Source organism: Maylandia zebra, linkage group LG7, assembly GCF_041146795.1.
Source record: "Maylandia zebra isolate NMK-2024a linkage group LG7, Mzebra_GT3a, whole genome shotgun sequence".
NCBI classification, from domain to species: domain Eukaryota; kingdom Metazoa; phylum Chordata; class Actinopteri; order Cichliformes; family Cichlidae; genus Maylandia; species Maylandia zebra.
The window spans coordinates 59,176,169-59,320,347 of NC_135173.1; the positions used below are offsets into that span (position 1 = coordinate 59,176,169).

Here is a 144,179-nt window from a genome sequence, read left to right on the forward strand (position 1 = left end):
TGCCCTCGACATCTACACGAACTGTCTTCTGCTCTAGCAGGCTAACTGCATAGTTATCTTCTCTTGAACGGGTAACCACCTTGCCTTCTGGCACCGGGACAACATCTACCTGCCATAACTTCTCTACATGTTTGAGTAGCTCACTCACCTGGGGAGGAAGGGCAGTCGTGAAGAGGCACTGTTGTGGCAGCGAAGAGGAACCTATAAGGCTGGAGGGACCCTGTAGTGTCCACCCTAACCTGGTGCGCATAGCAGCAGGACCACCCGGTGGACCAAGACGGACAGCTTCAGTTGGAGTGATGAGCTGTGGGTGGTCACTGCCAATAAGAAGGAGAGGTTTGACCTTCTTGAAGGACTGGAGAGGCAGGCCTCGGAGGTGTCTGTACTTCCGCTGCAAGGACTCCACTGGGTAGCTGTGCTCGGCTAGGTCGATACGGGCGGTGGTGAAGGCGTTGCGGACTTTGTACTTCAGCTTAGGTTTGCCACCAGGGGAGATCTCAAATGAGACACATGATCCATGCAGAGTTTGCACATCTTGCTTGATAGTGCGCAATGGAAGTGTCTCTGGGATGCCTTGAAGGTCAAGCTTCTGGGCAGCGGTGGGTAGCAGCATAGTCCTCTCTGACCCATCATCCAAAACTGCGTGAGTGCTCAAAGTCTTGCCATTATGGTGAAGGATGACTGGGACAACCTTTAACAGGACTTGGCCGCTCTCTGTAGGACGATCGAGGTACAGGACGCCCGTAGGATTCTCACCTTCTCGTGGGGGAGCAGACACTGGGCCATGTGGCTTCAAGGACTTCGAATTCACGTCGTGAAGGACCTGCAGATGACGACCCTGACACAGGCTGCAGGGTTTCTTGAGGGTACACTGTGCTGCCTGATGGGAGCGTGCGCAACGCCAGCACCTCTTGTTAGTCTTTATCCAGTCTGTGAGTTGTTCGCGACTCAGCTTGATGACCTCCTGACACTGACTCAGGTGATGGGCACGGTTATCACAAAAGGCGCAGTAGGGTGGCTGCCTAGCTTTGTTTGGAGTGGTACCTAGTGACCTGGGTGAGCTCTCTCCACTGTGAAGAACCGCAACAGAGCGTCTGCTTGGTCTGACATCAGGCTTCTCTCTGGTGATCGCTGGAGTGGGCAGGCCGTCATAGTCCTGACACCAGGATTCGTACTTTAACCAGGTAGCCAGGTCATCCAGGGTGTAAGCCTGACCAGAATGGTTATACATGCACCGACGTAAATCAGCTCTTTGCTCTGAAGGAAGCTTACTAAGGAGTCGAGCCACATGGGAGCCACACTGGAGTTCGACCTCCCCATCAGGGCCTAAAGTCTTCAGCATGCCCACGAGCGACTGGATGTGGAGAGAGAATCGCTCAAATGCGGCTGCATCCCCTCGGCGGATGTCAGGTGAGTCCATGACAGCAGCAATTCTTCTCAGGGCAAGCTGGTGGGGCTGCCCAAGCCTGTCGTTAAGAGCGTTCATAGTGTCACTGAAGGGCGTGGCAGAATGGAGGTAAGCGTCCGCTATCAACTTTGCTTCCTCCAGGTGTAGGTGATCTAACAAGACTTGGTACCTGAAGAGCTCTGAACTCTCCGGGGGCAATAAGTTCTCTAGCGCCATCTTTAGACGAGCAAATTCCCCAGGATCATGGCGTGAGAGCTTGGGAATGCTTGGACAAGGCCCCCTGTAGGTCAAGAAAGGAGTAGATGAGGACGGGGGTGGAGTTGGCAGTGGTTGCAATGGAGGGGGGTGTGCTCTCGGAGCCGGCGCTGGAGGGTAGGTGATCCTTGGCTGAGGAGAAGTGAACCCTGGCCTAGATTCATGTGGGGGGATGATCTGACTCTCCTGTGCAGCCATAGACTCCCTCTTCAGATCCTGGAGCTCTTTCAGCATCGTATCGATGCGGTCCGCAACTGGACCCTGGCTGGAGACAGACTCCTCCTTGAACACAACAGGAGGAGGTGGTGGAGGCCAGTCCTCTTCCTCTTCAGCAGGGGGTGGCTGGAGATGAACAGCAGGGACTCTGGGCGGTGGACTGAGCTGCAGACTCTCTGCACGGTCCAGCAACTGCAGCAAACTAGCATGAAGGGCCTGGAAATTAGCCAGCCCGGCTCTCATCTCGTCATGCGACTGCTGGAACAGGAACCTTTCACGCTGTATATCTTCTAACTCTGCTCTCAATGGTGTGACATGGCCGTGTGAGCCGTCATCAGAGGGATCAGACGGAGGATGGTGGGAAGAACGGTTGTCGCCTCCTGTCCCACTTTCCTCCTGGTAACCTGCACCAAGCCCGGGGAAGTCAGTCTCATAAGCTTCATAGCGGAGGGGACGACGTACATTACGCCGTGGGCGCGCACCAAGAGCTGAGAAGTTCTGAATATCATCCATCTTGTTAGGGTAGAAGCAGCTTATATCCGGCTCGAAGGACCATTAATGTTGGGTAGATAGCTTGTACTGGAAGGACTGTAAGGTGCTTGTTCAGGTTTGCAGCTACCACTCCCCGGAGTGTCGGCCAGAACACTGCTCAAGGCCCGGATGAATGTTCAGAAGGGAGACAATGAAGACACCGAGGATAGTGCAGACTCTTGTATTGACTTCACACAGTTGAAGGTAACAGGGATTGTCAGAGGAGCAGGTATTGCATACAGGTTTAGGTGCGTGGGCATGGGGGTGTGTGTGTGTGTGTGTGTGTGGTCTGTTGCTCATTAATGCACACTTCTCACGGAATAACCAATTCTCTGCCGGTAATCTGGAGCAGAAAAGCTCAGGTGCTTTGCCCACGTTTCTCCCTGGACATAGTCTCTCATACAAAGCGGTGGGGTGACCTCTACTGGCCACTCTAAAAACTACAGGTGAACTAACAACTGAACAGAATAAAACCATAACTACGGGGCCTTTTGTACAGTTAGATATACCAAAGATAACTCATTCACAATAATGGGATGTGATAAAAGAATTGCAGACAAATTACATCTTTGTATCACTAACAGCTGTTTATCTGTTTCAGCTTTTCCCAGTCACTGAAGTCTTTGCCCACCATCACTTCTTGCAGCTCCTTTGGCCTGAAGAGTTTCACCAAATCCTGCTCACACACCAGGAAGAAGCCTCTCTTGAACTCCTGAAACACATTCTCCACTGATGTGTTGAAGGCATGATTCACGTAGGCATCCACAAACTCCTTCCTGTTTGGAAGATAAAAGTAGTGATTTACATCCACACTTTGGTCAAATCATGAACTGTTCTGTTCCATTTTGTTTAAAGAGTGGTCGCTTTATATCTCTGCCACTGATATTTTACTGTGGTTACTTGGCCCATGGTAATTCATTGTGTAGAAACCTGAAAATTAGTGGTGTGCTTCAAGGATATGCATTTGACCTCTTTCTGTTAGATGCTTCACATTGGCCACAAAAGAGTTTATGTAATAAAGCTTTGTTTCTATGTAGATGATATGCAGTTATATATTTCTGTAAGCTGACTTTACAGATCAGCTGCCTTTGTAGGCTGATGTAGAGTTATTAGATTAGATCATAATAAGTTATGACTTGTTATTATCTATAGCATGAAATCTTTTTTTTTCAAATATATGTCCCAGCTTTCATCACTTGTGACTCTATTGTACTACTGTACTCTTGCTTCTTCAAATCGTGTTAAGGAAACCTCAGACTGCAGTAATTAGGGATTTACTGACACCAGGTAAGCAATGTTTAGTGTAAAATACACATTTTTATTGTTCCAACAAATAACCAATGTTACATATGTTAAAGATTTGTTATTGGAAATAATTCAACCCCACCAGAATTAAACAAAACACAAAGAATAAAGTGATAAATAATACAGAAGTGCTCTATTGGATTGTATTACATAGTCAGATGTTTATAGCAATATAGTAGTTATAAAGCAATACATTCTCCTGTTCATGTTTGTCTGAGCATAAAAATTAGATTTGATTCACAAGAATTATAATGCAGCAGTAACTTAAATTATTGGATAAATTATGACATATTAAGAAAAGTCAGATAATTCTAAAGTGCCTTATGATGCTGATGCTGTTACACAGCTGTCTTATGTGGGGATGTTGAATTTTTTGCATTTGCTATAGTGTAATATTATTGTAATACAGTGTAAATTATCCTGAGGTACCACAGGAAAAAAAAAGATGAGTTCCAAGAGTAAAAATAAATCTCATCCCTCCTCCTCGGCTCAGACACAGTGCACGCTCCTTTAGAGCTGCATACGATCCACCATCACAGTGTGAATTCTGTATCTGCTAGCAGGGCCTCTGTCAGTCTGTCTCACATGATCTCCTTAGTTGAGTAAAAAGGCAGATACAGATTAGAGTGACATGTCTCTGACTCAGGGAAGTGCTGATCACAGGTGCCGCTCTGAATAGCAAAAACCTTCATCTTGACCTGGTCAATGACAAAAATAGGAGCTCTCCTGTAACCAGTCAGGAACCCTGAAGAACAACAATGGAAAGAAAATATAATTTTACTTATCTTATTTTTTTTTGAAAACTTTTACATACATCTTATCATCATCACATCACAGGAAAAAGTATTTTTGCATATTTGTCACATTTATGTGTAAAAAGTAAATACAAAACACAATTGTTAATTTATAATTTCATTCATTAAGGGAAAAAAATATTCAAGCCTAGCTGGCCCTATGTGAAAAAGCAATTGACCTCTAAATGTATTAACTGGTGGAAGCATCCTGGCAGCAAGAACTGCAGTCAAGTGTTTGTAATAACTGGTAATGAATCTTTACATAGCTTTGGGAGGAATTTTGGCCCACTTTCCTTGGCATACGTTTTTGTACTTTGAACAAGCATAATAAAAACAGAATTAGGGCTTTTTTTTAAAGGCTTAACGAGGCTATGAAGAATCTTTCATTTCCATCCATCCATCTTCATCCGCTTTATCCGAGGCCGGGTCGCGGGGGCAGCAGTCCTCCCTCTCCCCAGCCACCTCCTCCAGCTTATCCGGGGGAACTCCAAGGCGTTCCCAGGCCAGCCGAGAGATATAATCTCTCCAGCGTGTCCTGGGTCTGCCCCGGGGCTCTAGAATTCGCAATTTACAGTTTACAGGTGAAGATTTTTCCGCAATTTTTGTGAATCGCCTGTTTTTAACTTAAATGGGGCATGCCTGGAACACCTCACCCAGGAGGGCCCATCCTTGTCAGATGCCCGAACCACCTCAACTGGCTCCTTTCGATGTGGAGCAGCAGCTGCTCTACTCTGAGCTCCTCCTGGATGGCCGAACTTCTCACCCTATCTCTAAGGGAGAGGCCAGCCACCCTTCAGAGGAAGCTCATTTCTGCCGCTTGTATCCGCGATCTCGTTCTTTTGGTCACTACCCACAGCTCGTGGCCATAGATGAGGGTAGGGACGTAGATCGACCGGTAAATTGAGAGCTTTGCTTTTACACTCAGCTCCCTCTTCACCACGACGGACCGGTGCAGCGTCTGCATTACTGCAGCTGCAGCCCCAATCCGTCTGTCGATCTCCGGCTCCCTTCTCCCATCACTCACAAACAAGACCCCGAGATACTTGAACTCCTCCACTTGGGGCAGGAACTCATCCCCGACCCGGAGTGGGCACTCCACCCTTTTCCGGCTGAGAACCATGGCCTCAGATTTGGAGGTGCTGATCCTCATTCCCGCTGCTTCACACTCGGCTGCGAACCGTTCCAGTGTGAGCTGGAGGCCCTCACCCGATGAAGCCAACAGAACCACATCATCCGCAAAAATCAGAGATGAGATTCTGAGGCCACCAAAGCGAAAGCCTTCCGCCACTTGGCTGCGCCTAGAAATCCTGTCCATAAAAATTATGAACAGAACCGGAGACAAAGGGCAGCCCTGGCGGAGCCCATCACCCACCGGGAACAAGTCCGACTTATTGCCGGCAATGCGAACCAAGCTCTTGCAACGGTTGTATAGGGATCGAATGGCCCGTAGCAATGGGCCAGACACCCCATATTCCCGCAACACCTCCCTCAGGACACCCCGAGGGACACGGTCGAATGCCTTCTCCAAGTCCACAAAACACATGTAGACTGGTTGGGCAAACTCCCATGCACCCCACCCTCAAGTATCCTGGAGAGGATAAAGAGCTGGTCCAGTGTTCCGCGACCAGGACGAAAACCGCATTGTTCCTCCTGTATCCGAGGTTCGACTAACGGACGAACTCTCCTTTCCAGCACCCTGGCATAGACTTTCCCAGGGAGGCTGAGGAGTGTGATCCCCCTGTAGTTGGAACACACCCTCCGGTCCCCCTTCTTAAAGATGGGGACCACCACCCCGGTCTGCCAGTCCACAGGTACTGCCCCTGATCTCCACGCAACATTGCAGAGGCGTGTCAACCAGGACAGCCCTACAACGTCCAGAGCCTTCAGGAACTCAGGGCGGACCTCATCAACACCAGGGGCTCTGCCACCAAGGAGTTGTTTAACTGCCTCAGTGACCTCGCCCCCGGAGATTGGCGGGTCATTCCCCTCATCCCCAGACTCTGCTTCCTCCTCGGAAGACGCGTCAGTGGGATTAAGGAGGTCCTCGAAGTCCTCGAGGTCCTTCCACCGCCTGACAATTTTCTCAGTCGACGTCAGCAGCACTCCGCCAGCACTATACACAGTGCAGGTAGAGCACCGCTTTCCCCTCCTGAGACGCCTGACGGTTTGCCAGAATTTCTTCGAGGCAGTCCGAAAGTCTTTTTCCATGGCCTCTCCGAACTCCTCCCACACCCGAGTTTTTGCTTCAGCCACTGCCCGAGCCGCATTCCGCTTGGCCTGTCGATACCTGTCGGCTGCCTCCGGAGTCCCACAGGCTAACCAAGCCCGATAGGACTCCTTCTTCAGCTTGGTGGCTCCCTTCACCTCTGGTGTCCACCATTTGGTTCGGGGATTACCATTCACATAGGCCTCCACAAACTCCTTCCTGTTTAGGAGGGAAATTTTTAAATCAGCAAATATTTCACCGAGACAAAGGTGCTGCAGATGAACCTCACAAGCACGTCATGTTTTATATGCTTACTTATTTTGACTTGTCAGTGGCTTTCCAGGAGTTTGAGGATCCAGGTCAACATCTATTCCATCCCAGTTTATCTGTAAATTAGTTATAAATCAGATGAGTTTAGCTGCAAAACCTGAGAATGAGACAGATTACTGATCATCTTCTATAGTAAAACACATACCCAAAAGTCCATGTAGAGATTATCCAGAACATCATCTTCATAGTTTAAGATGGTCTGCAGAGTCCTTTAAAGAAATTAAAACAAAAAGTTGTATTAAAAGAAGTTCAACTATGTACATTTTACAGCAGTCACAAGTTACTGTAACTTTTGACACACGACAACTTAAAATACATCCATCCATACATTTTCTTCTGCTTGTCCGGGGCCAGGCTGTGGGACCAGCAGCAGCATGTGTTACTGAAATGAAATGGATACTTACCGTCCTACAGTCGGGCTGAACTCCATCATATCCTCCAGTGTCGGCTCTAAACTGAGTAGCTTCTTGAACAGAACCAGTGGGAATGGTAAGTGTATGATACACTGGTTGTACAAGGCCAAGCCACACAGTAGTCCAAACAGGAAGAAGTTTCTCTTGCTCTCTTCTGTTGCCTGCATTAATAAAAGTTCACTTTGGTTCTATTATTGCTTATCGTTAAAATTTCAATCCTTTAACCAATTTTATACAGTTGGTGGGCTCAGTTTTAAAGTCTTACATTGGAGGGAAACCATGCCAGGGTTTTGGAGTCATTGAGCATGAACATCCCAGATTCTTCTGACACCATTTTAAGAAACAGGTGGTGAAAAAGGTCTCGTTTGTAGACATCTTTGGTGTTTGGGTCCTCATCAAAATGGACCTGAGAAATAGAAATATTAGAGATGCTTCTGGAAAGAACAGTTGCAGAAGAATGGCTATGCATTAATCATCAGGGGAAAATCAATCAAATATTTACCACAAGGTGGCTTCTTGAAGTCGCTGTGAGGAGCAGCTGCCAGCTCTCTGAAGGTGCTTTCGAAAAGTGATGCGCGCTGCAGCTGCAGTTTAAAAAATTTGGGTTTTGACTGGGGAATCCATCCGTAAGGAAAAACAAAAAGCATCTGTGGAGGCGCCTGCTGTTCATTCTGCACGACAAAACAAAGTATCATGATTTTAAAATAAATTCTCTATTTAAATTCCAATTGTGATGTATATAAGGCAGCTGGTGAACCAAGTGAGCTAGACTGGCTCTTGCTTCTGTTCTGAGGTTCTGAAACTGACGCCTGCCTGAACTGTGAGTGAAAAGAGTGCTGAGAGAACTAAAACAAATAAAACAACAAAATGTTGGAATCTTCTGCAGCACTGAGGGCAGCTGCTGATTTATGATTGTATTCTGTTAGTTTATTTTCTGTTGTGACTCCTTTGTTTTTTATAGATGGTTGTTTTGTCTGTTATATAAAACTGCTGAATAGTGTAGCTTTAAAGTGCGATCACTAAAACACACTAATGCAGACTGGAAAATTACAAATTCTGCTATTGTTTTCCTGTAACAGGGTGGTGAAGTTACCTGAGTGAATGCAGAATTCATGTCAAAAACCAGCTTCTTTGATTTCAGATCCATCACAAATGGGTACTTGCAAAGAATCACAGGCAGATCATCTGCATTCTGGAAAAACAAAAAAACAACCCACATAAACAGTTAGTGAGCTTAACAGTGTGTTAACATGAATGAGTCATTTTCTGGGTTGACTGCCATCTTAGCAGGTTCAAAGTACTTGTTGTCAGCTGACCTCACCTTGAGTTTTGACTTTGTTCGCCAACGTTTGAGATCCTCCTTTAGAAACATCTGGCTAAGCTCGAGGCAAAAAGTTGTTTCTGGGATTTTCTTGTTTATCTCATTGGTCTTAAAACAAGAAGTGGTAGTATTTGTTATACTGGCTGTGTGAAAATCCAACTTTTTTTTGTTGAAAAGCTGAGCAGTAATACATTTAATTAATTTTTGATCATTTCTGATACTGACATAGTACATATGCTGGAGGATTAGCAGTACGTTTCTGGCTTGAGCGTTGCAAGAAGCAGACTTAAAGATTGGGATCCACGAGAGGGCCGTCTTTCACACCTGAACATATCTGATCGTGTCGGAGGGTGACAGTGAGGACCACCATTCCCCTGAGGATGACAAAGTTACAGTCAGCTCTTCACTGGCTGATATCATGGTTTAAGAAGTCTAGAGTGTTCGTTAGAATAAAATGCTATCATTTAATACATTGATGCATTTAAACAGTATATACTAATCCAATAAATACACTTTTAATAGACGTGCTGAAGGTTTTAAAGTTCTTAAAGTCTGCCTAAATGGTAGCAGCGACTGCATCAGCAAGCTTTTTGCTCTGTTGCCATCTGCATTTCTCTATGCATGCATGCAGACGTTCATTGAGAAGCAGGAAGATCCTCAATCCTTCCACTCCCACAGGGTTCATATCAACAGATGGAAGCAGCTGCAGAACAGCAGTCTCAGCCTGTTGATGCAACTTATTATTAATTAAAGGTTTAATTAAAGTCCACTTCTTACTTTTTTAGTTAATTACTCATCAGGTTACAAACGTGTGTTAGTCACATTCCAGTTCAATACCTCTGCAAAAACAACATCTCGAATCACCAGCTTCTCAAAACTTCACCGTGCAAGTGACAAGTCCAAACCGGAGTACTTTGGTGAAGTTTGGAAATGTTTATCTTTGCTGACATGAAGAAAATGACAAATGTGTATATTCAAATGTTAAATTCAACAGATATAAAGAAGTCGTGATCATGCTCATAAATGGTGTTCTTACCTCCTGTCAAGAAAGCTTTGATTCATACAGGATGGAGATGTGAGCATCCTGTGAATTTCCCTGTGAAGAGTTCATGAGGTTAGTCAGTAACACTAAGACTACAGTGTACATGCTGTGCAGCAAACCAGTTACATACAACAACAATAACAGCTGCTTTTGTGTTAGACTTACTCTTTTAGATTTTTCCACAGCTTTGGATTGTATGCAGAGACCCATTTGTCAATCATGTTATCAATAGAGTGTTCTGTCACCTTGTTCTTTGTGCCACTGCCTGACTCATGATCAGCGCCCTGTGAAAGAAGCAAAGGTTCATGTTTGGTTTAGACACATGACCTCACAAGTAGATATAACTGGTAAAGCCATGTTTACATCCTCCCACAGGTATCCTTACTGCAATGTATGCATTTGTGCTGGTACCTCATTAGGCGTGCATGTTGCAAATGAACTGTTTCCTCCTGCATAGATGTTAGAAATGTCTAGAATAAAAACAGATGAGAAATTATCTACCTAAGAGTGAACTGTACTGTATGGGATGGTTTTTCAGTTCCAGAAAGAAATATAAGATATAGCGACTTGCTCTTACAGTGGGCTTAATTTGTGACATTTAGGCAATAAACCTTTTTGTTGTTAACTGTGGTTAACTCGGTTATTTGGATCAAATTCAGGTCCAGTTTTATTTGCTTAAATTATTTTTTTTATCAGTACTTTAAAAACATACAGCAGAAAACCTAAAACCTGCCGTGAGTTCATGACATTTATTTTTAGATTATTTTAAGTTTTCCAGTATTTGATGCGTGGCCAAACATTTTGTCTATGATTATATTCAAGCCCTTATAGTCAGAATTACTAATTATTTTAAACTAAAGCTTTACCCAATTATCTATTGGGCTATTGGCTCATCTGTGTTACACCTGCAGCAAGTGCAAAGCCCAACAGTGCAGCTCCTCACTGGTGTCAGAAGACTCAGTACCTCTGAGTAGCACTTTTTATTGCTGCATAGTGAATATATGTGTGTGTCTTTGTCAGGTTTATAACCTCTATCTATACAGTTGGATGTGACACACCTTAATTATTACTCTAATAATAAAATTATTTAATTGTTACTGTTATTTTTGTGAAATTGTAAATTGAATCGACTCTTCTGTTCAGATAAATGTATTTACCATGTGGCAGTTGCACAGGTAGTGGCACTGATGCCTGAGTCTCGTCTCCACATCCCAGCTGCCCTTGTTCATTACACCCAAACGAGTACACCTTCTTGGATTCTGTCAGTACCAGTGTGTGACAGCTGATTGAGAAAAGAGTGCATGAAAAGGAAAGTCCACAATGTAAAACATTTTAACTATTGCATACAGGGAGAACCGGTCAACCGAGGATGCGATCGCCACAGTGCTGCACACATTACTGAAGCACTTGGAACACAGGAACACCTATGCACGGCTCCTCTTTGTAGACTACAGCTCGGCTTTTAATACCATCCGGCCATACAAACTCCGTCCCAAACTCCACCAACTGGGACTTAACTCCTCTCTGTGCAACTGGATTGTGGACTTCCTCACTAACCGTAGACAGAGTGTCAGAGTGGGTAAGAACACCTCTTCCACCCTTGTGGTCAACACCGGTGCCCCTCAGGGGTGTGTTCTGAGCCCTCTGCTATACACTCTCTTCACCCATGACTGTATTTCCTCCTGCGCGTCCAATCTCATTGTTAAGTTTGCAGATGACACTACAGTGCTCGGACTTATATCCAACAATGATGAGACAAACTATAGGACAGAGGTGCAACAACTAGAGTCATGGTGCCACGACAATAACTTGGTCTTAAACACCAAAAAGACCAAGGAGATCATTGTAGATTTCCGGAAGAGGGGTCATAACAACCATCTGCCTCTCTTCATTGGCAGTGAGGCGGTGGAGAGGGTGAGCAGTTTTAAATTCTTGGGGGTAACTGTGACCGAGGACCTGTCCTGGGGCAACCATATCACCTCAGTTGTACGGAAGGCCCAACAGCGCCTCTACTACCTGAGGAGACTGCGGAGCGCACACATTCCCAGATCTCTGATGTTGAACTTCTACAACTGTGCCATCAGCAGCGTTCTGACGTATGGATTTCTAGTGTGGTTCCCCAGCTGCACCAAGGCCGATCAGCAAGCACTCCAGCAGGTGGTGAAAGAAGCTGGCAGAATTATTGGAACAAGTCTGCCAGAGATCAGTAATATCTTCCCCACTCGCTGTCTGAGGAGGGTGCACAGTATCCTGCGGGACCAACATCACCCTGCGCGCCACCTTTTCCATCTGCTGCCCTCAGGGAGAAGGTACAGGTCTATACAGGCCAGAACATCCAGACTGGCCAACAGCCTGTATCCACAGGCTGTGAGGCTCCTGAACTCTCTGCCCCCCTCTCACGGACAATAACCATATCCAACTTCTTAATAGCAATGAACTGGTCTGCATTGGTGCATCATATCTTTATTCTCTTCCCCCTCCTGCCCCCCCCCCCCCCCCCCCCCCCCCCCCCTCTTTCTTAAATAGATAACTATCATATCTGATATCATATCTCACAGTACAATAATATTGAATGGGTTGCATTGTTGTATTTTGTCATGTTTCTCAGGTCTTTGTCTGAATTTCTACGAACATTATTGCTAAGGATTGTCTTATTGCATTGGAGTCACACTGGGTTAAATATGTACACTTGGGTTTTAAGGGGTATTTATTATTTTCTTCTTTTTTTTTTTTTTGGGTTGTATGGAAGCCCCAAACGCAATTTCATTGTTCTTGACAATGACAATAAATAAATAAATACTAAATACTAAACATCTGTGTTGTTGGTGGACCTCAGTATGATCACTCTGAAGATATAAGACAGAAGTTGAAGTTTCCTGTTCGCTCAGCAGTAAACGCTTTTCTTTTTCAATTACAGTATTTATGATATAATTATAATTAAATGTTACCTCCCACATGCAACCTTTGTGACCTTTGCCCCCCAGAGCTCTGCAACAAGCCGAGGACGCTGTTCATTTTGTAACGAGTTGTGGCCAAGCTGTCCATATTGACCAAAGCCAAATGTAAACACTGCACCGTCCTGAGAACCAGACAACAGTCCATATTAAATTTTTGCCATGTACATATAGTTATCTCAGGAGTTTGTGGAAAAGCAATCAGAAGCCAAAGAATAAGAAACAAAAAGGCACTTTCATAATTAATGCAAAATGAACAATGATAGTATGAAATTACTGGAATTTCTTCTTATTAAAAAACAGACAAATAAAAGAAACCTCAGTATAAATAACTGGAGTCAACTAGTGCGTTCATGTTCACAGTGTACACACGGGTGCTCACACACACAAACTACTCCCTTTTTGGCTCCTACCTCAAAGCACACTGTGCACTGTCGATCTTATGTGCTGCACAATAATGTTTAATATTTAGTATTTACAGTTATATTCCCATATATCATCGTGATGTTGTTTGTTCTATTGCTCTCGTTTTCTTCTGCTTGTTTTCTTTTTTCATTCTCAACAGGTGAAATTAAAAAAGAAAAGAAAACAAAACAAAACAAAAAACAATAACATGTAATATTTAGCATCTACTGTTAGCTAGTTTATTGTGATTGTGTTGTTTTTATTATGTTGCTCTTTGTTGTTTGTTTTCTCTACTGGTTTTTTATCTCCATACAGGTGATCCAGGTGTTTTGTTTGTTTTTCTTTTTTTTCTTCCCCCCTTTCTCACCATCTCTTCTCCCCTCTATTTTTCTTTCTCTCCCTCTCCCCCAGTCATGTCTGTCCCGTCTTTAAAAAACGAAAATAAAATAAATACATAATTATAATAAAGGGCAATCAAATGGACCAATATGGCAAGGCCATGATGATCCACTTGGTAAACGAAATCCACTTGGCATCTTTCTTGGCCTTCAGACAACAATTCTGATGGCTGAAGATCCAAACAGGACAGGCAAAAAAAAAAGAAAAGTAATTTATATGTCTACAAAACAGGTTCAGTTTGTAACTGAGAGAGTTACAAACAGCTCAGTAGTGCTGAATTATATTTCCAATAAAACACAATTTGTGACAGCACTGAGCAGCTCCTTCAGTGGGAGACTGCGGCACCCACGGTGTGGGACGGAGAGATTTCGCAGGTCTTTCCTCCCCACTGCTGTCAGACTCCATAATAAAGACTTTAACTGATCAAGCACACACATCCATACATATGCAATAATACTAAGTGCAATAATCCTTTCTGTCATCGTTGTATTTTTACTCAGTTGTATATAGTATTTGTATTTGTATTCTATTTTTATCTTATTGTATATTTATTTTATTTTATTCTACTGTATATAGTATTTTATTTTATTCTATTCTGTACAGTTGTGTACTGTATTTATTCTTATTGTATTCTAATTTTTGCCTCATAACTTTTGCACTGTCCACTTCCTGCTGTGACAAAACAAATTTCCCACGTGTGGGACTAATAAAGGTTATCTTATCTTATTTCATATGTTGTAGTAACAACACACTGCCACAAGATGGCAGCCTAGGCCTACTTTACCATGCTGTTCCAGTAAAAAAAGGAAAAGTGACAGAGCCCTGAAAGAGTGACAGTGACACTTTTTATGAACTCATCTGTAATGTGTCACCTTTTCTGTAGAATGAAAAAGTGCTTCCCTTCTTTTAAAGTAAATGCAGGCTTACAAAGATCCTCTAAACATGTTTCTGAAATAATCCTAAACACAATCATTAAATCAAAAATGCAAGAAACAATTTATTTAATCATTCTTTTTAACTTAATTCCTTAACTTAGTAAAACAAAAAAATAGACAAAAACTTTTCTGCTGTCTCACCTCTGTCAGTTTTCATGCTTTTGCAAGAACAGGTGGAGGTGCAGGTGGAACTTTGACTTCACTGCGGTTTGTATGTGCAGGCAGGAGTGTGACATCTCAGAACAGCAGAGGATTGTCGAGCACAGTGACTCCTGCTGCGACGCCCCTGTCTGACTGTCCTGAGCTCTTGGTCCTCAGCAGACGGCCCACACACTCATTCATCACCATGTCTTTACCCTGCCTGTAAGAAAACCAAGAAAAGGCTAACATTAGAAACAGCCACCAACCAATCCCTTTTACTCCACCACCCAAAAACCAGTGAGAAACACTAGCTAGTATTAACTTGGAATCAAAGTCCACTAATCCCCAGGCTCCCACCATAACATACAGTCCAACACAAACTCCACAAACTGTCTTGCTTCAGCTGACTTTCCTTCACCTTCTCTCCAGACAATCTGTTGTGCTCTTTTCAGCACAAAGCCACACTCCTGCTCACTGATCCTCACCTCTTTTTAACCTAGTCTCACAACTTTGTCCCATAGCTCGCACATCCTTTCCACCTCCATCTTTCTTCCCAGCCAACTGATACATATCTTTTGTCCTTCCTTAAAAGCCAGCCTAAGAAATACGATTTTATAAACGCCCGATAAATGAAACTGTCATTTTCAAAAATCGCATCATCCAAATTCATGCAGCGTGGCTAAATTAAGAATGAATAACAAACCCGAGCTTCCTTGCTAACATGATTAACAGCTAAATACTATCACAGTGGAGGTGTAAAATTACTGCTAAAATAGCTCATATGAACTCTGATACTGGACTATGTATTTATCAAAACAAATGATCTGATATTACAAACTAATGATTGCTTTTTACAGTATTAGCCCAGAGTGATGTAAGGCAGGGTGGTTAGTCAGCCATAACCTGCTGACAACTTGTATCTGGTAGCTTTTTCACATCCTGATCAATGTTGTTGTCAAGTGTGTCTCATATACACTATTATCTCAGTCACAGTACAGCATGCATGAATCACAGTAGATACACAGTAATGCAAAACAGCAGGCAGTCATGTATGTGTCGTCACTGTTTTGACTGAATGCTGCATGTGTGTGCAGATCCACACATGCACTGCTTAAACTTCCCTAGTTTAACAAATGGTGAGCAATAAACAGAAGTTTTCAACCTTTTTAAAGATGCTTCTATCCCCCCTGCTGTACCTCCTACTTCTCGCTAAGACTTCAAGACAAACCGTTCTGCTACTGACAAGGCCACTGATACTGTTTTGTCCCTCTCTGGACCCTGAAGACGAGCACAACCACAGAGAAATAAATCAGAGGAATAAAATCCAAATGATATTGCTTACACTGAACAGCAACACCCAGGTGAGGATTATGTACACAGACTGACACAGCGACAGGTCTGTTGTCACTTATATCAGCCAATCAGGGCAAGACTTGGTGTTCCTTTTTTTTTTCAAAAAGGTCTCAAAGACTTTAGAGTCAGACTTGTTACAGATCATCAACTTTTCTTTAATGTCAGGTGTGTTTCCAGAATCACTAAAAACTGCTGTAATAAAACCTATACTGAAAAAGGACAATCTTGACAAGACACAAATGAACAACTACAGGCCGATCTCAAATCTCCCATTTTTAAGTAAGATCATTGAAAAAGCAGTTTCTCAACAGCTCAATTACTTCTTAAAACAGAATAACTGCTATGATGCCTTCCAGTCAGGTTTTAGACAGAACCACAGCACTGAAACTGCTCTGACCAAAGTGTTCAATGACATATGTCTGAATACAGACAGTGGAAAAATGTCAGTCTTAGTTTTACTGGATCTCAGTGCAGCATTTGATACAGTTGACCACAACATATTACTCAAACGACTGGAGAACTGGACAGGTCTTTCAGGAACTGTACTAAACTGGTTCAAAACATACTTAGAAAACAGGAAATACTTTGTATCAATAGGTAACTTCACATCTGAGCAGACAAGTATCACATGTGGAGTTCCCCAAGGTTCCATCTTGGGACCCTTTCTGTTTAACATTTACATGCTCCCACTGGCACAGATTATAAAGAACAACAAAATAAACTATCATAGCTATGTAGATGACACACAAATATATATCACAATGTCACCAGGAGACCAAGGCCCTGTACAGGCTCTTGGTAAATGCATCGAGGAGATTAATGACTGGTTGTGCCACAATTTTCTCCAGCTAAACAAAAACAAAACTGAGGTAATAGTCTTTGGCGCCAAAGAAAAACGATTACAGGTCACCAGAGAACTTCAATCTATACACCTAAAAACCACAAACAAGGTGAAAAATTTGGGTGTAGTGATGGATGCAGACCTAAACTTAGAAAAACACATTAAGACAATAACAAAATCAGCTTACTATCACCTCAAGAATATTTCAAGGATAAAAGACCTGATGTCTCAACAGGACCTGGAAAAACTAGTCCATGCATTCATCTTTAGTAGGCTTGACTACTGTAACAGCATCTTTACAGGTCTACCTAAAAAATCAGTCAGACAACTACAGCTCATTCAGAAGCTCATTCTGCTGCTTGAGTCCTCACTAAGACCAAAAAAGTGGACCACATCAGTCCAGCTCTGAGGTCTTTACACTGGCTGCCTGTCCGTCAGAGGATAGACTTTAAAGTTCTGATGCTGGTCTATAAAGCTCTGAATGGTTTAGGACCAAAATACATCAGTGACCTCCTGACCCAGTATGAACCTTCCAGATCCCTCAGGTCATCTGGATCCGGTCTTTTATCAGTTCCCAGAGTCAGAACCAGACACGGAGAAGCTGCATTCAGCTTTTATGCTCCTTATATCTGGAACAAACTCCCAGAAAGCCTCAGATCAGCTGAAACACTCAGTTTATTTAAATCCAGGTTGAAGACTCACCTATTCTCAGCTGCATTTGAATAAAGCACCAAATCCACACTTTTAAGCTTAAATTTCAAAACTTATATTTAACTATTGATTTTATCTACTGTTCTGATTTTATCTGTTTTGATTTTATATACTGCTTTGTTTGTTTGTTTGTTAATTAGTTAGTTAGTTTGTTTGCTTGTTTTAATCAATTTTAAATCATGCTTTTTATTTGTTTTTGTTTCTAATGTCTCTGTAAAGCACTTTGAATCACTTTGTTGTTGAATTGTGCTATACAAATAAACTTGCCTTGCCTTGCTTTGCTTAGCAGGGAAAGAAATAAACTTAATGATAATGATGTTCCAGTTTCTCATGAATACGAATCACTTTAAGCAAGTCTGCAGGTTTCATTTTAGTGTTTTTAACTAAACTCTTTGATATAATCATTCTGAGTGCAAATCAAAAGGTGGACCTGTTCAGAAGTGTAGTTGTCAGGCATGTAACTGTTCCTGAAATACACCACAGTTTGCCGTCCCGTGACACTGCCCTACTTCTTTGAGCCTCTGGAGAACAACATCAATCCAAAACAGCAGACAGCCTTTTCAAATACTTTTCTCTAAAGAATGCAAATATGAAGTATTGTTGCTCCCCTTTGTTTCTGATAATGTCACTTTTACAAATTGTGTCCCATCAGCTCTCATGGCTGGTTTGGCTTTGAGGGTCAGGGAGGACAAAAAGCTATTAAGGACCTTTTGATCTGCAGCCCAGTTCTCCTCTAAAGTATTAAGGATGAAGCAACAGTGCTCCTCTTTGCTATTCTGAAATGTGTGTTAAACACAGTGTAGAAGGTAAGTAGAAGTTTACACATCACCATCAGCCATCATGCTAAATTTGCATCTTCAAAAGTCAATGCAGCCAGACTCGAACCTGATTATAAATGTTCAGGAGACACTGTTTCATGTTTAGTGTTAACTTAAATCACTCATCATTTACAGTATTACAGAGTTCGGGGTTATGGGTTAGCACTATCATGTTACCCGTAACTGTATTAACTATGGTAGTAACTTAACTAGCAGTGTTGGTCAAGTTACTTGAAAAAAGTAATCAGTAACTAATTAATGATTACTTCCCCCAAAAAGTAATCCCGTTACTTTACTGATTACTTATTTTCAAAAGTAATTAATTACTTAGTTACTTTTTAAAACCATGATTTATGACCTGAATAGGTAATAAAGCTATAGATCTTTCAGCCCAATTCTACTTTTTCTGCATAATCCATCATACAAAATGTAATCAAATGGAAAAGTCTCTTTTTAAAACTTGTTTTATTAGTTTTAATCTTTTAACTTTATGCATCAAGCAAAAATTAAATTATATGCAACATTCTGACTAGAAGAAATTTGTGGAAGAATCCGCGAGTCTCTCTGTGAATTTCCAATCCCGTAGTAGCGTACTCGGTGCTTGCTCGGAAGTTAAGGGTTTTTTTCGGTGTAAAAAGAAGTTTCTAAAAGTTTTTGTCACTTTTTACGGAATCAAACTCAAAGTAAGCTCAGTACTTCCACGCTTTAAACGCTGCACGGTCATACTCTCTCTGCACTCCTCCATAGATTATCCATTGTTGATCTGCACACAGCTGTTATTGTCATGAGGCACTCTGGCAAAAAAATTACGGTTTTAGTAACGCAGTAACGCAGCGTGCTTACGGGAAAGTAACAGTAATCTAATTACCTTTTTTGCAATAGTAATCCCTTATATTACTCGTTACTTGAAAAAAGTAATCGGATTACAGTAACGCTTTACCCCGCGTTACTGCCCATCTCTGGCTGTGAAACACTAATAAAAAATGATTAACTCAAGTTTTTGCTGCTAAAGTTGGTTCTATCAGCTGCTGAATCACAGGATGTACTTGGTTATAGTCATTTATGCATTTTGGGTTGCTTTAAATAAATAATGATGTGTTGTAATCCAGATCTAGAACCTTAAACTGCTTTTTGTGTCTGTAAATGAATTTCTTTCTTATCATTGTCCCGATTGGTGTCTGCTGACACTTGACACTCTGTGGCTCCTGATTTGTCTGTTGTCAAGGTCTCACCTCAGTGTGATTCCTCACGTTTTGTCATGATTAAAGGATGAATGTGAACACCGCTTCAGTCACTGTGTTCACTTCCTGATATGTCAGAACTGTGCTCACGTCACTCACTTTTTTAACAACATGACACACTGCTGTAAACTTGAAAAAAGTAATCGGAATACAGTAAAGCGTGGGCAGTTAACATCTCTGTTAACTAGTCATGATAGAAGCCAATATTTCTGTCCTAACATGGTCTGAATATGTTTCACTACAAGCTAACATTTACAGCATGACTTTAAGCTAGCACCATAAAGATGGTAAAAGACACTGTAATATGTAGAAATGCATGTGAAAAGTGTTATATTAGCAATGGTTGTGCTACTCCACACAGCCACTTTAACATTAATGACACTGTATTTGTTACCTGTAAACAGTGGGTCGTGTGTGATAAAAGCTTGTGCAGAAAGTAGCACGTGTAGACTGTCCCATAGCACTGTATGAAGTGATAAGATGTGAAAGGACATATATAGGGTACCTTAAAGGGCGCCTTAAAAGTGTTTCCCTGAGCTTTTACTTGCAGCTTGATATCTAAATAAATGTAAATAAATGTGAATGAAAAAAAAAACGCTGGAAAAAGGAGGAGCCCGGAGCTTCGTCTTTCGCTCGGCCTACCCCGCTGTAGCAGACGGACCATCAGAGACTCGAACTTGGCCGTTAAACTCTGGGGTCTGACTGCTGGCCTCTTAATGCCGTGCACCACACAGCCGGCCAGTTGACATTAGAAAAAAGGACATTTATCTTCTGTTGTTCAACATTTTTCTTCCTTTTTTAAAAAAAATATCTGTTTAGCTTCTTGTGCAGTATTGTTCCACACAAATGACACATGGAAACCTAGCAATTTTTAATTGCCTTTCACAAAATGGGACTGCCAATGTTGCAGGTGTTACTGTGCCAAAGTCTTCCTGCTAACCGGAAACCTGCTGGCAGCACCACTATGTTCTTACCACAGTCTTCAGTATCAGCTTTGTTGCCTCTTTTCGGCACACCTACCTAGTCCCACTCATCCACTTTATCTGCTCATGGCAGATTTCCCCACACTGACCACTCCTTGGATTAAGGTAAATTCAAGCAGGTCATTATAAAAAAGACACACAGCTTGTCATCTTATCCTCTTAAAAGCACTCTGTTCATTTGTTTGCTAGATTAGCCGTTAGCATACACACACTGTGTTAGAGGCTTGTTGCTACCTAGTTAGCGATGCTACACACCTGTTACTGTGTATTTTTCAATGATTCAGCACTCCTTGGATTTTTAGACAGTAATGAGATCATCTGCACACTCCCCAGAGGTCCAGAGTCCAAATGTGACCTCTAGCACCAAACGCTTGCTGCAGTTGTTGGTGTCAGAGGTGACACACAAGGTTTTCAGTGCGATTACTTTTTCATATAGGACCAAGTATGTTTGGATAGCGTTTTTCCCTTGAAAACTGCCGTTTAATATTAGACATTGTTGTCTAATGTTATAAATGTATTGATCTGAAACGTGTAAGTGTGACAAATATGGAATAAGATACGAAAGCAGAAAGGAGGCAAATACTTTTTCACAGCGCTATAGTCTGTAAATGGTCTTCTTTTGGCTATAGTAGATCTTTTACTTCTTCATTTTTTAATTGTTTGTTAAAATAGTTTTTTCGATCATATTGAGTATAGACGAATGCAACTGTGAGCTTTAGCGATTAGCCCGTTTCAACAGGACCGTGATCCCGATGTGTGAGACAGCAGGGTGCTGCCACTGGTGTTGTAATGTGTGATTTAGTTCCTCCTAACATTTCAGTTTGCTTCCAGTATCTATCCTCTGTGATTACTGGCTCTTTAGACAGATTTAATAGAAGTGTGTGAGCTATTGGCTCAGTATAAAGGGTCAGTAGTGTTTTCACGTCACCTATCCATCCTCCATTTAGTCACCCAAAGCATGTAGTAAATACTCCTCACTTTTATTCATCTTCTCTTAAATTCAGACAAATTCCCACTTGTCCAGTCACCAAGTGTTTCTTCCTGGTCTCAGGTACAGCAGTGATCTCTGCTCCTATTGTCCTGGGGGCTGTTGGTTTCACCTCAGCTGGAATAGCAGCTGCAGCTCCTGTGGCCAGTGGAGGAGTGGCAGCAGGTAGTGAGGTGGCTGTTTTGCACTCAGCAGGTCAAAAAAAAAGAAAGAAGAAAAATCCCCTGAGTTGGTGAATCATACGTCACACAACTTAAAATGCTTTTCACCATTTTAACTCATAGCTCACCGTTTTAACTCATGAGCTAAAACTCCCTGCTTTTTTTAACCTGGTTTTGCTTTTTAAAGAATCTAATGATGTTGGAGGGAGGACTCGTTTTAATTAGGATTCATGTGGATCTGCTGGGATAAAAAGACTGGATTAGAGACCCTCTGTGCCCAAGGAAAGGAAATTGGTCAAAATTTGGAAGAAAAAAATATTGTTTTCAAAATAAACTGCATTATTCCTAGACTCTGATAAAGTAGCTTTGCATGATTCAATGTTCAAAATAATCCAACCTTTTCGTTTTAAACCAAGTTTCTTTTGGTTGGCTACCTCCACAAGCAAAACGTTTGAGCAGTCGGTGGGTGGAGCCTCCATATCTGACCATATCTGCTCTATCTGACATCATACCAAGCCATGGCTATTTATACAGACATTTATTTTAAACTTTGGCTATGTTCAGGTGGGGGAACCAGCATTTTGAAAATATATCTGTGATAGAAAACAAGGGAAAGTACAAAAGGTCTCCTGTAATATAGCACTGATTTCCAGGCAGTTGCAAGGGAACCAAGGCCAGGGGCATTTGAGGTGAGGGTAGGAAGAAAGAACAAAAGACAAGCTGTGAAATAAAGAAAGAGTTAATAATTGTGATGACTAAATTCGAAGTGGTGTATAAACAAGAAATGTCCCTTGTTTCTATGGTCTATGGCAGTCGATATATCTGATCCTGAATTAATTTACAAGCTCTCATTTGCATGTCTTACACTTATCCACCTCCACAGAGTGCAAATGTCCAAATGACGTCTGCATTGATACTACACATCAAACAAGGACAACGTTTCACACAATGACGTCAGTGTATACTTAACCAATCCCTGCAAGCAAAAAGCTTCTGATTGTTCCAGACTCTCCATTTTCTCCTGCTCCTGGCACAGTATCACTTTAATTTAAGTTGAAATCCTTAATAACCTCAGGCACTCCCAGCAACCCCACCTGTTAAGAATGATTACACAGTATGAAGACTAACACAAATGAGCATAATAACACACTTTAGCTTAACTGTATTACTTACTACTTTATACATTTCACGCTCACATGATAATGTACATGCTGTAGTTTGTTTGTAGTTTGTAGATTATTAAGTAAAAATGTGAGCCCATCTCTCAGCATTATTAACATTTCCCACACTGTACCACGGAAACATACTCTTTACCACTGAGTTTGCTGGGATCTTTTATTATTTATTTATTTATTTTCGAGTTTTCTTCACTCACTTTTTAAATACAACCTCTTCCTTAACAGTCCTGAATCCTCCTTCTCTGCGTGTGAAACGAAACCCACATAACTACACAATTTTCGTTTTCGTTGTCTGACATATTTATCATCAGTTTCACTTTCGCTTTCCTTACTTTAACTGATCAGCTGACTCGTGTTATTGTTTCCTTTCGTCACGCTGTTCACACCGTTTTTAAGTTTTGTTTTCCAGGTAAGTTTCGTTTCTTGTTGACAGACTGCAGAGTGACACAGTGAGGATCAGCTGTTGCTCCTAAACACACGACAACATGTTTTCCTGGGGAGAGGACTGTCAGCGCGGGTTTTACGTGAAAGACGGCTCCGGTACCGACAGCACGACCACTGATGATGGAGTTCATTATTTAAACATCAGCTATCACATCGCGGATCTGTCGGCAGGTCGAAACGTGCTGGCTTTCGTTAAAAGTAACGGAAACGCGTTTTTTATCCAAATAAACGAGAGCGAGGATGGGAGAAGAGCGAGAGGCAGGCAGAGTGAGTATCGGTGTCAGTAACAAGTTCACTCTCTGCTACATTTAACCGAACTGTGTCCACTCACACCTGCTGTGTTTGTGGCTTGTGAATCTGCAGAGTTTGTGAAACACAAAGAGAAGATAGAGGCTGTGAGTTGTGGCGATGATGTGGTCGCACTGCTGTCTGAGAGCGGCAAAGTTCTCTGTGTGGACACGAGACACCCACCTTTCACTCCCAGGTAACAGATACAGATTATGCTCCACAGACTGGCATAAAAAGTCATATTATGTATTATTATTATTAGTAGTAGTAGTAGGCAGGTAGGTAGGTAGCATCATTGTTAGTATTCCTAGTCCTAGGACAATGCCTATATTTGGATTTTGTATAGATATATATATATATGGCTTCTTTCAGCTCTGTTCTCTTCTTCTGCTCCATCTTTTTCAGGCCACTCGAAGCTTTTTCTAACATACACGTTTCTCAAGTTGCTTGTGGGAGTCAGCACTCCGTTGCACTCACCAAAGGTACAGTAGAATTCTGCAAGTGCTACAAATGGACAAGTAAAAATGATTAAAACAGACTGAGTCAGCCCATCCAGCTTACATTCAATCACATTTGGTTGCACTTCATAATACACATGTAATTTTATATCATAGTCTGTTTTCATGTAGTTCATGTTACTTTGGCACGTGTGTGTACAGGTATGTATCCCTAATACATGCATGGTATCATAGTTTATCTATCTATCAAACAAACAAGGGATTGAAGTATCAGCTGAACCGTCAGCGTATGTGGTTGGGCAAAAAGATACACTTATAAATTGGGATTGCAGCTGAGATTAATTTTTGTCCTCCATAAACATTATCCTTGATTTTCACACTTGACTCTCCATCAGGAATTTTCACATTATTAACATTGCAATGCATGTCTACATTTCTATTTGAAATGGAAATTTCTTGTGCATTATTTTATAGAAATGTAATCAACTTTCTTCAGCGTGACTTATCTTCCTAAAGATTTATCTTTAGGAACTTTGGGATCTGCACCAGGATATAAAATTTTATTATATAAAAATTTTACTGCACACCCTCAGTTTGTGACCATCCAACTGATGGGCTTGTCATAACATTGATCACGAACTCATAAACTCCCACAGATGGTCAGCTGTATACGTGGGGTCAGGACTGCAGGGGTCAGCTGGGTCTGGGTACGAGAGAGTCTGTCTGCAGATCACCTCAACATGTGCCATCACTGTCAGCGATCCCTGTGATCCAGGTCGCTGCAGGAGGAGACCAGAGTTTTGCCCTCTCTGTCTCTGGAGGTGTTTTCAGCTGGGGAAGAAATGACTGTGGACAGCTCGGGCTGGGAGACACTAAAGGTACTGTGGCTTTAAAATAAATGTCCTAACTTTATTGTATGTTAATGAGCATTATAATCTGGTAACATAATAACACTGACAATCCTTTTCCTTATAGACAGACACACACCAGCTCCTGTTCAGTGTTTGAATATGAAGAAAGCTCAGCGCATTTCCTGTGGACAGGACCACACCGCCATTTTGACAAAGGTTAGACAACAGGAGCTTTTTAGTGCTCTCCTTTAAACTCTTCTTCGGTTTCTACCAGCTCCTAATGGAAAAATGTGGTTGCTAAATACTCCATTTGTTCATTGGTGTAAGCTGGTGCTGGGACAGCATGGCCCAGTTTCTTTATCTGAGCCTTTTGCTACCTGCTGTATTGTAACAGTACAGTGAAGAAAAACAATAATAATGGCTGTGGGACTTTACACTGTGGTTGTGTGTTTGGCTCCTCAGCATGGTGCAGTGTTTACATTTGGCTCCGGTCAACACGGACAGCTCGGTCACAACTCACTACGCAACGAACTGCGTCCTCGACTTGTTGCGGAGCTCTGGGGGGCAAAGGTCACCAAGATTGCATGTGGAAGGTACGACACACATATTGTTTAAATTTATGATGTAAACAGTGCTCGAAGAAAGCAGTTAGTAAAGTGTAACTATGGTTTTTAGGTCTAAATATTTAGTATATTATCATCTACACAGGAATCACACTTTAGTGCTGACCGAATCCAAGAGGGTCTACTCCTTTGGTTGTGAGGATCAAGGGCAGCTGGGACATCGAGAGGAGAGTAATCCATCTGTGCCACTGCCTGTTCGACTGCCACAGGGTAACTACACCTCTGTTATTAATGATTTAAGGATACAATGAATTTGCTGTATCTGAGAAAGAAATGATGTGTTTACCTGCCATTTCAGACACTGGTGAGCCCAAAATCAGAAACATCTTCGCAGAAGATAACTGTTCATTTGCAAGATGCTTGTCTGATGAGGTACTGACACTAACACATAAAGTACAGACCATAATGGAGGAGGTGTAAATATGTAAACAATCACTGCTTTCTTTCACAGGGCATTCACAAGGGTTCAAAGACTAACTGTGGCATTGCATCACAACACTGTCTTGATGACATGGTTGACAAATGGATCTCTGAATGTGATTCAAAGCCATGGAAAAAGAAAAAACAGTACGTATGATGCACTGGCAGTCACAGCTTGTTGATTTGCCTGGTGTTTCTGTGACTCAAATTATTCATTTTTTCTGCAATGGAATGAAAACATTAAATCTTCACAGGGAAATCTACAGGGCATTTTCCTCTGCATCCTGTCTGAATAAAAGCTTCCTTGAGCAAAGGTAAATACACAGTTTCTGTGCACCACATTCTTCTTTTTCTCATCTCAAAGGTGGGCTATCTAGTCTCTCGGGCCTGAAATAACTAAAGTATGGCTATAGTTGCTATATATATATGTATATATATATATATGTATATATATGTATATATATATATACATATCATCTAGCAGACCTTCTGAGGGTACTTCACGTAATCTTGGTAACCGGCTACGGGGGATCCAGGTTTCAAGCTTGGCCATGATCCTATTTTTCAGGTCAGTTCCTCTCGCACTCAACGATCCTTCTCCTATCGCACTTGGGGCTATGTACCCAATCTCGGGTGGGGGTGATGATATCTCCCCCCTGACCTGGCGTCCTGACTCCTCCTTGCCGTAGCATTTGTGTTGTACCTCGTCAATCTCTAGCTGTGAGAGCAGTCCCTTCTTTCGAATGTTGGAACACTGAGCTACTAGTTGTTTCGCCGTCATTGTGGATGTTGGGTATCGAAGAATCCATAGGTCCCTCATCCTATTCATGTAGCCCCTTCCGCCGGGGTTACTTGCGTAGTAGCATTCCAACAACGCCCTGTTGTAGTGACGGCCGTAGTGATCGATGTAGCGGTTCCCAATGACAGCAATATCAGGAAGAAGGAACACGAGAAGCTGGAGAAATACCAAGGGCTCAGAGAAGAGCTCGAGAGGATGTGGAGGGTGAAGGTAACGGTGGTCCCCGTGGTAATCGGAGCACTAGGTGCGGTGACTCCCAAGCTAGGCGAGTGGCTCCAGCAGATCCCGGGAAAAACATCGGAGATCTCTGTCCAGAAGAGCGCAGTCCTGGGAACAGCTAAGATACTGCGCAGGACCCTCAAGCTCCCAGGCCTCTGGTAGAGGACCCGAGCTTGAAGGATAAACCGCCCGCAGGGGCGTGCTGGGTGTTTTTTTTTTTATGTATATATATGTATATATATATATATATGTATAGATAGATAGATAGATAGATAGATAGATAGATAGATAGATAGATAGATAGATAGATAGATAGATAGATAAGTGCAATACTTTGATATGGACTTTCTTCTTTTTCTTCTTAGCGGTGATAAACATTTCCAAACTTCACCAAAGTACCACGGCTTAAACCTGAACCATGCACAGCTTGCTTTCAAGAAACTGTTAACTAAGGAAAGTGCTCGGGCAAAGGTATGTTGAATACATAAGTAATCTGTAAGAAAAGTTATGTGTTTGTTTGTTTGTTATTTTATAAATATCTTACTAATAATTTGAGAAATCTGTGTTTGTCCATAAATGCCTAGTAATATAAAGCTAAATCTGTACAGACGTGTCACACAGACACAAATATCTTCTAAGTGTTGATTGAGAAACTAATAAAATACTAGAATTTAATTTGATGAGCATCCAAATCAGAACTTCAGTTCCTCACTCGTGGTGTTCAGATGAGCGGTTCTTGAAAAAACTGCAACCGATATTCAGTTTGTTCTGCATGGCCACATTCTGATCAGACAGTCATACACACATGACACATTTAGTGAACGTATCCTTATAGCTAACCTTTTCGACAACTTCAGATTGTAACTGGTTACACTCTCCCTGACCAGGCACTGCTCTTGTCTGTGTTAACTGAATGAACTTCCTGACTTTTAAAGAATGACTATATAGTCCTAGCATTTTTCCTCTGAACACCGTCGAACAAAAGCCACATTCAATGTACCTGGAGCTACCTGCTGTTCAGTGATTTTTGGAATCATCTTCAAACAGATCAAGGCTGCTGTGCTACACCTGCTCCCTTCCCTTGATCAGAAACCAGTTGGAGTGGAGGGGTTGAGAATCTACCTTCTTCTCAATGAGCTTCTGCATGCAATCCAGAAACAAACATGGCAACAGAGCACAGAGCTTGCTGAGGCGGTAGCTGGTGCAGTAGCAAGGTTGTCGAATGAAAGCCTTAAGATCATAGGTACTGTCACAGCTGTCTACATGATATCACAATACTCTTTTTAATCTGGAAGGTGAGAAAGTGCTCAAAGCTTCATGGCATGTAGTTTTTATCTGCTCTCTGTTTTGCTTCAGGTGACTGGTGGTCCTCGCTGTCACCCTCCACCATGGTGCGATACGTTAAGGTGTGGAAGAAGGCCCTATCAGAGATCTTGTCCTTCAAACCTGTACCTCGCAACTCTGGAGTCAGACATCTGCTGCTAGTCCTCCAATATATGTACAATGTTAGTATAAATATCCTAAAACAGTCATTTTACTCCCTCTTAAGCCTTTATCTGTCAGTTATTTTACCTGAAAAAAAAAGAAATTTAAAGTCAAATGTTTCCTTTAAAGGCCAACAGCAGGGTTGCAGAGTCTCGAAGGATACCAGAAAGTGATTTTTGTGTGTCAGCTGATGAAGCATTCCTTTTTGAGGATTTGCAACATTGGCTTTTACAGTCACAACAAAAGGTAAAATGTTCTGGTCTAAAGTAGTGTGTCTGTGTGTAATCTACTGTGTCATACTTTGTTATTCCATTCTTCTCATCTTTGATTCTGTCACTTTTAGTCAATGCCTAATGTTGATGTTGATATTACAAAGAAATGGTTTTCATGTGTTGGTAAACCTAAATGATCTATGTGGATTTTTCTATTTCAGTATGCAAATGCTGAGCCGCTCATCCTGTGCAAGTTCCCAATCGTGATGGATCTGCAATCAAAGAAAACAGTGTTCGACATGAATTCTGAATGCACTCAGGTAACTTAAGCCTGAACCAAGCAACTGCTTTATCTTCCACAAATTTGCTTTACACTACCTGCAATATTTAAAAACAAAACAAAACAGGAGGAGTTATTTAATTAGTCAGCAGCCTGATAACCTGAGCAGTGCTTAAATGACACAGATTATTCATCAGGTGACCGGAATTGTGTCAAATGATAATATTGTTCTTCACTTATGAAACTATCAGCAAATTTAGTCCCAGTAATCTTGTGAGGCAGTAGTCATTGTTATTATGGATTACTGTGCTGCCCCCCAGTGCACAGCAAAATAAATGCCATTATAAGAAGTAAGACTTGCTGTATTCAATAAAATGTCATTCAAAGAGAAATAGAATTTTTAAAAATATTTTTTTTGTTATCTCTATTGTAGAGACAGCACCAGATGGCTTTTGGTTTGCCTGATAAATTGAATCCTCAGTCAAATCCAATTTTTTTTGAACTGCGGCTGCAGCGTGCGTCACTTTTCGAAGGCACCTTCAGAGAGCTGGAAGCTGCTCCTCACAGCGCCTGCAAGAAGCCACTTGTGGTGAATATTTTCCCCTGATGATTAAAGTATATCCAGACTCTTCTGCAACTGTTCTCATCAAAAACTTCTGCAACTCTTATATTTTCGCAGGTCTATTTTGATGAGGACCCAAACACCAAAGATGTCTACAAACGAGACCTTTTTCACCACCTGTTTCTTAAAATGGTGTCAGAAGAATCTGGGATGTTCATGCTCAATGACTCCAAAACCCTGGCATGGTTTCCCTCCAATGTAAGACTTTAAAACTGAGCCCACCAACTGTATAAAATTGGTTAAAGGATTGAAATTTTAACGATAAGCAATAATAGAACCAAAGTGAACTTTTATTAATGCAGGCAACAGAAGAGAGCAAGAGAAACTTCTTCCTGTTTGGACTACTGTGTGGCTTGGCCTTGTACAACCAGTGTATCATACACTTACCATTCCCACTGGTTCTGTTCAAGAAGCTACTCAGTTTAGAGCCGACACTGGAGGATATGATGGAGTTCAGCCCGACTGTAGGACGGTAAGTATCCATTTCATTTCAGTAACACATGCTGCTGCTGGTCCCACAGCCTGGCCCCGGACAAGCAGAAGAAAATGTATGGATGGATGTATTTTAAGTTGTCGTGTGTCAAAAGTTACAGTAACTTGTGACTGCTGTAAAATGTACATAGTTGAACTTCTTTTAATACAACTTTTTGTTTTAATTTCTTTAAAGGACTCTGCAGACCATCTTAAACTATGAAGATGATGTTCTGGATAATCTCTACATGGACTTTTGGGTATGTGTTTTACTATAGAAGATGATCAGTAATCTGTCTCATTCTCAGGTTTTGCAGCTAAACTCATCTGATTTATAACTAATTTACAGATAAACTGGGATGGAATAGATGTTGACCTGGATCCTCAAACTCCTGGAAAGCCACTGACAAGTCAAAATAAGTGAGCATATAAAACATGACGTGCTTGTGAGGTTCATCTGCAGCACCTTTGTCTCGGTGAAATATTTGCTGATTTAAAAATTTCCCTCCTAAACAGGAAGGAGTTTGTGGAGGCCTATGTGAATCATGCCTTCAACACATCAGTGGAGAGTGTGTTCCAGGAGTTCAAGCGAGGCTTCTTCCTGGTGTGTGACCAGGATTTGGTGAGGCTGTTTCGACCAGAGGAGCTGCAGGGAGTGCTGGTCGGCCAGGATGTGTATGACTGGGAAAAGTTCAAACAGGTACAGTCAGCCAAACAGACACAGGCTGTAGTTTCACAGCTGCAACAGAATACCTGTGTACGTGTATGTGCCTGACTTTATCAACTCATTTGCAAAAAAATAATTTTCACTGTCTACAGAACACAGTTTATGAGTTGGAGCATGTTCGCCATTCCACCATAAAGATGTTTTGGGAGGTGTTTGACGAACTAACTGAAGAGCAGAGGAAAGATTTCCTTCGTAAGTACTTGACAAATTTCTACAGCTTTTCACTGTTGAAATCTTCCCTGTGATATGTTATTAAAATGTGGGCAATATTAAGGACTTGTGGTATGTACAGTGCTGTGTAAAAGTATTTGCCTGCTTCATAGTCAAAGTTAAATCTTTGACATGATCTAAAACAGACATGACAAAGGACCGTGGGAAGATCCAGACAATTTCTACACAAGGTATTTAGAAAAGGGGAAAACAGCTCATAGATACAGCAGGAAGAGACAAGGGAGTCTAAACTAGACACAGTGCAAACAAGGCAAAGGACTAACAAAAATCTCATAAAGATAGTAACTAAACACAGGGGAAGCACAATAAATAAAAAGAGAGCTAGAATACAACAAACTTTAACTGAAAACAGAACCCAGATAAGCAAATAAAGAAGGTGTAAAACTAGAAACACTAAACTAAGAGGAAAACTAAGGCTCTCAAAATCAAACAGATAAACACTGAGGAATCACAACTTACTTGACACAAAGGGATACAAGACAAACAAATAGACCAGCTCAGACACAGGGACATGAAGTACACAAGAAATACAATATATAATGAACAGAACTAGATGTGAAACCAAAACGCAGGGTTGTGAATGCAAAGAAACAAATCACAAAATGCTGTAACCATTCTAGTCTATTAGAATGAAGTGGCTAGGTCAGAAGAAACCCTATGTACTTATTGTAACAAGATTTGTTACAATAAGTTTGTAATAAGATTTTCCTTCCACTGCTGTTCTTCAGGGTTCCTGACTGGTTATAGAAGAGCTCCAATTCTTGGCATGGACCAGGTCCATATGAAGGTTCGGGTCAAGCAAATTCAGAGCAGCACCTGTGATCAGCACTTCCCTGAGGCCCTGACATGTCACTCTATTCTGAATCTGCCTTTTTACTCAACTAAGGAGATCCTGCGAGACAGACTGACAGAGGCCCTGCTAGCAGATACAGAATTCACACTGTGATGGTGGATCGTATGCAGCTCTAAAGGAGCGTGCACTGTGTCTGAGCCGAGGAGGAGGGATGAGATTTATTTTTACTCTTGGAACTCATCTTTTTTTTCCTGTGGTACCTCAGGATAATTTACACTGTGTATTACAATAATATTACACTATAGCAAATGCACAACTTGACTTTGTAAGATTTCTCTTTTAAAAAAAATTCAACATTCCTACATAAGACAGCTGTGTAACAGCATCAGCATCATAAGGCACTTTAGAATTATCTAACGTTTCTTAATATGTCATAATTTATCCAATAATTTAAATTATTCCAATGAATCAAATCTAATTTTTATGCTCAGACAAAGATGAACAGAATAATTTATTACTTGTTATAAACGTCTGACTATGTGTAATACAATCTAAAGTATCACTTCTGTATTATTTATCACTTTATTCTTTGTGTGTTATTTAATCCTAGTGGGGTTGAATTATTACCAGTTATAAATATTTAACAAATGTAACATGGTTATGTGTTTGAACAATAAAAATGTGTATTTTACACTAAACATTGCTTACCTAGTGTCAATAAATCACTGAACACTGCAGTCTGAGGTTTCCTTCACACTATTTAAAGTAGAAATCATAATGAAGTGCAGATTTTATTTGATAATATTAGTATCTCAGACCGTTGCCCACGCTATGTTTCTGTATACTTATGTCAAAGAGAAGAAAAGTTACTATGCAGTCCAGAGACTCTGCTAGAGCGCCGTTCAACCACCAGATGGATCCAGATTTAAATCCAGTGGCTTCATTTGTTTTAACATTATTTGTCGACTTGAACAGACGCACCAATAAGCTGCTAATTCAAATCCAAGTTGAATGAAAATCTTTACGGAGTCTAGGAACCTGAAGCCACCTGAAATTACATGAAAAAAGACAGTAATATCTTTCACTTTAACCTTTTTTGTTATTTCCTGCCTCTTTTGAGCTAAAAGAGGCCACACAAACACGTGAGATATCGTTGGAAAGCCAAGGATATCCTTTATTGAGCACATCGGGACTTAGTAGGGCAGCTCAATAAGTTCAAAAGATGTAAAATATCCATTGCAGAGGACATAAAAAATACACTGCATCTCAGGATCTCACATGATTCTGAAAGAGGAATAATAGTGTAACCCTGATGTAACAATAGTGCTGTTTGAATCGCATGCTTTTGGGGGGTTTTGCATTTGAAGAAAGAAAGAAAGAAAGAAAGAAAGAAACCACTAGATGTCCCCACTATTCTGCTGGTTGGCTGTCTGGTTCGATGAAACAAAGAACAGCTAGGATGAGATCATCTTGCAGACAAATGCAGCTTTGCAGAGTAACAATGCTTCACATTCAAAACCAAACACAACAAAAAACATCAAATAAAATCTTCATTCAAGAATGAAAATATCTTACACATCAATTCAAATTAACATATACCTTTGAACTTATATTTATGCATGACATCATTAATAATACTATTTGGATTCTTTAAAGAGACAGCACAGGTTTTCTTTCTGAATAAGGAAAATTATAAATTGAGACTTTTTTTAAATTTCAGTGGATCAGTTTTTTTTTCATGTTGACTGTGACAACAAATTCTATTCTTGGACTTGGAGAGTAGCTTTTCTGAAATAATCCTTATTTATGTTAAAACATTTAAAGGTTTCGGCTCTTCCCTTCCTGAGGGTTTGTGAGGCTTCTCCTCACAAACAGAAAATTTGAACATCAAATCAGCTCAGTGTTCACAGTTAAAGCTGTGTGCCTCAGATGACGACGATACCAGCTCCCAGCAAAATGAAAGAGATCCAAAATAATAAAAAATAGAGCTCTTGCCTCACATTGTTTAACATAAACTGGCCTAATTACGTGAAACTAACTATCACATTTAATGTGATCATCCATTATTGTAGCAAATGACAGAAAACAAGAAAAAGAAGAATAGGTCAACTTTAAGCCCTGATTTCCCTCGAGGCTTTCTGAGTCACTCTGTGTGATTTCCGGTCAAATGAATAAAGTCATATGGTCATGGGAAGACAACTGGTCAGGGGATCAGTGGGACAGATCCGCTACAAAAAAGGACTACAGGGAGACAGAAAGTGACCACAAAGCGAAAACTAATGCCATAAAAAAGAGGCAAAAAACAATCACAAATGCAAAACAATTCACACAGATGCATAAATTGCCCTACAAAGAGACACAAAACTATCCTAAATACATACAAATACAAAAATATTGCAAAGAATTCTGACTTATTTTAGGTTGGAAGGACCAAGGCAGTAGGACACATCTGCTAAACAATCAGTAAACTATAATTCCAAAACTATTCACACATATTCAAGATTCAAGGACTTCATTGTCAGTATAATATACACAGTATACAGCATACCGAAATGCCGTTTCACCCCAATGCTCATCTATGTGTTTATGGACCTTGCTTTGTGCACTGGTGCACAGTCTTGTTGGAACAGGAAGGGGCCATCCCCAAACTGGGAGCATCAAATTGTGCAAAATGTCTTGGTACACTGAAGCAATAAGAGTTCCTTTCACTGGAATTAAGGGGCCGAACCCAACTCTTGAATAACAACCCCACACCATAACGCCCACTCACCAAACTTTATACTTGGCACAGTGCAGTCAGAGAGTACTGTTCTCCTGGCAACCGCCAAGCCCTGACTCATCCATTGGACTGCCAGACAGAGAAGTGTGATTCATCACCCCAGAGAACACATCTCCACTCCTAGAGCCCAGTGGTTGCGTGCTTTACACCACTGCATCCGACGCTTTGAATTGGGTTTGATGATCCTTAGATCATCAAACCCAATTCAAAGCCTTAACCAAAGTCTTAACCATCTAAGACCATGGCTCACCCATTGCATGAAGCTCTCTGTGAACTGTTATGGAGCTAGTCCGAAGGCTACATGAAGTCTGGAGCTCTGTAGTGAGTGACTCTGCAGAAAGTTGGTGACTTCTGTGCACCATGCACCTCAGCATCTGCTGTGATTGTACTTGCTGTGAATGTTGACTAGTATGTCATGGCTTAGTTGCTGCCATTCTAAACCTCTTCTACTTTGTTATAATATCAGACAGTTTACTGTGGAATATTTATGGTTGCTATCATGGTACCATGCTGGAATTCACTCAGATCCTGGGAGCGACCCATTCTTTCACAAATGTTTATAGAAGCAGTCTGCATGCGTAGGTGCTTGAATTTATGCATCTGTTGAAGTGTTTGGAACACCAGAAATTCAAGATTTGGATAGGTGAGTGAAGACTTTTGGCAATATAGTGTATTTACATTTGAACTATGAAGAGAGAAAGAATATAAAAAGCAAAGATAACACACGCAAAAATTTTCACACTGAAACATAAAGTGGCTGTATGGGAACTGGGAACTGCCCTCCAAGGATCCAAAAGACAACCAAAAAGACAAATTTTCAACAATAACACTGAAACTAATGAAAAGAATTACAAAGAGGTGGCACAGAGAAGCATAAAGGAACTATAGATAGAAGGAAAAAGAGCGGTTGCAAAGAAAAACGAAACCAGCACAAAGACTCATGACATCTTTGATATCTTGTAAGGTCGAGGGCCCCGCTGTGCGTCTGTCCTGGGGCCCCTGTCCTGTCAGTACGCTATGCTATAGCTCTTTGTTCCCTGCTCCTGTTTACAGAGCGAAACACCTCAGCCGTTACATAATTCTTGGACTTCCGAAGCGTCCATTCAGTTATTTTCCTCTCCTCACTGCGTACAAGAGGCTCGCGACCGCTGGCTGCTCCGCGCGAGCGAGCGAGCGAGACGAAATATGCATTGACGTCAAAAGCTAGCCGGACACGCGCGCGCGCACGACAAGTTCCGTTCTGCAACTTCGATGAGCGGGCGCGCGGTCGTGGAGCTCGAGGACACGGAGAGAGTGCGAAGTGAGGCGGGCGGTCATGAGAAAAGTATGGACCGGGAACATGGGAGTGTTGTGAAAGACAGCAAGAAGCTGCCGACTCACACAGCAGAATTCAGCGGGGACACCGAGCGTGGAGCCGCGGAGTGACCGAAAGAGCCGCTCGCTACTCGGGATATTTACACGACAATGGTAAGTTAGCACCGCCGCCACCGCTGTATCTTCACAGCAGTAACGGCACTTTACTGCCGTAGCTCTGTCGGTGTCCGTGAGGTTGTTGGTAATGGTTGTTTTGGAGGATGACTACATGCGCGTGCGTGTGTGTGCCAACTCGGGACTGCAGTTGAGGCCAAGAAGAGAACAGCTGGCCTTAACACAAGTGTGGCAGCCCCGAGTCAGGATTACGGGGTGCAGTGGATGTGATACAACTGTACAACCGAGGACATTAGCACATATCTAAGACAGGGAGGCCTGATTCTGCCCGGAGAAGCTGTTCAGAGGGGCTTTAAATAGGCTGCCGATAATAGTGATGCTGCGTTATATACTGGTGATAAATAAATCATAGTGTAAAAGGTTGTAGATGAAAAAAACAGTTGTCCGTTTTGATAAAATCATATGTCTGCCTCAGAATAGCTCAAAAGGGTCCTCTGAGCCTTTGTTTGAAATGATTGTTGTAGTTGTCAGTGTAATCAAGTGAACGCTAACTCAAAAGAGATGCAAAACAGTTAGAGAGAAGGCACAAAAACAAGCAGAGATGATGCCAAATACACTCAAAACTCCCGTCAAAGAAGTGGAAAATGACTGCAAAGAGATGTTAAACAACTGCAGAGATACAACATGACAAAAAGTAGAGAAAAACAACTGTGGAAAGAGATGCACGGTGACTGCAGATACTCAAAACAACAGAAAAGTCACAGAGAAAAGCCCACTTAGAGATACAAAGAGATGCAAAAGTTTCTTCTGCTTATGGGAAGAAAAAAGTTGTGAAAACAACTACGGCGTGAGAAAAATAAAAGCTAAAAGTTTGGTGGAAAAAAACAATATTAGCTACATTTTTAACACTAAAAACTAAACCGAAAGCAAGCAGAGTCTGGGAAATAACTGAAACGAAATCAAAATGAAAACAGAAATGTAAAAAACTGACTTGCAGGTAGGCACAAAAGAACAATCACACCGTGAAGCAAAGGGACTCTACAGAAATTATGGAATAACTACAGATACAGAGTACCTACAGAGATGCAAAACAACCCCTAAGAAACAGTATTTACAAATTTTTTTAAGGTTTTATTCACTAAAGGGGCTATTAGCTGCCAATGGATACTTCAGAGGTGTAGAACAACGTTGTTTTTTTTTTTTTTTAATTTACTGGGCTTAAAGTTTTCCCACACAACAAAGATTTAATTTCTAGTAACTTTGAACAACATCTACTTTATTTTTCTGTTTTTCACCTTTATAGATGAACTCCCATCTGTGTGTTTACCTGTTTTCCTCCAACTGAATAACCTAATAAAAATCAAAAGAAAGCAGCAGTGAAGCTGGGGATGATATAATGATGATATCATCAGGTCTATTGCCACCTTGTGACCCTCTTAACCGAACTAATGACACACAAACACACTCGCGTACGCGCACAGATGTACATTATGGTTTCTTGTTACAGTATTGATTAAGCGTGCCATTTGTGCTTGATGGTGTTATTTGAGATGGAGCCAAATGCAGCCCCTCAGACAATAACACAATATTTTACACTCTGTTGCTCTTATTGCTAGACTGTAATTCTGCTACACTCTAATCTAGTCCTCGCTACTTAATTTAACCGTGTCCTGTTTTCTGTGCCTTTCGTTAAGCGATGTTTAATATCAGCCTCTTTCTGGTCCCGTGCCTGATGGGATGAGGCATTAGCGGCAGCAGCTGACCTCATCGAAAGCCCTTTTCCCTTCGGGCCAAAGGCCAAAATAATCAGCACAGTCAATTTAGTTTCATTGTGTTGTCATTTCTTTGTCCAACCAGGCGACTCTTCAGCAGTGAGGAACTTCGCTGCCTTGCACCTTCCCTCCCTTTTTTCAGTCCTTGACACCTTCACGCAACCAATTTCCACCTGCTCCCTTGTGAAGCCCCTCTCAGTTTTAAATATGGACTCCTCTGGAGGTATAAATGCTTCCCAGGATGAACATCCGGACCTGCAGAGCAGCCCTGGTCGCTCTGATCTCAGCGGACTGTACCATCTGGGTCGGACGTTGGGCAGGGGTCACTTTGCTGTTGTTAAACTGGGCCGTAATGTCAACTCGGGGCAACTGGTGGCTGTCAAGATGATAGACAAGACAAAACTAGATGTAATGGCAACGAGCCACCTCTTACAGGAAGTGAGGTATGAATGATAAAAAATAAAGATTGAACAGATACTGATCTCAGACTAAGAAGCTTGCTGTTCAAGATGAATGGTTGAAACCATCTTTGTTTAAATGTGTCCCTCCATTATCAGATGCATGAGGCGGGTGCAGCATCCCAACGTGGTTCGCCTTTACGAGGTCATCGACACACCCACCACTCTCTACCTGGTGATGGAACTGGCTGAGGGCGGTGACCTCTACGACTACATCCTCCGCCACGAGGGAGGCGTGGCCGAGGTTACCGCCAAGCGTCACTTCGCCCAGATTGTGCGTGCTGTGTCCTACTGCCACCAGCTGCATGTAGTGCACCGGGACCTGAAGCCTGAGAACGTGGTTTTCTTCCCTCAGCAAGGCGCCGTCAAGCTCACTGACTTTGGGTTCAGCAACTTATTCCAGCCCGGGATGATGCTGGCCACCAGCTGTGGGTCGCTGGCATATTCTGCTCCTGAGATTCTGCTGGGAGAAGAGTACGATGCTCCGGCTGTGGGTGAGACAGAGAAAATGTATTTTCTTTTTTGTATCTATGTGTTGTTATTTTGTTTTGTTTTTTAAGCGCTGAGCTTGAGATCAGAGATTTTAAAGCTGCCAGGCAAACCTGGACAAAGGGAGGCAAACATAAAATGCAAATTAGTCTTATATAACATCATCATATTTAGAAATATCCGCTTTGTTGGCTTTGTTTTTATACTCTGTTATTATGGTAATATTATGAGGGGGGAAAAACAATATTTGACAAACTGTTGAACAGTGGTAGAATGTAAGAGTATTTTTCGTAGGTTTATGATATATCCCACAGAAATACTCACAATACTCACACAATACTTCCTTGTGTTCCTAAATAAATTCCAAGTAAATAATTATATTGTAGTCATTAATTCTATATCTACATTTAACGAGGCAGTAATCAGCTGCCTCGACAGTGAGTTCCTCATCCTTTGGATGGACTAGCTTGCCTTCTTGGCCTGCTCTGCAAGCCTCCAGCTTACCTCAGATCTCCAGAACAGAAAAAAGGACTATGCACTCCAAGAGAGTGAAGCTGGAGTCCATCTGGCTGCTGAACGAAAGCCTCGAGACAGCTGAACAACCACCATAATAGCAACATGCATGTCTCTACAGACACACTAGCCAGGAAAGACTGTAGGTAGTTGTTGTCTCAGTTATATAAAGTGTCAATAATAAACAAAATATATCTGGGTGGCCCTCTCAAGTACAGTGGGAAAAACTCGCAGTCCAGTAAAACCAGTGACAGGGGCTCATAAGTAGACAGGTGAGCACAAACTGCACTGGAGTGTTTGTATTATCAAACTTGAACATTTTTAAAGTGTAAATAGCAGACATTGGTCAGTTCTACCTCCTCAAATATGTGATAATGAACTTTGTTTTGTGTATTGGAATGCTTAAGTTGTTATGCATTCTAACACATACACGACGGAGAAATTAAAGCAGTCAGTGTGCTCTATTTTTTCTCGTAAAATCGATTAATAGAGAAACAAATTTACAGATTTTTCAAAAAATGAAATGATTAAAGGCCTCTGTACTTTTGAGCGATGCCCAGAGGTTGCATGCAGCATCAAAGTCTTTCTTTTCTTTGATTAGCATGTGTAATTTTGCCATCGAGGCTTCAATATCTGTTTCATGTCATTTAATTATTTTCCACTCTGAGCAGAGCAAACTTGCCTGAGGGTAAATTCAGTAGCTTTCTACCAGACGCCTTATCATTGTCGGCACCCACATCAGATTTTACCCATTCGTCATGGGAGCAAAGTTGTTAAAATATACATTTTCGTCTGAGGATTTTAACATTTCTTTTTCTTAACCTTAGATTAAGTAGTTTAGAAAAACTTACTTTTTTAAAGTCTGGTTGACGGCTGTTGAAGATCTTTTGTTCACACAGTAGAGTCAGCAGATTAGGTAAGATAAGATGAAGCTGTTTTGTCATGTGCTGTTGCCAATGGGTGGAAAAATTACTGATTGTGTTTGATGCAGCTGCAACAAACTGCTAACACAGTCAAAATTCACCAACAAGCCTGTATTGTCTGTTTCCGTGAGCCCAACTGTTTGTGTGGGTGAACAGTAGGTGCCCATATTTGTCTCTTTGACCCTGTGTAGGTATCCCTGTGCATTTCCTTGTGTCTCAGTGTGTCTCTTCCATATTTGTGTGCTAGTATGCAATTGTCTGTGTGTGTGTGTGTTTGTATATCCGTTGAGGATTAGTGTGTGTATCTGGGTCAGTCTAAGCAAGCCAGCCAGTCATGAGCCAACTGGGCACGTTCTGCAGAGGAACCAACCACTGCAGCTCACCAGCATGCCCCCACTCTGCATAACAAGCATTTGTGTGTGTGTGTGTGTATGTGTGTGAGAGGGAGATGAGGACAGAGACAGATAGCAGATAGAGAAACTACTGTGCATCACTGTTTATCCTTACTAGAAAGGCTGCTCTGTACTGTTGGGATTTGTGGGAGTTTAGAGGTGAAGCCGGCAGATAGATTGTGGGATTTGAGTTTATAGAAACAGAAGGAGAATTGAGGGATTTGGTCTTGCGCATCCCGGGGGGGCAGGCAAACTCAGCATGTGGGCTTCGGGGATGTCGGTGGTCTTATCTGCTAAGCTGGAATAGGCTGGATTTCGGCAAGGTCTGGTTGCCGTTCTGTCAACTACAAATGCATCTGTCTTGAATGTAAAATAGTTTGTGCTCTTGCAGAAGGGCTTTTACTGACATTTGCACATGTAAATGGATCAAAACAAGAAAAACTGTAATTTAAGAAACCAGTGCTTTGAATTTGCTATATTGTTTATGGGTGTCGTAAAGATGAGAATTGTGATCTGAAGAATCTTTTCACACGCACACATAACTTCAGCATGACTTACAAGTTGCATTAGTTCCTTTTTAATGTCACTTCCTGTTTCTAAAAGCGTCCACTCGAAGGGCGTCCATTGAAATCCATTTATTATTATTACATCCTTTAAGCCTGTTTTCTGCTTCACTTGACTCGAAGCGCATTTTTCTGTTCTATTTTTGCTCGTCTTAGTGTGACTCAAACTGTAGATTTCATGTTTATGTCGTCACTTTGACAGAAATGTACACTTCCATCACTCCGTACACACATGCATCTATATATTCATGAATGTTTGTCGTAATCCTGAGCTGCACAGAAGAAGAGATGTCCCTCAGTGATCTCAGCTTAGTAAGATGACTCATAAACCTATCTTTGCACGCGCACACACAGACTGCAGTCTGTGTCCGTTTGATATTTCAGTCTGATATAATCAGGCTGCTGTGGGGATTTTGTTTTATACTTTAAAGCCTGAAAGTATACTAGATGTACATCTGATAACTTTATACAGGATGTCACCAAACCAGTAAATCGACAAAGCAGCTTCTGTGGCTTTTCAAGGGGCTTACATGTACTATAATATTGGACTGACATGCAGGGGAGAGGGGATCTATTTTAACTGTTCAGCCTTCTTACCCACAGTTCTAGTTATGTGGTACAAAAAGCAATATAAAGCAGCAGCTAATAATCTGAAACTTCTCTTCAGGGGGGCAATAATTTGAAAGACACCATGCAGCATGCTCGGCAATGCTTGCTACCTAGATAGCATAACATTCTGTAAAGTCGGAGGATGAAGGATGAGAGCTCTTTCTGCTTCTGAGCTCAGAGCTCCTCCTTACACAGCGACAGGGAATCAAGTGAGGCCGAGATCATGCATGATGATAAAAAGTGTACAGAAAGTTTTGAAGAACTCCGAATGGAGATCGTACCAACGCTGCAACACTAATAAGCTTGCTGTATGCTGACTGTGTTTAAAAAAACAGCAGCAACAATAAGAGGTGTTGTATCTGACAGAAGAAGATAACAGGCAGCCTGCTAAGGACTGGCTCTGTACTAGCCCTTTGTCAGATGTTAATGTTTGTTAATGAAAGCATATGAGTACATTATTTATTGTTTTGGTTTAATTGGTTTTATTGTTTCTTTATGTATGATGACATTAAAACCTTCTAGCAGCAGAGTGAAGCATTATAAACCAATAAAAATGTTGTCGTGTTCAAAAGTCATATTATTATTATTATTAATAATAATAATAATAATAATAATAATAATAATAATAATCATAATAAAACCCTAATATACTGTAAAACTTTCAAAATCTGCAGTCCAGCAATAGTTAACATGCAGCTTGATTGAAGACGTGGTGCTGGTGTTTGATGACGGTCATATGATTTAGAGTAGAGGCAGGAATGTCTGCAGGACTTCTTGCCTTTGAAAAAGATAAACACTGCAGTTACATAATATCTGCCCTTTACCGTGTGCGTGCATGTGTGTACACTTTCTGCACTCTAAGTGTAATTGTTAGGCTTCACAGACCAAGGTCATCGTGTTAACGATATATGTGGGTCTTTTCCTTATTTTTCCCAGTCACTGGCTAATGAGAATTAGTTTGTCATAAATTAAAGAGGACAAAAATAGTAGCTTATCAGTGTGGGAAAGAGCTCTTCCTGAACAAATGTAAATATGACAGCAAGAGGTGAGTTATGACAAAGAGTAGGGCTGTGCAATATAGTTGAGGGAAATGTCAGATAAGAAAAAAGGAAGAGCTAAAGTGGTCGGGTATGTTCTGTACAGGAGGAACTTCTGCTTTTGGCTGATTATTCTGAGAGTCAGCTACAAATGTTTGTGTTTCTGACAGCTGGTTGCCATGGAAAGGTTCAGCAAAATGCACTAACGTTATAAAGATGGCATAATCAGAAAAAAACCCCAAATGTGATAGAGGAAAAGCTGCTTTTTTACAGACTGAAGCATTAAATGTATGGGCTTTTTTGTGTCAGTTAGATTCTCTAAATACCTACATGCTAGATACAGTGCTTAGTAAGTCAGAAACAGTAATGAAATCTGGGGGTTACAGGTGGCTTTGAACTCTTTGATGTGCTCTCCAGTGTCGACAAATGTGTTCAGTCTTTGTATCTGGCTGCCACATCATACACACCACTCATTTGTCTGCTTTAGGGTGGAGGGTCATGGCTGCTCATTACCCAGTGGGGAGTAGCACATGTAAAGCCCCCTCTGAACATCCTATTTTAGACCAAGGAAGAGCTTCTTTACCGAGAGGTTTTCCGCACAAAACCTCTTTGTTGGTGTTTTCATATCAACCTCAAGGCTGCTTGACTGTTTGTAGCAACAAGTACTTTTCCAAAGCTTGAAAACCACAGCACCAGCAACGTTGACACATACTAGGAAGTATAATGGTGCAGTGAACAGATTATCTCTTAGCAACTAAATCCAAAAACAGATGCATCCTTCTTGGGGGGAATATTGTGCAACAGTGTGCATCAGTCGATGTTTCTGGGCACAGCATGTGATTTGTAATGGCTCTCTGTTAGGACCTAAGAAATGCTTCTCAACTTTTTTTTTCTTGTTCTTTTAAACAGTCTTTGCTGTCACCTGCCCGAAAGTAGCCTAAAGGGTTATTCTGCGTCAGGTCAGCAAACGCTTCCCACCTGACCGTCTCAATCCAGGAAAATGATGCACTTTTTTTTAATAGGAATTCAACATTAAACATGCATTTTGGCATATTTTTTAAAATTCCAGTATTTCAGAATTTCATGTTGGATAAGAGAGCAACATGAAAGCAACTTGGCTTTCTGTGATACCAGGGCGGGGGGAAATTTTCTGTTAATTTAATGAACTGATGGCATATCCATAAATGAAATTGATTGCTAAAGTATTTTAAATGGCATCATCCTATTCTGAATAAATAAATACATTCTTAATGTGTTAAACTTCAGTAGTCAGTGTAAGGCTTCAGTCAACCACCTGTCGGCAACCAGTATATTATCTGAGGTGGAGATATCTAGTAGTTACTGGTTGATTACATGGCCAGTGGCTTCTGGAGATTTCTGGAAATTGCTAGCTGAATTGGTCACAAAAAAAGTGTACGGTGCTGCACCGAAAACCTCCTTGCAATTGCTTAGGTTGCCTGCAGGTTGCCATGGTCACCAGTACTTTGTATTACTCATCAAATGGCAGTGAAATTGTGACCAAATGTGTTGGTTGCAGCAGTAAGATACAACTTTTATTTTGAAGGTGTTTACAGTGTCACTATAGTTTGGTGAGAAAATAGCGAGCATTTGCAGACGAATCGGTACATGTCATGCAAACTGAAGGCAACAGCAGCAATCTGTTAGCAACTAAAGCAGTCATTAGCAGGGTTTTGGTGCAGCAGCCACTCACCAGTCAGTTGAGACTGTTCTTATATAGACATTTTTCCCAGAGATTTCCAAGGAGGTCACCAACTGGTCTCTATTTTAAGATATCAATGGCACAGCAAAATAAGTTCCTGACTTTGTCATAAGAGTGCCTACAGAGCAAAACCTTGTTTGAATACTTTTCTGTTGTGTTTAAGGGGGGAACTGTACTTCCTGACTAGTTCAGCTACTTTTGTGTGGACTCTCCAGTCTGCTCACTGTAAGCTTCACATTTGTTTTAAGGGGATGAACACATGATTCAGTAGCAATATTAGTAAAATTACATTTACCAGAACAACCTGAAAAGTATCTGTATGAATGCCAGTTTTGGTCCAGAATAGTTCGCTAAATGTAATTTGCCTGAATTTTTGATACGCACTGCAAAAAAATTTAATAAAAACTATCACATTATTTCATTAATGTTCCAATTTAGCGTTTTGGCCGGTGTTGTTATTTACTATTGTTTTAAGTTTATTACTGCATTTCTTTTGAAGTAACACCGTTTCATGTCAAGGTAACCACACCAGATGACTTCACAGTTATTAAAATAATATGAGTATGTATTTTCATGTATTGACAACTTCCTTCCTTATCAAGATTTTTATGAAAGACTTAGAAGATAATCATATCAAAATAATAACATTTCCCAAGATCATGAGAAATTCCTGTAATACATCGGTTACTGATGATCTAACAGCATTTTTCATGCTGGCCAAATGTGGGCAAAAAAAGGGCTGCATTTATATTTAGTCTGAACTTGAGGACCCGTTGGAAACGAGTCAGCTGTGCTGACCCTTTCTGACGTATTTGGCCTTGAAAAGTGTACTTAAAAGGAGATGGCCCCAGTAGAGAACCACAGATCAGTCATTAACTCTTTGAAGCTGCAGTGAATTCTGTGCACGAGGTTTTGTATCGCAACAGTTTTCATAGTTTAACTTATTTTCTAACGTGATTCAGCCTATATCTGCATCTGGTTTGTGTTTACTTTGTATGGATGTATGTGTGTGTGTCTGCTGTTGATCTTTGTCCTGTCAGCAGGCCACTAATGCATGGTAAGAATGTGTGATATTCCCCAGTGAGCAGAGAAAAGTACACTCCCAGCACTCAGTGGTTTCTCCTCCCTGTTGCATAATACGTCCCTGGACCAATATTAGCGTGTGCATGAGCGTGCGTGCGATAGTCGTGTGGTGAGAACTGAGGGCTCTTGTTTGGACTGTCATGAGAACAATGTGGAACAATGGCTGGATGTCTGATCACATACGGGGCTGTTACATGTGAGAATCACTGGATGGAGGAGGATTTGAATGTACCACAATGTTTTATTATACTCCTAAAAATATTTTTGAAATCCTTTTATGTCTGACTTGCTCAGGATTTAATAAGGAGGGTTTTGTTTTGTGTTATTATAACGGTGTGTGTAGCTGCAGGCACACTGCATCTCTGCAGTTTCAGGATTACCTGTGCCCTAAAACATGTCCACTATTATGTGTTATTTTAAACTAATGTGAACTAAATTAGTTGCAAAACTGATTGCACTGCAAGTGTGCTGTGTCCACAAGGGCTTCAATTCTGAGAAACGGATGTCGATATTTAGAAAACAAAGAGCATCTCAGGGTTATGGTTAGCAGTCTAGCAGTCTCAGGTAATACATGTGTCATTTTTATTATTAACTCTAAACCTCCCCCACATTTTCCGTATAAATGTTATTTATTGTGGTTACTGCTCGTCTTTCTTGTAGCACCAGTGTGGGACAGCTCTCCAGTTTCATTGAACTATTGCATAAAGTTTGACAATTATGTGGTTTGATGACCACATCCTATGGGGTAGCTGCATAGGCAGAGACCACATTTACTTACTTCTGGTGCAAACATTTCGTTCTATAAGCAGGCCTGAAATATGACAGATACTAGGTTACTCCTAGTAGGATTTCAAAGGGTAAAGAGTTCGAACATGTGCATCCGGTGCTTTAAATGGAACAAATCGAATCGGCAGATTGCTGATTCAGTTTGTTCCATTGAATCTTTTTTTTATTTTATTTTTTACTGGAAACATTTGTGTGTAGCGTGTTAGCATGTGTCTGTTAGCACTGAATGCAATAACCTTTAAAATCAGAATCAGAATACTTTACTAATCCCTAAGGAAATTGTGTGGGTTACAGTTGCTCTAAGACAGTAACAGACTAACCTAATTAAATAATATGATATATTACAAAGAAAGATCACTAATATATACAAATCACTTAAATATCAAGACTATTATAGAGGTGAAATATATATGATTGACATTTAACTCTAACCTGTAAAACATTTGTTATTTTACTGTAGAGCATGTGCAAAGGGTGGAGCTATTACGGTGTGTACAGTGTATTACATGGAGGAGTTGTACAGGGTCGTTCAGTGGTGCTTTTTGGTTATCTCAGTCTCTCCAATCTGTTCAATGTGTCTCAGATCTAAAAACCAGTCTGCCTACGGCCCAACTCCATTCTCTCCCACTCTTTCCCTTTTATTGTAAACTAGTAAAAGTTTTGAAAAAGCCCTCCAAAATAAAAATAAAAAATAGCTGGGGTATATGTGTAAATTAATTAATTTCAAAAGACGAAGCGATTGTCATACATAACATAACTAAACTCTAAAAAGCACTTGTTGTACTACTACTGTTTTATTTGTACTCATTTCTTTGTTTCATTAAGAAAAAGGGAAATCGAGGCAGCAATTTATTGACATATGCAAACATAAATGGAAATACAGTGTAAGGCGGGTCTTTGTTTTTTGTTTTTGTTTTCCTGGTTCTTAAGGTCATAATTTTCAGATACTGTTTCTGTGTTGCTGATAGATTTAAGGGACTCCCACTTCTTCTTTTTGTCCAATTTCCTCAAATTTATTTTGCTGAAATATGGTAAGTTTTCAGCTAATCCCTCTTTGGTAATCATCCTGTAGGTACAAAACTGCTATTTTATGCATGTCTCTTGGCATTTTTCAACTAAATTCAAATAGAGAAATCTGATCAAACTGTCTGCTTTTGCAACAAAGTATCTTTCTGGATGACTTTTTGGTCTCGTTCAGTAATATCAAGTCTCTTTTGATACAGCGTGATGTTCATTTTTTAAACGTCAGTTCCCTTCAGATTTAAACTGGTTGTGTCACTGACAAATGTTACTAAATGAGCACGCTGTGTCCCCTTAGTTCATTATCTCATAACACAACCTCATTAACCAGTGATGATTGTCTTTCTCACAGTCAGGAGTACAGCTTAATATTTTATTACTGGTGTGGACAGTTAGTTTGAACCGAGATTATTGTTCATGTTGTGATATCACTGATGTCACAGGTTGAGCCTTAAGCTGAATTAAAGGACAAGTAATATGAGCTGGTTAATGAAGGATTGATAGTTAAGAAGCTGAGGCACTAAAATCTTTAGGATTTCGCCCCTTGGAACGGTCAATGTTTTTGAATGTAGGTATTTGAATTCTGACGAGCGTTACGGCTTTTACCAGACCTCGCCTGCTTTAACCATGCATTAACAGCCCCTCAGAGGTATCGCAGTACAGGCATGACAAGTGTTTGTATCATAGTTTCAGTCTCGGTTTCACAGCTGTAATTCTTCTACAGGAAAGAACACAAAAGATGTGTAAATACGCTTAAAAAAATTAGTTTTAATAGCTTTATATGTGGAGCGCAGTGTTCCCTGAAGAATCCACAGTGGAGGGGAAAACTGAAAGATTAGCAGCAAAAGCTGTAAAATCAAGGTCAGACCACTTTAATTACCCTTTAGGTCGCACACGAAGGAAACGGGATATCAGCAGAGACAGGTTTTACAGATGAAGATTTACGATCTGTGATATTTACAGTGTTACATTGGGGCTGGCACACAATGCAAACAGTGGTCAGTGTTCTTTTTTCCAGTGTTTGGGAAGCAACACGAGAAGAGGCATAAAAGATAGAAGGGAGTTCATTCTCAGAATAGCACAACACCACAACAAGCCATCTGTTTGTTATGGCCTTCAGCCCTCAGATCGCTTTCCTCAGCTTGCGTGAGTTTCCTTGACCCGGCTGCTGTGTTCTTGCCTCACTGAGGCCGTTTTGAGTGTGAATCGACTTCCTCTTGCTACATCAGGACGGGAGAGGGAGGGTAGGCAAGTGGAAAAGGGGAAGGAAAGGGAGGAGACGGGAAAAGGGCACGCTGTCAGCAGTGCTGTCGGTCAGGAAGCCCGGGCATGTGTGAATGTGGTTTTACAGTCGGGGTCAGGAGCGCTTAGCCGAGTTGTCTACAGCTTAGCGCTTAAAGTTTTGACTCTTAAAAACCGGACATCCAGCTGTTACTCACAAGCTTTCCTCTTAGATTGTTTCACGTCATTGAGGAATGCAGTAGTTTAATCTGAGCTGCTCTGTTGTGTGTACCCTGACCCTAGACCTCACTGTTGCTCTAAGGCAGAAAGGAGACCACTTGAGATCAATGAGTAGAGCTACATTCAAAAAGGCAATTTTTTAAATACCCTATCTGACCCGTGGAGCTCGGAGTATTCTAACTATGATGAGAGAGCAGAGGGATGGGAGGCTATTTTCAGTCTGGAAATTATTTGCTATTTAAGGCAAATTTTTGTGATTTTTTTTTTTGTGTGTGTGTGTGTGTGTGTTCCAGATATCTGGTCTCTGGGGGTGATCCTCTACATGCTGGTGTGTGGAGTCCCTCCCTTCCAGGAAACCAACGACAGCGAGACTCTGGTCATGATTTTGGACTGTCGTTACTCCATTCCTGAACATGTGTCTGACGAGTGCAGAGAGTGAGTAAAATCTTAGCTTACAATCAAGGTCCTCTCAGGCCAGATCTTCAGAGGAAGAAAAAGGTTTTATTATTCTGAATGCTTTATTTTTGATTTCTCTGCCAGAGGGTTCTGCTGTTCAGTAGATGAGTTAAAAATCTGCTGACCGTAAAATCATCTCATTAGCGTGCGTTTCACTGAATAATTTCAGTGTCCTAGTTTCCTCAAAGGCTCCATTACCCTGCTGCACATATAGTTCTCCCTAACAGTGTGAGAATCATCCCAAACATTGCAACACAGAAACTTCTGGGTCTTTAGTTTTGCTAATCCGGAAACAAAATAAAGCTCACAGGTGCACATCTGTCTTCACAATCTTACCTTCACTCCTAACAGTCTGATCCAAAACACACACACTGGGTTAACATCGGGACAGCGTTAACACCTCCAAACCCAGTTACAACCTCTGCAGGATGTCCTGTGAACATAAACCAGGAAGTTCTCAAATCCTAATAAGTCAATTCAAATACACAACATTAATTTTCAAAAATCAGATATGTATTTTCTTGCCTGTTGTCCACATTGATGTAATTTTGTTGTGGGGGTTTTTTTTTATAAGGAAAGGAGAGAATTGGGAGCTAGATGTACCGCCCCCACTCACAAGGAGATTACCTCTGATTGGGTCACTTCCAAACCTTTCTACATAACTTCATTAGTTTGATCGCCGATCTTGGATCTGGTCTCTGGAGGATATTTTCATCTTGTTTTAATTTGTTGATAAAAGTGTCAGTACACGTCATCTTTTTTTTTTTTTTTTTGTCCTTGTGCATTCATTTTTACCCCTTAGCTGAGCAGGCGGCGTGAACACGATAACTCGAGGCAACGCAGGATTATGATATTGACTACTACTAAATATCCTAAACAAGTTCAAATTTCAATGATCTCGATCAAAGGGTCAGAGGTCAAATTTTCTGAAAAACTTGAGAATCCCATAACTCAAGCAGGAAGTCACATAGGATATTGACATTTATACCACAGGTGCATCTACTAAGAGTCTGAGGGTCCGCATTGGCAACCGCAAATATTTTTATTAGTTATCGTCTTGTTTTTTTGTGAGGGAAAAGGTCATTGAAAAAAAATGTGATGTAAATTTGGTCTGAGCGACATGTCACATTGAGCTCCTTTGTGTACCAAAGTGTTGTGGAGTCAAATGTAAGGCCATCTGTGCATCAGCTAAAGCTTGCAGAAAATTGGGTCATTCAGTGAGGCAGTGATTACAAGTACAGCAGCAAATCTACAATGACTGAAAAAGAAAAGAATCAAGCTGTCAAAGTCCAGACCTCCATCTGACTGTAATGCTGTGCAAGCACCAATCTTTTTTGTTCTCTGTGTTATGAAAGAGGGAAGTTCAGATTACTGGCCAGTAAACCAACAATAAATCTGACTTTCAGCAGCACGCCACTTTTTAGGCTCATTTCACGGTTCTTGTCATCATCGAGCCGTTTCCGTACGACACGGGCACCATTAGAAATACATCGTTTACACACCGTTTTTTATTTACATCACAAGTGGGGAGTCAAAGGCCTTAGCCTTGAATACCAAAGAGTGTGTGTGTAAAAAAAACAGAAGCTTTATTTCCATCTTCCTCCCCAAAGGTTTTTTCCAGCTTGTCTTCGGTCTTCTGAGGTTAAAAAGGCAGCAGCCATAAATACTCTCTGCCCTGTGGTTTTTGTCAGATTATCTGCAGCAGCAAACACATCCTCGAACATCTGACCCGGCACTTGTCATATGACTCTGCCCTCGGTCACACAATGGTGTGTTTCAATTGAGAAGAGGAGCTGAATAGAACAGAAGATCCTTCTGGACATACGGGTTTTAATAAGTGTGCCGATGGCCTAGATCAGATCAGAATCAGGTCGTTTTCTGTGTCAAATCAGTCGCTCCAAAAGCTTATCGCTTAAAGTATAACAGACGTTTACATCACCTCCATCAAACAATAAAATTCTCTGTCTTTCCTGTCAGTCTGATCTCCAGGATGCTGCAGAAAGATCCATCTCGCCGCTCCTCACTTGATGAGATTGAGGCTCACCACTGGCTCCAGGGGTTGGATAACGCCCTCCTCAGTCCAGAGGCCCCACCGCACTGGCTCTCAGGGGCCCTTTCTCCCAGCTCTCCCCACTCAGGAGTGCCTGAGTGCGGGGATCTACTCGCTGCAAGGCCATCGTCTGACAAGCCCTTCCCTGCTCCGTGGCAGCCCAGCCTCAGCTTCACCCTGCGTCCACCTCCAGCTGAAGAGCCTCCCATCACCAAGAACCTTCCTGCACTTCAGCAGATCTGTGAGGAGGAGGAGGAGGAAGAAGAAGAAGAGGAGGAGGAGGAGGAGGAGGAAGAGAACGAAAGTATGATAAAAGAAGGGGAAGGCTCTGCCTCTTTACTAGAGGGAGAGCCAGAAAGAGAAACTAAAAAGACACAGGATGGAGCAGACAATCAAGACAGCAGTGAAGAGGAAGAGTTAAGAAGCTCATTGGAGGTGATGAAGGAGGGGGACAAAGCAGAGGTGGAGACAGAAATCAAAACTGAAGACAGTGGGTGTGTGATTTCAGATCAGCCAGTCAGTCATGGAGACAGGCTGGTCAGTCAGATTCCTGAAGTCTCGCCATTCTCCCAGCTGGCTTTGGGTGTGCCGTGCTGTCAGGGCCAGCATGACATCACAGCCCGAGAGGAAGGAAAGGACGAGGAGGTGGAACCCAACAACAACACCAACAAACCCCATCCTCCTCTCCCTAAACCTGACCCCCATCACTCCCCGGTGTCCTCCGCCAGGCGGAACAAGATGGAGCTGCAACGAGGAGGACGAGAAGGCGACAGGGGAGGAGAAAGCGGTAGAGATGACCTCTTAACAGACAGGTGTCAGCCCCACAGCGCAGCGACGACCCGGGAGGAGTCTGCCCCGAGGGTGGAGCAGGGAAAACGGCACAGCGTGAAGCTTCGTGAGCGTCTCTTTCAGTTTCCTCTGTGTGAGAAAGCTCTGGCCTTCAACATACCGACACACAACAAGCCCAAGATCCTGCCGCTGGCTCAGTACAACTGCTGCCACGTGCTCTAAGTGAAACCGGCCCCGGCGATATTTGTTGTGCTGCTTCCACATTAGGGAGACAAGGGCTGTTTAGCGGTCCGCGGGTCACCGGCTACCGAGAACAAATCGCGTGAAGCGGCAGACCGCTGAGCTCGCTGCTGAGGCTTTCTGCCGCTGAGTGTACATGAAGGACCGTGTACAGCTTCATACGTGCAAACACTCCGCTCTAGCACTTTGCTCGTCTGGTAAACACCCAGAGAGCTGGTGCTGAGTACAGTAGTCAAACTTAGTAGAACCTCGTCCCTTTGCTGCTGTGTACAGGAGCCACCACAGAACTAAACGAGACTGTTTCCAATGTGTAGCTTAGAAACTTTACTGGACCTAACTGTATATGAACTTGGGAGACTGAAGAAAGAAGGTGATGGAGAGAGAAGAGAGAGAGATCTGATAACCACAAGCAGTTTTTATTGAATAAGCTAAAGTCCATTTTATTTGTTTGATGGTGCCTAACAGCATAAAATGGATTCATACTTCACATCACAGCGGTGTCATTTTAGTCTCGACTGCAAAAGCTCTGAAAGTCATTAATTGATTATCTTCTACAGATTCCTTATTTTATTACATATGTATAAGATGGACCTTTAAACTAGAGCTGCAAGTGTTTTTTTTATTATTGATCAGTCAGCCAAATATTATGATGGATTTGTTTATTTTGTCAGGAAACTGTGAGAAAGGGTGTTTGACCAGTGGACCAAAACCTGAATTCTCTTTAAATTGAGACTAAAAAAGAGGTTTTTAAAAAATAGACACATTTGACATCATGAGAACATCGACTGTTGGATTTTTTTTTTTTTGGAGAAAAACAGATAATTATTAAAATAGCTGCAGATTTTTTTTGGGATGCACAGATGTATTATGTGACCGTCTACGCGCTTTATTTGGAATCTGATTCTGCTGCAGAGTAGCACTACTTTCCTTTTGCACATCCTGCCTGTGTTTGAAAGCTCTTATTATAAGCTGTTGTAAAGAAAGACGGAGACTGTTATGATATGATAGGACAGAGATGATATGATTTCCTGTCCTCTTAATCCTTGTTTCATACATATATAAATATATATTAATAGAATGGCTTGTCCTAACTTACCATATAAAGTGTTTCTAGACTCACTGGTCACTGATTGGGATGCAGATCTTCCATTTTTCTTTTTAATTCTGCTAAACATGGTAACTTTTTTTATTATTATCATTATTATTATTATTATTTTGGATGAGCAGATATAATGTTCCTTGATTAATTTTTTTTATAATGCGACAAAGATATGAATTCTCTAAAGAGATATGTGACTTTGCGCATGTTAATACTGTCATTTATCACAATATACCTCCACGTGTCTTGGACCTGACAGGACAGTCGTTGTTTCTATGTTCTCGTGTGACTGTAATTACCTTGAGGTAACCCACTGAATAATGAATTGCACACAGTATGATTACTGTAGCTGGCAGCTTTTAACAAGCGGTGTCCGGGGACTGGATGGCTAGATTTGTTGATCATTCGGCCCCAACCACAATGGCTTGTTATTGTGTAGCCGAGGAGACTCCATGTGGGATTATTTTGACATATAATGGCTCTGTGTGTTCTGTATTTTTTCCTTTTCGACGCAGATACAAAGGTGTAATGTTTTGTAGGGTGACAGAAGGTCAAAGCTGTACAATAAGCTACATCTTGCTCCTATAGTTCAGTAACCAGAGCTTGCTGTTGTCAGTCACTGCAGCTTCATGAGCTCAACAAATTGGATTTCTCATCAGGACCCGCCATCGTCGGTTCCCCACCTACATAAAGAGCGGCCGTCACGTGAAATCTGATTATCGCTCATGTTTCATCAGCCGTGGAAGCATAAAATCTGTGCAGTAGAGGGATAAAATTATTTGCTTCTGTGTGATTGCAGCCTGTCTTTCCTCAGTGCGTCTCTGTCTACTGACCTGCATTATAACTAGGACCACATCTCTATGGAGCCATGAACTTATTTTTCTGTATTTATTTATTAAAATGGAATAAGTCAGCAGGATGGATGGTGTGCAGTCTGTTTATTTCACAGAAACTCGGATTGAAAACAAAATGCTCTTCTTGAAAAGCTCATTTCCACCTTTATGTTTTTATTCTCTACTTGATTCACAGTTCATAAAATCCTTACTACCGATCCACTGAAACAAGCTGTTTTAGCTTCTCACCCTTTAATGCAACTTTCTTCTGATTGGCTGCTCCTTTAAAACGAAAGATGCAAATAGCAGGTAGGTGGGGCTTCTGTGACCAGAGTTTTTGGATCACAGGGAGTACTAGTAAATACACTGACTTCCTTATAATTTTTTTAAATTATTATTATTAACTGACAAGTGGCAGAGGAAACTTTCACACCATGCCTTTAGGAAAAGAAACAAAACATTATGAAAACACCTCACCACACACAAAACTGTAAATATTTGTCACTGTTAAATAGTTTACTATTACTGCTGCAGATGTTTAACGCTGACATCCCTTTGAATACTTTCTGTATATGCAATAATACTTTTAAATACAGGATTTTTCTGTTTTTCAAGCCCTCAGCTGTTGGCTTTCAGAGACATAAGTCAAACTTCAATTTTCCAATTAAGGGTCAGGGGAGGAGACAGGCAACCAAACCCCATGCATGTTTTTGGACTATCAAGAGAACCCAGGTTACCCAGAAAGTACTCACACAGTCATAAGGAGGCGCCACACAGAAGGACCTCTGACTAGATTCAAACCCAGGACTGCTGTGAGGGAGCAGTGCTAACCAAATATTATAATTACACATTATAAGCAGCTGAGTTACTAAAATAATAAAATACAAGATTTATTATGCAACTCATAATGTTGTCAGCATTATATTAGTGTCATTACTGCAAAGATGTGGACATGTAGCTTTACATAGTTGTTTCACAGTAAAAATGCACCATGCAAAGAATACTGTGTGCTTTTTCTTGCAAGAGTATGATTGTGTCTATCAAATATTCCCATCATTTTGTTTAGTTCTAAACGATCCAGAAAAAGGAAAACAAACTGCACAAATGAGCCCAGATTGTTGTCCGTTAGTTTTCTGGTGATCAATATAATCAAATACAAGAACTTCACAACAAGTAATTCCTTCTGTCAGTTTATTGAGACAGCCAGCAAATGCTGTGGTCAGAGCTGAAACTCCGATCCTTGTCTAAAATTTTCTTTTCATTAACTCGTGACCACTTCACACAAACACACACAGGCCTATGATTAGTGTCAGGATTGTACATGTGCACCTGAAGCCTCTTGAGAAACTCTCACCATCTATCAGCACCTTTGCTGAATCAGTCCTTCAGCAGGGACCAGGCTTGTGGAAAGCTGCATGCAAGTAAAATAAAAACGTGTGGTGCCCCCTGGTGGCTGAAAAGACTACTAACGCCTAAAAATAATACAATAACTTATCTAAGAACAAGACACCACTGTTCAGCATGTGCAGAGGGCATGGTGGGCTTCCCCTAGCGGCTTCACGTTCTGCACATTTCTCATAATATCTCAGATTAATCTGCACTGAACAGTGCAATAACACTCGTATAGTGATAGAGACTACAAGGTTTCAACAAGCAAGTAAAAATCCCACACATACAAAAATAATGCATTTCTAAAAGCAAAGCACATAGCGATTCTTTGGTTGCTCCTAACTGCTTTCAGTGCAAACATTGGTACACAGTTTACTGTATTTAGCTCATGCTAAATGTCAGGAAGTGCATTTGGTGTAAAACTGTGAGATCAGCTGTGAAGGCAGCTGCTGTGGTGATCCCTTATGACAAAAAAACAGTTGAAAGTAGCTTTTATAGTTGTCGTGTTGACAGTATCTTCAAGGGAGTATCCACAGTATTTCCTATTATTTGGTCCTTTGCATAAAAGTACATTTAGCAAAATACACCACTGTGTTTTGCTTTTTCACTTCCAATACTCACTAAACTCACCTGTCATCGCTCCTAAAAATACAAGCTGTAAGTTCAAGCTGGAGGTTTTAAAAGCTGCAAAAATCAGTTTTTGGTGTCGGCACAAAAAATGTTTCTTTGTAAAGTTAATTTAAACATCCAGCAAGCACACAGTGACATTAGCATCTATTTAGAATTGTGCCTTTAGAGGACTGTAAACATGGATGAGCATTTAAATCATGGATGTAGACAAGCATGTATTCAAAGTATTGATTCAAGCAGCTTTAAAGGCTAACTTTTCATGGACAATTGTTGGTTTTTGATATTTACTCCATTGAAGATACAGTCGCCAACTATGAATCCCAAACTGCATCTTACCACCAGGTGGCAGCAGTGAGAAGAAGAAGACCCCAGAGAGAAAACCATGAAAAATATTGCCAAGTGTACTGCCCATCTTTAGAATTGCTAGTGGCCTTTCTTAAATATTGATTGTAAATGCTCTATACATTTTCCTTTAAAAAAAAAACCTGCTTTACTGTAGGACAGTCTATTTGTAAAAACACAACAATTTAAAAATAATGTAAAACCTTTAAAAAGCAATTAAAACTGTAAACAGACTATGATGTTACAAGTCCATGGCATATGCTGGATCGATCCAGCCCACTTAAATCCCTGTGTATATGTATCACGATGAAGAGATATCAAATAAAGTGAAATTAAGGCTTCGCTGCGCTCAATTGTAATACCACTTTGAACCACAAGATGGTACAGCGAGTTAGTGTGTCATCCAATTATTCAAGCGAGAGTTAGCTCAACATTCACACTGAATTTGTGTTACTATCTTACTTGCCCAGCTATTTTGGTAACTAGAAAAGCACAGGCCATGCTTTAAAAAAAGAAAAACATTAGATTAATCAGGAGTCAAATTGTAAGATAGCAACGCTAAAGATGCTGGTTGGGCTGGACTACTACTCTAAAATTTTCTTATAAAACGCTGCCACCTTGTGGCGAAAGTTCTAATTACATTTTAGAGGGTTTCTGCAAAAAATACCTTTGGCCTTCACCTGCAGCGTAACAGTTACATTCCCTTTGCTGTCTAATAAACTATTTAGCTGCTGTTTCAATTGCACGGATATTATGAAGATGCATTTCAAAGTGTGCACATCACAGAAGCATTGGCTTAATCAGTGAGAAAAGAGCTGCAGATACACTTTGGGATCACACAGGGGCACAGCAGTAAACATCGTGGGCCCCGCTGGAGATCCACTACTTTTCTCCTGCTGGGTTCCACACAACGCTAAAGATGGTGGCCTCCAATGACATCAAGAACCATCTCATCAACCTTGAAACACAGTTAGGACACTTCAGGTTGCAGCTTCTGAGGGGGGAAAAACAAAGAAATTATGTCATATGGATGAAGGAGTGCACCAAAATGCTAGACAATGAAGTCAGTGGAGATGGCGTTAACCTGTTCTTTCAGGGCCTGCATGGATGTGTACTCCATTTGATCCCTCTTCTTCCTGATCCAGTCGGGTTCATCGGGAATCAGGGCTGCCATAATAAACTTGATTAAGATCAGCACGTGCTGCAAAACACACGAAGATAAACATGTCAGGGGTATACACAGAAATGTGTTTGATTAGCTGTTTAGTTCTCTTCTTACCTCCCCAAAAACAGCCAACAGCAGGACGTTCGTGCTGCTCAGGCCGCCCTCGCGACACAGCTCTTGTAACCGTGGCGACAGCAGCAGCAACCAGCAGTTAGAAATAACAGAGACGAAACTCAAGACCTCGAAGGCAACCTGGGACACGAGACAACAACGTGAACTGTTTGCTCATAAACGGGACGAGCGTGACAAAGGTTCTGACCTGCTGACCTGCCACACGCCCATGTTAGCCACAGGAGGGGAGAAGGGCTTGCGGAAGAGGTTGCAGATCTTATAGGCGTCTGATCGGATCTCCGTTATGTTGTTGATGAGCAGCAGCACGGCCGTCAGAGGATACACGCAGGAGAAAAGACTCAAATACCCAAACTGCACCAGGAGCTCTATATATTCTGCAAACAGGCCCTGGGACACCACAGGAAGCTATCACTCTCAGTGTATTATAATCAAACTGTGTTTTATAATGTATTTATTGGCTTTATTCACTGATACTGGCCTGAAAAAATATTTTTAGTTGCTATTGGCCAGATTATATTTTAAATATTTCACCCTATCAGTGCATGCCTAATGTTTTCTATATCCTCACAGGAAAAACAGGCAGGGTTCTCTGGTTCCGGAATTTGTCCTCCTTAGGGTCATCTTCACTCTCTGTCCTGTGGGGGGCGCTGATGAATCTGTCCACCAGGAAAGGTATAACCACCTCTGTCACCTGGTTAACCAGCTGACTCACGATCAACAAAGACGCCAGGCGCTGAAGAAAGTAAAACAAGGAATATAATTCTGCCACCCTTTACTTCTTCCACTTTTCCACTGATTATCTAAAGGAGTTCCCCAGAGCTTCATATTAGGACCACTGCCCTTCTTTCTATATAGAATCATTTTTTTGCAGTTATAGCTTGCTTATCTCTTTCAGTTTATTTACACAGTTAAATGGGTCTGTTTAGCAGACACTGAAATAGCTGTACAGAATATATAATGTTCAACAGAAAGATTTTATTACAAAACAGGTGGGCGGAGTTAGAAACTCTAAATGAAATCTTTTGGCTTCTACCATAAAATGCGCAAGACGTAGGTTACCTTACGAAGCAGGGGCACATCCTGCTTGAAGAAGGCAATGTGGAAGAGCACGGCAAAATTGTTGAAGAAGGTGAACTGAAGGAAGAAAGGAGAACCTGTCAAAGAGGAATCCCTGTACTTTATAAGATAATGGTTCGAAAGGAGAGGAAAGCAGGAACTAACCACCAAAATCTTGGCTGTCAGATGGTTCTCGAAGGCGGACTCCTCTCTGTGGTTTTCTAGAGGGACGCAGTAAAAGCATTTCATTAAATGTGCAGGATTTCTATCCTAAAAATTGCCAACACACATACGGTTCAAATGAGAAACATCTCCACTGCATTAACAAACTCATGGGTCTGTATTCTCCTTGCAGTTCAGTCTCACTCACCATATTCAGTCAGACTCTGCGCCACGTTCCTGTAAACATTTCCTAGCATGTTTGTGTAAACGATGTGAAGCACTGAGGGTATGTAGAGCAAAGCCTGAGACAGCAGGGAGTTCCAGTCTTTGTGTAGCTGTTTCACCTGGGCCTCCCCCCAGTAGAAACACATCATACCGAGTACCACTAGCCCTGCAGGAGGAGGCGGGACAGGCATTTCATCTTTTACTGCTAAATCTTTGCAGAATCAGAGAAAATAGAGCAAAAAACATTTCTGCACCTACCTAGAAACAGCCCCACAACTGGGACCGACACCAGCACCATGCGCAGGTCTCTCTTCCATTCAGGGAAAAGAGGCTCCACGCGACCTGTAACGGGGTTTACGCCGAGGTCACCGTAGAAATTGGGCCGAGGCTCTGCAAAACGCTCTGCGAGGTTCATGGTCCCCCAGCGGTACGACAACGAGGAGCTCCGGCGTTTCCACAGCTCCATGAACACCGTGGACCAGATCATGCTGAACATCGCCTGAAGCATGTGGCCGCTGATCATCGGTCCTGAGTCATCATCATTAATTATGACCTTCGATCCCGAGACCGAATCCACCATTTCCTTCTTAACCTCACCTGTGATGACAGGAAGAGTTTTGTGTCCTGTCAGTGACATCCATACAGCGGGGCATCTCATGTTTAATAACTGGATTTAATCAGTCTGGAATCACTGGTCTTTGTGGGAGAAGATAGGACTTTAATGAAAAGGTGGGAAAAAGCCAACAACAGTCCTGCTTCAGACTGTTTCCAATTCATATAAGTTCACTTCTTCTTACAGAAAACATTTACTTTGAGCATTAGTTGTATTTTAAGTCAATTCGAGTCACTCCAGTGACAGTGAAGTAACAGGAAGTAACCTCGGGCAGAATCAGGCTCAGGGGGATGAGGGTAGGAACAGAAGACAATTCTGTGTAGGTGTTTTCTTCTTTGAAGCACAGTATTTTATACTGTATATGGTAAAACAGCATATTTCTTACCTGAAAACTACAATTTATGAAAACAACTAATAAAAATCACCATAAAACTTCCACAACTGGTTTCTGAAATAATTCTTAAAAAGTAAACTCTCATCTTGACATGTTTCTATTAAATATTAATACAAACTTCCAACAGAAGAAAGAAATGTAGTAAAAAGGGTCTGCCACTGTGCTTTGTGTTTAATTACTGGCCGTGGGAACTGCATACATAACTGTTTTGTCTGTGTTAGGTTCTCATGGTTGTCTAAGGAGCTTGAAAAGAAAGCAACTGGACTTCTTTAAGTTTCGTGAAGACGTTTCACAGCTCATCTTAGAGGCTTCTTCAGTTCTAAAACCAAATGGTAACATGACAGGGTGATGCACGGTTTCACAGCGACTTCACCCGAAACCGCTGCTGTTAATGACTCATGCCTTTTTTCACACCTTGGCTCCAGTGTCAAGTCACATGATTAATAGGTCAACAAACCTCTTAAGGGACAACGCCCACCTGGGCTTTGACTCTCCACCATTTGATTTTAGAACTGAAGAAACCTCTTTTATAGTAGATAAAGTCCTTTATTTCGGACAGTTTTTCTCTATTACTCAAAAAGAACAAATATATATCATATATTATAAGTGGCCCATTATATAAAGTAATAATTAGAGAATTAGAGAATTTGTAAAAAATGTTTGGAATCATGTATGCTTTTCGTTCCACTTCTCACGTGTACACCACTTTGTATTGGTCTTTCACGTGGAATTCCAATAAAACTGATTCATCTTGTGGCTGTAATGTGACAAAATGTGGGAAAGTTCAAGGGGGCCGAATACTTTTGCAAGCAACTGTATAAGCATGTTGTTTTTGAGTGCCAAATACATCATAAAGGCCATATGTGGATAAATCCACACACCTACCTGAGAAGTATGAGATGGCCAGGCCCAGTATTGCAGGTGTGAGCAAAGACCAGGTGTAGAAATCAAGGAAGCTGAAGTAAAACGCCACAGCGCTTCCAAAATAGTCATTGACTGAATCTAATAAGTTAGACAGAAATATCTGGTGTGAGCACATCCACGCAGCCATCGATTATGAATCTTAATACGTTCCAGGAGTGACAAATGCATGTAATGTAAGATTTTTACAGCTATTTGAATGAACAAAACTGCACGCAAGCTTAAAAGCAGTGTGTTGTATTTCCACCCACCAAGTGGCTGAGCCAGCTGATTTCCCGAGTACCAGGCTTCACCGAGGTCCTTCAGTTTTTTTCGGTTGTGGAGGGGAAACGTGTCCACAACAACACCGGCTGAGGAAAGCTTCTGCCCTGCAACATCACTCAGTGTCATCACATCGAATCTCTTCAACCCAGGATGACTTGAAGACTTAAAAATAATCATAATCCCTAAACTGTACATATAAGCACATCTGAGGGAAGCAGTTCAGATCAGCGAGAAACTTTGCCATTCATATGCCAGTCCCACAAACCAAAGAAGAATAACTGCACATAAAGCCGCAGCTAAAAGTAGGTCCTAAGCAAAAGTGATGTTCATTACAAATAGGGATGGGTACCGGTATCCGTACCGGTAGTAACATAAACGGTAGTAACCAGACCGAAAAGCAGCGCACATGCTTTATTTCGGTGCTTTTTTTTCCTGAGATGTCATACACTTTGAATTCTAGCCAATCTTTTTATGTTTCTGAGGATAGTAGGCGGGCCCAGGTACGTACGTTCTTTTAGAGCAGAGCTACAGATTAAAAATGCCCAAGGTGAAGCGGTCAAAAGTCTGGCTGTACTTCACAGCAAAATATGTAAACTCAGCAGCCTGCAACAAGTGCTTTAAGGTGATACTGTGATACTGTCAAAGGAGGTAACACCTCAAATCCGATGAAACACCTGGCGACGCATAGCGTTTTTTTTTTAAAAGCCAAAAAATGCGCCATATTTGATAGCTTGCTGCGAGACCTCACACCAAGCACATCTACTGCGGCTGCCAGTGTAGCAGAAATGATGAGGATGATGATGCAGCAGCAGCCGTTCTTCTCTGCGTGAGTAGCTTAATGTTGTTGGTGTGTAATTTACGTTGAGTAGGCTAACCACGTTATTACATTAATGCATGTAAGGTGAATTAGCAAACATCATCGTAGTTACATGCGGCTGTCTTCTTGTTTAATGGCAGATACTCCCTTCACCCTGGCCAAAAAGGCTAAAATGACCAAAGAAAAAGTGGAAAACAGTTAAACATGAGAGGTTTTTGGACAAAGTTTGTGTTTTTTCCATTGTTTAAGCACTGCTTCCAGCCAAGAGTGATACCATATATGCCCCATAGCTGCAGAAAAGGCTAACATTGTTATATTTTTACAAAAAAAACAGCTGAACATGAGAGGTTTTTGGACCAATTTTGTGTTCTCCATTCTTTAAGCACCGGTTTGAGCACCGTTTAAGCACCAACACCGTTTCAATAGTACCGGTTTGGCACCGGTATCGGATAAAACCTAAACGATACCCATCCCTAATTACAAACTAAACTAATTATTAGACCAGCCACAAATTAAGTCATGAAAGCCTTGAAAATCCATAAACCTTTGTAGGGTTGCAGCTGTATTAGCCCACAGCTGGAAGGGGGTCCTGGCAAACGCACCATGATGATAAATGACTTAAGAAAAATTACTAACACACACGTGGATGTTGTTTCTTCACACTGAAAACATGACAAAAGCACAAACCACACTCACAGATGTTGTCTCTTTTTTGCAGCATGCGGCTCTCAGGCAGGCCGGGTATCCTCAGGTCCCTCTGCACCCGCAGTCCATCCAGCTCATACTTCACTATGTACTGTCGCTCCGCCAGCGTGAGAAACACCTCCATGTTATCTGTCACACACATGAACAGAGATGCATTAAACAAACGCACATAGAGATTAATCTTTTTTTTCCTTGACCCCAGAAAGCATTTAAAGGTCAAATAGTGAAGATTTTAATGAAATCCCACATTTATTTTGTACAATACGTGAGTGCACAGTTTAACAAAGTTTTAAAGGTATTATAAAAGATCAATCTAAGCAGATACAGGAGATTTGTGCAAAAGGTCAAGCTCAGATTGTAACATCAGATGACCCTCGCTGTCATGCTAAAACATCCAAAAAATGCATTAGCTGGCCTTTTCACAATAAAGTGTTTTCTAATGGTTCAGTTGGTTCAAGTAGACTGGTGAATGTTTTTCCATTATCATCCTTTGAATCAGCATACTCAAAAATCAATCGGAATCGCTTCAACGTTTACCCATGATGCTTTTCCTGACTTTCTGTCATCTGTTACAGCTTTGTCAAACTGAGGAACTGAAACTGCTTGCTGAAGTGAAAGAGCTACATCAAGACGCAACAGCAGACAAATGAGGATTATTTTGAGCTGTGCATCATGCAAAGCTACTGTAGTGGAATCCACGAAGAAAAATAAGGAGCTCAAATTGAGCACAGTAGTAAGAAGCTCACTCAACTGTTCGAATGCTCTTTGAACCCACACGAGTAATGAAAGAACACAGACTGGACTTTGTACTGTGAACACCTGCCAGAGTGTTTGTGCAAGTCATTTTATTATTTTTAGGAAGCTACTATTAGAGAGGAAATTCATGCAAAATAAATAATTGTGGATATTCCTAAATCGTTCTTGGATACAGTGCTCTAATAAGTCTCCCTAAGCTCTACAGGGTACTTCCTAATGTCTTGTTTAACCATGTAAAGTGTGCTCCCCCAAAGCTGCTCCACTGCACCTGAATCTTTAAAGTTGTCTCTGTCATTGTAGGAGAAGGCCTCCATGTCCCCGCTGCGGTAAGTCTTACAAAGACCCAACTCTTCAGCGGCTCGTAGTAACGTGCAGCGGGGGGCCGAGACCACGATGATATCACCGCTGGCGTCCTCACCCGGGTGGGCCAGTAATGCAGCACCTGTTCACAGTGAAGCAATGGTTAAACGGGGACAAAGAGCTGAAAAACCTTAAACATCCTTACACTCAGGAATGAGAGAATCAATTCAGTCTAAAACACGTGCAGTGCTGCGAAGAAGCATCTCCTCCCCATCCTGATAGCTTAATTTTTCCATATTTGTCACATTTACATATTTCAGATCATTAAGATAACCTGAGTCAATAAAAAATGCACTTTTTAAATTATGATTTTATTTATTAATAGAAAAAAAATCTAAAAAATCTATTTTAAAAAAGTAAATCACAAATCATCTGTGATTAACCCCATTTCTTGGAAAGCCGAGTGATATGTTTGTAGCTTGAACCTATTCGCTGGAACGTTGAAGACAATATAATTACACAGCAAGCAAGACACGAAGTAGGCAAAGTTCTTCATGTTTCTCGTGCACGGGAGAGAACCGGACAAACGCCGTTCCTTCGCTTGACCCCAGTTGCTCTCGTCCGCTCCCCCGTAACACTGCTCTTTTATTGAGGTTACATGAATATGCATAGGTTCATTAACATATGACGTCTACATACAAACAAAGAGTACCTTGCCTGTGTGTGTGTGTGTGTGTGTGTGTGTGTGTGTGTGTGTGTGTGTGTGTGTGTGGGGTCAGAGTGTGACCCCATAAATAACTTCCCTAAACCTGCTGGTCTGGAAGTCCAACAGTTCATCTAAACAAAAGGCACTTGGCCTAAAACAGATAAAGCCACGTTTATCCTGCCATAAAACAATAAGACAAGGTACGACCTCTTCCCATGCTCCCAGGATGTAGGTGTGCATTCCAGTGTGGAATACACACCAAGCCTTTGCAGCCTGCTAAAGATCACACATCCTATCACTACACAATTGATTATACACCTCTAAGCATATATGGTTAAATATTTCTAAGCATAAATGACAATCAACAATACAAAACCTAACATTGAGTACACTTTCGCTAGCCACGCCCAGGCCTGCCAGACCTGTCGAATCAAGAAATAATTTAAATAGAACCTGTCTGACAAAGTGAAGGAGCTAAAAGATCTAAAAAAGCAACGCATCATGCAACGATCTAAATAAATAACTGAAAAACAATGGCACTGGAAAGGGTTACAGCAGGGGTAGGCAACTCCAGGCCTCGAGTGCCGGTGTCCTGGAGGTTTTAGATGTGTCTTTGATCCAACACAGCTGATTTAAAGGGCTAAATGACTACTCAGCATTTCTTGAAGTTCTCCAGAGGCCTGGTAATGAACTAATCATTTGATTCAGGTGTGTTAACCCAGGGTGCAATCTAAAACCTGCAGGACACCGGCACTCGAGGCCTGGAGTTGCCTACCCCTAGGTTACAGAGTCATTTCTAAGGCTTTGGGACTCCAGAGAACCACGGATATAAGAAACGTGGAACAGCGGTGAACCTTCCCAGGATTGACCAGCCAATCAAAATCACTCCAAGAGCACATCAACGACTCACAGGAGGTCACATAAGAGCCCTATACAAATATTTTAAGAACTGCAGGTCTCACTTGAATCAGTTAAGGTCAGAGTTCATGTTTCAACAAGAAGAAAGAGACTTGGCAAAAATTGCATCCATGCTAGTGTTGACCACGAAGAAGACAAAGGCTCGTCTCACATTTGCCAAAAAAAAAAAACTCTTGATGATTCCCAAATATTTTAGGGAAATATTCTGTGGACTGATTAGACAAAAGCAGAACTTTAAGGGGCTTTTTGAAGATTGCTGAAGGAATTTTTGTCCCAATCTGAAAGATTTATTGCAAATGCTGTTGAAGTTCTTGCTGCCAAAGGTGGCACAACCAGTTACTGGGTTTAGAGGGCAGTTCCTTTTTACACAAGGCCACTTTTTTCCTTTAATAAATGAATTTAGAAATTGCACTTTGTACTTACTCAGGCCATCCTTGTCTAATAATAAAACTGGTTTTTCTCGCTGCACCATAAAGCACGAATGTTCATCCTTTCATACAGATTTCCCCAACCTTTCCCAACTTTGTGGCCCCTGCTAGAATTTCAGTAAGGTGTTATGTGGAGATGAGTTTGTCTAGTTTGCATAGCATTGCTTCAACACAAAACACTGCAAAGAGTCGTGGACAGAGCAGTTTTTATCCATTCGTCCAAACATCTTTAGTTGCCATAACAATGATAACAAAGTGAAAGAACATAAATATTATTATCTTAAAGAGTAGTTTCTTTGTGTCTGTGTGTTTATCTGATATGACATGTGGTTTATGGCTGGCATATGCTTTCTGTGCAGCCATGTCAGACATTTTCATAGGAGTCATTTAAATGCATTTATCTGACATGTAGCTTGGAAATGCAAATTCAATCAAATGTTTAAAGAGTAGCAATGTTTCCTGGAAATGATTCTCCTATTACGTTCATTCCTGGCACAAGAGAAATCCTCATAAATGTTTGATCCGCATGCTTTTTCTTTGAAAGCGAGTTTCCAATCGATGCAGAAACTGAAGTGAGCTCTGTGCTGTTGCTGATATCTGAGCCCTCACCTCCATCTTTCTGAGGAGCTCCAATCACCTTGATGAGCCAGCGCTTCGTCTCGGGGCCGACTTTCCCGCCAAGCTTCACCAGAACCAGCGGCTCCACCCGCTCTGAGAAGCAGCAGGGGCAGCTCACTTTGGTCCAGCCGGATCCAGCAGACGGTTTGCTCAGCAACTTTCCTCCTTTTTCATCTTTAGCCTCCAGCTGTTTGGCTGAATCACCGCAGCCCCCAGCTCCACCTTCATCAGCGCCTGCCTTACTCATGATAAGACTGGACACAAATGACAATAAAACGGTATGTTAACTGGTGCTCTTACCCTCAGTGCTAACATCGCCACCTTATTCCCCTTATTTAGTCACACTAGCTTCGTGGCTCAAGGGTCAGCAGTGACAACTGTGACAGACTGTTCACGGTCTCCAGAGGTAAAGAAGACTGATCATGGTGATCGCCACAAAATTAACCGTACCCAGAGGATAAATGCCTAATGACTGTATAACAAAAACCGCCAGCAGGCTAAAGTTTCAGCATGTGCATCCTGTAAAGATCACAAGGCTGTGGTTAGCTATAGACAGCTCACAGACACTGATCCTCAACTTTTCATTTAAGGTCAAAAAGTTATTTTTCAGATTTAATTGGTGACTAAATACACACACAACTAATGACATTTGTATCAACCTCAGCTATACTTGTGTGTTAACACTGTCACTGTGAGCAGACTAGCCTTACTGACCACTCAAAACACTTTAGAGACTACACAAGTCACATTTAACCACACATACATACAGAACTTTATTTACCTCATATTCATGGGTACTTTAGAATTATAATTAACGCCATACATATATCTGGACAGTGGGAGAAAGCCAGAACACACAGTGGAAATTCACGACAGTGGGAAGGAAAAACACCCTTTTAACAGGAAGAAGGGGAGGAAGACAGGACCAAAAGCATACTGTGGAAGAGAACCAGAGATGAATAATAACTAATGATTAAATGCAGAGTGTGTGTGTATACCCATATAATACGTGGAGAAAAAAAAGGTGAGTGAAGAAGAAACACTCAGTGCATCATGGGAAACCCCCAGAAGCCCCAGCAGCCTAGGCTTATTGCAGTGTAACTAAGGGAGGATTCAGAGTCACCTGATCCAGCCCTACAGTGACAAATGCTTCAGGAAATCATTCCTACCATTCACTTTAAAACTGAATCATAACTCTTGTTTCTGTGACAGGTGAACATACCTGTGAGACATGAGACTGCACACAAATATCATCCTGCAGCTGTAGCACATTACTTCCCTCCTGTGATCAATAAAGTATCTAACTAAACATATACTTCAAAAGTAGCATAAATAAAGTTAAATGCAGCGTTTTTTATAATGCAGGACAAGATGGAGGCGTGTTATTTATCATATTAAGTGACTCCACTGAGACCTTTTACAACGCATTATTTACACCATGAGTACAATAATATAACAGCTTATTTATTGCTAGCGTATGTTTATGCATCAGCTATTACATTATGGTAACTACCAGGCAAGCAAGGGAGGTTTTAGATTTGCATGTGAGGCTCACCACGTCATTTTGCAGACATCTGCATGCTTTGGCTGTCATTTCAGTTACTTGGTGAACTCTTAAAATACGAACTTCCTACAAATGCTGCAGTTTCTTGGGTGGAAGCTGTGGTTATATCAGCTCTAACAACGTTTAAAGAAAAATAGCTTCCTCTATTTTCACTGTATCTGCACTTGAACACACACTGACCAAGAGATACGCTTAGTGAGGACGTAACTGAAAGCAGTAGAGCACTTCCTGTGACTGAGTTATGTTTGTGCAGGCGGGGAAAGTGACAGAGAAGCATTCAGCGGTAAAACAGAGGATGAGTCAGGAAAATACAGCACCTGGCAGGGCGGGGATGATGAGGTTATGGTCTCCAGTCCTAAAGCAGTAGCCCCTCCAAACTCCTGTTTCAGCACACACACAAACACACACACACACACAACAGTGGACATGAAGGCAACAACTGATGAGCTGTTGTGAAAAAGAGCAGCACACTCTCAGCCTTGCACACACTTACCCAGCCTCAGCTTCAGGTTCCTTCCAGCTTCCTGTCTATTAATTTTTAGGTGTGTGTGTCTGAATCTATTGCAGGAATGCGGAGAAACTTCCCAGAGGCCACAGGGTGTGGAGGGTTGTTTGGTTTCTATTCAGGCTCCTCCCTCCTGTCTGCTCACTGTTACACTGCTGCAGCCGCACCCCAAGGTCCTACTGCACCTCTGCTGCTGTGTTAAAAACAGACAAACCTACAGATGTTCAGACGGTTTGGGGGTTGAAGCTAACCTATAGCGCTGGCTTTGAATATTCCAAAGAATAAAGTCTTGAAAAAGAAATGCGTGAGTAAATCTGTGAAAACACAGAAACAGGATCTTATGCAACAGAAACACGAGGCACACAGAAGTGTACACAGTAGGCTGCTGACACAAAGATTTTGTTGTTGTCCTCCTACAACACCAGAACCATAACATTGAAGACACAGAGCATGCGTGGGTAAGGTTTTAATGCAAATTTGGAGCCAATCAGATTCTCTCAACCTGGATCAGTCAATTCAATTCAGTATAGCGCCAAATCACAACAGCAGTCACCTCCAGGTGCTTTATATTGCAAGGTAAAGACCCTGCAATGATACAGAGAACCCCAACAATCACTTTAGCATTGGGGTAAGTGGGAACGAAAAAGTCCTTTTTAACAGGAAGAAACCTCCCAGAATCAGGCTCAGGGAGGGCGAGCCACCTGCTGCCACTTGTGGGCGAGGGGAGGGAGACAGGTTAAAAGACTCTGTGGAAGGAAAACCAGAGATTAAGTGATCTAAGTTGGCAAACCAGCCTTTAGTCAAGACCCCAGATCAATGAGGTGAAAGTGAAAGTCTAACTAAGGAAACATTAAGACTGAAGGCTTCATTTTGAGGTCAAAAGCTACTCTCTCATCCTTCAAATGGAAATTGTATTCTGTGAAATATTGTGATTGCAGCGGTGGACTGGGGCTACCTGCATTTTACTAATGGTGTTCTTGTAAAACAGGGAAGAGATTATCAGCAGATTAATCGGTAACCAATAGCTACAGAGTAGCAAAGATTAGTTAAAATGATCTCCACTGATCAAACAAACAATAAAAAGCTGCTTACGCACAACGATGCTACTCGAATTAGATTGTTATTAGGTTATAACATGGTGCAAACAGTCCGTAAGTGTTAATAATTATGGCTTATATTGGCGTGACTGTCCCTGTGACAGATGGGCAACCTGTTTAGAGTGTACATGTTCCTGAGAGCCTCAGTGCACAGGACACAACCATGAACTGTGAGCTGCTGTCAAGTATCTGTTTTCTTTCATAAAACACCCTTTTTTAAAAAAATAAATAAATTAGGGCAGAAATAACCCTGCACACCCTGCTTCTTGTGTTCAAATTAATCCACACATGCAGTGAATACACGGTCATTTTATTAGGTACACACTGACAGTATTAGATTGGATGCCTTTTTCTTCAGTCTTCCTGGTATATAACAACTAAGGCATGATGATCACACGGTCGCTGCAGATTTGTTGGTTTCACACCCCTAATGTGAACCTCCTGTTCCACCATGTCTTTAAGGTGCTCTGTTTGATTGATGTATGTTGACTGTCGAGGCCATTTGAGTGCAGTGAACTGCTTATCGTGTTCAGAAAAGTAGTTGCTTAATGATTAAACTAGATGATTAAATAATTTATAGGAAGTTGTTTGGCCCCAAAGTGTACCAAAAAAACATTACTACACCACCACCCTAAAACTTTAAGACAGAAAGGATCCGTTTTTTCATGTTGTTAACGCCACATTCTGTCCGAATTTGTGTCTGAAAGTGTTGCAATAGAAATCGTGACTCATCACACAGCGCAAAGTTTTTTCACCCTTTTGGTGTACAGCTTTTGTGAGCCTCTGAATTACAACCACAGGTTCCTGTTCACAGCTGACCGGAGGAACAGAAAGACTGCGTGCTGTTCTGCTTCAGGGCTTGATGTGTTGTGCATTCGGAGATGCTCGCCTGCAAACCTTGGCTGTAAGGACTTTGAGTTACTTTTGCTTTTCTTTTAGCTCAAAGGGATCCAGATATTTTACTGTGACCGCTGACATGAACAACCACGTCACATTGAAAGTCTTTTGAACCCCCCCAAAACATCTCTACATTCAGAGGCAAAAGCAACACCTCAGTTTTTAAAATATAAGATTAAAAGATTCAAATACTCCACCCTTCATCTCTTACAATGTAATTTAAAGTCATCATCCATCATCACGCATCACGGTTGCAGAATGGAAGCCACCACAATCAGCGAATAAAAATAAAAAACTGGACAGGCCAACATCAGAAATATACAGATATTTATTTACAAATACCTTTGCATTTGCATGGACTTAAAAATTCCAAAACAAAAGTTAAGACATGAAAGTAAACAAATTTAGGAATTTTTTTTTTTTGCAGCAAAATTTAGCACAAGAGAAAAATTTCACAAGTTAGAATCATATTTGCTGTTTTTCCATTCTTACCATATAAATATACATAAATAAGATCGTTTTTTTTTTTTTTAAATTTAACTCCAACAAGTGGAATCATTTCACTTTGCCTAGCAGCATCATGTCTTATCATTATTATTAGAACCATCAGCATAACAGACATTAAAAACATTCTTTAGGTTCTTTTTGATGAGTTAATGCTTTCTGCACAAAGTCTTGAACATTCATAATCATCATAATCACAGCTAAAGATCAACAGATATTTGTAGACAATGACACATTTTGGTGCTAAATCAGTTAATAAATCCACTCATCTCGTCATAGTGGAAACATTTTGGGGTCCCTCAGCCCTCTTTAGGTTTACACTTCACTGTTATTGCTGCAGAGAATTTGTATAAAAATAAATGAAACAATTATTTATTTATTTTTTAAAAAAGAGGAGTATAAATGGTGTTAAGGTTCTGCATTACAAATCTTCTTGAATGGTTAAAACTCAGATGGATTAGATTACATACAGCTGTATGTACACTTTTATAAGTGGAAGTATTTATTCAAGCTAGAAAAGTAGATAAAAAATAAATTTCCTGCAGCAGCAGTATGTTCTTACTGTTCTTCAGTTATTCATGTAAAGAGTGCGAATTAAGTTTGTTCTACTTCACTTATCGGCGTTGTCGGGCATTTTTCAGGAGACATTTTGCGGATCCACCAGTCAGTGTCAAGACTTCCTGCTGTAAAGTCAGATTTGTTGATTTATCGTCATCCTAGGGAGGGTCTGCAGGGCCAAAATAAACCACCGACTTTAAAGTCGTCCTATTATGCTTTCCCTAATTTTCTGTAATATTTGTGCCGTTACAGAGGTTCGTACCCATGTGCAAGTGATCCATGAGACAGAAGCTCAGGCTTCAAACTACCCTAAACATTCAAGTTTCAGATAGCTTTCCTTTACTCCTGGCTCTGTATGATGTCATAGAGAGGAGATATCCCTTATATATATTCAACTAAGGAACACAGCTCTGAGAGGCATCCAATCAGAAGAAAGTTGGCTTTAAGAGGAGGGGATAAGAGAGCTAAGATGGTTTGTTAGTATAATGTAAATAAGCATTAGTTTGACGTGTGAGTCATGCCAAGCTACACTTGAAACATGGTGTTAGAAGTTGCATTATAGGTCCCCTTTAAAAGCAAGTAATCTCTATGTCAAGATTACTTTTAGAAAATAACACTTCCAAAAATCTGTGACCTTTGACCCCAAGCTCCCCACAGCAGGAAATCAGACAGCCTGGCTTCATGCCTTCAGATTTGTCCCCCGTCACCCTGACAACCACACTCACTCTCTAACATATAGTCAACCTGACAAAATGAAGACTGTGCGATTAAAGAATCTCCTCTACTGTACAAAGCTTCATACAAAATATTATTTTTACATCTTTGTTGAATTATTAATGAGGAAAAAAATAAAAAGATGGAAATATTACAGACTTGCAAAAATATATCTCCACAGGGGTTTCAGACATTCTGAACTCTGCTTTTACATCACATTAACAGTACATGGAATTAGCCTCCTACAGTATAAACTCACTCCTGCAGATTTGGTGATAATAAGTTAAACGTATCTCAGCAAAAACAAATGTGAAACTGAAGGTTTTCCAGGCACGGCTGCTTCTTAAATCAAGCGAACCCAAATGTGGTGGAGGGAACTTTTGTGATTTGTTAGCAGGGCAACAGTTTATAGCAGCGTAGCAGAGAAAAGTGACAGTGACAAGGAATATGTAAGCTGTAGATGATGCGAAGGCGGGAAGAAGCCTTTTTCCTCAGTAGATTAAATAGTTAGCGTACTCTCTCTCAATCTCTGTCACACTTTCTCTCTCACATGCACTCTTTCTAATCATCTCTCACCCCCTCCGCTCCACCCGTCTTCAACATTCACCTACCATCTATCACTTGCTGTTACCTCTTGAACAGTGTGCGTTTGTGAGCTGTGTGAGCATTGTGCTGTCAGATTAGTAATTTTAATCACAGTTGTCCCCCTGTATGATTTTAGACTAAAAGATTAAATCTAATTCAAATTGACCACATGCATCACAAAAGAGATTTTTCTTTCCACGGCCCCCTCCCAGCTGTATGCGGCGACATTCTGAGTGGTGATCAGGTGATAGGTTGGTGTTGGTAAAGCACAGGGGGCAGATTTCTTAAATGAAAACAGAAGAAGAAGTAGTAGAAGGAAAAAATGGCACTGAAAGCCCTCACATCTTAGTGGAAATGATCACAGTGAGTAAATAGTGCAGGCAGGTTGACACACACCCAGGTGACTGAGCTTAAGGTAATATTGTGGTGCTGGTTAATGTGTTACACAGAGTATTAATGGACTGGATGCAGTGGCCCTGAAGTTCCTCCTAGTCTGTGGAAGTTATATGGCTGCAGAGATGTAAATAAGGAGTTGGGATGGTTGGAGAAGGCAGGCTGGGGGCTAAAAGAGGGTGGTTGACAAGTCCTGTGGCCCTTCGGGGGAGCCGTTTCCATGTCAGAATTTTTCATCAGGGATGGTTGTGTTGAAGGGGTGGTCCCAGAATGTGGTGGTGATCCCGAAACCTGGTGAGAAAAATAAAGATCCCCATCAGAAAAAGAAAGAAAAAACAAAACCATATTTCTTCTAAGGCCGTTAGCAAATGTAATCCTCACCTGATCTCTGGTGCTCGAAGTGGTGTTTGACGTGGTAGGCCTTCAGGCTGTACAGATATGAGCCTTTCTTCGGAGAGCCATAGTGAAGGTAGTAGTGGATCATATCGTATACGACGTAGCCGCCCAGCCCACCGACAAACACGCATACTCCGAGGATGTCTGGGAGCACGCAATGGATGGACATGTAGAAGACCGCCACTACTAAGGAGGCGAGGCCGGGAGGGAAGACCAGCCGAGAGCCGTCAAACGGAGACTGGAGAGAAAAATAAATAAAAAGATTTATGTACAGTGGCCATTTTATGTCCTTTTTCCCCCCCGCAACAAAAAGCCATCACAGGTATTCATCAGACAGTAATTCAAAAATGATCAGCAAGTGGCGATATCTTTCACAGCATTTTCCTCAGCCTCTCCCAACAACTTGTTGCTGCCGTCAAACTCAGATTAGAGTCTGAATATTACAATATTTTTCTAATGTTTGTTTTTGTGAATAAAATATGGATTAGTAAGATTTGAAAAATCATTGTATTGTGTTTTTTTATTTACAGCTTATAGATAGTCCCAGAATCTTTGGAATCGGGGGGTTTGTGAGATTTTGTAGTGCGACTTTTATAGCTTCTACAGGAAAAACATCACATTTCCTAATTACACCGACTATCAGTTATAAGGTTTTACATAGAAGAAGCTAATAAAAAAATACTCTAATTTTACAACCTAGTAAAACAGAAACTGAGATGAACAGCATTTTCCCCACACACTGCTTCTGCATTGTTTATTTTAACTCTTTATTAAGCTAAGCTAAATCAGTTTCCCCCTGTGGCTTAAACTATACTGTGGTTAATGTTACAATAATTTAACTTACAATATTTGCACATCCGTAACTACTTATACTTGATATGTATTCAGTTCATAAAAGTATTTGGAAACAGGACGACGTTTGCGGCCCCCCTCCTCCCTGCAATATAAGATTACCACCTCAGCTGGTGCCATAAAGGATGATTATAAACAAAAACAAATATTGCTTTGATGACTCACAGCTGTGACCTCAGCAGTGGTTGTTCATACCTTATGGTGCTGTCCATGCAGGAGGAAGTGTAGCGTGATGAGGTAGTAGTTATGAGCTGGTGGATTCATGTGAAAGACGAAGCGATGGATGCAGTACTCGATGAATGACCACAAGAACCAGCCCATCATAAAGAGGACAGGGAAAAAGTACTTGTGGATAGGGATAGAGAAGCCTGGGAACACACACATGCTCGGCTATAGATGGCTCAAACAGAAATGTGGACACACAAATGAAAATGAAAACACAAGTGACTGTGGCACAAACACAGGTGTGTGTGAGTTACCTGAAGTGAGGGCTAGCCTGGTGGTGCCCTGTGCCAGGGTGGTATAGCAGTGCCAGCTCAGATAAAACACAATAGGGAGCCACACAATAGGTACCCAATACCTGAAAGCAAGAGAGTGTAAGCATTAGTTCACGCTCTCACTCTGTTACTAGAGGACAGTGTATTCAGTTTACGATGTGGGCCATTAATCTGAACTGGGCCAGAATGGTGAGCGACATGAGGTAAAGTTACAGGAAACGTTCTCAGTCCAGACTTTCCAGTAATTATAAAAAACATTTTGTTGTACTACGTTGTTTTATTTCCCCTTCTGGTATAGAAAGGGATTTCTGTAGTAGATAATAAAATAATAATAATAATAATAATAATAAATAAAAAAGAAACAAAAATAAACAGGAACTTTATCATTTAATTGTTAATCTATTACTTAATTACTTTGGTGTAGTATGAATATGGGGTCCTTCATCAATAGGAAAAAGTTGTAAATCTTTTAAAAATACAAAATCTATGCACTTCTTCATATTTCACAAAGTTGTCAAGCTGGCCCGACTGGAGCCTTTGCTGGGCCATTTCTGGCCCCTGGGCATTATTTTTGACACCCCTGGTGTATGGCTTTGTCCACGATGCATCAAAACAGGAAAAAGAGAGAGCAGGACGTGACCACAGGTGTGACACTGGTTAAATCGGAAATGACTGGAACCTCAGGTGAAGGTGGGTTGCAAAGTAGCTTGCAGAGGTAGGCTGAACAAGCATAAAATTGCATACATTTATAAAATTGCACTTTTCATTATAATTCAATCTTTGATCACGCCACTGAAGCAGATGTGTTTGCTTATCCTTTGGCAATCACAGAACTGCCGACAGAATTTTCAAGGTGGGAAATATTCTTTACATCAGAGCCCTCATCGTGTGGCCATTACACACAATGATTTGCGGAAACCATTGCATAAATGTTTCCATTTACTTTCCCTCAGTAATTGCTTGGCCTCCAGTAATACTGAGGAAACTTGGAGTTATTTTATTTGTTTATTTTTTTTAAACCAGGATGTATCCTTCAAAGACCACAACAAACAAGTATGCAGGACACTTTTCTTGTATTTGTGCAATACCTGCAAACACAGAAACATCCTGTCTCAGAGTAATACTGAAAAACTAGTTCGTGATTTATTAGTTCTAGGCTGGACCATTGTACCTGTATACTAGAGCACTTCACATTCGGACTGCGGGCTTATGTCTGGTTCCTACAGTATTTAGAAGTAGAATGGGAGGCAGAGCCCAGAGCTTTCAGGCCTGTCTTCCATGGAACCAGCTCCCAGTTTGAATTTAGGAGACAGACACCCTCTATACTTTAAAATCAGGCTTTGATAAAGCATAATTAGGGTTGGATCAGGTGAACCTGAATTCTCTCTTAGTTATGCTGCAATGGGTCCAAGCTTCTCTTTTCACTCCCTGTATGTTTATAAACTGCTAGTGTATTAGTCATTAGGAATTATTAATCTCTAGCTCTCTTCAGCAGTGTCTCTTTTGTCCTGTCTCGGGTCCCTCACCTCCAGCTGGTTGATATATAAATATAAACTTAATAAATAACAGTAAAATTCTGTGAAAATGTTGCACGAGTGATTGCCAAGCCTGCAAAACTGAATGTATGTTCTTATCTGATAAATGGCTAATTTTTCTTCAAGCTTCCTTTCTTACCAAGAAGTTTTAGTGATGGCCTCCATGATGGGGTTTCCAAACAGTCTGATAGGTCTGTCAACTGGTTGGTGTACCCACGCATCATATTTCTCTCTGAGGTGGCCCACCTGCCATGCCAGGGGCTTCCGCCAGTCCACCAAATCCTGCAGAAGTACAACGAAATGAAATGAGTAAAACCCGTTCTCTATACACGAGGAGGGGGGGGAAAAAAAATCCAAAAAGTAAAACAAAACTTCTCCAGCAGGTGGCAGCATAGAGGTAAAAACTATACTGCTCCAAGGACTGGTCAGACCAGGAAGTGTTGCATGTGAAATTTGCTTGTTGCGTGCGTGTGCATTTGCAGGTTTACTTAAGTCTAAGTGAAAGCTTTTACAAGCTTTTCACAAGTTCCCTGTGTTTACAGCCACACAGGAAATGGGCTGCCATGGTGTGTGATGCGAAGACTGTCAGGTTTCACACTATAACATTTGGAAATATCAGGTGGAATCATTCTGGTAAGGAAACAGGGTGGGAAGGAGTCCTGAGTCAGAACTTGACCTTATGGCCCCACTGGTGTGAGTTGAGAAGAGTGAAAGAGAAGCAGCAAGTCCACTCTTTAATCTTAATTTTCCTCTTAACCCTGACACTTTCCTGTGATTAGTCACAAAATGATGCTTAGTGACCATGTGATGATGACTGTGTGTGTGAGAGACACCCCTATCATGACATCAGGCACAATCACCGGACCTTTACTGTTCCGTGTGCGGCAATTAATCATGTGTTGGCTGTTTACTGCAGCAGACTGTTTAGCTACCGGACACATATCACATTGTTTTAATGGAGCTAGCGACCCTGAAGAAGCGCTGCGCTGGAACACTACCATCTCTGTTCTTTATTACCCCTGCTCATTCAAGGCATAAATACAGCTGTGAACTACAGATTAGCTGCTGATACGACTACAAAGTTCAACTTTAAATAAGGGGGGAGCCAAAAAACAAAGCAAAACCAGAGATGCTGCATCTTCTGTCTCACATGCTCTCCGTTTCTTGGCATCAACTGTAAATTACTCGAAAAGCAAACGTCTAACTTGATTTAATCCCGAGGGTGAGGTTCTGGTAAGCTCACTTGCAGTCATCCCCACACTTCTCTGCATATCTATCTTTATTTTATTTTTTGATTTGTATGCTTAAGTCCCAACTAACACTGGCATCACCCGAGGCAGTTTAACTCATTGAGAAAGCTCACATCCATTCAATTGTATGCATCTCTGGTATACTATATACACAAGCACACCTTCGGGTTTGGATTTATTAAAATCAGCGTGTTGTTTTATTTATTTTGGGGGAAATTAGTTGGTAGAATTGCATCAGAGCTGTGAACACACCAGGCACAAGTATCTGTCAACACGTTGACGTTACATGTTTACATAATCTGCCCATATGCAGATCGACTTATGAACACCTGCCAAGCGAATGAAAATCTGCCTTTTCTGCTACTTCTCACTGCAGTAATTGACATACAAAACACATTTTCCAGTCGTCTCTCACACATGAATAATGAAACAATGCCAGTAGAAAATAGAAGCTTCTCTTTGCCATAACAAAGTTTGGTTGTTGCTTTAACCAAAACCATATCGATGAAAAATACATAATAAATGTGCACAATAAAGTAAAGAAATGTTAAAGTCAAAAACCTTTAAAACAGAAAATGTGATTGCAGACAAACTCTTAGAGATACAAAGAGAAAGTTTAATTTTTACAACACCGTCTTGTATATAACAAGAAAAAGAAAGAAGTGAAATTGTGTTTGTCACATGCTGCAAGGAGCTTCCCACAAACAAGTGATTTCACACAAAAAGAAAAAAAAAAAAAAAAAGCTGGAAGATCACATTAAATTCCACTGTTGTCATATTGAAGTGGAACCAATGACAGTAGAAAACATTGCATTTTATACTTGTACAGTCACTGAGTGTAACCTACTGATGGATATACTGGGATGACTTAAAAAAAAAAAAAAAAAAAAAAAGAGACAATCCAGCTAGCATTTGCTGGTTATATAAAGCCCCAAGCTCAACATTTACTCTAAATATCAAGAAGTCTGAAAATTTACAGTGGTGCTTTGCTTGCATAAGAAAAGATACAGAAACCGGTTTCTGTGTTTAATAACAGGTGAACAAAGCCAAGCCAAGTGTGAAGACATGCTTCAGATTCCTGGTGTTACGCAGCTTGCAAATGTGGACGGACTGATTTAGCTTGAGTAAAGGTGAGTATCGAACAACCAGGACATTAAAGCGGCTACGATCCAGCTTAACCAGTTTGAAAACAAAAAGCGGGCCTTTTTCTTTTTTTTAAATGAGGAAGGCTAGCACATGACAAGTGTGCTGGTGATAATAACAACATTTTGCATAGCGCAGAAACTGCATGAGTGTTGCACATGGGTACAGTTACCCATGTTTGAGATGTGTGAAGGGAGTGTCCGAGCATCAGGATTCAAGTTACTGGAAGAAGCAAACCCTCAGAATGAAAGGCTTAAACTGACAGATCCCTGTGTCACAAAAACACTGGTGTTTGAAACCGGCCTTGCAAAACTTAAGTGTGTGAAGTCAAGAGTCATGGGTCTCGTTCAATAAAGCGTTGCCTGGCAGCAGAGAGAGCGAGACAGACTGGTTGAATCTGTCATTGTGGTGCTGAGCCTGTTAAAGTGGAAAAACACGTGTCAAACTGCACCATCACATGAGCATAGTTTAAATGAATGTCTGACTGTGTGTGCTTGAAGGTAGATTTCAGCACGCAGGGACAAATTCTTCTAGTATGAACATATAAAAAACACCTGCACCATTTTGAGTCTAGACTTTCAGCACTGGCTTAGATTTAGGAGTTCAGCAATGCTGCTTTGTCTTCTGTTTTGTACATGCTTGTGTCTGGCAGTGTGGGAAATCATGCAATCTGCAAACAGATGAAGCAGGGTGAATAACCAGATGGCTGTTCACCTACCCCGTCACGGGTAAGCAAATACACTTGTTAGGTCATCCTCCACCTTTTGTTTCCAGTGTCTGATCGATTGCTGCATAATTTCAGCAAAAGCACACATTGACTCAAAAAAAGATGCAGAAAAGACGCACTCTTCATTTGATCGCATATTAGCCCCGTCTCAAAACACGCACCCACCTTATCGAGGTCCACAGAGCTGCAGAGGCTGTATGGGTCGCGCTCATCCTCGTCTTTCGCCTCTGTCGTCTGCTGTGCCCTTTCTCCTTCGGTCTGTTTATTGGCTTTATTTCTCGCTCTCAGAGTCTGAGAAAAAAAAAAAGAAGAAAAGAAAAAAGGATGCCATTAGCAAGTATAATTTATTATTAAAATGGCCTAAGCCAACCACAGATGGAGAAAGACAGATACACATATTTATAGTGCGTGGCTTATGCAAAACAGGTAGACAGCTGCACAATATAGTACCTATTACATAGGCTATGTCTCATTAAAGATATATAAATAGAACAGGAGTCAGTCTTTTTGACAATTATGGCCCATCTGCCCTTTGCCCTTTTACCTCAGCCCCATAAACCGGGTTTTAATGGTTACAGTCACGTGTGACATATACCATAATGCTTTCAACCTTCAAATCGTTTTGTATCGCTGGACATCTCCAACAAAGGATCATGCTATCACATATTGGAACACTGACAGTCAGTCATTACTTTGGTTTGATGTTTAGTTTGTGTTCTGCTACACAGAAGGAAATGCAGATATAAATGTAATACAATACGCAATACAAATGACTCAAACATATGTTTACATAATTCTTATTTAAAAAGGCACTGAAGGCACAGCTGTTGCAACTGGAGAGAAGCCATGTGGATAATGATGACAGCAGGTGATATGAATATGCAAGGAGTCCAAAACCATCTGAGTGTTTTGCTGATCAGATTTGTCCTCTGATTACTGACATCCAAAGATGAGCTGTAGCTAATGCAGACACAGTGCTGAAGATTTATAAAAGCACAACAGATGTTTTGTGTAGTGCATCATTTACTTTTAAAGAAATGGTAAATGGCCTGTATTTGTATAGCGCTTTTACTAGTCCCCCCTAGGGACCCCAAAGCGCTTTACACACCTATCCACCCATTCACACACTGGTGGAGGCAAGCTGCAGTTGTAGCCACAGCTGCCCTGGGGCAGACTGACAGAAGCGAGGCTGCCATATTGCGCCATCGGCCCCTCTGGCCATCACCAGTAGGCGGTAGGTGAAGTGTCTTGCGCAAAAACACAACGACCGAGACTGTCCGAGCTGGGGCTCGAACCGGCAACCTTCCGATTACAAGGGGAAACTCCCAACTCTTGAGCCACGATCGCCCTCTTCATTATCTTCATTATAAAGAATAAACATGTGTCCTGGTCTTCATCACACCATTCTTGAATATTTTGCCAGAGCCAAATTGTGACACAGCACATAACCATCTGATATTGATATCTCTTCTACCTTATATGAGTTGGAGCCAATTAATGACTGATAGGCTTGCGTAATATTTTTTTTTTTTTTTGTTTTTGTTTTTGTTTTTTTAATTGATCAAGATGCAAAATGCAAACAACAAGAGGTCACATGACAAAGAAATAAAAAAGGAAAAAGAAAAAAAAAGGACAAAAAGGTCTGTGATAGACTGATGTTCTGTCAACAAAGCCTTGATTAGTCAAATTAATTGATTTATGCAAAACTGCACTAAGCAACAAACGGACAAAAACCCACAAAAAGATACATTAGCTCTTTCCCATGAAAATAAGAGCAGCTTGGCCTTTTAAAGCCACCTGCCAAGTCTTCATGCAGTAGACTGTGGGCAGATTATCCTTGCGGCCTTCATAAAAAAATTAGAATGCATGTCAAGTTACATTCTGTTTGTATGAAGTCAGCTCTGGGAATTGTCGGATTAACGCCCTGTTCTGATCGACAGCCCACGTCAGTCAGGTGAAATATTCATCAGCTGGTTGGAGTCACACATAAGGCCTCCTATGGTTTGTTACTAACATCGCCTTGGCAATTCAACACCTACAGAGGCAACGCTACACCCCCTCCCCCCATTATCACACCATACTCATCCTGAGAGAATAGTGTTGAAGTTGTAGCTCACCCTGAACTAGCAGAGCTCAATGTTTCTTTAACTTGATTTTCACATTCTCATCTTCGTGACTCTCGCTCGCGCCTTATTTTATATTACAATAAATCATCGTATCTGTGAATTTACAGCCGGTAACAACCTTCCACAGTTTTTTTTTGTTTTTTTTTTTAAAATTAAAACAGCAGAAATATTATAAACAAGCCAAATCCTTTAAGCCAGTTTCATAAAGAAGTTGGTGGTTATGACCAATGTGGTTCAGATATGAGAATACTCGTGACGCTAATTAGAAGCAGAAACTAACAGCTTATAGCTGCTACCACGCCTCCATTTTTAAAAAAAATCTCTCTCTCACACTCACACACACACACACACACACACACACACACACACACACACGTAATGGCGAAAGCAATAAACAGACACACCCTCTGTATCTGCAGCAGCCATGGCCTACGTGAAACAGTGAGCAATGCAATGTTTATTGAGCTCTACCTCGTCCCACTTTATACATATGATCGAATAAATGTGACTCAGGCCTTGTTCCGTCAGTGAACCCTGCAGGTGTGGTGAGCTCAGGGTGAGGGTGGCCATTACTGCGAATGTAAATTTTCCACCAGATTTTCATTAAAATGGGAGGATCTGCGGCCTATTTTTGGCAAGGATGAGGTTAGTGATCCTGGATAAGCTGCTGCAGGTTTACAGAGCCTGTATTTGTTTGTGCTAGAAATAAATACAAAAGGTCAGGAAATAAACAATACTTTCCCCTTTTCTTTTTTAAATGTTCAAAGCTTTGGTGTCGCTCTGTTCTGGGAACCTCTCATGTACATTCATGGAAAGCCAAAAATCAGGGAGATCAGCACCAGGATACCCTCAGAGGGAAAAAGAAAAAGAAATGACAATGGCCAAGTCACAAAAAGCATGAAATTGAGGAACTGGGGTTGATGTGGGCTGCAAAGCGGCTTGCAGAAGGACTCAGTACAGAGAACAGGTGATCAGAGTCACGCCCAGTGTGCAGGAACTAACAATGTGTTAGATTTTTGACTCAACTGGGCTTTTACAGATGATTTTAGACAGCAAGTCTGATGTGAAAAAAGAAAACAAAAACTAAACAAAAACTGTGCTTGAAAAACATAAATGACACCCAGCTCCCCAAAACGTAAAAAAATACTACCTGCATTTTCATGAAAGTAGCTTAAAAATCCCCCCAAAAAGCAGGCAGATACTCATTCATCTGGTTACTAAGCAAAGCCTCACTAAATATGCATCAATATTTACCAACTTTTAAAATAAATATAATATTACCTGTTCAAGTCTCGGTCAGCAGGTAATGCAAACACACACCTCACGTTCATGCCTTGACAAATACATTCAAACCTTCACATACCGCTTTAAAGTAAATTGTCTTTAGTAAAGACAGTACACAAACCCTACATGTGAACCCTCTATTACATAACCCCCTAACAATAAATCATACCCACTGTGGAACTCAGCACCACACACCACAAACATATAAGTACACAGGAACAATGCTCGCATTAGAGCAGCAGAGGATCTTTTAGTTTCAATCCTCCAGTTGAGATTCAAGTCATCATTTTTGTAAGATCAGTAAACCCAAGTCAACTTTATACTGAAAAAGAGAAATTCTGTATAAATATACACATGTATATTAGGGGTGCAACGATACACAAAATTCACGGTTTGGATCGGTTCGATACTTTGGTGTCACGGTTCGATATTTTTTCGATAAAAAGGCATGAACATTTTTTTGTAATTTGCCATTTATTACAATTATAAATATATATTTTAACTCAAAAGTACAGTTTTTAAATTTAATGTTGCTGAAACAACAAAATAATAAATCTGATCGAGAAATCACTCATCTTTGGAAAAGAGAGTTTATTACAGAGAAATGGCTCTTTCCAAAATAAAAGCTATACTATACGCTATATTCTCAGCAGCATGACTCGGGTAAAGTTTGTAGCATGCGTGCTTGTTGTTTTTGTCTGCTTCCACTTGTCTTGCACTAGGATGATGTCGGTGTTAATGTGCAGTCATATTCATTGTGTTCCCACTAGTGCTGTCAGCGTTAATCTCGTTAAAATGACATTAACGCCATAATGCGGCAAATCTCCGTTAACGAGTTACCGCGGATCGCCCCGTGCGTGGGGCTGGACGGCGTCAACACGTTAAGAAGCTAACTGCACTAATTCCCACCAATTGAGCATTGCGTGGTACATCCGAGATACTGTTTTACTTTTGTCCATGTCTGTGAAGGACCCCGGCCCACGTAGACCGCGAAGGCCGGGTCCTCCAAAGGATGCAGCCGACGTTTTGGGACACAGCTTCAGTTTCGGGTAGCGTTGAGGCAGTAGCCATGTTGCAACGAGCTTAGCTTCTGTCTTGCTAGCTCAGTGGATCTGCGCTTGACAGTGCAGCCTAGGCGGAGTAGTCGAACGAAGATCCACTGAGCGCTCAACAGAAAATTTTGTATTGTTCAATACATATGCGTACCGAACCGAAAGCACTGTATCGAACGGTTCAATATCGATACGAGTGTTGTTGCACCCCTAATTAATAAATTACATGTGTGTGTACACACACACGTATGTATGTACGTATGTATGTATATATACACACACACACACACACACACACACACACACACACACATACATATATATATATATATATATATAAATAACAGTAATCTTTACTCTTACAAAAGTGTAATTTAAGCTGTTTACAAAACATCTGATCAATCGATATGAGAAGTTATGGAATAAAATAACAGCATTTCATGTTTGTTTAATAGCTCAAAACCAGCTGCTAAACAAGAGATAACATCAAACTTCCTGCTGCCAGCATAAAGTACATGCTAATCTCAAACTTGCAAACAAAGTGAGTGGATGACAGACTTGCTATTCACGTCATCAACAAACAACATTACATTCATGTTGTGTCTGTTTGCTTCTTCTTCTTGGCAATAAAATGGAACAGCATCAACAGGCTAGATGAACAGGACAAGCGTGATACAAAACAGTCAAACTAAAGCGGTCAAATTTGTGCAATGGGCATGTACCAAACCAAATTTAAGAATAATGTGGAAAGTCTCAAGTTCTTTTGTCCTGTTTGACACTAAATTACTTAGGATGTGAAAGAAAGGTGTAGTACTCGGCAGTTCTGACAGTTACATACTCGGAACACTTGGTTTTTTTTTCCCCCCCTCTTTTGTAAGGTGAAACACACAACCCTATACTAGTAAATAACTGCTATTTAGTTCAGTTATACTTATCATTGCTACTGTTAAATAAGAATTCAATTTAGATCAGAACAACAGTGTTCAGTCTTAAGACGCAAATGAAGTCAAGACATGAAATTTGTCTTGTTTAACCATGAAACATCAAATCAATAACATGGATAGTCTGATGACTTTTCCTGGAGTTATTCACCAGTAATCTTTAAGCACTGAAGGTGTAAATGAGGATAAAACTTCACTAAACCAACTGTAATGATTACCTTTTATGATAGCAAAAGCAAAATGTGCGAAGCCATCAACGGCTTTAACATTCACCTTTGAGAGGCGTCACATGGCAGCTTGGTAGCCAACAAAGGACATTTCTGTGACACAGGAAAGAGCAGCGACAGTAAGAGTGTGCCAAGGTGAGCCTTTGAGGTTTTGCATAGTAATACAAAACAAAAACAATAGCTATTAGGGAAATTTAAAGCCACAGCGCCATAGTTACAAGGTGTCCCTCAGGCTGTTCATCTAACAAGTCGCCAAAGTTTCGCTTTGTTTGCACACCTGACTTGGAATAACCAAGACAGGCAGCAATTCAGCAATTAACAGAGTGGTCACTATTATTTATAGCTAAATGACCTCACCTTTAAACTGTATCTTTTAGACAGAAAAACAAAGTGAATTTTACATTATTCTTTTAACATTGACAAGAATGCCCCTCACACTTGATACGTGTACACACTTAAATGATAAGTACTCTCAGTGCAGACTGCGCAATTTCCTTTGTTGTGTATTTGATATCAATCGCCTTATTTCTCGTGGCAGACTAAAAAAAAAAAAAAAAGATCACAGGTCCTGTTGCCATTGAGCAAGCAAATATGGTTTCCCTCAAGCAAATAAAACATGTGTGCCATTTACCTGAAACAAATAAACAAAACCCCCATCTAGGCTGCAAGCGACCTACTTTAAATTAGTCTGAAACAACACAGTGAAACCACAACAGTCTTTCGGAATGCAACTGAAAACTATGAAGAGATGTGGCGTCTCTTTGTGGTTCTACTTTTCCACTTAAGGAAAGACATCCCTAATATCTAGACATTTGTTAATCACATAAATTTTAAACAGAGCACCGAAAAAGAGACATGCATCAACTCTAATAACCCAAACTTTCACACATTAGGACTTGAACAAATACCAAAACTATAACTTCATACAATCCAGTTTTGTTCTCTCATTTTTCATCCATGATTAATGAATCTGCTTGTAGTTTTATTGTATTCATAACAATTTCTAACAAGCACTGAGGGGTAGTAATTTTATGGTACACAAAACCTTAAAAATGTTAACGACATCTGCATCCACAAAGAAATCTGTTTACTTAGTTTAAGTCAAAACCCCATCCAAAGACAAGAATACATTAAGTAAAAAAAAAAAATTGAGCCATTTAGTGTTGGTGGGTGATGATTTCAAGGCAAAATTAACATTAAGTTCCACCAGGAAGTGAAGGAGGAAATTACATACTTGAGCATACTTGTAGACCAATGTTCATACCATGGATGCTGTAAAACCAGTATATCTAAATATTGGTTGGTTCACAGTAAACTGTGAAATGAAATTTTCAACTAAACATCGCTATGTATATTTAAGAGACTGTTTTCTTTGACTTTCCCCATTTGGTCTCAGCGAGCTGGACGTATCCACAGTGTTTTGGGTTTTTAGTAGAATTATAGAAATAATATGGCTCTGTGTGACACAGACTCAAAGATTAATAACATACTATAGTTACACACTCTGTTACTTAGCACTAATTAGCAGTTATGTGCATCTGTGCGTTGCTAACCAAGCTTTCTAGCATTAGTCGATAACTTGGCACTACAGCCAAAAGTTAACCTCACATACCAGCACTAAGACTGCCCAAAACCAAAACAATTTTTAAATATAGAGTTGCTAGAGGGAGATGATTCCCAGTGTCCACCCCTAAAAGGAGCAAGGCAGTATTAGGAATTCTACTCATTGCATGAGGACAGATACAGTCACATCAGAAGCTCTAAACCCCATCATGAGAGTGTGGTGAAGCTGATCGCTGTTTAACCAAAGAGGAACAGCAGTCACAAGCCAACTCAGAGTTCCTCTTTGCTTTGTACTCAAACTGTACTGATTTTCCACTTTGGTTAAAATACTTGTGGCTTAACTATAGGAATCAAATGTATGTAATGCAAATTAGTTTTACTCAGGTAAAGGTTCAAAGAGGGTTGGGACTAAGCAACAAAGCTGCGCTAATCTCCTGATTAACACTTCAACCCCAGTGCCTTTTCTCCTCCACTCAAGGTTCAAGGTTCTTTATTTGTCACATGCATAGTTATACAAGTATAACACACAGTGAAATGTAGCCTGACACGCTCCTCGACATGTGCAAAAAAATTGGGGGGGGGGGGGTGTAGAGGAAGTATACACACACACACACACACACACACACACACACACACACACTGGGTGAATGTGCAGTAGTAGCAGCAAGCAGGTGAATTCTGTACATTAATATGAATAGACATCTGACTATTTTACAGGATAGACAATATAAACATATTTAAAATTAAAGGAATTGAAATGTACATTGTGCGTTGGTTTAGTGTCTGGAAGAGTCCTGTCTCAGTCAATTATAGATGATGTGAGAGGGCGGGTGTGTGTGTTTAGGGCACGGATGGCTTGGGGATAGAAGCTCCTCTTGAGTCTCTCTGTCCTTGCCCGGAAGATGCGGAACCTTCTACCAGATTGCAGAAGTTGGAACAGTTTGTTGCCAGGATGGGACGGGTCCTTCAGTATCTGCGCTGCTCTAGTCCGGCATCTCCTGGTGTAGGTGTCCTGAAGCGGGGGGAGAGCAATCCTGCAGCAGCGTTCTGCTGTATGGATCACTCTCTGGAGAGCTTTTTGGTCCTTCACACAGCTGTTCCCAAACCACGATGTCATGTTCTGTGTGAGGATGCTCTCCACAGCGCCTGTATAGAAAATCCTGAGGATCTTTGGGGAGACCCTGAACTTCCTCAGTTGTCGTAGGTGATACAGGCGCTGCCTAGCCTTTTTGGTCTGGACCTGAATGTGGGCAGCCCATGTCAGGTCTGAGGAGATGTGGACACCAAGATACTTGAAGGACTGCACCCTCTCCACTGGAGCTCCATTGATGATAATGGGCTTGTAGTCTCTGTGCTGACCCCTTCTGAAATCCACCACCAGCTCCTTGGTCTTGCCGACGTTCAGCTGGAGGTGGTTGTCCTGGCACCACGATGCCAGATTCTTCACTTCATCCATGTAGGCCGTCTCATCGTTGTTGGAGATGGCACCCAACACCACTGTGTCGTCAGCAAACTTCACAATGGTGTTGGAGCCATGGGTGGCCACACAGTCTGAAGTGTAGAGGGAGTAGAGCAGTGGCGAGAGGACACATCCCTGAGGTGCTCCTGTATTGATGGTGATGCTGTTGGAGAAGCACCTGCCCACCCTCACCACCTGAGTTCTGCCAGTGAGGAAGTCCAACACCCATGCACACAGACGGCTGTTACAGTTTTTTCTGATTGCTTAAACCCTAACTGTGATTCCTGTAGCACAATCTCTAAAACTATTCAGACTTATAGCAAAACCACTCACTGAGTTTGCAAAACTAAAAGCACAAAAACTGCTTTGCACTCAGTTTGCAATTTTGTAACACACACTTTGCAAAACTGTAGGCACAATTCACTGCACAACACTCAATTACCAAATTTCCAACACACTCCTAGCAAAAGTATACACATGTATGGCTATCATTAACACTAATTTGCCAACTGTCTGGCACACTTTCACATGTGAAAACTTTTTTAGATAATTAGTTCACTTTGCAATCAGGCTAAGCACTATAATACAGGTAAGCTGTGTGTGCGGAGTACAATGGAGGGAGCAGAAAGAGTGAGAAGTAGAGGAGGCCGAGGAAGAGGACGTGGAGGTGAAGAAGTAGGATGAAGAGGACGACAAGGACAAGGAGGAGCAAGAGGAAGACGAGGAGGGGGGAGAGGAAGGGTAGGAAGAGTAAGAAATAGAATTGCTGATGACATCAGAGCTACAATAGTGGACCATGTAATCAACCGTGGAATGACCCTGAGGGTAGCTGGCCAACGGGTCCAGCCTAACTCGAGCCGCTACACTGTAGCAAGTACCATAAGGACATCTTGAAATGAGAATCGGTTAGTACAGTCACTTCGCACAAAGATTTGTAGCACTGCCATATGCCAATGAGAAACACACCAATACCACTGATGTAAAAATACTGAAATTGTTACTTTACAGAATTGCTAGATGACCAGATGCTGGGGGCAGAGGAAGCATTGTTCACTGCAGACCAAGTAACCGATATAGTCATTATGGCGATTGCAAATAATCCTATACTTGGAAATAAACACTTGTGTTTGTTTTGATGTGTTTCAAGTACACCAGTACTTGAAGTTTGGATCCCTCTATGCTTATGGATCTATGACAGAAGTATGAGCTCACACTGACATAGCCTACCTTGTGCACAGAGAAAGCAAAAGCCAGATGTGTTTTGTATTCATACCATCAGTGTGCAGTTGGCGCATTGTGTGCTTAGGAGATGATGGCTTGTGTGTACTGTTTGATACGGAAACACCATTTTTACGAAGGTGTGAAGAGTTAATCTAGCTGTGTTTGCTTTTGCAAGAGAACTACAATGTTTTGATGATTGGGTGACAGGTTTTCTTATTTGTGTGAAGAGTTTTGCAAAATTAGCCAATGGTTACAAAAAATGTGCTTAAGCAATCAGAAAAAACTGTAAGTCCCAGATCCCTCAGCTTTGTGAACAGTCTGCAGGGCACTATTGTGTTAAACGCTGAACTGTAATCAACAAACAGCATTCGCACATAGTTACCCTGTTTGTCCACATGGCTGAGAGTGGTGTGTAGGACGTGGGCGATGGCATCCTCTGTGGATCTGTTGGATCTGTAGGCGAACTGCAGCGGATCTGTGGTGTCTGGGATGGAGGAGGAGATGATGTTCTTCAGCAGCCTCTCAAACACCTTCATTACTACCGAGGTCAGTGCAACTGGCCGGTAATCGTTCAGGGATGAGGGTTTGCGGTTCTTGGGCACAGGGATGATGGTGGATCTTTTGAAGCATGTGGGGACCACAGACTTCGCCAGAGACTCGTTGAAGATGTAAGTGAACACACCTGCTAGCTGGTCAGCACAGCAGCGCAGCAGACGTCCGGTGATGCCGTCTGGCCCCGCCGCTTTCCTTGTGTTCACTCTCCTCAGTGCCGCTCGGACGTCATGCTCCGCGATGCTGGTCACCGGTCTCTCGCTGATGACGTCACTGTCCTCGGTAGTCAGGCGGTAGATAGCATTAGCCGCCTGGCTAACCTCGAAACGGGCGTAGAACTGATTCAGCTCGTTGGTGAATGCAGAGTCAGCGTTGATCAGCGCAGTGTCCCTGGCTTTGTAGTCCGTAATGGTGCGTAGTCCGTGCCACATACTCCGTGTGTCGCCCTGGTGGAAATGGGACTCCACACGTTCCCGGTACCGGCATTTGGCATCTCTCACCGCGCGCCGCGCGCCGTATGAGGCCGCTTTGTAGGCGCTCATATCGCCAGTGGCGAGACCCGCGTTGTAGGAGGCGGTCCTGGCGTTTACTGCAGTGCGGATCGATCTGTCCATCCACGGTTTCTGGTTTGGGAATGTGGTGACTCTCGCAGTGGGGATAATCTCCTCCGCTAGCATATTGACGAAGCATACTGCTACTTCCGTAAACTCGTTGATGTCGACTGCGCATGCTCTGAACATGTCCCAGTCGACGTAGTTGAGTGCGTCCTGTAGCGTAGCTTCTGATTGGGCAGTCCACCGTTTTACCTCCCTCGTGGTTACTTCTTCCCTCCGTATGCTTTGTTTATACTGGGGGATGAGGAAGATGGCGTTGTGGTCAGACTTCCCAAAAGCCGGGTGTGAGACAGCTTTGTAGCCCTGCTTGTATGGCGTGTAGCAGTGATCCAAAATTCGATCCCCTCTCGTTGGACACGAGACATGCTGGTAAAAGTTTGGCATGACTTGTCTGAGGTTCGCTTTGTTAAAGTCTCCTGCTACAATGAGGGCTGCGCCCGGGTCCTTGTTTTGAAGCGAGCTCAGCACATCATGTAATTCGGACAAAGCCATACCTGTGTCCGCTTGGGGTGGGATGTAGACCGCCGTGGCGATGACCAAGGTGAACTCACGGGGCAGATAGAAAGGGCGGCACTTAATGCTCAGGAACTCCAGATGTGGCGAGCAGCCGCTGGAGAGAGTAGAAATGCTCCTGGCATCACACCACTTTCTGTTTACCATGAAACACACTCCCCCACCTTTGGTTTTGTTCGACTCTGCCGTTCTGTCCGCGCGGAGCACAAAGAATGAATCCGACGGAGTTACGGCCTGGTCCGGCACGGTGGGGGTCAGCCATGTCTCCGTGAAGCACAGAATGTTGCAGTCCCTCATGTCACGTTGGAAGGTGACCCTTGCTCTTAGGTCGTCGAGCTTGTTCTCCATGGATTGTACATTGGCCAGTAGGACACTGGGCAGTGGTGCGCGATGCGCCTGCTGTCTCAGTCTGTTCCTAATACCAGCGCGTTTCCCCCGGCGCTTCTTTGTTCTGCGCCTCGGATGAGCGGCCCGTACTTTGTTGTTCTCCGCGCCGCGTAGAATCTCTGGCGGCCAGGAAGGGTCGGGTTTAAAAGTGTCCAAGATTAGATGTGCAACCTTGGCACCGATGTTTATAAGTTTGTTTTGTTTGTTTACTCGCTTTCATACATTTCAGGGAGGTCAGTAACTGATTGTCCATCTTCAGTTGTATCTATGGAGGAGTGCCTATGTACACACCACAGGCCTTAAGAGAGACAATGGGTAGTATGCCTGCAATGTTGATATGACTTTCACCCATTAGAACATCAAGAATGACACCTATTGACTGCATTATAAAGAAGCAGGACACTTAAGACCTGGCATTACTGTTCTGTCTTATACAATGGGCATACAGCAAGCTTACATATACTCACAACATATATTCTAAACCACCAGAAATCCTTTGAGGCCTTTTTTTAAACCCCAACCCCCAAACTTCAAGCCAAAGCTCATGGAGATCATAAGCTCAGACTAGCCTCTCATGATAAGATGAGAATGGTTCAACACTTCAGAAAGAAAACTCAAAGATTGAATAATCTTATTTAATGGAGGGAATGAGATAGAGGAGTAACACATAAGCAGCGCTCTGTCCCAACAGGAGGAGGAGAAATCTGCAAGAATGACAGACCAAAAAAAACAAACAAAGGAGATGTTTAGAGTGGGGTGTAAATGTGGCCTGGTACCAACACAACACTGAAACTATAGTCAGGGGCCATGGGGAGAGAGGGAGGAGGAGAAAGGATGGGTGGGTGGATGAGTTAAATGAATGTGGTGAGAGGGAATTAAACATTTTGAGGGCTGCGAGGGGCACAAAGGCTTATTATATCTCCCCTTATGTTACAATAATGGACGCACACATTAAAACAGGGCCAAAGATAACAAGATTAGCATATGTGCAAATAAATCCTCCTTTACAAGCCTGATTTCAGACAGTTTAACTCTTGGCTCTGTATGAGTGTGAATAATTTTCTTCAGATCGGCTCCCCTTTGCAAACGGAACAACAAGTGGGTGGAGCTTCTGTGCTAACAACCAGAAATCAATGACATCATATAGAGCCAACAGAACAAACAAACCTTATAACAGGGTTTTTCGAGCACTCTGAAGCCTGAGAACATATGCTGACCTCACAATCTGAATTTTTTACCATTTTCAGTATGAGGCTGTGCCACTGTAACAGTATATACATATATAACAAAGGATAGGCCCCGTTTAAGGCAGCAGATCCACAGGACAGCTTTTATAACCACTGGTCTCTAGTTACAAAGCAGAAGGAGGAGGGCGAGTCAGCGCAATTGGGGAGGCTGATGGGGTTTATTACATCCAGAAAGATAGTATAAAGATTAAGCAGGGCCATAGAAAACCTCTGCCATCAAAAAATAAAACATTTAGATTAAACATTTATTATTGTTTATATCTTCTTAAATTTTATGACCCTTCCTGATTCCACATCAGCCACTCTAAACCTGTGCACAGAAAACAAACTTTCTTGTACCATTTACGATTCACGTCAGGCAAGTCAGAACAAAGCACGCAAAAAATAAAAGTGAGAATTATTGTCATGGAATTAAAGGGTATGTAAAAAACACTGTGTGCCCCACATATCTCACGAACAACACACCCCAACTTTATGTCCAGTATGGGGACTAAAAGTCTGAGGGCAGCCTGGGAAAACCTGAAGCGGAACCTGATAAGCGAGCAGTTTATTCTGAAAAACTGTACCTGTGCAAGAGCTTTGTGACCATTGTGTGGGCGTGTGTTTGAACATGTATGTGAGGGCGTGTCAGGTGCCGTTGCCTAGTAGAATACACGTGTAAAGGCTGAAGTTCAGCAGAGGGTTTGATAACACTGAAAAGGCCGTGAGCTCTGAATCCTGATGATCACTTATCTGCAATCACTCACACATTTTACAGAAAACCTCAAGTAAATTATTTACTTGATAATCCAATAGGAACGATGGAGCTCATCTATGCTTCAGATTTTAATCAGGGACACGGTATAAAACCTGTGACCAATAAATACATATGTCAGTGTTTTGTCTTAACAGTGAGGCCAATGGTGATGACCAAATATTGATGATATATTCTGCATTAAAACATCTCAAAGTCTCACATACTGGCTCTGTGTGTGTGGCGTGTGAGGGTGGGGGAGAATAAAGTACACCACAACCAGTTAAAATATATGTTATTAGCCTATTGCTCATTCATAAGCCCAGGCCTGTTCCTGCTTTTTTAGATTTGATAAAAATGACATCAGTGTCAGCCGGAAGATCACATGAGTTTCTGTGAAGGTTGAACACACACACACACACACACACACACACACACACACACACACACACACACACACACACACACACACACACACACACACACACACACACACACACACACACACACACACACACACACACACAGATAGCTAGATGCAGAGAGACACGCACAGTCACCTCTCCTCTTCCATGAATATAGAAACAGCTGCACCTGCACCCATTATTTATATTACTCAACATGCATTATGCACTGATGAAACATTTCACCGCTCCCAAATTAGCCAAACACACACCAGGATTAGGATAAGTGTGGCCAAACCCTTTGTCCTCAGGTGTAGGTCAGAACTCTTCCGACTCAATGCATCTTTAATCCAAAGTCTGTAGCTCAGATACTGATTTTGGTTGTGGATCTGCTCTGCCTCCCTAATTATGGGTCAATCCATTTGATTAAATTCCCTGCTGTTCCATGTTTAGTTCATTTAGGAAAGCCGAAATACAGGTGAAAGGAAACAGGTCCTCAGTTCTGATTTACCGGCACGTTACGTTTAACATTTCCCATAAAGTTTCCAGTTCAGATACAATCATATAACTAGTTGTTGCCGAGTGGATTAAAGAATTCTCTTGTATATTTAGAAGGTGCAGGACCGGTGAAACGGAGAGCAGAGGAGGGGAGAGAAGCTGTAAATGGCAGAAAGCGTGACAGGCACACACATTAAGCTGAAATAAAAACTTGTGCATACAAGTTGGATTTTTAAAAAGAATCCCCCCCCCCCCCAAATAAAATAAAATGTTCATTTATCCAGTGCCGTTTGAGCAAAACCTCAAAAAACTACTACAACATCTTTGTGATAAGGGTTTTACCTGGTTAGGAAAAAAGTGAATAAAGACATGCAAATAGGAGCACTAACGCTGCCGACTACTGACTACACTGCTATCGCCATGATTTCTTTGACAGGAAGACCTAAGAAGAAAATAAATAAATAAAAAGAAGTCCCTGTCATCACCTTCTTTCAGAATGTGTCAATGTAAACAACATTTCAGGTGTACAATGAATACACAGGGTTGTACTGTTCCTGTATCTATTTGTTTAATGCCAAATCAGCTGCAACTATGGAGGAATCTAGAAAGGCAGACCTTCTGCACAGAGGGGCAAATATCCTGCATGAGGTGGGAGGGGGGAGAAAAAGATGGTGGAATGGAGGGTGGGTGAGGGCGATGACGCATAACTGTATGTGTGTGCGTGCATTGATTACAAGATCACTAAAAGAACCAGTCAAACCTGATTGACCAGGGCTCAAGATTCCACCCTCTCCATCTCTCTGGCTGTTGTGAATTTTTGTCTGTGCAAGAATCAAAGGCTCTTTGTAGCTAGCCAGCTTGTCCATATAGTGTCATATTCCCCACAATGACACATGTTAAGTAGTGAGTGTCATACAAACACAATGCAACCTCCTTCACTATGCTGCTATGCTCTTTATGCACTTTGACCATGAAACAACATAAGCAACGAGCAGACCGAATCTGAAGGCCCTTGATCATAAAATTACAATTAATGCTATTGAAGGTATTCGACTCCCTCAGCTGCATTAGTCATGGAAGCAGCAAAACATTTGTGTCTGTTTGCATCAATCTATAGAGGAAGTGTTTCCATTCAACTAAATTTCAATATCAGGTGACAGTTTACTGGTAATGGATCAGAACACTGTGAGGCTCTCAGACTTTCTGTACTCCATTCAAATATTTATTCCCTTGCAGATCTTTTTTGCTCAATTGTCACGTACGCATGTGTAATTCATTCTCCTGTCCTCATTCATTCGGCGACATAACCTGGTTAGATACACACCAATCACCTGTTCGGATTATTTGTAGTTAGGGCTGTGCGATATGACCAAAATCTCATATCCCGATATAAAAATTGTATCGTCCTGATAACGATATAAATCACAAAAATGTAACATTTTCTGTAAATTCTGTGAATCTCAGGCAGATCGTCTTGCAGGAAGTGTTTCCAGCTGCGCGTCATGTAGCTGGAGTCCAGTGTTTTAACCGATGCATGAAACTATACATTTTTAGACATAAGTTGTAATGGCCACTGTTTTCTTTGTGAGTATTTATTACATGGCGTGCTGCGGGGAAAAGCCCGTTCTAACGTTTGAGTCTAAGGTTTATTTTTTAGCACCTGGCAGCTCTTTTTTAATTTTCATCCGTAAATAATCTGCTCTTTCGCGTGATTCAGTTTATTTTGAAAAGTCTCAACAGGATCTTGAGCTTTATTGTGAAAGGTTTATGTGGAACATAAACAAGCGGACACGCGATGGTGTTACAGTCGTTGTTGCTACAGTCGTTGTTGCTAACCACAACGCATAAAAACAGGCGCTTGTCCGTCCCTAGTGTGGTTATATTAAATATAAGAGAAAGAGAGAACTTTAAGAAATGAATCTAGCCACTACAGTGACCATCAAAACGGTGAAAAAAAAAAAAAAAATTGCCATAAAGAGTTTATTTTGCAACACCACGAAACAAACGATAGCGTAAAATGAAACGATAGGCGTTTTTAAATAGTCATCCGATATATATCGTTATATCGAACAGCCCTATTTGTAGTCATATATAAACCCTTTAATTTTTTAATTTTTTTGGATTTGTTTACACCTGCCAGCCCCGTGTGTCGGGACATGGGCGTGGCCTTGCGATCCTGTACAACAGCAAGTATAAGGTATCCTCTTTCTGCTCCTGCCTACTCCTCGTTTGAATCCATGCTGATTCAAATTAATGGACCAACCCCCACAGTATCAGTTGCCGTTTACCATCCACCTAAAATCAACTCTGACTTTTTAACTGATTTTTCTAACTTTCTCGCTGAAACCCTACTTTTATCTCCAAATATACTACTGCTGCGCGATTTTAACATCCACATGGACAACACATCAAATTCAGCCACAAGAGATTTTATATCTTGTCTGGACAATTTTGGCTTACACCAATATATGGACGTTCCCACACACTCCAAAGGACACATTTTGGATCTTGTTTGCTGTATTGGTGTCACCCCTAAGAATTGTGCTGTTTTGGACATGCCTTTTTCAGACCATAAATTAGTTTTATTCAATGCTAGTCTCCCACTATACAAAAATAAACTAAACCGCTCAATTACTTTTAGAAATAGTAGGGGCATTGATCTATCAGCTCTTTCCCATGGCATTAATAACTTACCTACCATTGATGCCTCAGCTTCCATAGACGACCTGGTATCTCACTATAACAATGAACTTATCAACCTCTTAGATACCTTGGCTCCCCAAAAAACTCAAACTGTTTCTTTCTCTCGCTCTGCACCATGGTACTCATCTGAACTTCGCCAACTTAAAGCTACTGGACGCTGCCTAGAACGTCTCTCCAGGAAAACAGGACTTACTATTCACAAGGACATGTATCTCAGTCATATACAACACTATAAAGAAGCTATTCATCATGCTAAATCTGCTTACTACACCTGTGTTATTGAATCTGCTGAAGGAAACACTCGCACTTTGTTTTCTACATTGCATAATATTGTTAAACCCCCAGATACCTTTGCCATACATACACACTCTGCCACAGTTTGCAACAAATTTATGGACTTTTTTTTTTTTTTTTTTTTTTAAACACACCAAGATTGAGAATCTTCATCAACAACTGCCCTCGTCCTGTGAAATGGTCAATTGTTCTATCTGCATTTTTTTTTGTCCTTCTCAGCTGTGATCCTCTCTATCCCATTTGGAACTTCCCACAATAACTCAGCTATCTTCCATAATTACTAACTTAAAGTCATCATCATGTAAACTTGATCCACTACCGACAAATCTTGCCCCACTGATTGCTAATATCGTACACTCCTCTCTCATATCTGGTTCTGTTCCTTCTTCTCTTAAAACTGCAATAACAACTCCAATACTGAAAAAGAACGGTTCAGATCCCTCCAATCTAAATAATTTCAGGCCAATTTCAAATCTCCCTTTCCTAGCAAAAAATTCTTGAAGAGATAGTGGCTGCACAGGTTCATCATCATCATCTCATTGGAAATAACAGTTTCAGTCCGGCTTCCGTTCATGTCACAGTACAGAAACAGCCCTAGTAAAAATCACCAATGATCTTTTGGTTGCAGCTGATTCTGGACTTATATCCATCCTCATTCTCCTTGACCTTACAGCAGCTTTCGATACTATCTCCCACCGCATCCTCCTTCACAGATTAGCATCTATTGGCATCAATGGTACAGTACTCGCATGGTTTACTTCTTATCTCTGGGTCCTTTACTTTTTATCATCTATCTCCTACCCCTAAGTAATATTTTTAGGAAGCATAACATCCAGTTTCACTGCTATGTAGATGACACTCAGCTCTACCTATCCTCCAAACCCACAGCTACTCTCCCACCCACATCCATTTCTGACTGTTTAAGTGAAATCAAGGTCTGGTTTACTCCCAACTTTCTTAAACTTAATGGCAGAATTAATTTTAATAGGCACCAGATCAAAACTGACTACAGTTCCAACCAGTCTTTCGTTATCCATTGATAACTCAGTTTTGTGGGCGATCGTGGCTCAAGAGTTGGGAGTTCGCCTTGTAACCGGTTCGAGCCCCGGCTTGGACAGTCTCGGTCGTTGTGTCCTTGAGCAAGACACTTCACCCGTTGCCTACTGGTGAAGTGGTGGTGGTCAGAGGGCCCGGTGGCGCCAGTGTCCGGCAGCCTCGCCTCTGTCAGTGCGCCCCAGGGTGGCTGTGGCTACAATGTAGCTTGTCATCACCAGTGTGTGAATGTGTGTGTGAATGGGTGGATGACTGGATATGTAAAGCGCTTTGGGGTTCTTAAGGACTAGTAAAGCGCTATATAAATACAGGCCATTTACCATTTAACTCTGTTGTCACACCCTCCCCTCAGGTTAAGAGTCTTGGTGTCATTCTCGATAGCACTCTGTCCTTCACAGCACATAAATAATATCACTCTGTCTTCCTACTTTCATCTCCATAATATTAACCGTCTTCGTCCCTCACTCACACCACACAGTACCGCCATACTTGTCAATGCTCTTGTCACATCTCGTCTAGATTAATGTAATTCTCTTCTCTATGGTTTACCTCATAAATCCCTCCATAAACTGCAGTTGGTTCAAAATACAGCTGCTCGTATTATTTCCAGAACTAGATCCACTGAACATATAACACCTGTTCTTAAACAGCTCCATTGGCTTCCAATTCACCTCCATGTCAATTTCAAGATCCTGCTTCTCACTTTCAAAGCGCTTCATAACTTTGATCCTCCATATCTATCCAATCTTCTCCATACATACTCGCCCCTTCATACACTCCGCTCTTCTTCAGCTTCCCTTCTGTCAGTTCCACCTGCTCGCCTGACTACCACGGGACTCAGACCCTTTAGTTGTTCTGCCCCGAGACTTTGGAATGCACTTCCACTTGCTCTACGGACCACACACTGTCTCACCACTTTTAAATCACTAACTCAAAACCCATCTGTTTAGAATTGCATACACCTGATTAGGCCATTTTTACCTTGCTCAGTTTTTATATTTGCTTTTATACTTTTATGACCGTTTATGTCTAAATTTAATGTTTTTTATGGTATTGTTTACGTGCTACTGTAAGGTGACCTTGAGGGTCTGAAAGGCGCCTATAAATAATGTATTATTATTAATTAGATTTCAGCTTTACTAACATTCAAATCTATTTTACTAGAGCTACGTCACTTTTTAAGAGATGCCGATCAAGCCAATCAAACCAATATCAAATATACATGCTGCCCCCCCAAATAATGTTATTTTTACATTGGTATTCTCTTTGTGTGAGCATGCTGTTTGTGTGAGCACCCATATGGAAAAGAGATAGTAAAAACTTATATGTGATTACTCATGAAAGTGGCCACTTTCTCATTACTTTCATACATTGTTTTAGTAAGTATCCAAAACATACAAGTTTCATTATATAAATTTTATAGATAGATAGATAGATAGATAGATAGATAGATAGATAGATAGATAGATAGATAGATAGATAGATAGATAGATAGATAGATAGATAGATAGATAGATAGATAGATAGATAGATAGATAGATAGATAGATAGATAGATAGATAGATAGATAGATAGATAGATAGATAGATAGATAGATAGATAGATAGATAGATAGATAGATAGATAGATAGATAGATAGATAGATAGATAGATAGATAGATAGATAGATAGATAGATAGATAGATAGATAGATAGATAGATAGATAGATAGATAGATAGATAGATAGATAGATAGATAGATAGATAGATAGATAGATAGATAGATAGATAGATAGATAGATAGATAGATAGATAGATAGATAGATAGATAGATAGATAGATAGATAGATAGATAGATAGATAGATAGATAGATAGATAGATAGATAGATAGATAGATAGATAGATAGATAGATAGATAGATAGATAGATAGATAGATAGATAGATAGATAGATAGATAGATAGATAGATAGATAGATAGATAGATAGATAGATAGATAGATAGATAGATAGATAGATAGATAGATAGATAGATAGATAGATAGATAGATAGATAGATAGATAGATAGATAGATAGATAGATAGATAGATAGATAGATAGATAGATAGATAGATAGATAGATAGATAGATAGATAGATAGATAGATAGATAGATAGATAGATAGATAGATAGATAGATAGATAGATAGATAGATAGATAGATAGATAGATAGATAGATAGATAGATAGATAGATAGATAGATAGATAGATAGATAGATAGATAGATAGATAGATAGATAGATAGATAGATAGATAGATAGATAGATAGATAGATAGATAGATAGATAGATAGATAGATAGATAGATAGATAGATAGATAGATAGATAGATAGATAGATAGATAGATAGATAGATAGATAGATAGATAGATAGATAGATAGATAGATAGATAGATAGATAGATAGATAGATAGATAGATAGATAGATAGATAGATAGATAGATAGATAGATAGATAGATAGATAGATAGATAGATAGATAGATAGATAGATAGATAGATAGATAGATAGATAGATAGATAGATAGATAGATAGATAGATAGATAGATAGATAGATAGATAGATAGATAGATAGATAGATAGATAGATAGATAGATAGATAGATAGATAGATAGATAGATAGATAGATAGATAGATAGATAGATAGATAGATAGATAGATAGATAGATAGATAGATAGATAGATAGATAGATAGATAGATAGATAGATAGATAGATAGATAGATAGATAGATAGATAGATAGATAGATAGATAGATAGATAGATAGATAGATAGATAGATAGATAGATAGATAGATAGATAGATAGATAGATAGATAGATAGATAGATAGATAGATAGATAGATAGATAGATAGATAGATAGATAGATAGATAGATAGATAGATAGATAGATAGATAGATAGATAGATAGATAGATAGATAGATAGATAGATAGATAGATAGATAGATAGATAGATAGATAGATAGATAGATAGATAGATAGATAGATAGATAGATAGATAGATAGATAGATAGATAGATAGATAGATAGATAGATAGATAGATAGATAGATAGATAGATAGATAGATAGATAGATAGATAGATAGATAGATAGATAGATAGATAGATAGATAGATAGATAGATAGATAGATAGATAGATAGATAGATAGATAGATAGATAGATAGATAGATAGATAGATAGATAGATAGATAGATAGATAGATAGATAGATAGATAGATAGATAGATAGATAGATAGATAGATAGATAGATAGATAGATAGATAGATAGATAGATAGATAGATAGATAGATAGATAGATAGATAGATAGATAGATAGATAGATAGATAGATAGATAGATAGATAGATAGATAGATAGATAGATAGATAGATAGATAGATAGATAGATAGATAGATAGATAGATAGATAGATAGATAGATAGATAGATAGATAGATAGATAGATAGATAGATAGATAGATAGATAGATAGATAGATAGATAGATAGATAGATAGATAGATAGATAGATAGATAGATAGATAGATAGATAGATAGATAGATAGATAGATAGATAGATAGATAGATAGATAGATAGATAGATAGATAGATAGATAGATAGATAGATAGATAGATAGATAGATAGATAGATAGATAGATAGATAGATAGATAGATAGATAGATAGATAGATAGATAGATAGATAGATAGATAGATAGATAGATAGATAGATAGATAGATAGATAGATAGATAGATAGATAGATAGATAGATAGATAGATAGATAGATAGATAGATAGATAGATAGATAGATAGATAGATAGATAGATAGATAGATAGATAGATAGATAGATAGATAGATAGATAGATAGATAGATAGATAGATAGATAGATAGATAGATAGATAGATAGATAGATAGATAGATAGATAGATAGATAGATAGATAGATAGATAGATAGATAGATAGATAGATAGATAGATAGATAGATAGATAGATAGATAGATAGATAGATAGATAGATAGATAGATAGATAGATAGATAGATAGATAGATAGATAGATAGATAGATAGATAGATAGATAGATAGATAGATAGATAGATAGATAGATAGATAGATAGATAGATAGATAGATAGATAGATAGATAGATAGATAGATAGATAGATAGATAGATAGATAGATAGATAGATAGATAGATAGATAGATAGATAGATAGATAGATAGATAGATAGATAGATAGATAGATAGATAGATAGATAGATAGATAGATAGATAGATAGATAGATAGATAGATAGATAGATAGATAGATAGATAGATAGATAGATAGATAGATAGATAGATAGATAGATAGATAGATAGATAGATAGATAGATAGATAGATAGATAGATAGATAGATAGATAGATAGATAGATAGATAGATAGATAGATAGATAGATAGATAGATAGATAGATAGATAGATAGATAGATAGATAGATAGATAGATAGATAGATAGATAGATAGATAGATAGATAGATAGATAGATAGATAGATAGATAGATAGATAGATAGATAGATAGATAGATAGATAGATAGATAGATAGATAGATAGATAGATAGATAGATAGATAGATAGATAGATAGATAGATAGATAGATAGATAGATAGATAGATAGATCTTTTCCATATGGGCATGCTAAGCCACAGTGTGAAATAAATATCTGGATTGCATCCAGATATTGCTATTTGAGAATTACGCTACAGAATTCTGACCACTTCCTTTGTATCTTTATCGCAGAGCTCAAACTTCTGCAGAGAGCTGACATTAATTATTGTGTCAGACGAGGCTGGGTGTCACATGACTGTGGTGGTGATGAAGAAAACAAGTATTTGAATACAAACCAAACAGCAGTTTTGAGAGGAGGAATTAGCAGAAGTTCAGCCAGTAGCATGACTGTCATTTACACCCCACCAGCAAATCATGAAGCAGTGTCCTGTACATTTTACCCCAGGAGTCTCTGTAATATCAAAACCCATCTGTAATACGGGAAAAAAACAAAAAAACAAAAAAAAACAACCCTAACTGAAGTGTAGTGCATGTTATAGTTTCACAACTGTCACACAGCACACCGAAACCTCACCTCTCACCCAACTACCCAGATTTGGCTCTCTTTGACTTCAAGTGTTTAGCTGTTGATTTGACACGCTCGTGTGTCAATCACAAAAACACGAGAGAAAACTGTTCAGAACAGAGTGTAGAGAGTAATCTGAAGGAAAAAAAAAGAAAAACAGCAGCTGCACATAACCCATTACAGAGGTGCACAAGAAAATTCCAGGACTTTAATGACCACACCTCTTATTAATACCTATACTCTCCCTGGACCAAAAGCCTAACAGCTTTCTCCCGTATGTTTACTCTGGTTTCCAGCCTGTGGTGTATAATATATTGTGACCATAAGCAAGACCCAAATCCAAAAGGCAGGAGCAAATTCCCCAGATATCTGACACATTTATCTCTTGCTCCCACTGTGTACTGCTGTGAGCCAACTCTTTTCACCAGACACTAAGATGTCGCACTCATTTCACAGCATTCCCCAGAGACAAAAGTTTGTCTAGAGACCTTAACCTGATGAGCAGCCACGTTGTACTGCACACAAAGTCTCCCCCTTTAATAACACTTTTGCTCCCTAAAGACGATACTGCAAAGTTCTTCAGGCCTTTTCATCTCCTGCACCTTCTCTGGGTGTGTCTGAAAGTCTTGTCTGTTTCTCCCACACCTTTAACTGTTTGTTTTTCCTGAAACAACACACCTCTGAGCATATGCATGTGTGTCAATGTGTTGGGCTCTCCCCCTGAGCTATTAGTCAACCTGCTGCATCCACGAAATCTGTATACACACACATAGCCCCATCAAGGCCTACATGCTGGAAAGAGTGCTTTTATCATTGTGTAAAGCTAGAGAAAGAGGTGGGGTGGAAGGAATTTTAATGACTAATACCTCTCAGCTAATCACGACAAATAAAACAGCAGGTTTTCCCCTCCATGTTGTGGTATTTGTTTAACAAATATAAATATATATTTCAGAAGAAAGAACTCACACAGTTACAATGAAAAGCTTTTATTAGTAATGTTGACGGCTTCATTTATAATTGATAATCTGCATCACCTTAATTAGAAAGGCTTGGACGCACTTTGTGGCTCCACAAAGTTTTTTGGGTTTTTCTTTTTTTTTTTTTTTTTTTTTGGGGGGGGGGGGGGGGGGGGGGTCTTGTTTTATGACAAAAGCTGACAGAGACTGCCCTAAACCCTTAACCTAAGTTGTGGAGGATGAAAAAGGACATTATTTTTAAGGTCAGGGTACTTGGGGATAAAACTACTAAAAATTGTAAGTTGTTAAGGGCAACCACGTACCCTGAGACCAGTGTGCATGAACACAAATTAATATTTAAGGAATGCTGTGGTGAAATGAATCAATAAGAGAAAAGACTGCTGGCAGGCTTCGGTGTCACTCCTGTGGGACCTTTACCTTAATCTTTCAGGCATATGTTTGTTCTGTTCCCCTCTGACCATCCACCTAGTGCACCTCCACCTTGACCCCCACCCTTCCTCAGGTGTTTCTGTGGTGATGGCGTAAGCCACCTGAGGCCTGCACCTGTGCACTAATTGCTGCGTCTGCAGTCCCTATAGCAGCAAAGGTCAACAATGTTACTGGTAATGTATCACCATGGCGATAGAGGAAAGGCGGCGCTTAAGAATAGTAAAAGAGGTAATTCACTTGTACAGCTTGGTGGAGGGAGAAGTGATGACACAGGTCCTGGAGAAGAGGGCTTTTTGTTTGTTTGTTTGTTTTTTTTAAAGGAAAAGGAAAATGTAGGTCAAAAAACCTGCTCTGAAGGACAAAGTCTTTAATAAACAATCATTTCACTGCTCTGAAAGCTAGAGGCCACACACATGTGGCAGTTAGCATGTTTTAATACTGATATTAAAAGGTAATATTTGGATCAGGTCCTTCCGTCTTCCTCTCTGTGCCCTCTGATAAAAGACAATCCCGCCATTGAGTGGGGAAAGACCTGTGCACACGAAGGTCTGCATTCCTACGATCCACCAGCTCGAACTGGACGCCCTCCAGAATTCAGTCCACAAAACTTAACAGCCACCATCATGGCACGCCTGAGTTTATACTTTATATTCATCATCACCCACTCAAAAAGTACATAACTAGGCTGTTGTACTCCAACACTGCTATCTTAAATATGGCCACTCTCTGTTCAGCTGTTGTTCATTCATGTACACAATCCCCTCATTAGAGATTCACATTTAAGAATACAGCTACTATGCTCTCAAGTTCATGACTATGCAGCTCCTTTTTCCTGCATGTGAGGAGTTTACATGCCAGCTTCTGTTCTCTGTCTGCAGTTTACAGAAAGAACAAGTGCGACAAACAAGCTGAATGACACAAAATGGATGGAATGTGTTCAGCACTTTTGGGCCAGGTATTTCCACATACTGTCCAGAGGCTGATAGGCAGTGTTGGCTCAGTTCCTTCAAGACAACAGGGGCAGGGTCACAGAACAAAGTTGCACCTGGGAATGAATGTGCAGTTCTGTTTTCACTTGACCTGAAATATGCATGAAGAGAACTAGAAAGTGCTGAAGTGGATAATCAGTGGGAGAATTTATACAATTTTTGCAAAACAGAAATTGCTATGCAATTGCAGTAGTGCTTCTACCCTGTACTTCACTTAAGTCTGCTACAAATGCGCACACAAATGATATCACACATAATGATATCAGCATATGTGCAAGTAATCAATGAAAACAATTAAGAGAGCTTTTCTACTTTTCACTCTAAATGATACACAGGATGTGCTCACAGTGATGACCATGCTCAGAAGCCCCACCCACCTGCTGTTCAAAACCTTCTGTTTACAAAGAGCAGCCAATCAAAAGGAGGTTGGCTTCTTCTTCTTTTTTTAAAAAAAGGATGTTTTTGGAGGAGGCAGAGGTAAGGTTCAACAAGTCCCAGTTTAATATAAAGAGGGATTACTTTGAAATTTGAATCATACAACGTTACTCTATTAGAAGAACAACAGGACAGAGCTGTAAGAACAACAATACAGAGCTTAAAATATGCATCACATGTTCACTTTAATAACATGGAAACAATGTTATGCATAGTTACTAATCAACAGGAGAACTTCTCAGCGTAGTCAAACATTTGTGTAGAGTCAGGTCTAATAAGATGACTAGATTTTCTAAATCTAAATTTGCAGTAGCCTAAAAGACAAAGAAAAAAAAGAAAAAAAAAGTATTGATGTGAGTGTCAGCAGGTTTTGTGGATAAACGGATCATCTGTCATACCAAAAACAAAAAACAAAAGTGAATGAAGTTAAAAGCACTTTCAACCTTTGAGAGGTTTAAAGTGCTCTTAAAAGAGGGTTAAAATGCACACCTATTGAAAAAGAACTCAGCTGTTATGAATACAGTGATAGATGCCTCTGCTCTCTTCTTACTGGTCCACTTCGGATTCAGTCCTCTAGTATATATTTAAATTTAAAAAAAAAAAAAAAATTGAAACAAATCAATACTGTTGCGAATGAGTACTATTAATACAACAGTGAGCTTTAGTATCATTTAGTATACGAAAATCCTTTTTTTTAGCACCTTTAATGTTAAACTATCTATGGTTACACATTATCTGAGCAGTCGATCTCAGAAGACACTGCACTACTTCCTGTTTTAGTTTTTTTTTTTTTCCATGATTTAAAAACAAAGTAATTTCAAAACACCATTTGTCAGTAGGAGAAATGAACAACTATTACAAACCAGTTCGATTTGCTGATAGTGTAAACATTACCTAGTGTTTGATAGTAAACCTCCCAAATGCGTATACACATACAACCTGTCATTCACACACCTGGGAAAAGAGAGTCCTGCCTCCTGCTCTGACTGCAGTGCAGCATCTACCATCTGAAGATCAACTCTTAACTGGCAGTTCTTAGAAAGATTATCACTCAAGAGATGTTGCCAATCTCAGGTGATCTTGACATTTGAGTTTCTGAGGTACCGTTTAGAAAAAAAAAAATAGAGATTGAAAACAATTAGATTCTTCCTTCTCACTCAAGGATGCATGCTTCCTACTACGAAATTGTTGCTTCTAATCTCTTTTTTTTTTCTTAAATACTGCTGCTTCCTCAAACAGCACGCTGTACAAGCTCACAGCTTTCTAGATACAGACTTGCTTGCAGTCTTATAGTTTTCCTATGAGGCAGTCTCCCCTGAGACAGAGAATAGACTGTACGTCTTTCTACTTAGCAGGGGGTTAACCCGCTGCTCCACAGCTTCTTCCTAGAATAAGAAAACTAGGAGCATTCTTATGGAGCATCGACCTCAAGCTGGGATCAAACATGCAGAACAATTAATTTATTTACTGATGACTCAAAAATATAAATGTCTTAATGGGAGTGTTTTAGATGGCATCTAAAACAGTGGCTTAATATTTAGAAGACTATTTCTTTCTTATTACAGTTATGGAATAAGCACGAAATCAGTTTAGCACTAAACTTTGGTTTCTCTTTTTCTGCAAGCAGATTTTCCCACAAACACAGAAAGCCCACCTCTGGCTAATAATATAGCTGATAAGAATAATAACAGTATTGAGATTCATGTCTGAAGCCCAAACTGTGGTACTTCCACTGATTTTTCTCTCCAGTCCACACAAATGTATATCACATTTATCACTAAACGGTTGATTTATTAATTTGTTTCCATCAAAAAACAAAGAACTAAAACTGCTTTAAAGTCTCAGAGTGTGTTTCTGCACTGGTGATGTGACAATGCCAGTTACAGCCAATCAGCAAATTATTAAAGAGAAAAAACAAAACAAAACACACACATTCGCAGCAGTTTCATTGGGAAGGGAGAGGGTGAGCAGTTCGTCAGCCATGAATAGAGAACGAACTATACAAATGTGATCTTTCACTGAAATGACTGGAATATCCTGTTGAGTCAGTTGGTCTGTCATGTGACCTACGTGTTCATACTTTCAGAATTTCACACCCATGGTAAATCAATAATTAGTCATCATTCAGAAAAGTAATCTAGTGACAACATAATCTACTCTTGGCGTTATATGATATTAAGAGCACATATCTTTAAGATCTGACCTGAGCTGACCCAGCAAGCCTGATTTTTTTTTCCTGCTAAATGAATGATTAGAGAGACAATCCAGCACATAACAGCAGGGTGCAAGATGCTAGCAGGCAAGGCATACACATACGTACGTGTGTGTGTGTGTGTGTGTGTGTGTGTGTGTGTGTGTGTGTGTGTGTGTGTGTGTGTGTGTGTATATATATATATATATATATTAGGGGTGCAACGATACACAAAATTCACGGTTCGGTTCGGTTCGATACTTTGGTGTCACGGTTCAATATTTTTTCGATACAAAAAAATGTTCATGCCTTTTTAATTTGTCATTTATTAAAATTATAAATATATATTTTAACTCAAAAGTACAGTTTTTAAATTTAACCCTAAACCTTGTGCGTGCTTTTTATTTTGACAGCGAATGCGCACCTGCGGACCACTTATGTGCAGCCCTGGTTATTTAGCTCGTCATATTGCAGCCACAGAAATTATTTTGTCCATGAAACCATAAAGCTGCACTTTCTTTTTGCCTTATAGTCTCATTTGTCATAACTTCTCCGTTTTGTGGTAAGCTTTTCTTTGGCTGTCACTTCTTCACCCTGACCTGTCTTATTTGGCTCAGCAGAACTAAAATATATATTCTGCTGGTTTTACACACGCACTCACATAAGCTCAGCGATTCTCTGCGCGATCAACCTCTCACATGTTTAAGCTTGCTGCGGGAGATTGCACTTGTCATGTTTGCATAGTAAGCTAACGATTAGTAAGCTAATGATTAATAAGACGATGTCAGAGGAATTGGTGCGCAAATTATCATCACTCACAGATCAGTGCTGTCGCTCTCTATACACAGTTCGCACGATTGCAAAGTGAAAGCAAAAAAACAAGCGGAAATTCAAACGCGATTTCAATATGTCACATATTGACAGTGGCTCACCGATGCCAATGACATAATTACCCAGCTACATTTCTGAAAGAATGCAAAAGCATTGACATATATTTTTCCTTCCTACAATAGCCCGACGGGCAGGGTAGCCCGTCTGAAAAAAATCGCTAGCCCAGGACGTCGGGCTAGCGATTTTGCGAGCCCTGTATCTGATTGAGGAATCACTCATCTTTGGAAAAGAGAGTTTATTACAGAGAAATGTCTCTTTCCAAAATAAAAGCTATACTATCCGCTTCTTCTGGGCTATATTCTCAGCAGCATAAGGAGAATCATGTGCTAACAGCTGTCTAAATGACTCGGCTAAAGTTAGTAGCATGCTTGTTGTTTTTGTCTTTGCACTAGGATGATGTCAGCGTAAATGTGCAGTCATATTCGTTGTGTTCCCACTAGTGCTTTCAGGTTAATCTCGTTGAAATGACCTTAACGCCACAACACGGCAAATCTCCGTTAACGAGCTACCGCCGATCGCCCCGTGCATGGGGCTAGACGGCCAACACGTTAACAAGCTAACTGCGCTAACACACTAGTTCCCACCCATGTAATTGAGCATTGCATGGCACATCCAACATACTGTTTTACTTTAGTCCATGACTCGCTTACCTTCAGGGTCATACGTCACATGAAAACCAAAATAATTCCAAACGCCAGATCTGAATGAGGGTGGGGGAGGTGCCCTGCGCTCTTCCTTCTGACTATGCTGTCTGTGTTGAGCGCTCAGTGGATCTGCGCTCGACAGTGCAGCCTAGGCGGAGTAGTCGAACGCAGATTCACTGAGCGCTTTATTAGTCCCACAAGGGGAAATTTCAGATGAGACTGAAACCAGCTTTCTTGGGATTGGCTGTCCCTCACAAACCAAAAGGGTTAAACGGCATGTGGGAGGGGCTTCTGGGTTCAACACAGACAGCATCGTCAGAAGGAAAGTTGATAAAATAAATTACAAATGTTGTATTGTTCGATACATATGCGTACCGAACCGAAAGCACTGTATCGAACGGTTCAATATCGATACGAATATCGTTGCACCCCTAATATATGTGTGTGTGTGATATATATATATATATATATATAAAACACCCAGCACGCCCCTGCGGGCGGTTTATCCTTCAAGCTCGGGTCCTCTACCAGAGGCCTGGGAGCTTGAGGGTCCTGCGCAGTATCTTAGCTGTTCCCAGGACTGCGCTCTTCTGGACAGAGATCTCCGATGTTGTTCCCGGGATCTGCTGGAGCCACTCGCCTAGCTTGGGAGTCACCGCACCTAGTGCTCCGATTACCACGGGGACCACCGTTACCTTCACCCTCCACATCCTCTCAAGCTCTTCTCTGAGCCCTTGGTATTTCTCCAGCTTCTCGTGTTCCTTCTTCCTGATATTGCTGTCATTCGGAACCGCTACATCGATCACTACGGCCGTCTTCTTCTGTTTGTCTACCACCACTATGTCCGGTTGGTTAGCCACCACCATTTTGTCCGTCTGTATCTGGAAGTCCCACAGGATCTTAGCTCGGTCATTCTCCACCACCCTTGGGGGCATCTCCCATTTTGACCTCGGGACTTCCAGGTTATACTCGGCACAGATGTTCCTGTACACTATGCCGGCCACTTGGTTATGGCGTTCCATGTATGCCTTGCCTGCTAGCATCTTGCACCCTGCTGTTATGTGCTGGATTGTCTCTGGGGCATCTTTACACAGCCTGCACCTGGGGTCTTGCCTGGTGTGATAGACCCCAGCCTCTATGGATCTTGTGCTCAGAGCTTGTTCTTGTGCTGCCATGATTAGTGCCTCTGTGCTGTCTTTCAGTCCAGCTTTGTCCAGCCACTGGTAGGATTTCTGGATATCAGCCACCTCCTCTATCTGCCGGTGGTACATACCGTGCAGGGGCCTGTCCTTCCATGATGGTTCCTCGTTTCCCTCCTCTTTCTTGGGTTTCTGCTGCCTGAGGTATTCACTGAGCACTCGGTCAGTTGGGGCCATCTTCCCAATGTATTCTTGGATGTTCCTTGTCTCATCCTGGACTGTGGTGCTGACACTCACCAGTCCCCGGCCCCCTTCCTTCCGCTTAGCGTACAGCCTCAGGGTGCTGGACTTGGGGTGAAACCCTCCATGCATGGTAAGGAGCTTTCTTGTCTTTATGTCAGTGGCTTCTATCTCCTCCTTTGGCCAGCCTATTACCCCAGCAGGGTACCTGATCACGGGCAGGGCGTACGTGTTGATGGCCTGGATCTTGTTCTTACCATTCAGCTGACTCCTCAGGACTTGGCTGACCCTCTGCAGGTACTTGGTGGTTGCAGCTTTTCTAGCGGCCTCTTCATGGTTCCCATTCGCCTGCGGGATCCCCAAGTACTTGTAACTGTCCTCTATGTCTGCAATGTTGCCTTCTGGTAGTTCAATCCCCTCAGTTCTGACTACCTTCCCTCTCTTTGATACCATCCGACTACACTTCTCCAGTCCGAACGACATTCCAATGTCATTGCTGTATAGCCTGGTAGTGTGGATCAGTGAATCGATGTCTCGTTCACTCTTGGCATACAGCTTGATGTCATCCATGTACAGGAGGTGGCTGACAACTGCTCTGTTCCGTAGTCGGTATCCGTAGCCAGTCTTGTTAATGATCTCACTGAGGGGGTTCAGGCCTATGCAGAACAGCAGTGGGGACAGAGCATCTCCTTGGTAGATCCCGCACTTGATGGTGACTTGTGCTATGGGCTTGGAGTTGGCCTCTAGTGTTGTACGCCACATCCCCATTGAGTTCCTGATGAAGGCTCTTAGGGTCCCATTGATCTTGTACAATTCTAGGCATTCCAGTATCCAGCTGTGGGGCATTGAGTCATAGGCCTTCTTGTAATCAATCCAGGCAGTGCACAGGTTGGTCAGTCTGGTCTTGCAGTCTCGGCTGATTGTTCTGTCTACCAGTAGCTGGTGTTTTGCGCCTCTGGTATTCTTGCCAATTCCTTTCTGTGTCCCGCTCATGTATTGACCCATGTGCCTGTTCATCTTAGCCGATATGATGCCTGACAGGAGCTTCCATGTAGTACTGAGGCAGGTTATTGGTCGGTAGTTATATATATATATATATATATATATATATATATATATATATATATATATATATATATATATATATATATATATATATATATATATATATATATATATATATATATATATATATATATATATATATATATATATATATATATATATATATATACATACATACACACACACACACTTCTTGCTGTTGTTAAAACTTTGTACCCACCCCCCTTTATATTTTTTCTCTTGTTTCTATAGGTTTCGTTTCATCTGACTCTTGATTTCTTCTCACTTTGCTTGAAATTGTTGTGAATTGCTTCAATACACTTCTGTAAACAGTTTACATGCACGGTGATCTATAAGTCAAGGACTTTTATTGTGAAAGGGAGGAAGAAGCCTCGTTTGCCCTTGTGCAGAACACATTCTGGTACAGAGCAGACATTGTGCCAATCTGCCTTTGAACCCAGAAGCCCCTCCCACATGCCGTTTAACCCTTTTGGTTTGTGAGGGACAGCCAATCCCAAGAAAGCTGGTTTAAGTCTCATCTGAAATTTCCCCTTGTGGGACTAATAAAGGTATATCAATCAATTCAATTCAATCCTGAAGGGCATGATTAGTTAAAATGGCTTCTGTCACATAAAAGACGAATGAAATACGGATTATTTTGACATGAGTCAAAACAGGTCCTCCATACACCCAGTCACTGACCTCAGTCGTGAACTGCATCCAAATGAGGCACAATTTAGTCTTGAAAAACTCGTTTTTACATTGTTTTTCTTAGCTGCTGTTGTTGCTTCAAGAGACAAACACCAACATCACAAACAGCTCATGTGAAACGGTGTGAAAATGTGTGTTTACATAACTGCCACGCAGATCCTCCATCAGCCATAAGCAAGACAAGACATTAAAAATGACAAATTAAAGGAAAAACCCATACGCTTGGCCTCTATAGTGTGGGGATCCAGTGGTAGTAAAAGGCAGGGTCTGGCATCTTTTGGGTCAATCTGACTCCTTTGTAGTCATAGCACCCTCACCCACATTTTGTCAGCCCCCCCCCAATGCACATGCATGCATTGTCAACTACATGCATGTGCAGAACTCACAGCTGACAGACAAAGGGGTCCAAAAGTAATTTCCTTTGTACTTACAGCTTATCAGTCACTAACCCTCAAAGTCCCACAGAGCATTTTGTTAGAGCAGTTGTGTAAACTTTCTGTGCAGAGACGCAACCAACAAGCAAGGACACACGTGAGAGTGGGCAAGCCATGTAAATGTGAACTGTGTCTGCAAGAGATTTATGCAAACTCCCTCCTCACACGCACAGAAACACAGAAACCTGCAGGACCTGGCTGGGTGTGGATTCATTTTACAGAGACAGAAGGGGGCATGTTTCCCCCCAGTCTGCAGCCCCCCTCTCCCGGGACAAGACGAACCAGTTTCCTTCTCTCGCCTTCTTTCAGAAACACGCACACAGGCACAGGCCTTGAATCATTCATTAACAGGTCTGACCCCTCCACACCCACCAGAGCTCACCAAAACCCCACAGGTCTCTCATGTCACCTGTTAGCCCCTCCCTCCTCCACCTAGGAATTACACAAGCATTGCTTTTCCATCACCAACACCTTACTCCCGTCCTCAATGATCAATACCAGTTCCCTTTTCCTCGTTACCTAAGGAAAACGCCCAATAAAGTCAAATGAGAGCGGATTATACACCTGTTGCTCCAAGAGCCCGGGACTAGTTTCCTTCTCCTAATTCTGGGTCTGGAATCAAATGAAGTCTATAAACACTTCTAAACCTCCTTACAGTAGAAAATGTGAGACTGTTGACAGCTTTTTAACAAGGTGTGAGGAATATTGATCTCACCTGCCAGGGCTCGTGGGGAGGGGGGGGCAGGGGGGATTAAAGACGCCAAATGACAAACATGCGAGAAACTTCTGAAAGTTGACAACGGAAATCTGGGATCGATTTACATTTTTATGACTCTAAAGTCCACAGAGCTAAGTTCACAAGAAAGATATTAAACTTTAACCTTTCAACAGGTGTGTGGTTCAAAAATGAGATATCACTTTAACACATCTTTAACTACATCGACAGAAGATGCGGGAAAAAGGTTTTATTTCTATATATATTCCTCTTAAGTTGTTTACTCTGAGGTCAGCGGTGTCATCCTAGCTAGTTAGGGAGGAAGGGAGGTACCTGTGCCTCGCCGGTGACGCTGTCTCTGTTCAGTTCCCCGATGTAGTACTGCTCCATCCACCGCCGGGCGTTTTCCGAGTGCCGGTGTGGGGGTCCCTCCATCGCCTGGCGCACGTCCTTGCCGGAGCGGCTGCGTATTAGTGCCTCCCCACCCGGGTGCATCCGCAAGAAGGCTGTCACGTCGTAAACCCTGGTCCCCATCAGCACCCAGCAGGACTCCTTGGTGCAGTGGCGGGCTACCTCCGTCTCCGTGAAGAAGCGGGGGGACGTGGACGGAGACATCCTGTTAGTGGAGATGTAAAAAGGTCCACCTGAACTGAAAACTGAGAGCAAGTCCTCCTCAGTGGACAGTCGACCTGACTAATGAACTGACTTTCGTAATGACACCGGAGGCTTTAAACTCCTGCCGTTCGCGAGACACGGACGAGAGAGGCGGGGTTTGTGAGGCGTTCACCAAAGTCGTAGTTAGTAGGTCTTAAACTGACTTACAATCACGTCTGCATATACGCGCATCGAAAACTTCTAAATAATATGCTACGGTGATTACTTATTCTTTTTTTTATGATTGCAGATTTTTAATATTTTATTTTAATATTTTATAACAGTAGCCAGAAAAGCCGTTATATTTACACAATAGCAAAAGCAAACCCTCCCCGAATACAGCATAACTCTCCTAAGCACCTGTTGCTGTTAAACCGATACAAGCGACACAACCGCTTAAGAAGTCTGTTCCGTGGACCCAACCTGCTGCTAAAGACTATTATAAATTGCTTTACAATATAATAGCTGAAAATTAACATCTCTCATGTTGATTATTCCAAATGAAACCGTTAAAGGACGTCAGTCAGATGACATCACATTCATAAAGAGGAGTCACGTTATTGGTCATCACTTCCTGATCAATAAAAATCTGGCGTTTGCTGCGCAGTTTTTCAACGTTAAATAAATATTTCCTTCCTTTTATAAAAGACCACGTATGTATTCACCCATGAAATTTTCATGTTAACATCAGGACGCGTTGAATGTATCATGTTGAAGGGGTAGTCTATAGTTTTTAAAGGGTCTCTGAAATTTCATCTAAGGTCGCTGTTGCATTCACGTGGTTTTGGAAAAAGTGCTTTTCCAAGTGTAAGTAAATTTGGTACTAAGGAGTGCTACAAAATCGTGTTTATGAATTCTTTTCTTTAAATAAACAAACCTTTTTTTAAAAAAAAAAATAAAACACTCGTTTGTAATTTGTTATGTTTGGCGAGAGAAGAACGTATCGTTGTTATAATGATTATTATTGTGTATTTATTTTACAGCTATTTAAAAACCAATTTAATGTAAATATTTTAAAAAAAGACGAAACTTTGGTTTGGACGGCCTATTCAGACTTTTTTTTTAAGTTATTTACGTTTGGATGCTAAATGAAAACCCCGATGTGGTTGTGAATTGTTATGCTTTAATTGGACAGAGATGCGATAATTACGTGAGCGTGAAGGCGACATAAGACCCAGCCTTTGTCCAAGAGCGCCGTCCTGCGTGTTTCGTTAAATATTAGTTAAAACGGTGTCAAAACCTCGGTGGAAAAAGTGATCGAAATATGAAGTGCAATTAAACTATTCTGTGACTCATAGTGGCGTCATATGACTCTTTGCTGATGATGGGTATGTCATGCCTGATAATGAATGTTTTAAAATCTGTGGCCGTTATTCTGCATTGAATGCTTTATCATTTTAATACTTTGGGTCTATTTTCCTAATAAGAAACTTTGTGGATGCAGGACTTTTATATATGACGGAGTGCTTGAAGTACAGTGTACTACTTCTATTCGAGTTAGACACCACTTAGTTAAAAGCATCACCTAAACTTAGAAATCTCATTAGTGGTATTGGTCTTGCTCAAAGGCATCTCCAAAGGCGGTAATGAAAAAAATTGCCTGCATAGCTGTTGGCATCAGTCTGCAACAACAGTGACTTTCGACCAGGCACATGTACATGCAAGCGAACAAAACAATAACATTCATATTTAATCTTTCAATAGAGTAAAATAAGCCGTTCTATACAATAGACATTATACACTGGAGTCTGCTATATAATATGGCCAGCTAAGAACATAAAAAAGCAAATCCGAGCATTTATAACAGCGTTATTATACAAGGGACTACAACCCTCGATATGTGTTGACCTGTTAGAGGGGTGCGATACCAGCAGGGGGCAGGAAAACATCAAATTGCACAACGAACCTCACAGATGAAAATTTCCAATCAGTCATTTCACACGTGATTAAAATGGACATTTTTTTTTTCATTTTCATCTGCAAAGGTCGTGCGCCAGTGTAAAGGAGGCATACAAAAACATACGCTGCGATCATTGCAGTGTGACGCAATTCGATGCTCGACTCAACTGTCGAATGTGTAATTTCTATAAAACATCTGTATCCCATATAGGTATTGGTCCTCACAGTGCCCCTAGGCCAATGCAAAGTTAAGAAACATAAAAACATACATAGATATGCCGTGATATTTACAGTTTTTTCTGATTGCTTAAACCCTAACTGTGATTCCTGTAGCACAATCTCTAAAACTATTCAGACTTATAGCAAAACCACTCACTGAGTTTGCAAAACTAAAAGCACAAAAACTGCTTTGCACTCAGTTTGCAATTTTGTAACACACACTTTGCAAAACTGTAGGCACAATTCACTGCACAACACTCAATTACCAAATTTCCAACACACTCCTAGCAAAAGTATACACATGTATGGCTATCATTAACACTAATTTGCCAACTGTCTGGCACACTTTCACATGTGAAAACTTTTTTAGATAATTAGTTCACTTTGCAATCAGGCTAAGCACTATAATACAGGTAAGCTGTGTGTGCGGAGTACAATGGAGGGAGCAGAAAGAGTGAGAAGTAGAGGAGGCCGAGGAAGAGGACGTGGAGGTGAAGAAGTAGGATGAAGAGGACAACAAGGACAAGGAGGAGCAAGAGGAAGACGAGGAGGGGGGAGAGGAAGGGTAGGAAGAGTAAGAAATAGAATTGCTGATGACATCAGAGCTACAATAGTGGACCATGTAATCAACCGTGGAATGACCCTGAGGGTAGCTGGCCAACGGGTCCAGCCTAACTCGAGCCGCTACACTGTAGCAAGTACCATAAGGACATCTTGAAATGAGAATCGGTTAGTACAGTCACTTCGCACAAAGATTTGTAGCACTGGCATATGCCAATGAGAAACACACCAATACCACTGATGTAAAAATACTGAAATTGTTACTTTACAGAATTGCTAGATGACCAGATGCTGGGGGCAGAGGAAGCATGTTCACTGCAGACCAAGTAACCCATATAGTCATTATGGCGATTGCAAATAATCCTATACTTGGAAATAAACACTTGTGTTTGTTTTGATGTGTTTGAATAAACACCAGTACTTGAAGTTTGGATCCCTCTATGCTTATGGATCTATGACAGAAGTATGAGCTCACACTGACATAGCCTACCTTGTGCACAGAGAAAGCAAAAGCCAGATGTGTTTTGTATTCATACCATCAGTGTGCAGTTGGCGCATTGTGTGCTTAGGAGATGATGGCTTGTGTGTACTGTTTGATACGGAAACACCATTTTTACGAAGGTGTGAAGAGTTAATCTAGCTGTGTTTGCTTTTGCAAGAGAACTACAATGTTTTGATGATTGGGTGACAGGTTTTCTTATTTGTGTGAAGAGTTTTGCAAAATTAGCCAATGGTTACAAAAAATGTGCTTAAGCAATCAGAAAAAACTGTAATACTAATCTATTTTCCAGCTGCTCTGAAAAGTGTAATAACTAAAACCATAAACCATAGTATGATGCAATACTGCAGCGCTAGCAGTTAGTTATGACACATGTACAACGCTACACGTACACGGCAATTTTGGATCACTAAAAACCGAGATTTTGAATACATTTATGATTTAAATTCAAATTTCTGTTTTCAGAAAAGGAAAGGTGGGATTTTTTTTGTCTTTCTTTGCCAAAGGTGTGCTTTTTCCCCTCCTTTTTTTTGAAGTGTGTGATGTGTTTTAACCACATCTTCTGTTGAAGGGGTCCCTTTGCGCCCTGCACACCTGGAGATAAGTAACTCACCTCACTCACTCACCATAGGGAGGAAATCCCTCATTTAACACCTGATCATTCCAGGTCCAATCCTCTCCGATTTCCATGATTTTCTTTTTCTTTATTTTCTACCTGTTGGAGCTTTTTATTTTTATTATTTTGAAATTTTGATGTTGGCTTACTTATATTTTGGGGTTATTTACAATTTTTTTTGATTCAGTAAAAAGGACTAGACTTGTTATTTCTCTTCTTCATTCTTCTGTTAAGTTTCCTACAGTTTAATTTTCTATTCACTGCAACTGAGAAATAATACTTACCTCTTTAGCATTTATGGAGCCTAACTCCTTCAAAAGGATAGAAAAGGTTGATAGAAATAAGTAAGACAAAGGGGACAAGATAGGAGAGAGCAGAGAGAAGAGCCAGAAGGGGGGCGCCCGATCTGGCTTTCCACACCTCCCTGATCCGGCGGGGTTCTTTTTTTCCCTTCTTTTTTGAAAAACATTTCACTGTGTGTTGTACTAGTTATAACTACATGTGACAAATAAATAAAGAATTGAATTGAATTGAATTTTTTTTTTGGCTGTTTATCTTGTTAAGTCAGCCAGGAAGAAGTGTAGGGCCATTTTTTATAAGTAAAGGGACTGGTGTAGGACCAGTATGCACTGGGGTGGGTCTATGTTGTTTGTTTTTTTTACCAGAACAGCAGAAGCAGCAGGAAACAATAAAAATTGGTCTTTTGTTTATTGCTTGCCAAACTGGATAAATAAATCATAAAATGCAACTTTCAAGTTTTGGACATTGTACTTGTTTTGCCTGCGTACAAAGAATTACAGCAGCAGTGACTTGTTGATTTTAAATTATTGGATGTTTGGTTGGACAAACAATGGAATCACCACTACACTACCAATAAGATAAGATAAGCCTTTATTAGGCCTGCAGTGACCAAAAGAAGCTTTTTGGTCACTGCAGAAAGTACAAGTTAAGAGCAGTAAATATTAAGAAAAAGAAAAAAAACAATACAGTAGCATAAGATAAGATAGAATAACATACTATGCAAAATAGAATAAAATATTATATACAATAGAATAAGTACAATACATACAATCTGACAGCAAATGAAATAAGCAGAAATTCAGATGTCATTTTTTTGGTGGTATTTTATTGATTAATGAATAATTTGTTTGGTATTATTATCTGAACAAAAAAATACCAAATACAACTTTCACCTCAAGGTCTCTTATACTGCAAAGGTAAAGACCCTGCAGTGTTAGAGAAAAAACCCAGCAAAAATCCCTTTTGAGCAAGCACAAGGCAACAGTGGGAAGGCAAAACTCCCTTCTAATAGGAAGAAACCTTCAGCAGAATCAGACACAAAAAGGGACAGCCATCTGCTGCGACTGGCTGGGGGAGAAGTTCTTTTTACAATTTTATTTTAGCCAGTTATTTTTTGGGTTATATTTAAAATTTACTGGCCAATTTGAGGTGATCAGTTGTTTGTGTCCAATTGAATTTAAACAAGTGAAGCCCTAAATTTCATCTTTAAAAAAAAGTGAAAGTCATGGCTGCAGTTACTTGAGGGTGACTGTTGGGTAAGAAACATGAAAAGATGGCTTTGCGTATTGTGGAGAAAAAACGTTTGATTATAGATGGTTTCTTTTTTGGGAAAAGATACTTTTTGAAATAAAAACTAAGCACCCCCTCAAAGAGTGCTTGACCCTCCGTTGTTAGAGTTAATAGTAAAGCTGGAGTCAAGCGCACATCTTTATGGAGAGCTTTGTAAATTTTCTTTTCCAGGTTTATAATCTTTTCTGGGGTTATATTTAAGTTTTTCCCCTCAACTTCAGCCCAGAATTTCACGAACAACAACCTCTTTAGTGACTGGCAGAATTCTTTGTCGCATTTCATCTCCATTTTGCAGAAGAACCACTTACAGTTTTTTCTGATTGCTTAAGCACATTTTTTGTAACTAGTGGCTAATTTTGCAAAACTCTTCACACAAATAAGAAAACCTGTCACCCAATAATCAAAACACTGTAGTTCTCTTGCAAAAGCAAACACAGCTAGATTAACTCTTCACACCTTCGTAAAAATGGTGTTTCCGTATCAAACAGTACCCACAAGCCATCATCTACTAAGCACACAATGCGCCAACTGCACACTGATGGTATGAATACAAAACACATCTGGCTTTTGCTTTCTCTGTGCACAAGGTAGGCTATGTCAGTGTGAGCTCATACTTCTGTCATAGATCCATAAGCATAGAGGGATCCAAACTTCAAGTACTAGTGTACTTGAAACACATCAAAACAAACACAAGTGTTTATTTCCAAGTATAGGATTATTTGCAATCGCCATAATGACTATATGGGTTACTTGGTCTGCAGTGAACATGCTTCCTCTGCCCCCAGCATCTGGTCATCTAGCAATTCTGTAAAGTAACAATTTCAGTATTTTTACATCAATGGTATTGGTGTGTTTCTCATTGGCATATGCCAGTGCTACAAATCTTTGTGCGAAGTGACTGTACTAACCGATTCTCATTTCAAGATGTCCTTATGGTACTTGCTACAGTGTAGCGGCTCGAGTTAGGCTGGACCCGTTGGCCAGCTACCCTCAGGGTCATTCCACGGTTGATTACATGGTCCACTATTGTAGCTCTGATGTCATCAGCAATTCTATTTCTTACTCTTCCTACCCTTCCTCTCCCCCCTCCTCATCTTCCTCTCCCCCCTCCTCGTCTTCCTCTTGCTCCTCCTTGTCCTTGTCGTCCTCTTCATCCTACTTCTTCACCTCCACATCCTCTTCCTCGGCCTCCTCTACTTCTCACTCTTTCTGCTCCCTCCATTGTACTCCACACACAGAGCTTACCTGTATTATAGTGCTTAGGCTGATTGCAAAGTGAACTAATTATCTAAAAAAGTTCTCACATGTGAAAGTGTGCCAGACAGTTGGCAAATTAGTGTTAATGATAGCCATACATGTGTATACTTTTGCTAGGAGTGTGTTGGAAATTTGGTAATTGAGTGTTGTGCAGTGAATTGTGCCTACAGTTTTGCATAGTGTGTGTTACAAAATTGCAAACTGAGTGCAAAGCAGTTTTTGTGCTTTTAGTTTTGCAAACTCAGTGAGTGGTTTTGCTATAAGTCTGAATAGTTTTAGAGATTGTGCTACAGGAATCACAGTTAGGGTTTAAGCATTCAGAAAAAACTGTAATAAGGTTCCCGGCCAGAACTTCTACAGCTGTTTTGAGTCTTTCATCCTCAGCTTTTAACATCTGCTGAGACACTCTGTCATCTGCAGAAGAATCTTTTGTGGGATTTTTCAACTCTTTGACCTCTGAATCACCTGTAATTTTAGGCTTGCAAGCTGCAGAGGATATCTTTGAGGGCTCAAGGTTTTGAGGTGATTTCTCATTCAGCTGAGGTAATACAACTTCTCCAATGTCATCTGATGAAAGATTTTTGAGTTTTGTGATTATGTTTATTTGTAGCTTCATTTAAAGGAAGAAGAGCTTGTGAATTGGAACCACCACAGAGAAAGGGAGTGAAAACATATGTGCAGAGGAATGCTGTGACATACGATACTACTTCCTGTGTTAACAGACAAGTTAACGGTCTCTCTCTCTCTCTTTCTCTCCTTATAAGGGAATGTTTTGTTTTCTATACATACCAAGTTATCTCCTGTTTCAACGGACAAGCTAAAGGTCTGTCCTCTTAAGGAGATATGATCAGTTCCATACATGCCACTCCTACTGCTGTGGAAACTTGCTTGAAGTATAAATAAAGAATGCTCTGAAAGCCCTGGGCGGTTTTTCTGAGTCACATCTGCTGTGCACATCTGGTGTAGAGCAGATCGAACAGTGACCGCCCATGCGCATGTAAAAAATAGATATCTGAGTTGTGAGTTTCTTTATCTTCTAAACAGTTTTCTCCTCACATTTTCTTGGTCCTTCGAGCCGGATAGGAAGCATCGGTCGCTGTGTCCTGGCGTCGTGGAAACTGCACTGAAAGTCTGTCGACAGCCTCTTCTAGGTAGGAGTGAAAGTCCAGAGACGTGAAATTCGGGTTCTGGCCAGTGTCATTAAGTGGTCCACGACGTTGGGATCCAGTGGCTGACTTTCAACATAGCCAGAGAATCTTGGGAAGGTAAAGAAACCACTCACTTACACTCGCATAAAACGAACTTAGGAGTAATCCGCCGAAAGGATTTTCAAAATAAAGGTTTTAGGAGTAATCCACCGAAAGGATTTAATGAGTCTGATCCACTGCACGGATCTGTAAAAAGAGGACTAATCTGCCGAAAGGATTTTAAATTGGGAACTTTTAAGACTGACCTGCCGAAAAGGTCTGCGTGACTGTGTAAATCTCTGTGTAAATGTTTGTGTTTTCTGTGTGTTGAGAGTGAATTGACTTAAACAGCACAATACGTTGCTGAATCACTCTCATTGTTATTGTTATTTTATTTCCTGTCAGTAGCTGAAGTACTGGTGACAAAAGAGAAGGGTTGAGTTCCGCCTCATAAAACTAACACCGCTCCACTAAATAGAGTGGAGGAGAAGGGCGTAGTCAGTAACCACTCTTTAAGTCTAATACCAGAGAAAGCTCTGCAGTTCTGTTTTAATGGGTAATCAGCCCACTAAGTTTACTGTTGACGAACAGTGGTTAGAAAGAAAAAAAAATGTCCAGGCGCCGGACAAATTAGTGTGCAAAGATGGAGAAAACCTAAAAAGACCAAATGTTCCACCTGGGAAGGAAAATGTAGCCCATCTGCACTATCAGAACTTAAAGGAGCATTACTGAAAGAACTAGGAGAGACAAAAGATTTAAAGAAAAAAGGAAAACGCACACAAGAATTAGAATATTTCCAAGTATGGAAGCGAGAGGCAGATAGACGATGTGAGAATAAACAAAAGAAACAAGAAAAGAAAAAAGAAAAGGCAGGAGTATCAAACCCCCCACCATATGCACCGCTCTTTGGAGCAGCATTACAGTTTTTTCTGAATGCTTAAACCCTAACTGTGATTCCTGTAGCACAATCTCTAAAACTATTCAGACTTATAGCAAAACCACTCACTGAGTTTGCAAAACTAAAAGCACAAAAACTGCTTTGCACTCAGTTTGCAATTTTGTAACACACACTTTGCAAAACTGTAGGCACAATTCACTGCACAACACTCAATTACCAAATTTCCAACACACTCCTAGCAAAAGTATACACATGTATGGCTATCATTAACACTAATTTGCCAACTGTCTGGCACACTTTCACATGTGTAAACTTTTTAGATAATTAGTTCACTTTGCAATCAGCCTAAGCACTATAATACAGGTAAGCTGTGTGTGCGGAGTACAATGGAGGGAGCAGAAAGAGTGAGAAGTAGAGGAGGCCGAGGAAGAGGACGTGGAGGTGAAGAAGTAGGATGAAGAGGACGACAAGGACAAGGAGGAGCAAGAGGAAGATGAGGAGGGGGGAGAGGAAGATGAGGAGGGGGGAGAGGAGGATGAGGAGGGGGGAGAGGAAGGGTAGGAAGAGTAGGAAATAGAATTGCTGATGACATCAGAGCTACAATAGTGGACCATGTAATCAACCGTGGAATGACCCTGAGGGTAGCTGGCCAACGGGTCCAGCCTAACTCGAGCCGCTACACTGTAGCAAGTACCATAAGGACATCTTGAAATGAGAATCGGTTAGTACAGTCACTTCGCACAAAGATTTGTAGCACTGGCATATGCCAATGAGAAACACACCAATACCATTGATGTAAAAATACTGAAATTGTTACTTTACAGAATTGCTAGATGACCAGATGCTGGGGGCAGAGGAAGCATGTTCACTGCAGACCAAGTAACCCATATAGTCATTATGGCGATTGCAAATAATCCTATACTTGGAAATGAACACTTGTGTTTGTTTTGATGTGGTTGAATAAACACCAGTACTTGAAGTTTGGATCCCTCTATGCTTATGGATCAACCCGTTCTCACTCCCAAAGCGTAACATTTTACGCTAGGTGACAAATCGTCACCATATTACGTTTTCGGCTACCCACCACGTTCCTAAATGACGACCTCGGAAAAAAGAGGAAATATGAGAACCGTCTGGACTGAATCTACACATGTTCACTCTTTTTATTCAAATCGCTTAGAAACACGCTATTTAACTTCATTAAAGTCCTAGTTAAGGTCAGGAATAAGGTTATGGTCAGGGCTAGGGATAAGGTTAGGTTTAGGGCTGGAATACAGGGCTGGAACATCTATTACCGCGGAAGCGTCATTGCACTGGATCCCAGCCATAACCCGCCGCGTACCATAAGAACGCCGAAGGTCTCCTTTCGCGTTCCTCAGGAACGCCGCGGGACGTGACAAAACGTCGACATGTTACGCCTCGGGAGTGAGAACGCTCTGTATGGATCTATGACAGAAGTATGAGCTCAAACTGACATGGCCTACCTTGTGCACAGAGAAAGCAAAAGCCAGATGTGTTTTGTATTCATACCATCAGTGTGCAGTTGGCGCATTGTGTGCTTAGTAGATGATGGCTTGTGTGTACTGTTTGATACGGAAACACCATTTTTACGAAGGTGTGAAGAGTTAATCTAGCTGTGTTTGCTTTTGCAAGAGAACTACAATGTTTTGATTATTGGGTGACAGGTTTTCTTATTTGTGTGAAGAGTTTTGCAAAATTAGCCAATGGTTACAAAAAATGTGCTTAAGCAATCAGAAAAAACTGTAATACTGAAGCCAACCCCCACTCCTGCTGCTGTGAAGCCAACCCCCACTCCCGCTGCTGCGACCCCCCTTAAACTATCCTGTGATCTGTTTAGACCTCAATCTGGTCTTTATGCAGAGGCACAAAACATGTTAGATAAAATGGCACTAGGTGAAAATCCACAGAAAAAATAGGAAAAGATCGCTACGGACGAGATATGGGAGGTGATGTCGAACCACCTGGTCCTCCTGGCATTTTTCCCATGATAGTAGTACCAAACCCCAGATACGGCCAACCCACAGGGGAAGGTGAAGTAGATGGAGGGGCACAACGTGATAATAACCCAAATACATTCGTGTTTCGGCCGTGGTCACAAAAAGATAGGCAAAATGTGTTAAAAGACGTTCCCCCTCTTAATGAAGGTTTCATACCCTGGAGAGATGCGGTAGAAAAGATCAGAAGACAGTGGTATTTAAATGGTCATGAAATGTTCCAAGTAATACAAGACGTACTAGGTTTAAAAATGGGAACGGTTAGGGGAAATTTCACAGGTAGTGCCACTGATGGAACGCCCTTAGCACCTGTAAGTCAAGACCTAGAAACCGCCGTCGTAAATTTATATGATCGCATCAGAGTACGATTAGCTCCAAGTGTCATGGTCTCCGTGCCTGCCCGGTCGGCCCCACAAGGCTACATTTGCTGTTTCTGTTCTCTCCCTCTCTGCCTGGGTGGAGCTCACTGTGGGCTCCCGCCCTTGGCCCACACACACACCTGACAACAATCACCTGTCATCACTGGGAGCACTATTTGAGGCTGGAACACAGATCCTCTCGTCGCTGGATGATTGTACTACTGACGTTAGTGTTCTCACAGCTCCTGTGGACTTGTGCTTCATAATTCATGATTTGTGATTAGTGATTAGTCGGACCTGCGACCTCCCTGCCGTGTGAACGTGTGTGAGTGTGAGCAAAGAAGACGTGAGCGAGTGTGAGAGAGCTACCCTGTGATTCCCTGGAGTTTTGGATCCCTTCACTGTACATATATTGCACTGGCACTGTAAATAAACTACACCTTGGAGACACCTAAACGCTCTGCGTTTGAGTCCCTGTAACCAGATCGTGACACCAAAGGCTGACTATGGCAAAATTGGCGAAGTGAAGCAAAAAGAAAATGAAACAGCGTCCGATTTTTTAGATCGCCTGCGTCCGGTTTTTAGGCAACATTCAGGAATGGATTATAACGAAGGTCCTGACGGTCCTTACCAACAACAGCTAAAAAATGCATTCCTGAATGGCCTGCTACCCTCAGTGAAATCCCACGTTGAAAAACACTGGGTTACAATGAATACGGGACCACTAGCCGACGCATTGCAACATGCCGAGCACGCGCTCCGTGTAATAAAGAAAAAAAAAACTGCAAGCACAGGTACTTTCACATTAGATCCAGAAACAGAGTTTATCGCATTTTCAGGAGGATTTAGAAGGTAACAGACAGGGACAGAGGAGAGGAAATAGAGGCAGAGAAAGAGGAGGATTTAGAGGAAAGGGCCAGAGATACGTAGGACAGACAGACTTACGCGAAAGAAGTGAAGAAAGAGATAATACGTGCTGGAATTGTGGCAAGGAAGGGCATTTCGCCAGAGATTGCAAACATAAAACAGACAGACGGCAGTATTTAAATGAATGACTAAAGGAGAAAAAGCCAAATAAAAATGACAAAAGTGACGCAGAAGTATTTAATGTCTATCAATTAGTGTCTGAAGTAGAAGGCAAACCTACACTGACAATATATGTAAATGACAAACCAGTGCAGATGTTATGTGATACAGGAGTATGTAAAACTGTTTTGAACAGAAAACCACAGGAAGTACAATTCTCAGAAGATACTTTAATAGTAAAATCAGCATCAGGTCACGCTACAGTGCAGTGACTGATAAAACCCTTATTAAATGAAAACTAGAGATCAAAGTAGTTTAAAGTAGTTTAAAAAGGTTGGAAACAGACCCCACCGAATAGATATAAATATAAGAAGTACAAAAATAAAATAAATAAAGACAAAATTAAATTAGAATTTATTTTTAACGTATTGAAACTAATAATAGGAAGGATAACAACCTGTAAACTGATATTAACAATGAAACATAGTTGGCATGACGGCCATGCCCAGAATGTATAAAATGAATAAAAGGAAATAATTCACACGAGAACCTTTTAAATAAATAGAGAGATGCATAAGGTACATTAAGGCTGTGTCATTGTTCAGCCAAGGAAAGTGTGTGAAAAGGTAAATGTCTCAAGCTTGGGAAAGGGTGAAACTGCAGATCACCCGAAGCCCTTGATGGATACAAAATAAAATATATAATAATAAACTGCTTGGTTCGACATGCAACAGAGAGAATGAATGTGACCGAAGGTTGGATCTGAGATGAGGCAAACAGAAGACCAGTCTAAAAGGTAGGCACAAACCTGTTCAGAGAAAAAGCAAATTTGCACAGATTGGATGAATTCTAAATTATCTGTTTGCTGAGTAAGATGATCCTAACTATTAAATTGGCTCAGTAGTAGTATAGTGATATACACTAATAAAATATTGTAATATACTATTGTTATCATATAGAAAGAAAAAGATGATAATATTAATAATGATATAATATTAATAATAAGAAGCAACCTAGTCAGTTATGATGTGAGGTGGACGATTGATATGCAGTAGTCTGCATCAAGCTTAAGGTTTGCTCAAACTCAGTATAATGACATATGAGATGAAGAAAATAAAGAAACCATCTAAACTAATTAAGTGCATAGAGGCACTTAACCTGCTTAAAAACCTGTCATTTATCCTAGATAAAATATTACTGAGATATAGAGCACATCTATAATAACAACTAATAAGCCAAACCCTGTAGACAACAGCTAAAGTTACAGGATTGAGAAGCTGAATTAAATATGTGGACACCGCTAAGTTGATGAGCATGTTACACATGCTCATTATCTGAAAGCTGTAATAGCACAGGCATTTGGAGAAAAACAACGCTCGTTAGCATCCCTAGTGAAACTTAGACTCGTGTAAATTAGACTGTTGCGTCAGGCCTGCCTGCATGTGCAAGCCTACGTAGCCGCAGCAGAGGCAGTAAAAGAGTCAGCTGCACGTATGCAGTCATATGTGCATATGAATTGCACACAGGCCAAAATATAAATATATCCACTGACAGCCAGTTTATTTTTTCAGCAGTGCACCACTTTGCAAAAATTTGGCATAACAGAGGTATGGTCACCTCTATGGGTAACCCAGTGCAACACGGCAGCTTATTAAAATTCTTATTGGAAGTGATCACCTTGCCAAAACAATTGGCACTTTGCAAATGTGCAGCACATCAAAAAGACAACTCCGTTGTCACAAAAGGAAATAACTTTGCAGACCAAACAGCAAAGCAGGCTGCACAACAAATGATAACGCTTCTAACATCCGAACGTTGTACACAAATACCACTTGACGTACTAAGAGACGAACAAAAAGCTGCAACAATCACTGAACAAAACAAGTGGCTGAAATGTGGAGCACCACTGAAAGATGACTTAATGGTCTGTGATGGAAAACCAATATTACCAGAGTCGTTACACAGGACAGCGGTTGTAGTGACACATGAAGTAACACATGTGTCAACAGGAGGGAAATATAGTATAGATAAACAATACACACTTTTACACTATAAATTTTTACACTATAAATTTTGAAACTTTAGCGAAAAATTTGTAAGAACATGCCTATTCTGTCAAAAACACAACTCACAAGGAAACTTAAGACCTAAGAGAGGCCAGTTCTCCACACCATCCACATGGATTTTATTGAATTGAATGAATGTCAAGGATCAAAATATGCCTTAGTGATCATAGATGTGTTTTCAAACTGACCAGAGATATATCCAGTAAAAAGCCGAGGCAATCTCCATTGCAAAATGTTTATGTAATCATTTTATTCCAACATATGGTATCCCTTCTCTGGTAAGATCAGACAATGGGACACATTTTGTCAATGATGTGATCAGTAAGGTCTCTGAAGCACTAGGATTCAGCATAAGAAATCATTGTGCTTATCACCCATGGAGTGCAGGGTTAGTAGAGAGAACTAACGGTACCATAAAACAGAGACTCAGAAAATGCCTGAAATAGATAAAAATGCAAAGAGTTTAGTTTATTTAAAAGGCAGTGTGTGTGAGAGGATTATGAAATTATTGTGTGAATGACGCTACATTCTAGATCAAAAGTTAGTTGAATTACAGAGGGTTTGTAGATTGTAATTGTTTTGAACTGCTGTGCGACGCTTCTCAAGTCTCTTGCAGATTAAACCCAGGCGATAAGGTCCATACCAAGTACTCCTAATGACACCAACAGCTTGCAAAATCGCTGAGAGGCCCTTTTGGATCCACCAGAGCTATTGCAAAAAAGGTGGAAGTGAGTGACAGCACAACCTAAAGACACCACCACCCCGACTCTTTGGTGATCTACAGGTGAAGGGAGGGCTGATTGGGTATATCCCGCCTTCTACTTCTCGCCTGTAGTCTACTCACCAGAGTAAATCGGTGTGTCTGGTAATCATGAAGATTATTCTGTTTACCACCTTGGCCCTGCTGCCTTCAGCATGGACCCTGATGCACTTAAAGGATCAAGAAGCCAACTTGCATAGGAGGGCATGGACATATGACAACTCACACCTGGTTGAAGTGACACAGGACCACATCCATCCCTGGATGAACAACGCCTGGTATAGATAATATAGCCCTCTCCTGTACTCACTCTACACCTACGACTGCACAGCCACTAACAACTCCAACATCATTGTGAAGTTTGCGGACGACACTACAGTGGTGGGTCTTATCACCAACAGTGATGAGACAGCTTACAGGGAGGAGGTCAGCGCCCTGACCCACTGGTGTCAAGACAACCATCTCACCCTCAACGTCGCAAAGACAAAGGAGTTGATAGTGGACTTCCGGAGGTGCAGAGACGTACACACCCCCATCACCATCAACGGCGCTGCTGTGGAGAGAGTGAGCAGCTTCCGGTTCCTTGGCGTACACCTGGCTAAGGATCTTACGTGGTCAGTACACACAAACAAAACAGTGAAGAAGGCGCAGCAGCGCCTCTTCTTTCTCAGGAGACTGAAAAGATTCGGCATGAGCCCCCGCATCCTCAGGACCTTCTATCACTGTGCCATTGAGAGCATCCTCACTGGATGCATCACCACCTGGTATGGCAACAGCACCACCTACAACTGCAAAGCTCTCCAGCGAGTAGTGCGGTGCTCTGAACGGATAATTGGAGGTGAGCTTCCCTCCCTCCAAGACATCTACAGGAAGCGGTGCCTGAGGAAAGTGGGGAGGATCATCAAGGACTCCAGTCACCCCAGCCATAAACTGTTCAGACTGCTTCCATCAGGAAGGAGGTTCTGCAGCATCCGGTCCCGAACCAGCAGACTGAGAGACAGCTTTTTCCATCAGGCCATCAGACTGCTGAACACTTCATAGACACCTCAGCTTCACTACTGGAACTTTAACATTATGCACTCCATACTGTACAGTAATGCCACTGTTTTGCACATGTCTCACTCTGTATATTTATTTTATATATTTTATTTATTGTTTACTCTATTTAATTTGTAAAATATGTACACACACACACACACACACACACACACACACACACACACACACACACACACACACACACACACACACACACGTAGAAAAATATTTAGTATACACATCCAGAAATGCATATACTATTATATATTGTACATATATTTATTAGTTTCAGATGTAGCCATTCTTGTATTTTGCTTGTTTACATTATTGTATTTGCACAACTCTGTTGCTTGTGAAGCTCGCACACAAGAATTTCACTCACATGTGCTGTACCAATGTACCTGCACATGTGATGTGACAATAAAAGTGATTTGATTTGATTTGATTTGATATAATTGCACAGAAGGCAAAGATTGTTATATATGCTCACACATGCCTGCTACAACACAGCATGCTATATTATATGGCAGACCTATGAACATGACTCAAGTGACATGCACAACAAGCTTTGCCAGTCTAGGTTATCAATATTCAGGAATTGTCCTAAACCACAGCGACCCCCTGACTATTGGATTATCGTTTTGGGCTGTTTTAAAATGTATCGACCACCATCAACAAAGAGCAAAATCAGGAAATTGATGCCATAAGAATAACTGTTATGCAACACAGAGTTGCCCTGGACATGATCTTGGCAGAAAAGGGTGGACTGTGTGTTTTGTTCAATACAACTTGTTGCACATATATTCCAGACAATGTGCATTCTGACAATATGACAAATGCTCTACAATTAAATTGAAAACTGGTGTAAGTTCGAGCGCGAATATGACATCTTTATCGCCGCTGCCCACAGTGACAAAAATGCTAAGACTAAGGCCTATTTACTCCTCAATCTGGCGGGACCAGAGGCCATTGAAAGAGAGCGATCATTCACGTATGCCCCCGCAGTCATATCAGCTGAAGGCATAGTAGAAGTCGCCGCGGAATTGAGGGAAGACCCCGCATGTCTAAAGAGAAAGTTCAGGGAGATCTGCAACCCAGAGACCAATGTCATAATGGAGAGGCATAACTTTAACAAAAGACAACAGAAACCCGGTGAAACCATTGAAGCATATGTGAGCACGTTAAAGAACATGGCCAGAACCTGCAGCTTTGGTGCACTACAAGACGAGTTAATCAGAGACAGATTAGTATGTGGTATAACCAGTGACAGCGTCAGATGTTCCCTGCTTAAAGAGACGGAACTCACTCTTGCCAAGGCGATGCGTATATGCCAAATAAGCGAGCTCACAAAAACAGGTAAATCTCGTTGCTTTCGGAGGCACGAAGATCAAGACCACAGGCACAGTTACTCTCAAGTGCAAGCTAGCTGGACAGTTATATGACCTGCAATTCCAAGTTGTAAAACACGATGTGCAACCCATCGGATTAAAGGACAGCGTGCGAATGAAACTGGTTAGTTTCAGCAAGGAAGTCTACCAGGTTGACACAGATCAGGATGAGACACTGGCGCAGAAAGTGTTTCATGAATACACAGACCTGTTTAAAGACGAAGTCGGTGACTTACCTGTAACTTACTCAATGAAACTCACTCCAAACGTTCCTAAGGATGCCCTTTGGCATCAACACCGCTTCTGAAGTCTTCCAGAGAGCCATGGAACAAATATTCATGGGATATCCATGAGCAGTGATTGTGGATGACATCCTAGTGGGAGGCAAAGGAATAGAGGAGCATGACAAAAATTTAAAAAAAGTTCTGGAGCGGGCCAGAGAAGTAAAACTCAAACTGAATCCAAAACAGTGCAAGTTCAGACTTAAAGAAGTGAGCTATGTGGGACACATATTCACTGACGAAGGACTAAAAGCAGATCCAACTAAAATCTCCGCTATCAATGAAATGCCACCACCAGAGGACAAGACGTCTCTCCAACGTTTCCTGGGAATGATCAACTACCTGGGCAAGTTCATCCCAAACTTAAGTGAACTGTCAGCACCACTTCGCCAGTTGCTTCACAAGGATGTGGTGTGGAGCTTCACTCAACATCAGCAGGATGCTTCCAACAAACTTAAAGCATGCCTCACTAGCCCACCAGTACTTCAATACTATGACATGCAGAAGCCAGTGACTCTCACATGTGAGGCTTCCCAGCATGGTCTAGGGGCTGCATGCCTTCAGGACGACAAACCTGTGGCATATGCATCAAGAACTTTAACTCCAACGGAGAGAAGGTATGCTCAGATAGAGAAGGAGTTACTAGCTGTAGTGTTCGCATGTTACAGGTTTTACGACTACATCTACGGAAAGCCAGTGGTCATTGAAACTGACCACCAGCCTTTGGTCACAATCCAAAACAAACCTTTCCTCACAGTCCCGGCACGGCTACAGCGCATGATGCTACGATTACAAAAGTTCAACTTGACTCTGGTGTACAAGAAAGGCAAACACCTTTACATCGCAGACACACTCTCTCACACACCAACGCTGGATGAGCAACCTCTAAAGGAAGAGAGGCGCGACTTCGAGGTAATGTCACTTCAGCTCATCTCACCAAAACGCCTACAAGAGCTCACCGAACACACCTCAAAGGACGCTACCCTACAGACACTTGCTCGCTACATCCAGCAGGGGTGGCCAAAACAAGCAAGTAGTGTGCCTATAGAAATAAAACCATTCTTCAGCTACCACGATGAACTAATCATCGACAACAATGTCATTATGAAAGGCAACAGAGCCATCGTTCCAGCATCACTACATGATACCTATCTGCAGGAACTACACAAGGGACATCCAGGCATGGAGTCTACAAAAAGGAGAGCAAGGGACAGCGTATTCTGGCTGACAATAAACTCTGACATTGAGAACAAAGTCAAATCATGCAGCATTTGCAACAGTCTAAAGCCTCACCAACAAAAACAACCCCTGAAACTACACCAAATTCCTGATCTTCCCTGGTCCATCACAGCCACTGAGTTCCCTCAGTCAAATGGACTCAGTGAAAGAGCTGTCCGGAGTGCTAAAAGACTCCTTGAAACATCAAAAAGAGATGGAACTGATTTCTATTTCTATTTCTCTTTCACGCCACGAGACAACATTCTTGGCACACCAGTACAGAGGCTGCTATCAAGACGAACGTGGTCAACCCTTCCTGTGTGCAAAAAACTGCTAACACCAACAGCAAAAGTGACAACCACTATCAAAACTCAACTCACAAAAAAGCGTAAAACTCAAAAACAGCACTACGACAAGTCCAGCAAGCTGCTCAGTCCATTAACACCAAGCGAGGTGGTGATTACAAACACAGAGAGGACATGACAAGATTGGAGTTGTAAGTAAGGTATGTGTTGAACCTCGCTCTTATGTCGTTGAGTTGGGTGGAAAAGAATACAGGCGCAACAGACAACATCTTCTGCCTGTGAGTGAGCCTCAACCCGAAAAGCTCGCTACAACACAAGATGAACTGGACACGTCTCGATGAGCGGATGAAACTGAACCTAAAAAAACACAAACCAACAAACATGAAACAATTCAAGTTCAACTCGACCCACCACAACATGGCACAAAGCAGTCAGAACAGATGATAACACCTACAAAATGCCAAGTACGCTCTGATGACAACTTGTACCGAACCAGATCTGGTAGAGTGTTTAAACCGAATAGTAAATACGTGGATTAAAAGCACACTGGTGCTGTATTTTCTGTTTTGAAATGTGTTTTATCTCGTGTTATGTTATTGCATACTTGTCGCAGTTATGACAATGATTACTGTGAATTTCATTTGATATTTGAACCTTCATTTTGTTGTGTAATCCATAACCTGATAAGTTCTTCCATTACGGTGGTGTTGTTTGATTTGGGTTTGCCTGAAAAGTGCAAAATTAAGAAGGAAAAAAAAACTGAAAAGGGGGATGTAGATAACAGCAATGTTATGTTTGTCCATACTGCCTCCTGTTGCTGCTGTTACGGAGAGTTCCAGCAGGTGTCGCTGTGGTTCTCTGTAGGGGTTATGTGTACTTCCGGTTACGAGTGTACGGACGTTCATGTTGGCTGCTAATAAACACCTGGCATACAGTTACAGCGGACTGATTATTATAAGCAAACCTACAGGTTTGAAAACTGCTTGAAACTATAATTGTATTTCATTCACCACAAATAACTATCTGATTGAATAGTTTTCTTATCAGATAGAGATATCAAGTAGTAGTAATAAATAGTAGTAGTAAATAATTTCCCAGTATGTGTAAGTTACACATGCTATTTTTTAAAATTATCATTATTTTTTTCTTAGCTAGCAAAAAAAAATAAATTGTTGACATGCGTTTAGTGTAACACAATACGGCAGCGCTAGTATAGCAGTTAGTTTTGTTTTGTTTTGTTTTTTTATTAGTAATATGAACATACAAACAAAATGCACCATATATTACAGATTCAGAGAATAGACATTTCTTACATATTAGCAACTTTCATACAAGAAAAAGAAAATATAAAGATGGGGTCACATAATTTAACAGATTATTAACTCACTAAATCAAAATCTTCTATAAAGGAAACAAAAAAAGCAGCCTTTTTCTTTTAACTAAGGTTAAAAGATTTAACCAACAGGTTTAAGTCGTTTTTCCAGTAAGCTAGTGTTGATTTAGTCTTAAAAAAGCGACATTTATGTATAAATTGCTTGCACAAGATTGATAACACATTAACACCATAATTATCTTTCTTTTCTTTCAAAAACACTCCAAACATTATCATATTTAAGGTAAATGGGGTATTGAATCCCACTGGAATAAAGCCAGGTATGAGTATAGCAGTTAGTTATGGCACATGTACAATGCTACACGTACACGGCATTTTGGAGAGTTTGAATACATTTAAGATTTAAATTAAGATTTTCAAAAAACTAAATTTCGGTAGTCAGAAAAGGAAAGGTGAGATTTTTTTCTTTCTATGTAAAAGATTTGCGTTTTTTCCTCCTTTTTTGAACTTTCTCAGTGTTATAACCACATCTTCTGTTGCACGGGTGCCTTTGCATCCTGCACACCTGGAGATAAGGAACTCACCTCACTCACTCACCTCATTATATATGTTCACCATATGAACACACTATGAAAAGGATGTACATTTTTACATACAATCTGACAGCAAATGAAAAAAGCAGAAATTGAGATGTAATTTTTTTGGTGGTACTTTATTGATTAATTAATTAATTTTTGGTATTATTTGTTGATTTAAAGAAAATACCTGGAATTAGACACTGATACAAAACTAGTGGAACAAAAAAGAAAGATGAGGAGGGAAAAACTGTTAGTGGTCTCCACCTGTATAATCCTTTCTACTTTGAGGGTTGTTGCCCCTCTACCCTACCGCATGTTAATTTCATTAACACCAAACATTAACAACCCCCTCTGCTAATTAACCGAGCAGATCAATATCCCAGTTTTAACTGGCTTGATGCTATACGCTGGTTAAAAAGTATTCTTATATTAGTAGTAAACATCTGCAGCACACCATCTGGTGGCGGTGATGCTTCCTCCTGCTTTTTACAGTATTTCAATGAGCTTAGACAATAAGTGTAAGAGACAGTTTTCTCTGTAAACTAGAAACCGCATCAGAGCTGCAGTGCCTGTCTAATCATTTATTGTCACTTCCTGTCAGTGATGAGGATCCTACTGATTGACGATATGTTATGCACCAGTGCAGCGCATTGTTAAGGCAGGTCGCACTGACGAAGTCTTTTGTCTTTCAGCAGTTTTCTGTCTCCATCACTATATTTTTCCCAGTTTTATCATTTCTTCTTTCTGTCACTCTTCCCCAACCCCCCCCCCCCCCCCCCCCCCGCTCTAAAACATGTTTTTATCCCATGTTTCTCTGAACAACAGCTGCTTCTAAATATATCCTGCAAAACAAAAGAGTCCTCAATAATAGTTGGTGTCTATGTAACATGAAACAACAGGTGTGTGTGTGTGTGCTTTGAGAGTGACCTCACTGTGATGTGATGTGAAGTGATGTGGTGTGGGTGGAGTTAGTCTGTGGTTTCTGAAGTATGATTGGCTCGTTGTGTGGCCTGGCCATGCCACCATGTATAAAAAGGAAACCACTCACACACACTCATGCTTATTTCTTTATTGCAGACTACATTAACCGTTCTCCATGGCTGCTGTCGTTCCTGTGAGTATCTACGTGTGTCTGTGTGTGTCCATGCAGGTGTCTTAATCATCAGAAATAGGTCAGTTCTGTTATTTCTGTATTCTTCATTGTGTCAATGAACTGTGGTGCTGCAGAATCAGTGAAAGTGGCTGAATGAGTGCATGGGAATTTTGTTTCATCCTCAATGTTATTCAAATGTAATACCATTTTAAATATTGTAGGACAATAGAAAAGGTATTGATTTCTTTGTGCATGATCAGTGTGTGTGTGCGTGTGTGATCATGCCTGCATTAATAAAGAACTGTTGGTAGGCCAGTGCAAGCGATCAAGTATCAGTCCTGTAAATGAATCTGCAGAGCTGAATTCTCTTTGCGAGATCAATCCTCCTTTGTGTGTGAGTTTCTGACATAGAGGTCGATCAAGTCAGTGACAAGAAGACAGCCACTCCTGTGCTAATTAAAAGTGTGTGTGTGTGTGTGTGTGTGTGTGTGTGTGTGTGTGTGTGTGTGTGAGAGGGTGTGTAACATTTGAAGTGTGAATGTCAGAGGCAAGATTGCGTGGTCCTATTGTGTTCCGCTGCCTGAGCTACAGTATCTATTATGCTCCAATAGATTAACAGGCTGGGAAGCCAACAATAGCGAGATGCAATTAAATACTTATCTGTATTTCCCATGATGCATCAGCAGTTGAATGATTTGTTAGATAACAGGGTGTGCAAAAATAGAGCAGAACAAAAATAACAAATACAGTTCCAAAGAAGTTGGGACTGTGTAGAATGTAAATAAAAAGCAGGTACAATAGTTCGTGAATGTAATAATCTCACACAATATATCATGTTTAAACGTACATATTTTACTATTTCATGACAAACGTTACCTTAATTTGAATTTGATCTTGAGCAACACATCTCAAAAGTGTTGGGATGGGTAAAACAACAGGCAGTGACACGATTGGGTATAAAAAGAACTTGAACACAGCTGCATGATTCATACACTGAATGATTTTGTAGGAAAATACTTTGTGCATATGCTAAAAATAACAAACTCTCCATCCTTGAATCCCAGTTTGTGTCCTGCTATGCCAGCGTTCAGCCCCTGCAGCTATTCGGAAGGGGACCCAGAGGGGGCAACTATTTGTCGCTTCTCACAAATCGGGGTCCCCGCTGCGCCCCGCGTCCCCGCCTGGCATGCCACGCTCCTAAGATGACCCTGCGGCAGATCTGTCGCATGCTGAAGGTGATGAAGCAGATCAGGAACAGAGAAGCTGCTGCCACTGCATCTCCCACCAGGTGACTTACATCTTTAGTTTGTGATCAATAACCGGGGCTGTGATTGACAGAAAATAGTTAAAAATTCAAATGAATGTAACTGTAGCTTTAAATACTAACAGGTGCAATCACTGAAGAATTAAAGAGAACTGAGTATTCAAATTCAAAACGATTTCTTATTCAGAGGATATAGAGGGTTTTTATATATATATATATATATATATATATATATATATATATATATATATATATATATATATATATATAAAACCTCCATCCTATGTGTAAGATAAAGAGAGGGAGAAAAAAATGACCTAAATCTGGCCTAAACAAAATATATTGTTTGCGGTTTTAGGTCCTCTCCTTCATAATAGAGGTCTACAGAAAAATACTTTTCTTGTTGCAGGAGATATTTTTAATTGCAGTATCATAAATGATCACTTAGAAAGTGGCTAGCCTAATCGTTGGCGCCATTTTTAGCTCTCTTGTAATAAAGAGGCTAATACTAGTTTGTAAGTCAGCTGATGGTAGGACTAGAGAAGGACTGTATTCTTTGATTGGTGTTTTCTTTTTTTTTCTTTTTGTTAGCACAGCTGATCCAATGTGGTGTGTGGATTGTATATAAAATAACTAGTCCCTGAAGCTTGCGTTCTTTGTAATATCCCGAATGGGGTGTGTGCACTGCTTGCAAAAAAAAGACAAATTATGATAAATCTATGAGATAATGATCCTCAGATAATTATTAATAAAGTAAACATTTTGGGTATTTTGCAGTAAACTCAAATGTTATTTTACGGTTTGTTTGTTTAAAAAAGTATATTATTTATTTTGTAAGGTATTGTCCATGTAAAGTAAAGTAATAGTAAAACTGGGTGAGTCAATACGGGTGTGTGTAGCGTCCTGAAGTTCAATGTGCAATGTCCAAGCCTCATTTGTATGTTGTCACCAAAAAGCAGCAGTCTCCAAAACCTATAGTGTTACCATAGTGTGTATCGCATTCTGTATCTTATTTTAGGATAATAGTTTGCCAACAGCAGTTGGTTAGCAGTAAACACAAAGTGAAGCTTTTGGCCTGGTGATCATTACACTGTGTAGCACGCGTTCAAAAAATAATAGTAATAATATCACCTGGAGTTTCTGAGTATCATCTTTTGTGATTAAGGTTCATTAATTATAAGACATGAAACAGAACAGAAATGTTTCAAAGGATACAAACACAAAAAGACTTCGTAAAACAAACTGAGTACTTACTAACGCTGCTACCTCTAAAAACTGTCAAAAGTCTCAAATGAGGCCAAGTTTACTAAAGGGCAATATTACTGACTATGTTTAAATAATATAAGACAAACCATGTTCAAGTCACCTTTAAATAAACAAAAACAATTTAACAGCATTTATTTGTTGTCTGGTTTCACTTATGGTTAAATACATTTTATTGAGACTTGATGGCGTGATAAGTGAAAAACTAATGTAGGTGTTAAAGCTTTCTGTCTGGTGATAATGTAGCAACAAATATTAACTAACGAGTGCTCAGTAATTCATTAATAAATGGATTCTGGGCTGTATTCATCCATTTTGCTTGGGTTAGGTTGAGCCAGTTAATAGCTCACATAAGGCTGATGCATGCAATTTATTATTAAAGCTTCACATTGCAGCGCCTAAAGACCAACCTTGACTATCAGTATCTGTACGATTGAAGCAAAGTTCAGAAAGTTTCTTTAGTGATAATGAAAAGCATGCAGATTTGTGTGTCCACCCATTAGGATGATTACTACATTATTGATGCATGAGGGTAATAACCACAGTGTCTGTGCTGGTCTTGGCTGCCCCAGACTGGACAGTGATCACATCAGTGATTCTACCAGCAGAGGCCACAGGAGCCGGCTGTTAATTATTAAATGCTCCCGTGTCACCACCAGAACAAACAATCACACTTCCTCTTCTCATTTCTCTGTGTCTGGTTTCTCTCTGTGTCCACAGGAAGCAGGGCTCTGCATCTCCGGCTCCAGCGTCTCCAGGCGCCAAGTCAGAGAAGAAATGTGTCCCCAGCTGTCTCAGGCGCAAGCGCAGCATAAAACGTGTGAGCTGACCCGTGACACCCGGATGACTTCAGACAAACTTATTACCCAGAAGAAACCTATTTACTATCACATTCACGGTGACGTGGGAGATCATCATCTTCAGTCCCCCTCCAATGAAAAGGCTTTAATGAATTATCTAATGATGCTGGAGGGGCGGACACTTGACTTGCAGCCCACTAGGAGAGGATGAAATGGTCTTATTCCCTCCTGGTTTAGAAAGCGGAGTTCCTCTTAAGATTTTTTTTAAAGACAAAAATACTTAAAGCTACAATTTTTAAAGCCAGATATTGTTGGTGAGAATCATTTGATGGATTGTTTGATGTTTATTTTTAATTCAATTTGTCCCCTTCAGTCTCCAAACTTTTATTAAATTTCCTCTACTTAACCTCCACTTTACCTCTGGACATGTTTTTGTAACTGTGTTTTGTAGTTGCTTTTCAAACACTTTAGACCAGTTTGATAATTATACCTTGTTTGCTTATTGAAGAAAAGCGTGTTCTATATGTTTCTTTCAGTATTGACACAGCCACCTCTGGCAGATGTGATGGTAGTCAACCGTTTCAGAAATCCTAAAGTTTAAAATAGTAAAATGGCAGCTGATTCCTCTGTGCTGTTCTTTACATGCAGTGTTTTATTTGTGTGTTTATTTATCTGTGCAATAAAGCTTTAAGAAGTTAGTGATAAAATGTTTTGCTTTTGAATAAAAACAAAAGAAAAAAGATTAAAATTAAAGATTTCAAAGTAGCCTTTGACTTCCACAGCATATTAACACACTCAACATCCACCTCCATCTGGTTAGTTTAGTCATATATTATTAAAAGTTATTACATTCAAATGTTCAAACTATAAGAACAGTATACATGACATCAGACTATGTAACGTATCCTCGAAGGGTAAAAATGCATCTTATGGTGTTCTGTTTGTGAAATGTGGGCAATCTTCTTATCTTTGATCAGACAGAGAATTTGAAGTATTGAGTGCACCCAATGACTCAGTAGCTTGCTGTTTCTCCTCTAGCAGGAATCACTTGCAGTATGTTTTCAGTCATTGAGGTTTGTGGGCATTCAGTTTTATGCACAGCATTTTAGGCTGTCAGACAGATGGCCTCACTCACTTTGACTCTAGAATGCTTTGTTATGCAAAGGATTTCATGGTCAATGCAACTGCAAATCATCATCCCTCTACCACTGTACTTGACAACTGGTATGAGGTCTTTCTGCTGAGATGCTGTGCAAATGTGGCATTGGATTATGGCCAAATGCTTCCATTGTGGTCTCATCTGTCCAAAGGACATTGTTCGGAGGCAACTTTAAAACCTAAAGATTGCTACAATGTTTTTCTTAAACAGCCCTTTGAACAAGCCACTCTTGTTCAGTCTTTTTTGAATTATTCTGTCATGATGCTGAACCCGAAATTCCTCCAAATCCATCCATCAGAGTGTGAATGTGGGTGTAAGCTAGAAAGAACTTAAAGGCGTAGAATAAAGTGCTGTATGAAAGAGTGATGAATGTGGCTTGCATAAAGCATTCTGAGTCCTCGGCTACAGTAGAAAAGCATTATAATAATGAAAGGCTCATACAGAGTCATCTTAGAGAAAGTAGCGCTAACCAGAAAACACTTTTTGCTTTTAATCCAGTGTTCGTGACCTCTAAGGTCCTGTGTCAGGTCTTTGCTACATTTCTTTCCTATTTATTAAAGAAATTACTTTCAGGTGTTCATCTGCTGCCACGTCTTTCTTTTGGGTTTTGATCGGTTTTGATCAGTGTTAACAGCTCAAAAACAAACAAAGAAAAAAAAACCAAAACATTCCTTTGAAAGTGATCAGGTACACAGACTGGAATGAAAACTTTGAAAGAGCTTCACAAAGCCAGGAGCCAGGAAGTCTGAATTCTAAGAAACAAAGTAAAAAGAGATGTAGGAGTGACAAGACTGTCACACAGCGCCCTAATGCACCTGTAAAGTAAGACAGCTTAATTACTGATCTTAAGAATTAGATGCTTTGGGGGAAAACACTCATGTCCATCCTTTTCCTTTTGCTCATCTGGAGCCGGGTCGCAGGGGCAGTAGCCTAAGCAGGGAAGCCCAGAGCTCCCTCTCCCCGGCCACCTTCTCTAACTTATCCGGGGAAAATTGAGTCGTTCCCAGGCCAGCCAAGAGATATAATCTCTCCAGGATGTCTTGGGTGTGCCCCAGAGCCTCCTCCTGGTGGGACATGCCCAGAACACCTCACCTAGGAGACACCCTATCCGATGCCCGAACAACCTCAACTGGCTCCTTTCGAGGAGCAGCAGCTCTACTCTGAGCCCCTGCCGGATGGCTGAGCTCCTCATTGTATCTCTAAGGGAGAGACCAGCCACCCTTCAGAGGAAGCTAATTTCTGCCGCTTGCTTCCGCAATCTTGACCTTGTGGTCACTAACCAGAGCTTGTGACCATAACTGAGGGTAGAGATATAGATCGACCTGTAAATCGAGAGCTTGGCTTTTTTACGATCAACTTTCTGTTGACCGATACAGCATCTGCAGTAGTTCAAACATGACGTACAAATGTGGGTTGCAGCAAAGATGTGAAGCAATATGTAATTTATGAACAAAACACACAAAGAAGCCGTGAGGCACCATTTTAACAATAAAAGCATGGATGTAATTAATGAGATTAACAGTGACTTTGTTCTATTAAAGAGTCTAGTAAGGCTCAGAGCGAACCTACACAATATTAGGAATCTGTGGTAGATAAATGGAATTCTGCCATTGCTCACTTTATTAATTGCATCTTATTTCTAGAATTCTTTGAAAGTGTCAATCCAAAAAGGTGTCATATATAAAGCCACAATATTTTTTAACTAAAGAAGCTAAAGTGTTCATATTATTCAAAGAAAAGAAGACCCAAATTCTATGTAAAAGTAAACATGTTGATGAAGAGGTATCACGTGAACCAACAGAAAGGCAGTCAGATGGAAAAGTAGTCACTGTAAAAGGATCACAAAGTTCACAACTCGCTGTTTGTTTACAGCCCAGAATTATTCATTTGCTGGCTAAATAATGTGGAA

General features: G+C 40.9%; 5 protein-coding genes and 1 pseudogene across 8 annotated transcripts; 3 read left to right on the plus strand and 3 right to left on the minus strand.

Annotated features, from left to right (window-relative positions):
* Positions 1–2,987: 2,987 nt before the first annotated feature.
* LOC112435080 (uncharacterized) lies at positions 2,988–14,944 on the minus strand (annotated as a pseudogene). The gene is made up of 18 exons (XR_013099248.1): positions 14,656–14,944; positions 12,770–12,900; positions 10,979–11,103; positions 10,233–10,291; positions 9,987–10,105; positions 9,816–9,875; positions 9,617–9,722; positions 9,005–9,153; positions 8,780–8,887; positions 8,552–8,650; positions 7,961–8,129; positions 7,724–7,864; positions 7,450–7,619; positions 7,191–7,254; positions 7,031–7,101; positions 6,351–6,934; positions 4,301–4,460; positions 2,988–3,186 (listed from the first exon to the last, which is right to left on the minus strand). The product of XR_013099248.1 is annotated as an uncharacterized LOC112435080 (transcript).
* A 5,653-nt stretch (positions 14,945–20,597) lies between these two features.
* On the plus strand, positions 20,598–32,550 carry LOC101482646 (putative E3 ubiquitin-protein ligase HERC3). Of its 3 annotated transcripts, XM_076886809.1 has the most exons (25): positions 20,607–20,707; positions 21,654–21,755; positions 23,363–23,640; positions 23,737–23,857; positions 24,067–24,143; positions 24,776–24,997; positions 25,095–25,186; positions 25,433–25,563; positions 25,679–25,803; positions 25,892–25,965; positions 26,045–26,160; positions 26,268–26,327; positions 27,397–27,502; positions 28,079–28,274; positions 28,388–28,536; positions 28,646–28,762; positions 28,950–29,048; positions 29,442–29,597; positions 29,688–29,828; positions 29,933–30,102; positions 30,298–30,361; positions 30,451–30,521; positions 30,618–30,801; positions 30,921–31,020; positions 31,788–32,550. In XM_076886809.1, exons 3-25 carry the CDS (start codon positions 23,415–23,417, stop codon positions 32,003–32,005), a joined length of 3,015 nt encoding a protein of 1,004 aa, XP_076742924.1. In that variant the 5' UTR covers positions 20,607–20,707; positions 21,654–21,755; positions 23,363–23,414; the 3' UTR covers positions 32,006–32,550. The 3 variants fall into 3 exon arrangements, with proteins under 3 accessions (XP_014266621.3, XP_076742924.1, XP_076742925.1); XM_014411135.4 differs by lacking the exon at positions 21,654–21,755 and having other exon boundaries at positions 20,598–20,707; XM_076886810.1 differs by lacking the exons at positions 20,607–20,707; positions 21,654–21,755 and having other exon boundaries at positions 23,265–23,640; positions 31,788–31,846; positions 31,946–32,550.
* Positions 32,551–35,754: 3,204 nt separating this feature from the next.
* Positions 35,755–54,438, plus strand: snrkb (SNF related kinase b). The gene is made up of 5 exons (XM_004564632.6): positions 35,755–36,098; positions 37,917–38,274; positions 38,389–38,783; positions 49,179–49,320; positions 51,319–54,438. The coding sequence occupies exons 2-5, from the start codon at positions 38,039–38,041 to the stop codon at positions 52,400–52,402; spliced, it is 1,857 nt and encodes a 618-aa protein (XP_004564689.2). The 5' UTR covers positions 35,755–36,098; positions 37,917–38,038; the 3' UTR covers positions 52,403–54,438.
* A 1,091-nt stretch (positions 54,439–55,529) lies between these two features.
* On the minus strand, positions 55,530–69,336 carry ano10b (anoctamin 10b). Its single transcript, XM_004564630.4, has 16 exons — positions 68,951–69,336; positions 68,775–68,837; positions 66,885–67,147; positions 64,192–64,365; positions 63,159–63,296; positions 61,633–61,749; positions 61,346–61,462; positions 59,712–60,050; positions 59,437–59,619; positions 59,232–59,287; positions 59,070–59,144; positions 58,579–58,743; positions 58,206–58,397; positions 57,993–58,130; positions 57,798–57,914; positions 55,530–57,707 (listed from the first exon to the last, which is right to left on the minus strand). Exons 3-16 carry the CDS (start codon positions 67,138–67,140, stop codon positions 57,684–57,686), a joined length of 2,091 nt encoding a protein of 696 aa, XP_004564687.1. The 5' UTR covers positions 67,141–67,147; positions 68,775–68,837; positions 68,951–69,336; the 3' UTR covers positions 55,530–57,683.
* A 1,930-nt stretch (positions 69,337–71,266) lies between these two features.
* Positions 71,267–115,680, minus strand: fa2h (fatty acid 2-hydroxylase). The gene is made up of 7 exons (XM_004564629.5): positions 115,278–115,680; positions 80,276–80,401; positions 77,130–77,272; positions 75,438–75,538; positions 75,154–75,326; positions 74,092–74,344; positions 71,267–74,001 (listed from the first exon to the last, which is right to left on the minus strand). Exons 1-7 carry the CDS (start codon positions 115,557–115,559, stop codon positions 73,934–73,936), a joined length of 1,146 nt encoding a protein of 381 aa, XP_004564686.2. The 5' UTR covers positions 115,560–115,680; the 3' UTR covers positions 71,267–73,933.
* Positions 115,681–137,732: 22,052 nt separating this feature from the next.
* Positions 137,733–141,523, plus strand: LOC143419558 (uncharacterized). Its single transcript, XM_076886811.1, has 3 exons — positions 137,733–137,805; positions 138,849–139,072; positions 141,032–141,523. The coding sequence occupies exons 1-3, from the start codon at positions 137,788–137,790 to the stop codon at positions 141,138–141,140; spliced, it is 351 nt and encodes a 116-aa protein (XP_076742926.1). The 5' UTR covers positions 137,733–137,787; the 3' UTR covers positions 141,141–141,523.
* The last annotated feature ends 2,656 nt before the right edge of the window (positions 141,524–144,179 follow it).

Excerpts from the sequence above, each read along its gene's own strand:
- LOC101482646 (XM_014411135.4), top strand. The coding sequence starts at position 23,415 with ATGTTTTCCTGGGGAGAGGACTGTCAGCGCGGGTTTTACGTGAAAGAC. Across the intron at positions 26,161-26,267 it reads CCATGGAAAAAGAAAAAACA|GGAAATCTACAGGGCATTTT; the intron begins GTACGTATGATG and ends AAATCTTCACAG. Across the intron at positions 29,049-29,441 it reads TGAATTCTGAATGCACTCAG|AGACAGCACCAGATGGCTTT; the intron begins GTAACTTAAGCC and ends TCTCTATTGTAG.
- LOC143419558 (XM_076886811.1), top strand. Across the intron at positions 139,073-141,031 it reads GCCACTGCATCTCCCACCAG|GAAGCAGGGCTCTGCATCTC; the intron begins GTGACTTACATC and ends CTGTGTCCACAG.
- ano10b (XM_004564630.4), bottom strand. The coding sequence starts at position 67,140 with ATGAGTAAGGCAGGCGCTGATGAAGGTGGAGCTGGGGGCTGCGGTGAT. Across the intron at positions 61,463-61,632 it reads TCAGCTGGCTCAGCCACTTG|ATTCAGTCAATGACTATTTT; the intron begins GTGGGTGGAAAT and ends CTAACTTATTAG. Across the intron at positions 58,398-58,578 it reads GAACCCTGCCTGTTTTTCCT|GGCCTGTTTGCAGAATATAT; the intron begins GTGAGGATATAG and ends GTGGTGTCCCAG.
- fa2h (XM_004564629.5), bottom strand. The coding sequence starts at position 115,559 with ATGTCTCCGTCCACGTCCCCCCGCTTCTTCACGGAGACGGAGGTAGCC. Across the intron at positions 80,402-115,277 it reads GCGTCACCGGCGAGGCACAG|ACTCTGAGAGCGAGAAATAA; the intron begins GTACCTCCCTTC and ends TTTTTTTCTCAG. Across the intron at positions 77,273-80,275 it reads GCTCTGTGGACCTCGATAAG|GATTTGGTGGACTGGCGGAA; the intron begins GTGGGTGCGTGT and ends GTACTTCTGCAG.
- snrkb (XM_004564632.6), top strand. The coding sequence starts at position 38,039 with ATGGACTCCTCTGGAGGTATAAATGCTTCCCAGGATGAACATCCGGAC. Across the intron at positions 38,275-38,388 it reads CACCTCTTACAGGAAGTGAG|ATGCATGAGGCGGGTGCAGC; the intron begins GTATGAATGATA and ends CTCCATTATCAG. Across the intron at positions 38,784-49,178 it reads GTACGATGCTCCGGCTGTGG|ATATCTGGTCTCTGGGGGTG; the intron begins GTGAGACAGAGA and ends TGTGTGTTCCAG.